We start from the raw sequence: 144,179 nt of genomic DNA on the forward strand, positions 1-144,179 counted from the left end.
GCTGTATAAACTTGGGCCCATTTAATCTAAGGAATTCTGCTTAAAGTTGGTTGGCATAGTGGAGTTTCTGCTGAAAGATGATTGAAAAAGGAGAGAAGAAGCGAGCAATGGGAAGTGAAGCCAAACTATAGTGGTGTGAACCTTGTTTGCCTTTTCAAAGGAAAACTAAATGTATGTGATCTAATTTAAAATGACAGGATGCTTTTGAAATATATATAAAATGTTTCATTTGAGTAAGAAGAAATGCTGAAAATTTGCTACCAAGCAGACATGTGGATGACATTGGCTGGCAGCCTGTTGCAACACAGGAGTACAAAGGGAATTTTTTCAAACATTGCCACAGTACATGTTTTTTTTTCAGTTGAGATCTTACTACTCTAAAGTCAGTCAACTGAGAAGAATTTCTCATGTTTTGGGTGGTAACAAATCTTCCAGAACAGCGTTAACCAACACCTCGGGCAGTTTTGCTGGTTCATATTACTCTATATCCCACAATACAAATTGCTGAAACAGGAGAAGGGGCTTAGGTACACATTTCAAACATTTCCTTCCTAGTTTTGGTCAGTATCATATGACTACATAAGAGAAATAGCAAGGGATTCATCAATAATATAAGCGGTAAGCTACATCTCAGGTTTTAAGTTAAAAAAGAAAACAAAACCAAAACAACTCCTCCTTCCCTGCTCCCCCTCCTTATTCCCATCTAACTGTTCAACAGACTCTGTGAGAAGTCTTGGAACAATTTCCCTTTTCAACACTTCTAATTTAAATGACTTACTAGAAATGAATATTTCATAGCATATCAGGACTCTGTTCTTCAAAGCTTTAGTGTTAATTATTTCAACAAGACCTATACTAAAGGCAAATCCTGTCACTTCTCTGTATTGTCTGCATTAACACTATAAAACTAGCTTCATGTGACAGTTAAAGTTCTCATTTCTGGTATTTCCCCATTTTCACTTTTTAGTGCCTTTCACATAAAGAAGTGACACACTTTGAAGAGACGCAGGGTTTGGAAACCCTGCAGTTAACCAGCTATGGCCTCATTAGTAAAAAAAAGCAAGACTGCTAAAATTTAATCCTTACTTCCCTTTCTCTTGAAGTCAAAGCCACCTTTAATTTCTATACTGGAAATTCCCATAGCAGTGTCCATAAACAAAGTAATGTTTAACCCTCCAGGTCAGTTTGAAATAGTATGTATTGCCTGAGCAAGCAAGCAAGCTCTGCTTAGACACCTACATGTTTGGAGTTAAGAAACTTAGAGAGATTCCACTAGACCTCGCTTCTCTTGTCATAGTAAAAAAACCCCAAAACAATCAACCCTCCACCTGTATTCATTTCACAATCTGATGGGTCCAGAGGTAATAAAATAACTCCACAAACCCAACACTTATGTCATTTGATCAAATGGAAAGACATGCAGTACAAAGCTGTAAATCTTTTCCATGTACCTTGGCCAAGGTCAAGACAACCTTGTACAACCTGTTCCCTGGGGTGTCAGTGTTTCAGACACACTTTCAGAGGCTCCTGCTACAGTTCCTTCATGCACTGTGCACACTGAGGAAAACACAATGTAAGGCAAAGTCCAGACTCTTCATCTCACCCTTTGAAGTTCCTTCTTCTTTTACTTTGCTTACATACTCAACCTTCAGCAGCCCATCTCTCATTAGGTGCAATTAGGAAAGAGATTCTTCCTTTGTCAGCTTCTGCCTGACTCTCGAAGTCTGGCTGAGCATCCAGGTGGACCCTCACATTGAGAACTCAAATAACAAAAGCTGCTGGGAATGGCTTACCAGAGAACAGCATGGGGACTCACGGTGGGATTCTGCCTGCCACTTGCTGGGATAATCCTCCAGGTGAGAGCATTAAGGGCTGATGACTGCTCTGTGTTGCCAGAGCAGCATAAATAAGACCAGTGCAGCCAAAAAGCAGTGAACAGTATGAGCAACAGTGGCAATAATTTCTCCAGACTACGCTTGTGTCACTAAGCAGCCCAAAGCTGGGGAAACACCTCCAAGGAAGAAAGAGCCAGAGTTTCAGACTTCCACTATTCATCCTCCAACCTCTGAGCTGAATGACCTAGATCAATTTTGACTTTCTAAAATTGGTATTCACAAGAACCACACTTCACTGCTTCAAATACTCGAGGCAGCTTTTCCCTGAATATCTACATATGGCCTTTACTCATCCACACTAAGTTTTCTGATGGAGAACTAAAAGGCTTTGCATGCCCTTACTCGTTCCCACAGCCAGTCTCCCAGGTGCCTAGCGTCTTCATTCACAGTAATCAGACATATAAAAGTAACAGTTCAATTCCAGTTTTATGAAGTGCAGATTTCTGTAAGGATGAAGTTATCATCACAAAACAACCTGCTGTTTATTATCAGGCCTTATAGGTTTTGACAAGTTTATTATTTTTAGACGTGGATCTTAACTAACTCCCATTCCTTGACTATTACGAGAGTGACTTTGGCCTCTTAAACACTTAATAAACACGATGAAACAATAAACCAGCTGAAATTAAAAGAAATGTTGTGGAATTACCTCTGCATTTGAACTGAGGTCTTATTGTATTATTTAGCAAACACAAGGATAAATGTTCGTAAGGTGGTTCTTCTGAAATAGCAAAACAGGTAGGATGATTTGGGGAGACATGATATGAGTAGGATTAAGCCTTATAAAGAAAAATCCCTCATGACACTGTAGCTGGAAAAACCAAGGCATAATTTCCATTTGTCCATACAAGCTATTGCAACAATTTCTGCAACAAAGCTGAAATGGTATCTGCAGATAGCTGTTGGGGTGCAAACTTAGTGTTTGTATGTATGAAGCATCCTGGTATGCACAGATGATCTTCAAATACAAAAAATTGCTTCTCTATTTTGCATCACAAAACATTTGCAGTAGTCCTGCAGCATTCAACAGCACTGTTTATGATTGAGGGCCAGATTGTAATATCCGTGTTCACAGCTATTTAGCTTTTACCCTAGCCCTTCCCAAATCTTCCTCTGTTTTATCCCACTTCTGTTGGGCTTGTGACCATATAAACGATATGAACAATTGTACTTCTGTCAGGCTAGTCACCCTGTTGGAACTGCCAGAATCTCACTGGGCTGATAAATCGCGGTTTGATAGCTGCTGCCAGACATAACAAGGACAACCACCGATGTTAGTGAAGCTGTTTGTGAAGCAAGGTGCCACTCATAGGGAATAAGGGTATCTCACAGTTGATCTGGTTGCTAGGAATGTGGAAGTTTGGGAGCAACAACAGGCAGAAATATTAAAAAGTCTTTTTGTATGGTTAAATATTGATTTTGGGATTGCGAAATACAGGAAAACAAGGACCATAAATATATTAATTCAATAAAGACTAGATTAATGAAAATGATTCTTCACATGAAAGCTGAAGCACAACAACGAAAAAGTATATATTTCAGCAGAAAATCCATCACTATTTACCTCCTTCTGTTAATACAATCATAGTTTAGGCTAAGCCCATCATAAAACTTAAATGAACTGGAAAAGAGAACATTCTGTTTTGCAACTGTTAAAAACAATTGAATATGATGTTAAGTTCGCCATTGGTTTTGGCAGCAAGTCCTTGCTCCTTTAAATGCCTATGTACACACTTTCTACTCTTTTGTAATGGAGACTTTAAAAAGTCATTAATCTGGCTTAGTTTGCATGGGAATGGTGCAATCTGGACAATGTGGAGAGCAGTGTTTGAAAGACATTGCTTGCAAGGTCGTGCTGGCTGACAGCAGCACTTCGATCTGTCAAATGCCTGAAATGTGTGCTCACTCTGGGAAAGACTGGAACAAACGAGGAAAATAAGGTGATATTGGTCACCCAGCTGCAGCTGCAAAGCCTTACGAGGTTTTGGGCAGGCAAAGAGTATACCAGTGTTGTACATCAACAGAAACCCCAGGATAGATCTGGGACTGGACAGAAATAATTCTCACTTCATCTGCAGTGCTTTGCAAACAAACTTGTTTCACTAATTTTTCTTTAATCAGATTCTGAACTAAAATAATTCTCGCTTCAGTGAGACTGGAATAAAGATTATTCTAAAAGCATGAACAACTGATAAGACATGAATAAAATGACTTCCATGTGTATGTGATTTTTATAAATGTGACTTCTCTTTTAAACAATGATGAGAACTGTAAACAAATACATGATCCAGTTTATTAACTGAAATTGGCTGGATTACAGTTTGAAAATAAAATACACATGTTGGCAATTACTATACTTCACTATAGTTAGGCCTTTAAAAAGCATACTTCGTGGTTTTTCCTGTAGAAATTGTAGCCTTTTTAGCTTGCCTTACTGGAAGGTTTTGAGAAGTATCTTTTCAAAATGTATATACACAAGCCTGACTTCTGAGTCTGTATTCAGACATGAGAGGCCAGATCCAGACTCCATCAGTTACATGGACTGGGGTCGAAGTTAGAAAGGTCTTCCAGCCAGACGGAGTATACCACAGAGGGAGACTAGGTATAAAGGGTTCGGTAGTTAGCATGCTTGCCCATAGCCTGTGCTGCTCAGGGTACAAGACCAATAGATGCACGGCCTGGTTCAACTAGAAAAGCTGTGTCAGTGATCTGTTTTATTAGGGCTAGGTTATCATCTTGTAGGATGGTTGTTCTCATCTCCCGGTCTGTAAAATGGTGACAAAACAGACATTCCCTACTTCCCATAGATGTTATTAGGGCAACTTAAACTGCCAGGCTCTTAGGTACCAGTTGCCAAAGAAAGGTAATTATTTTTTGTTGTTTTTTAGAGTAGTTTTGAGAGAAAAACCTTCTCCACTTGGTATAAATAAAGAGAGAAACCTTCTAAACAACAGCAGCCTGGCATTCAAGGCACTTGTGGGATGCCTGGGCCAAGTTCTTGTTCCCTGTCAGGAAGAGCCCTTGCTTTGCCCTGGGTCTGCTGCCTTGCTGGCCTAGGCTGCTGGCCATTCGGGAGCAGGCCTTTCTCAGAGAGCGAGCCTTCTCTTTCTGACACACAACAAAAACCTGATTTAAGCACTTCACATGTTTTGAGAGAGCTCTGTACTGGGTTGTGCTGGTTAGAGTGGAGGGGGCAAGTTAGACCCCATGGCAAGGAACAGTGATACAGATCTGAACCAGAGCACCATATTCAGCCTAAACAAATTCAGCCTAAACTGTGTTGTTGCACAGTTTGGACAGATGGCTGGCAAAAACAGCCAGAGGCAATTCAAAGATAATATTCATGTGATGTCCCACTTCCCCATGTTAAGGAAATGCATGTTAATCTTGGCACTAATCCAGTGCCGGGCTATGACATTACAAGGACATAGGCAGCAAGTAGGAACAAGTCTGCAGAGATCATTAGGGATGATTACTCACTCTCACAATCCAAGGACTTTGTGTAGCTGATGTAGAAAAAAGAAGAGGAAACCCAGGCCCTGAATCTCTGCTTCAAGCCCATAATAATTTCCAACATATCGAAGCAATGATGACAAAGTGTTTTGTAGGCATTATTGGAGCACTAATTTTGGGTGCTGTTAGTCCCATCCTGCCATAGCTAACACACGGGTAGGAGAAAGACAGACTTTACCTCTCCCTTCCTGTCATGCAGCCTAGAAAACCAATGAAGTATCACAATAGATATGAACAACAGCACAAATAAACCTCCGTATCTAATTGTCTCGAGTACTGGTAGCTCACGTTTAAAAGAGTTAGAAAGACATGAAGTTAACATGTCAAGTTTAACGGCTAAAGGAACTAACTCTGGCCTCAGCTAAGATTCTCACGCAGCAGCTCCACAAGTAGAGGAGTGCCACAGTTAAAAAGTGGTATTTACTTCAACCAAAATTTACCGTATCTACAGTATGAAGGATTCCCGCAGTGAAGGAGCTATCAGTCCTGTCCCTCCTTCCAGCACAGCAGAGGCAAAGCTGGCCAAGTTTTGGGCTAGCTTAGTGTACTGCACTTCAGGCTTCATCAGGGGTGTAGTGAGACATCACTTTCCAAGCAAAGCCTGGGATAAAATTACATCAGAGGCCATGCCAGTCTTCAGCTGCCCTGAGCAGGTCAGTAACATAGGAAAACTTTTTTTTCCCTGGCTTATGTTACAGCTTTCCCCAGGTTGCCAGAAAACCTCAGATTAGTTTGGAGTTTGGTGCTAATTCTAACGTCACTTTTCAATACAGTGAAATAATTTGTCATTTGCAAAAGGAATAGAGTTAAAATTGAGCACGTCATAAATCTTACTGGAAAAAATCTATTCAAATTACATGAGATGGAAGTGTGTTCTGAAAACTCTCGAAAGGGTCTTAAAAATGCAGTAGGGACAAGGAGATGCCATCCAGTTAGTCCTCTAGTCCTACCCACCATCATGACTACACTAAATAGCAAAATAATCAGTTTAGGAGGGGTCAGAAAATGGTTTGAAAATATTGAAAGAATGACCCAGAAAAGGCAGTATTCCCACCTCTCTCTGTTTCATTTCATTCTACAAAGCCAAAGATTGTTTTCTTGTCTTTAGAAAATGAAAATGAAAGCCCTGCCCTGATTTGTTAGAAAGTGTTGATCTTTTTATACCACCTATCTGCTCAGACAAGCAGAAAATTTGAGATGAATCTTCGTAACAGGTTCTTTTTTACTGTGAGGCCAAATAAATGGTTGAGGTATTTATTTCTTGGAAGAATAACAGATGAGTTTCTGCTCTGCCTCTGGGTTTGTGACCGTTAATCAGTGACAGCAATTAAAAATTATTGCCTTGTAAAATGTTTCCATTAGCAGCCTAGTTCGTGTGTTGGAGGGAGGCAGAGGTGAGCAGGGCCATGGCGGTCAGTGGATATCTCCGGCTGGCCACCAGCACTAGCACTGTGGCTATTACGCCTTTCTTCCTGTGGCAGATGCGCACTGGAGCAGAGCTCCATCAGCCTTTGCAGCAGGGGTAGCATGCGTCTCCGGTCACAGCAGCTCCAAAGGACTGACGTGATTCTCTCTGCTGTCATGTCCTGCCATCTCTGCTGCATGTTAGGCTAAGCCACAAGTCTAATGGTTTATTAGCCACCTGCAGAGGATTAGATGGACATCACTTGACTGAGGTTTTACAGCAAGCTGGCCAGCTCACGGTGGCAGTGGCTCTGTCTCATGGGGAGCTGCACTGCAGCATCCCATGGCCCCAGCAGAGATCGGACTGCATTTATGCACCCAGGCGTTACAAAACAGCCATCAGTCACTGTTCAGACACAGGGGACTTAGATGGTTTTTGGCAGCTGGATCCCCAAATGCATTCAAAGAATGGGGTGGGACCAGACTGTAACCAAACCGTTACAAGTCAGTGATGAAGAGCTGGGGAACTGTTCCTGGAACAGAGACCCTCCCATCACAGCAGACCCTGTGCCAAGAACTGCAGCGATGCAAGGACAGAAACATTCATCTCACTACCTGCGAGGTGTTAATTTTTCTGGTTTACAGAATAAGAAAGGTATTATTAATTGCAAATTCAGTCCTTGCTCTCAAACATAAAATTTGCAAAGCTATAAAGCCAGGTGTCTGATACTGTGGAAATCACTTCAGAGATGAACACCACTGAAACTGCTTTTAACTGGCCATTCTGGAGGTGTTTCCAAATGTGAAAGCCTTTGTTTAGGGAAATCTGCTAAGTTGCCAGGTGACAATACGGTTACCTAAAATAGAATTTACAGAATTTGGATGCTTAGTACGAAAATGAACAGATAGGATCACAAATCTATCTTATGCTAAATACCTCTCTTTATTATTCAGGGACCCCTAGATTTTAATTTTTATATTTTCTAATGCTTGACTTCCATTATGGTAGGAATTATACTACTGTCATTTGATCAACCCTAGCAGCCAATGCTTTCATTAAAACCAATGGAAGCAAGATTAGATGCAAACCTATTTACAGCAAAGCCAACCAGCCAACCAAAAAACCCAAACCAACCCCAAACCCTGTAATTTATAAGACAGTTTCTCTGACACAGCTCATGCACAGCTCCATGAGAACCATGAGGGGGTATATTAAACCCTTTGCAGGGCTGAAGAAGGCAAGTATCAGATGGAAGACATTTTATAGTGGATCTACTCTGACTATTTCTGAGACATTGAAACTTTGGCAACTATTTGAGGTGTCTTCAGGTTCTCTGACTATAATCTGTTCTTTTCAGACCAAACATGGACATTCTCAAACCGAAACAGTTTTCCAACCAACATTGCGGAGGATTAAAAAAGAAAAAAGTCATTTCTCCCTTACACATTTAAGGGAAAACCCACAACAAGGAACTCAAAACTGATACCCTGCTTTTATACAGAAATTCCTGGAAAAGAGGAGCTGGGGAACAAGTATAATGAACAGCCAAGGATGGCCTTTAAGAAGGATGAAACTTTAGACAGTTTTCAAGCATATCTTAAGCAGATATCATTGTAAAAATGGCTATAACAAGCTTTTGTTAGTCTTACAAATTTAACTGGAAGCAGACTTCTGTCACAGTAATGAAACTGTTACTGTAAATATTTTACAATGGAGAAATAAGCTTTTAGTAGCTAATAAAAACATACATATTTAAAGAAATGGTGCATTAGCCAGGTCAGCATTATGTTTCACCTCCGATTTCCTTGTTTTCACACCCTTTGCACATTTCTTTCTTGCTGAAGGCTATAATCCTTGAGAGAGGAGGTAGTGAGGTTCTGCACAAGTGCAGTAGTCTAAACCTGTCTTTTTTTTTGCAGATTGAGACTTAAGAATTTAATGATTTACAAGACAACACCTCTGCTTGAGGCCTTCTTTCAGCTTTTATTAATTAAAAGTACATGTCTTTCTTTGATACAAAGTGCAATCTCCGTGAGGTGAGAGGCATTGCACTCTCGAGTATATTTAACAGAGAGCAACATAATAGATGCAATTTAGGGCTCTTACATACTGCTTATCTCTTTGGTGGCGTAAATTTAGAAAGTGTTAAAAGGTTTAATGCTTATAAGCCTTAAGCATGCTACAGCAAGCCAGAAAAAAAAAAAAAGGGAGGTTATGCATTCTCTCAGGAATCTGTCTAAAGGAAGTTATGGGTGTAGCTGCAGTGCACTTTGGCTTTAGTGAGAGTCTAGAGCAGGAAGTATCGTGGGATGTCCCTGGGGGAACTTACAGAAACAAAAGCTATAAAGTAAGGGAAAAAATCTAGATAAGAGAGTTGATAGAAAACCTTAGGAGAAATGAATCTCCTATTGGACTGAGAGCCTAGAAGAGGATTATCTTCCTTCTGGAACTGACAGTTTATTGGAGAAAAATAAATGAAATGCTATAGCAGTGATTGGGTTCCCCCAGAGCAGTTTCTGGGACCTCTGACTCGGAGGAGTGAGAGGAGTTTTTTTTCTATTCTGCTATTTTGTTAGTTATGGCTGTAACAGCAATTTAAGCAACAGAAAGAATTTTAAACCACTTGGGGAAAGTAGTCAGGATTTTGTGATTGACTGTTCTTTTGTGATTTCTGTAAAATGAGTGGGACTCAATGCAGTGGGACTCCAAATCTTGCCCTCCTCAACACTGACCCCAGAGCCGCTCCTAAGGCGGTGCTGTGAAAGCCTACACTTACTACTGGAAAGAGCCATTACTGACAAACATGGTTTCAGAAAATATTCCAAGTAGTCATAGAATCATAGAATACCAGGTTGGAAGGGACCTCAAGGCTCATCTGGTCCAACCTTTCATGCAGCCTCATGTCTGGCTTCTTTTTCTAAAAGCAGGAGTTACCTGGTTAAGTCTGTTCTGGAACAATATTGTCAGTTGTTTTCTGAGTATTCAGAAAGTCCTGCTTTGCAAATTTAGACCAGAGAATGAACAAAAGTAATTTGTCAGCTTCAGCAAAACTATATATTTGAAGCTGGAGACAAATATCAGGATACCTTCTTGCTTGAACATTATGGGCCAGACTACATCAAATGGTGGAAATCAGAGTAAAGTTCAACAACACTATTTTGCCAGTTCCCAGTAACTGAACATCTGACCCTTGGCTGAGCCGCCCCATGGTCAGACTCCATGTTTCTGCTCCACAGACCTGCAGAAGGGCGTGAGTGACCAGCTGCCCTGCAGATACATGTTTTAAGCACATCTTCAGCATCTGCAAGGGGAGATCAACACCTTCACTTGCATAAAGCACGAGGCCCTGCTCAATTTTGCAAAAAGTCGTGTTTACCATGTTAAGTTTCTTTAGGGAAGAGGAAGACTAGAATTAGTCTCCTTGAAGCTGTTTCTTCTGCTGCAGCTTTTTTAAGTATAGAATTTATTGGTGTAAAAAAACCAGACTTGTGCCTAATGCCAAAATTCCAGCGCCTGATGTTTTATATCCGTGTTTACTTCGCAGTGTCATTCAAGCCCCAGAGCTGACCGGTTCAAGTTGTCTTAATAACAATTGCTTAATAATATTACGGCAGCTCCTCGGGAAGTTCCCACATGAAAAATCACTGCTGGCAGACTGAGGAAGGAAGAGGTTCAGGTGGAAATTCTCCCTCCTGCATACACATCTTTAGTATTTTATGTGGACCTAAACATATGAAGAATATAGCTTTCACCCACAGATGGCGATGAACACAATCTATGCCTTCCCAAAGATAGAAAATTACATATTTAAACTAAAAGAAATGCCAACATATAGCTTAAGGAAAGGGGCTCTAGCTTATGTCGAAACAGTATAATCAATTTGGCAGGAAAAAAGTGAGAGTCAGATTGGTATAACATCTACCCATTCATCAGGCTCCTGTGCAACCCAGGAAAGCACAGGCTCTGAGAAGAAAACTGCCTCATCCTAATAAGGCAGAGCTGTCTGCTAGCGACATAGTCTGGATGCCTTCTATATGAACTAATTCAAACCATCGGGAGAGCTGCTTCTGTGCAGCTGAGGAGCCCTATCATCTTTCCATCAATAACAAAGTATGATCATCTTTGCAGGATTATTCGTGCTGAGTTGCACACAAATGCTTTGCTTGTATGCGTGCTGCATGAAAATCTCATGTTACAAGAAAACCCACTTACTGATGTCCTGGGTTACCCTCTGCATCTCCTTCAAAATGAAAGCACAATGAAAAAAACCCAGTCATCGTGCCTGAATAGTAACCATTTTTTCTGCATAGGGAATATAAAATTATAGCAAATATTTGATTTATTTTTGACTCTGTAGTAAAATGATATTGCTTTTTAGTTCCATTTGTCAGGACCTTCCTTTGTTTAGATTTAATTTGATATGACTGAATCCTTTAGAAATAATAGATATGCTTTGGAACAGAACACAACACAACAGCTCAGAAGAAGGGCATCTATCCAAACAGCCATGCTTCTGCCTATTGCTGAGTGGAGGTGGCAGGGTGTCTGCTGAGGTAGGAGCTGCTGCTCACTTATTTGGAAGAAATGTCTTTATTTCTTGATGTATTTATAACATTCATATCCACTACTTTAATGCATTTCAGGGAGAGCCAGATCTCCCTACTGACGCCAGGAGAAGCAGCTGAAAACAGGCCAATAACAATTTTTGGGTTTTAAAGCAGGCTCTGTGGCTGTGCAGGAAGGAGGAAATTTCTTGTTACAAGCACAAGTAAGAAAAAAGTCATTTACAAAGAAGAAAGTAAGTAAATCATGTCAAAATTATTCCTGTTTTGCTGTAGCTCTTATATTTTGTTGCCAAAAAATGATCCTTCCTGCAGCAAGATTTCCATCTGAATTATTAGGAGATTTGCTTGATTAAGGACTGCAAGATGTGGCTTTTGCGCCAAAATTTCATTTTGGTCTATCGACATTGTGGGCTTTTCTCATTCAATTAGAACTACCCAATAGATTAAAAGGAAAATCAACACTGAGCTACATCTACTATGTCTTACTGTTTTCTCTCAATAATTATAAACATCTATTCAAATCATGGTGACATTTTGTACTTTTGCAAAGGAGCTAAGTTAAAGCAAGCGGTGACCTTTTCATACCTCCTGCAATAATCAAGTATGGCTCTACTGGCCTCCTAATCCCCCTCCGTGCCCTCCTTCCGGATTCCTTCCTGGAACGGGGTATTAGTGGCTTGAAAGAGAACAAGGAATTGTGGTGAGGGTAGGAGAACGTGCTGCGGTACTCTCGGGTGAATAAGCAGTACAATTGAAAAGATTTTGATTAAACAGACATGTTTATCTCTGAGCAGAAGAAAGCATTAGCTTATTCAACACGCATTTTTATAAGGTGGTTTCGTTTTGTTTATCATTATTGGGACTCCCTAAAGTTTGGTTACAATTAATTTTCAGTTCAGAGGAGATGCTCTCATTTGCTCATCGATTATTCAGGAGTGAAGGTAGCCCTGACATTCACACGCAGGAAGGAACCTCCACCACAAACCTGCCAGTTTCTGTATGCAGCTCCTTTAATAGCAAACTTCTGCAAATCACAAGATACATAAGAGGTGCATCAGACCAAGGACAAATACACCTCTATGGCTAATAAAGCAGAAAAGAAGTTGAAATTTTGAAAGGATCTTTTAAAAACCCCTCTAATGAATGTATATACACAGAGCCAAGGAAAATTATGATGGATCTCTTTGATGTGCCATCTTCTACAGATATGCCTTTTCTCTACCAACAAGCCACACGTGTCAAGCTCTACCTGCAACAGGAGAGAAGCTGGGTCTGACTAGGGATCTACAATTCACTTACGAGACTTCCTATTTCACTTGTAATTCTTTAATAGTTTCAAGTTGCTAGTCATATGGTTTCAACAGTGGGCAACTTCCCTGCATGAGTTATGGTTTCCAGTTCAAATTTCCACATTTGAGTAGATAGATGGACCCAGTTATTTGAACTTAGAGATCTTGGAACAGTCCATCTTCATTGGGGCAAGAGGGAGGGGGATTGCAGTACACTCAGCAAAGAGACCAAAGGGTGAGCAAGCGTAGGCCGCTGGTGTGGCAGAATGCCACTGAAGCATCGTCAAGGTGCCCTGCCAAGTCCTTGTAGGTGTAGTCAGTATAGAAACCCATCCAAAATTTTCCAGAAAACAGTTTCCACATGACTGACATCTTCTACAGATCAAAAAAAAAAGTTCATTATTTCACATCTCTGTCCCAAGCAGACAGCACAAGAACAAATGCTGACACATCAGCATTTCACACAAGACAGAAATTGTCATTTACAGCCACCTCTGCATTTTTCTCGGATTTAATTCCTCTGCACCAGAATCTGTCAGCACACACCAAAAAATAATGACGTATCTAAGTGTAGTTACTCAGCACTACGTACCTGAGCACCTACAGCTGAGCAAGCTATTCATTTAGTAAGCCAAATTTGGAGCTTCATTCTGCTTACCCTGAAGAAATGCTCCATCATCATTCCACTGCTTACGCTCTTGTTCCGCCATCCACGGAAAGCCTGGTGAGTCAGAAGTGCCCACTCTTGGGGAAAAGAAAATGAAAGACACTAGAAAACAGAAGTAGAAGAAAAGAAACCCCCGTAAAACCAGGAAAGGTCTCTTACAAAAATTTATTTTGAAGTGGGCTGGCCATAGAGGAAAACTTGTTTCCTCTTCCTCCGTATTGCCTAAGTGCTGTAAGCATGCTCTGAGTTCGGACTGTGACTGGGAGGAAGCTCACTCATCTTTAACATCAGTTGTAGTGCAGGTTTACTAGACTGAACTCCTTCATTCTGGCTGAGAAATAATTCCCTCATGTCACTGCTTTCTTTACTCCCTTAAGTTTCTCTCTTCTCCCTCCATGTCACTATGATGAGAGAACGGTGAGTCCAGTCCCAAGCAATCATTCTGATTGTGTTTCAACAATGTATTTTAATGTATTTCAATGTATTTCAACATTGTTGCGGTTAATTAACTTGTCAGATAGCAATCCAGGAGCAGTTGGATATATAGGTCCCTCAGGCATGCTGCATATTTTGTCTTTGCCGTATCACTAATTATAACCATAGTTGTGATTAGAATGCTGAAATTCACAATTTTACACCTCGCTCTTTCCTTGCCAATCCTAACTTTCATTTCAGCCTCCTCTCTCTGGCTCCAGCAGCAAAGAAAACAGACATCAGTGACGGGGAACGCCTGCCAATGCAGCAGGAGCGAGCCAATGCTGATCCCTCTTCCAGTAACATGTCCTGGCTGAGCATGTCCAGACTAAAAAGTCATTACAGCCAAACTTACACATCCTCAAAAGCAGCTAGTATCACTAAGTACTAAAATCAACAGCACTGTCGTCAGAAGCTTCTTGAACAGACAACCTTTAGATTAACGGAGAAACTGGAAGCAGATTTTAAACTAGCTTTTCCTTATACTGGAGGGCATTTCTTATGCTTAGTTGCACTAACACCTAACCCCTTGAAATGCTCATCCTTTCAGAGACCTGTTAAGGGTCTTGCAATGAGGGAATTCAGATCAACAGACCTGGGGAAAAAAAAAAAAAAAAAAAGAGAGAGATAAAAAAGGATACAAGGCAACATCAAAAAGGACTTACGTGGGACTCCAGTACCTGATCCCAGACTCCCTTTGCTTGGTTGCCTCCTAGCACTGGAGAAAACTCAGTTTGACAGATACCTACTTTTTCCACTTCACAATGCCCAGGTGCCCTGAGCTGCACCACTTTATACATCCAGAACTGTCTCAGCTCAGACAGAGCAGAAGAGCTCAGCATCCAGCTCTGCTTCAACCTGCTCTACAGCCAGAGGCAGGGCTTTAGCTCAGCCGGTTGGCAGGAATCACTCAGTCACGGTGCAGCTGGTTTCCAAGTCTCAGAGATGCAGACAGATACCATGGTGGCTCCTGTCTTCTTGTAGAACAGAGGATGAGGTGGGGTCTTCTTAATTCATTATCAGCCTGATGCTTAGCTGCTTCTGCCTGTGGGCAAGAAAGCTGTGATTCTGAGCAGGAGGTCTTTGTCGCTAGGTGACTGCTTCATCCTCCGTGAGGCAACGCTCCCCATCCCGCCAGCTGAAGCCGTGACACTGCTCAGGGAAGCGCTCGCCATGCTCAGGGCACTCCAGTGCAAGCAGGGAGTTCTGGTAACTCTCTTTGCTGCCAGAAATGCTTGCATATATTAGTGTTCAAGTGCCAACACAACTCATCTTGGGGGCAGGAACCACAGCTCACAACTCCCCTCTTCCTCATGAGTGCTCTAAGCTCTAGTGTACAGCCCTGCAGCTTTTTGTTTCTTTGTGTTCATGCTTTCTCTGCTTTTAATTAATTTTGGTTTGGTGGCACACATTCAAAAGGAGAGGGGAAGGCTGTTTTTCCAGGATAAGTGGTTGCCTTGAAAATAGAACACGTGGATTCGAATTCTCTCAGGTTGAGAAGAGAACCGAATGTAAATCCCCTGCTTTCTCTCTAAGGGCTGTAACCACCCGTTGTTATGGGAGGGGTGCACATCTGACTCACCCAGCAAGCCATACCCCGATCCTTGAAGGAACGGACCTTGGAAGCATCCCTAAGGCAGAGCCAGGACCAGGCTCTCCCTGAAGCTTGAAGGCCGTAGTAGGACATTTCGCTCAGGTAATTATCCAGGCAATGTCTTGCTGAGCATGTAGACTTTGCATGACCCTTTCCTCAGGCTTTCTGACTGCTAATCTAAAATGTTAGGGGAAAAAAAAAAAAAAAAAAATCAGTGATTTTGTCTAAAAATTAGTATGGTAATAATGATGCTTTCCAGATTGAGCCAATACATACAAGCGCGACACTGACCTTACAGTTCGGGTGAAATGGTCTTATACCTAATTTAGTTACTTTTTTGGCTGAAAAGTGCTTTTCCCCCATAACTTCTTTTCAAGCAATGTTAGTATTAGGTCTGGTTATTTAGAGCTAGTCAAATTGCAAAAAGGTTGTCTCAGGGCATGATCTTTCTGAAGAAATGCCAACAGATATTCACAAGCTGGGCTTAGATCACATCCTAAATTTTGTAGGCTACTGTGAAGGTGTCAAATGATGACCACTTCAGGCATCCATAGCAAAGGCCTAGGGGCTGGAGAGGCTGTGACCCTGCCAGTCCTGTAAGCCCTACTGTCTTATGTGCAAAAGATCGAAGCAACAGAAATAACAGTTGTCATCTTACGTCATGTTGATTCAATACACAAATATACGTATTTTCACTTCATCTTTTCCTGTGCTTTGAGGAAAGTGCAATTTAAAAAACAATTTATGAAATTAAATTGTATATGTCCAAAAGCCAAGTCTGTTATGTTTTGCTACTTTTCAGTTAATTTACACTAACAGGATTTTTAGAAGTTCAACATACCACCGCTGTCCTGTAATAACACATCACGGTATGATAAGATTCACTGCCTTATTTTTCTTCTTGGCCCAGAGTGAATAATTCAGCATTGCATGTTTCATAGTCTGAGTCATAAATGTTGAAATTGATTACACAGACGCATTGGAGTAGTCTCTCATTTTGCTCTCTTAAAGATCCACTGAAATTCGTTGAGACATTTACAATTCCCTTGAAACTCAGGCTTCTAACTTGAAGCTTTTTATTTTTTCCCCACCCACTGTCAGGACAGCAACTCTGAGGACACAATACGTGTTCAGAAATCGCAAGAATGCTGAAAACCCCAGATATTGTCCAAGAAGTGAATATGTGGTGAACATTACTTAAGCTGGCTTTCTTCTAGCAGTGAACAGGTATTACCAGTACGCAGGCATATGCTAATTCTCAGTACCGCGTAACCTCAGTGACAGTCCCTCTTCCTCTGCCTGCAAAGAATTTTAGTATTTAATGAAGTTTCTGTTTACTGAAATTACCTCTTTTAACTCTCTAACACCCCTTTTGGTAGCAGAAGGCAGCAGTTAGATCCTCCCAAGTCTTTCTGCTCCAGGATAAAGAACCCCACCCCCCTTAGCTCTGTTCTCCTCTGAAATAAGCTCAGCCTCCTCCTCAGCCCCCCGTTTTAATGCCTTACCACTAAATTAATCTATTTGTCAATAACTGCACTTGTTTAAAACAACAAAAAAAAGTATTGCTGGTCTTCCTACTGGAAGTAAGCCCAAATACACCAGAGTGCAGGATGAAAGACATTTAAGTGTTTGTTTTTTTTTTTTTTTTTAAAAGGTGGGATTTTGCTTCTTGCCTATGGAACCAGTTGTGGTCAACTCAACAAGAGTCATTTGTGCCACTGTTGAAGTCCGTACAGAGCAAATCTACTGCAGGAAATGCAGTGAGTCCAGCGTTGTTTGACGTTGTTCGTACAGGTGTAACTGACTCCATCCTCTACACCGAATCCAATGCCAAAGCAGATTAATGGTTGCCATTTTGGAAGAGAGATCAGAACTGATACTTGTCTGACTTCCCTAAGACACCCCCAGTGCAGGAGCTAGCTAATTTATAGCTAGCGTCTAACAGAAAGGGTTCAGTTCAAGGTAATGTGGCTAGAATAAAAAGGGCACTAGCAACACCTACTTCGAATTCTCAATATGCTGCCTGTGGAAAAAAGTCAGTGGAAGACTTTAGGAATTTCTAAACATGCTGGCCATTTAAATAATTGTGTTACATTACATACAATAGTGCAGATCTTCATCCGTCTGTAAGTACTGTGCAAACTTTTTATGCAACGCTTAATCATTTTCTCTTCTGCAAGCTGATGGGTACTGAAATGGGGACTCCGGGGCCGATCAAGGGAGCGAACAATCTTAGCAGCCTGCTCAGTAGACCTCCTACACGACCGGGACCGGGCAGGATTTTCTGCACAGCATGTTCCTCTTCCCCAACCTCACAAGGCAAATTAGAATACATCCAATTAAGACACAGAGGAAGCTTCAGCTAGAAGGAAATAACCTAATTTTTATTTCACTAGGACATGAGGGTGACACATGCATCTTTTAATAAGGCAAACACAACAAGCATAACAACGCTCTGCAGTCCAGGGCCAGAACACAACCCTTACTGTAAATAGAGGGTTTAAATATTATTCTTAGGAGGATCATCTTTTAAAGAGTTGCCGAAACCCTCACTGGCCAGAGCTAATGTCCTCTGACACGTAGGGAGTCATATTTTTAAAATGTTTTGTCTTCGTGACAACCCCATCCCCTAACGAAGGGCCACCACATGTCCCATTATAGTTTGCTGTGTTGCAGCTTGCTTTGTGCATGTGTCACACCTTACAGTCCTCCTTTTGCCACTCGTATTTGCAGTGCTATACTTCAATACTGCTCTGATCAACTGGTGTCCTGTAATAACCTTTGGAACTTATATCTTTGAAAAATTATACAGCAAAACCACTCCAGAGATAAGAGTTTTCAGGTGGACTGGAAAATACTCCATGTCACAGATGAGACTCAGGAGTTTTTCATTTGCTTTAATGTAGTATGTGTTTTATCTGGCATCAGTGGGGAAGGAAAATAACGTTGGTATCAGACGATGATAAATAGAAGTATTTTTAAAAGATTGTATTCCACTTTCTCCCGATTGCACAACAGTTTCATGGAGAGGAGCATGGATGTGAGGCAAAGCAGTGCCTACCAAGAGAGGAGAGGAGGACATGTGCTGACGCCGGGGCACAGCCAGATCACCCGGTCCCTCCCGGTGCTGCGTATTTGCTCTGCAAAGCCCCAGATACCTGGATGGCTTGCTTTGCTTGCTGCAGGCTTTTTCACAAGAGGAGTATTACTGATGTTAGAGATGTCTATACCGCACAGTAAGGTGGGGAGGCATTTGCAGTGAAAACGAGTAACGCTATTGTAAACCTTTTATACCTTCCAGCCCAAGGCCTCAAAGCATTTCCCAGCTGTTAGTGTAGCTCGGGGGCTCCCCAGGATGTGGCAGTCCTGAGCACAGTGGTCCCCACAGCACCTCCAGAGTGGCTGCCGGACCCCACAGCATCTTATTGCAAACCCCTCTCTGGTGCTGAGCTGTTTTGGTTTTAGCTCTGGCAGGGAACATTTCTGTTGCATCAGTGCAGAGCTATTCTGTTCCACAGGCAGCCTCCCAGTCTAATGCATGAGTTTTAAAAGCTTACTCAGTGAATACCAGATTTCATATTGTTCCATCTACCACTTCCCACCCCAGTCCCAGGGCTAAGGACAAAAGCAAAGATGTAACTTTGCATTTCTGATCAGATTGCTGCCTGTCTCCTCTCCCCTTCCACCTCTCCCAAGGTTTCTAAATAACAAGCATTACCATTTCCCTAGCAGTCACTCCAAGCCCACATCGACACAAAGCCAGGAGAGGCCATGGCATCTCTTCAGGAACACAAGAGAAAATGAGACTCAAGAAACCCATGAACTGGTAGAAGGTAGAAACTATTTCAGTCTGCTCCTGGGTTTAAAGAGCCAGCTGCCAGGACAAAAGACTGTGGAAAATGTCCTCTACAAAGACTCACAGTAAATGAGAAAGGTCAGCAGTGACAAAGCTGCTAAAGAGATGGTAACAGTAGCTAATTAGATGGGCTGCTGCCTAGCTGTCTGAAACCCAAGGATTTTTTTGCCGGATACTTTATTTTAATTTTTTGGGGCCTCGCCAGCCTTGTGTATTATGCTGATGTAGTTCATACCACACAAAGATATTTCTTTTCTCTTTCTTTTATTATTCATACCTTAAACGCATCATTGTGTTCTCTGTTAGGTCTTTTTTCTAGAAAAAGTAGGTGAGGGCAGGTAAAGGATAGAGCTGCAAAATCTTAAATACCCAGCATGAGTGGACACTTGTGAACTTAAAAATATTTTGCAGGTGGACAATTACTTTGGTGCAAATTTTTTCATTAGGAAAAAGTTTTAGCATTTGAAATGGGCAGTGCCAACATTTTCCTAATTGATTTTTCAGTTCAAAATGAAACAAAGTTCCCGTTAGGGTCATTTTAGCTTGGCATCTCCAAGTCAGCATCTCTCCCCCTTTCTTAGCATGTCTCTGTTCTTTCCGTGCTGGAGATAAGCTGGGGGATTTGCATGCTATTTTCTCACTGACTCATATTCCAAATACAGCCATTTAACAAATATTATTTCTGCAGGCAGCCATCCCCTTCAGATCCTTCATAAAGGAAATTACTCAATCAATAAAGTTAATTTTCACTCGCCCCTGAAGCAGCCACCCACCCCAGCAGATGTTCAGAAACAGACTAAAACAAAGCCAGAAACCTACTCAGATCCAAACATCTCTTGCCAATGTCCTCCTGCAGCTAAGGGTGAAATTAATACTTTCTCTATAGTAGGAAGCAATGCAGAGAGCAAGACCATGTTCTGCTGCTTTAATTAGCCTACTGAAAGATTAATAAACAGCAGTGATGAGCTCTGGACCATTCTCACTATGTTTACAGTTAACCCACTTCTACTATAAATATTGTTTTCCTGTCAAAACAAATTCAAAGGTGACCATTAACCCTAACTAGGTGTCCTCTGCGTATAGCACAAATTACCGCACTTCTGCAGCCAGCCCGGTGGGACAGAGGCACTTGTCTCGCTGCCTTGTTTCGTCCCAGGAGAAGGTCCACACTGGAAAGGGAGCAAAGACTTACCTGAAGATCCTGAGGAAATCCTGCAGCTGTGTTACTTCAGCGTAGGTATGGATGCCACTGGGAAGACCCTCAAAACTTCTTGAGCAGGGTCTGTTTTTGCAAACCTGCAACCTGTGGCAAGTAATGCACAATAGCATTAATCACAGGAGGAAAATACACAACAACACTCTTTTTATATCTCTTTTGTTTGCAATGAGAGAAATCATGTTCAATATCGCATATACTAAAAAAAGGATCTTGGGATCTTATCTAATCTGCTTTACATGAACATGGTGTTCGTGGAGCAAGTCCAGACTTAAACTGAGACAGCTTAGAATTAGGTTCTCCTCCAGAAGGGTCTTACCTTGTCCAAATTCCTGCCGCATACAATCTCCCTGATCCTAACATGTTGGCAAAGGCAACAGAGAAGTTGGCCCTGATTTGAATTTCCTTGGGAGTCACACTCGGGCAGAAGGGGCACTGGCACCCTTAGGCAGGATTTAGTGAGTGTGTTAGCTGGCCTTATGTAAAGTTTGGAAGAAGACAGAAAAATGAAGGTTTAAATTTGATGTTTAAGAAAAAAAGAAAAATTACAGTTGTTCTCAGGCATAACATCGAGAAAGGTTAACAACTGAAGCAGGTCTCCACAGAGGCAGGAGGCACAGGGAGAAAAAAGAAGAAAAAGCCCTCGGTTATGGAGAAGGGGATTTCATGGCAAAACAGACATCGTGAAATTACTCAGAAATGCAATACCAATGTAGAGCATCCATCCTTGCAGTATGTAAAGCATAATGTAAGAGGGGTGTGAAGGAACTGGGACCACTGATTGTAAGCCTAAAGCTAAAACCAAGGAAAAAACACTGAATAATGACAACAGGAAAGAGAATGAAAGGAGAAACTGATCTATCTACCTATTATCTATTTACCAGGATAAAAAGAAAATAATAATGCATTCTTAAGCGAGTGTGGCTAACCAGGGCACTTGTAGAATAGATCTATTCACATGCCTAAAATAACTCTCCTGTCCCTGCGGCATCGGGGGTCTCACTACCTTAGGCACTGCAGGGCACTATTTATGTTACAGGTGTCACCATTTAAGAGACAAAATTAGCCCATCTCCCAGGGGTTTATCTCCTGGGAGTCTTGTGAGCTGAAAGGCAGAGGGGGGCAAATCAACTAACTTGCCCCATGAGTCAGGGCAGAGGCCGGGTGGGGGATGCTGCAGCTGCCTGCGAAACCCCCTGTGGGTTGGTGCCACCTCACACGGGTGGGACGGGAATTTTCCAGAGTAGGGGCGGCCTCTACTCTGTTGTGCTAATAAGGAAGGAGCGGTTGAGGACTAAGACAGCTTTGCATTCAGACCTTAGCAACTGCACATACCTGCGACTGCTGGTTTAGCAGCGATTTCCATCCTGCTGACACAACCAGCACCAGGAGAGCCGGTTGCGAAGAAATTAACCACAGTGATTTCAAGCAGAGCTGTTGCTATTGAAAGGACAAAGATATTTTAATGATGAACAGAGGAGAATCTTCTGTAAGATCTGATAAGTCAGCACCTGATTTGATAGGAGATCCAAACCTGAAAGAATGGAAACTGGTAACACAACGCAGCTGGCTTCTCAGATGGGACTTGTGGTGTGGAGAGCAGACAGAATAGTCACTGTTGCTGGTAAAATTAATGGCAAAAGCTCATGGCTTCACGTACCCATTGGCTGCTTGAACTGAATTGATAACAAAAGATGGTGAGCAAAATCCTTCTGCAATTTAAACAAATACCTGTGACGTGTATAGTGAGCTTAAAACATGAATGTCCAGCACATTCCTACCAACAGCTCCTGAAGATGAATAACTGCTTTGCTCTCTTTGTTCTGCTTATCACAGGGCAGCAGAGTTTCAGATCAATTTACCTTAGTTTTTCTACATAACTGCCTAGCATAAATGCTATCAGAAGAGTCCAGCTGCCTCACCTCACCTGTTGAAAATAATAGATCCTGGAGATTAAGGATGTTTGTAGAAATCTTTACCACATAAGAGAGCTAGAGCTGCAAAGTAGTGTTTGGTGTCTCATCCTGCCTGGGTATGGAGTCACCCTACTTAACTAACACCAGGCTCCTCAAGGTCAGGACTGATGACAGACTGCACACAGATGGAGTTTCCAGACCTTAATCTCTCCACCTCCCCAGCTATCACAGCTGACCTACAGCAGCTGTCTCCTGCATTTAAGCTTAGTTTTTGCCTAACCACTGTAAAGGTATTATTTACAGTTCAAAATCCTGACTTGGACACAACTGAACCCAGGGAGCGGCTGTTCTGGACTGATCATCAACAGCAGTAAATTCTGTGCTAACAGCTTAGGGCTCAGCTATTGTCTCTGTGCAGGAAAAAGGCCAGATATTAATGAACAAGGAGAACATCTATAAAACCAGCTTTTTTTTTTTTTTTTTAATTCTGCTTTCCGTAGCTTCTACTTTGATGTACAACCCAGTGGGTTATTTTTTTAAATTTTCTGTAGTCTTTCTATTTAATAACACATCTTCCAATCACAGAACCCTCTTCCTTTGCTGCTGTCACATTTGCAGTCTCTCCATGCCACTGAAGGTCTCTCAGTGCTAAGGGATGAGCTTTGCTTTCTGGCCTTCCAGTATCGGGTTTTACCATTAACTTTAGAAAAAAAAAATACCTGGGGCTTTTGGGAAATTGTCAAAAAGCAATTTTTCTTTGAATGCAAAGCAAAAACTGTCCAGATGCATTCCACCCTTGACAAAAGTACTGGGTGTGGGTGAAAGCTAAACAAGCCTCGATCCATCTAATTCTGGAGGAACTTGTCCTCCCATTCCTTGGGATGGACACCTCTGTTGTTTTCTCCGTGTCCCACTCTGGAACCCGGGCCTTGCATAGATCCACATTGCTCTGCTGATAGCAGTCAGCTGCGTGCTGTGTTGCTGCTCCCCATTTTTACTCAGAATCACTTCGGCATCTGGGCATTGCTGGCTTGCTCACATGTTCATGGAAGACAGGGAAAATCTTCTTGCCACCTCTCTTTGTGATTTTTGTAGAAGAACAACTGGAGCATCTAAAGTGCTGCTTGGAAGGGATCTATGACACTTTGAGCATTCTTAATGCAACCTTCACGGGTCATCACTCAGCAAAGCTGGGTTTCTCCTCCTTTTCTAAGTATTACTGATGCATGAATAGATAGAGATTCAGTTCAGCTTCAGCTCCTCAGATTAGAAATGTATATGTGCCTTGTGGTCTGTTGCATTAGAGGTGCTTGTACCTGTAGGTTTTTAGAGATGTGTATAATTGATCCTGTACTGGAGTGGAAGAAAACACATTTGACTCTCAGAGTAAATGGAAACAATCGTCAGCCTCTGTGTGGACTACATTTAGATAAGTTCTCTTAGCAGCAGGCTACAACCCACTATGCTTTTGCTCTTGGGACATGGTATCTTTTCTTAGAAGCTATTAATAATACGAAGCACTATCTAGTGCTTACTTTCTCACAGAAATGTTTTATTTATATTCACAACTGTGCACTCCTTACCACATTATTTTCCATCACTACCCCTCCAAAATAAATGTTCTTATTCCAGTGGTTGCTTGTGGGCAAATAAAAGCAGACCAGACAATAGAGCTGCTTCACAACAGGTGGCTTTCCTTTCCCAAGACCTATGCTCCCCAAGTATTTAGCAACAAGAAGCCTGTGAATCCACAGACTGAGTCTTGCACTGGGTTTCACAGCCTCAGTCTCAGGCTGATGGCCACACCAAGAAGCCTCCTATCTTCTGCCATAGCTAGGACAACGTTTTTTCTGTCCGTAATTCTATAGTAAGGCTCTAGGATACCCTTCTACTTTTTCCAAAGTCAAATTCTTTAGTAAGTCAATGCTAACAGTAGCTGGAACTAAGTCTAAGCTTCCTAGTAGTAAAATGTGAGGACATTTAAGAAACATAGTCATATCTGCTGGTCACCTATTTTAACCTGAGGCGTGGCTTGGCAGCAGTTATAAAGATGGGTGATATTAAAAAGGTATTTGTTGGGGAAAGGTAATATACTTTGAAATACAGTTTTTTATATATACCCCATGCACAAACATATTGTATACAACGAAGCATGGTGTAAAGGTAGCCTGTCTAGCAACGACCCGAGCTGGTACCTCGGCTCAAAACCCACAGCCACTGCCTATCTGCTGCCAGTTTCCACACTCATTGCACAGAGCTTCTGATAGCTTGCACAGTGCTGTACCAACGCAGCTACGGGACTTGCACTCAACTGGTTCCTGCTCCGTGGGGTGGCTGCCCGGTATTCCCTTCTGTTGGCGTGCTGAGCAATTTCCTCTGCATGGTGCTATCTCTGGTGCTACATCTTTGGAAATTCTTGGCCCCACCTGCTGTTGGGCAATTGAGAGAGCTGAGAACTACAGCTGACTTTCTTACAGGCTATTCAACTTTGGCTTTAGCCAGTCTCCTCCTGTGACTAGCAGCAGATGACATCAGAATAAAGAAAATGAGTACACAGCCCTCTCCCTTGGAAAGACAACTAGTCTCTCCTACCACATCCGTCTTCTCAAAATCTAGCAGATACTATGACGAACTTAAAAGAATTTAGCCTCTCTTCAGCTTCTTTAAGCAGTGATTATTGTAGATTCCCCATGTTGGGAAATGAACCTATATTAAGGCTCATAGTGATAAAGCATCTCACTTTGCTTCCTGATGAAAGAATTTTTTTACTCCTGAGAATTTGTTTGCCATAGAATAGGTCTTGGCCGGGAGCTGCAGGCAGAAATAAGAGTGTTTCAAGGCTGAATGCAGATGGTAAGCCGCTCACCATGTGCAGTCACTGAAAGAGTTTTTCTGGGCACTTTTCTCCAAAGTCAGGGGACAGACCTGAATAGATTTAGGTGTGAATTCTGATTTCATATTACTGTTACCTTGAAAACTTATCTTGCAGTTGCAGCTGAATTACTTTATTGTGCTAAGTTGCTCTACTCTACTTTCACCTATGGCCACGTTGCCATGGCAAAGTCACTCCTGCATGTGTATGTTTTAAATACATAACCTACAAAGCACTTTGGATTCCTTTGACATGGTAGGCATCTATTTTCCAGGTGATTTTCTTGTTTTAGATACAATCTGTAAAATGAACAGAGAACATGCTACCAGTAGGCCAATTCATATTCCCACAACAGCATCACTAAAAGCCTATGTGCACATGCTGCATGTTACACATGTGAGTACGCTTTAAGCACATGCCTTTTTATAGGATCAAGCATCTACATAACACGTCCTTGGTTTCATGCTGTTATCATGCTGCAACATAATTCCTTGTGGTTTTCACAGCAAGTATAGAAAATTAAATTATAGCAGCCTTTGGCTGAAAACAAGAACAGTGCAGATTTTGTCCTTCATAGTATAACTTCTCTAAATAGGCTATGGCATTATTTATTTATTTATTCTTGTATTAACACAAATTTCCACTAGCCTGTCACAATGACCAAACATTTTTGATTTTATGTCTGTGAATAAATAAAAAAAAAAGTCAAATTAGATGGGTAATACTCTGAATACGCACATTCATCCTCTCAGAGTATTAGCCGGAGAGCTCTTCAAAATAGCAATTATTAAAAAATTGAAAAACAAGTTACATATTGCTTACCTCAAGCAGATTAGCAATGCCCTTTCATTTATTTATAAGGTACTCTGGAAGCACCTTTTCATTCTAAGAAGAAAGATTCTGGCGATCAGCCGAACATGAAAAGAGAGGTAGGTTGACTGCTGCAAGTTACAGAACTATTTACCAGTACAGATCCAGGCCTTTTTTTCTCATTCCAGGGATTTTCATTAGCAGAGAACAATAATCTGAGCCGAATATGTGCTGAAAGGGTCTAGAAGAAGTCCGCAAAATTGCTGTTTAACATTATAATGCAATCAACACTGGAGATGAAGAAAGAACACCTATAGAAGTACAGGTACTACTCTGGATGCTGTTTGCTTCCAAGGGCTACCCATTGGGAATACATCCCTTTCTCTTTCCTTTTTAATGGATTCAGATACATCCCAGAACTTAGAGAAAATGAATGGTCTCCAGATAGCCAATTCTGGATGCTGTACCATAGAAAATCTAGGGAACTATTTAATATATGCAGTATAAAATCTAAGATATAGTCTATACACAATGCTATATAGTAGTTTTTAAGGTAAATAGTGGGAAATCCATTATTTTCAGCTACGCTAGCACTTCTTAGATGTACACTAGAACAAGTGCCATTTTCTGCAATGACAAAATTCTTTTAGATGAAGGCTGGTGACAGTCAAATTGTTCACATGAACCAGATTCAAGTTACTGTGTTGAATTTTGCGAGTCTTGTGGAATTAGGCAAGTAGCCTCTTATATCACAAGTAAATAATTAATTTCTTAACATAAGTCATGCATTATCTGTCTCAGAAGAGACCATTAGATCTGCTGTTCGAAGCCATTTTTTTGCTGGGAGTTCTTCATGATTAGTAATAAGGTGGTTTACAAATTCAACATCATAAACCAGCAAAGCGCAGGAGCAGCAGCGAACTTTCTGAGCCCACTTTTTAAGATCTTCAGAAATCTTGATGTTGGGTGCAGCATAAGGACAAGAGGAGCATACAGAGTAGTCTCTTTATGTCTGCATCACTTTTAGTAGGTTATAGGGAGGAGTACGGGAATAAATCACCTTTTTGAAAGTAGTCAAGACAAAATCATACCACTTTGAGAAAGACATGGACAGAGAAATTAAAGGAAGAATACTTGGCTAGTAGCAAACTCTGCCAGTTCTACAGATGTACTAGGACATTAAAATCCGTAGAGGCTACTGGCAGCAGGACTGGAAGTCTGCAGGGGCACTGACACATACCTGTTGCGCATCTTCTATCACCAAAGAATGACATTAAATCCAAGGAAGCTGAAGTGTCTCCCAAACTGGCATTAAGTACAGCTTTTCTTAAGAACAGGTTCATTATTGTAATTATTTTCCGTATCTATAAATGCACTTATTGTAGTTAGAACTCCACCTATAAATAGTTTAGAAAGGATGGACAGAGTGTTTTTGAATATAAGAATGTTTTCTCTTCCTGTGTTAGTTTAATGGGATAGATGCCAATGCTTTTATGAATTATGAATGCAGCAGTCTTCTTTCCAAATGAAGATGTTGGAAGTCTGCCACTGGAACAAGGTGCTCATATTACATACTGCCAGCAAATTTCTGTTTCTTTAATGAAAACTAGATTACTAAATCACTTTTCTTTTGAAAAACATTACTCTTGCCTATAACGATGTTGCATAGCATATTCTCCTCTGGAATAAAAGAGGAAAAAAAAAATCAGGATAGAAAGCAATTTGAATCACAGTTCTAACAGGGAAATTCATATGCTGTGCCCTTGATGTAAATAGCTGTTTGTGCACCACCTACCTTCCTGCTTCAATAAAACATAATCCCGGTTTATGACTGATCAGGCATTTGTTACTAGTCCTATGCATGTGTTTTTTCCCCCACAATGATTCTCTTTTTAGCTACCTGAAACAAAGTAATTCTTTAAAATAATTTAATCAGCAAGATTTTTAATGGAAATCTTGCTTGAGGAAACATGGCTCCCTACTTAGAAGCATAATTTTGCACTTAAATAGGATTCAATTTCTGTTTCATAAAGAATGTAGTAGCATTATGTAAAGTTTGGGTTTTTTTTCCACTGAGTGACCCTAAGTCTCAAAACACTTTTAGAAGGGAAAATATTAGTCTATGACCTTTGACAAATCTGGAGGTCAAATGTTCAACATGAAAAAGGTTCACAGAACGCCAGCGAGGCTGCACTGCTTCTGCGGCACAGGTTACACAGCAGCCAGTGGTGCCACAACGGCTCTTTGCCTGTGTATCAGCAAACTGCAATGTCACTAACAAACCTCATGGAAAACTTGTTTCATTTAATCATACGTACATATTGCAATATACTATATATACCTTCACATTTGTGTTCACAAGCAATTGTCGTCTTCTTTGGCTAACATCTAGAAGGATTTTACAAGAGGATGCCAAATGCTATTTCTCTCAGGTCATTTTAGTTTAATCAGCAATCCTTTCTATCATTTCCAAATCTGAACCACGTCTCAGATCTCATGCGGTGGTATTGCAGGCTTCACAGTAGCATCTCAGGGTAAAAGTACGAGTTTTTTTGAATAACAGCTCTCCCTCCACTGTTTTTCTTCGCAATAACGCAGTATATAGTATGAAGACTGTTAGTTCACACCCAGGGCTCATTTATAAGGATATCCTCTAGCTTCCAATTTGCATGCACATTTATTTTACGTTACCTTAGAGTTAAAAAAACCCCAACAACATAATAAAGGGTGATCAGAAGGTAAGTGCACAGAACAATAAATACTACTGAAATCATATTAACTCAGAAAAACATCAAAGAGGGAGAGAACAAAAGGGAAAAAATAAATCTGACATGATAAAAAGCAGTGAAATTAGGTTTAAAAAAAACTGTGGCAGAAGCTCTATGGGATCGTTAAGCACTGAAATGTACTTTTTAAAAAAAGCCTCAAACACACAGTCACATTGTGTAACCCACCTGGTTATATTTTACAAATGGGGTGACAAATCCAGTCAACTTTAGTGTTACGCAGGCTTTGCACCCACGAAAATTAATGGTAACACTCTCTATGACATTAACAAGAACAAAATTAGGCGACGTAAGTACATTCTGATTTTTCTGTAAGGCAAAATACTGCTGCATTCCATTTTCTACTCTGCATTTCTGAGAGTTGATAGTATGCTTGCATAATTAAGACATAAAGCTAGTAAATGTTTTAATTCAAATATTATTACAAACTAGAGAGAAGTCAGATAAAACCAGAGATTTTTTATTGCACAAAATAAATTATATAGAAACAATGCAACAAAACAACTCGTATTGTAGGCTGCACAACAGATGTTACAACATGAATATATTTATTGCTTTGAGAAAGGAGCAATTCAGTGCTAGTAAGCAGATTAGTTATACTTCTTGCTCATCTAGATTTTTCATAAAATTAATCCAACTGGGCTAGAGGCATCTTAGAGCATACGGGTCAGACCAAATTGTCATTTGTTATCAGCTGTTATAAAGGTGCTGTGAACATTCTTGACATGAGCATGAAGCACTCAGTTTAACATCACCGGTACGGAGCCATACAGGTAGTTACATAACTAGAAATATCTTTACATATCAGATACATTTACACATAAGATTCTAAAAGGTCCATTTACAGGGTTTGCATGAGCTGTTGTTCTAAAATAAATGTTGCTTACACATGTCAACACAGCTTTGAACAGGCGCACTTCACTCGATATCAAGAGGCAGGACCATGGGGTTTTGCCAAAAAAACCCCCTAGCACCACCACTTCCCTTACCTAATTGTAAAATTGCTCACTAGTGCTAACTCAGTTAGAGGTGTCTCATTTTTTCCAGGGTCACACTCAACTTCTAAGGATTTTAGCACAGATTAAAATAAATGCCAAAACATTCCTTTGGTAGAACTGGGTGAAATTTACAGTGTTTTTTTAAATACTTCGAAACACAACCTATTTGGTTCTTTAAAAGATACAAGACTGCAATACTGGTATTGCACTCCGCTCAAATGGATTTAAGTTTTTAAACTGCTACTTTGTGGACCCTGAGATGTTGACCCCCAATGAATTAATACAGAAATTAGCTCTTAACAAAACTTATAAAAATGGAAACTATTCAAGTAATAAAACACGTCAAAACCTGATCACTTGCAGATCGCTGTGAAGCATGCTTATTAACGAGATAGTGGCATTACAAGTGTTCGTAGTCTGAGCAAAGTTCTCCCCCAATTTGACAATTATGCAATTATTTACTCAGCTGAGTTTATAACACTGAATTCTACTGCTAGTGTACACACTCAATGTTGCAAAACTTATTTACTTACGGGAAGGTTAATATAATAAGATTAAATTTAAACAATATTAGCCACCCATAAAAGGAAATTCAGTGAGCAAGTGGGAACTCTGGGTCATTTCAAGTCTTAGCTACACAGATAATTAAAGAAAGTAGCTGCGCTGAGGTTATGCTGAAGAGCTTAACTCAGCATCAGGCCCACGGAGTAGACCCCTGTAGAATCCCACTGAAATAAGTAAACAGATTTTGGATTGTACACTAATAACTACAAACAAATGTGGTTGCCACTCTTTACTGTACTTTAGTAAAATTCTTTGCTTTACTGTTTTGTTTTTTTTTCCTGAAACTGTGTTAATGCACTATGTTGAATTAAAATACAGCTAAGAGTGAGGTTTCAAATAGCTGCAAAATATTACAAGAAATGAGTTATTCTGAATTTAAAAAACACTATTTGTACACGTGCTCAGAAACTTTAGTGACGCGATCATGTTCCATGCATATTCCCAGCAGTAGTTTCCTTTGAAGGAAAGTAAGTATTGAACTTGACTAATCTGGCAGACTTTTTCATACGGGGAACTGTTTTTTTAAATACTGTATGTAAAATTCTGTCACCATTTTATAAAAATGTTTATAAGTATAATAAGATTCAACTGAATAACCAAATATACCCTGAAACCTCCACTGAAACACAAACATCAGAAAAAAAATATTACTTTTTTTTACAATTATTATGAAGTAGAAATGTTATAAGGCAGGATGAAGCGAATATCAAAGATGAAAAACAGCACCACCAGTCTATGTTTTGCAATTAGCTGTCTGATCGGACAGAAAATATATTATCATAGTTAGATACAATTGATTAAGGTAAGAAATGCATTTAGCCCAGCTGTACTAACCATACAGCTTCACACAGAATAAACATTCCATAAATCAACAGAAAATGCATCTGAGCACAAAAAATAAAAATATGTGATACTCTAAGCAGCATTTTGTTTTCTTTTTTTTTTTTTTCCAAAACATTAACATAGATAGATATTGGACTGATTAAATATCTACAAGTGCTTTTCCTTTACAAAAATACATATATTCTTAATAGTAGGATAGACTGTCATTAACAATGACCTGTGTTTTTTCACTTCAATTTGAATGATTTATAAGCTAAGTTTTACAACCACAAAAAGGTTTATTTGTAATATGATGTTATCACTTTTGACAAAAAGCTTAAAACATTTTATATTTTAAAACAAATCAGCAACATAACATCACAATATGTTCTATGAGCTCCTAAGTACTGTGAGGGCTGCTATATTAAAAACTGGTAACTACTGATCAAATGCAAGGAAGCATTAAAACATTATTACTGCTCACCATAGGCTCCTTTCTTATCATAACTTGGATCACAGCTTATATAAGGACACTTAGGCCCCCATCCCAAAAAAAATCCATTGAGAGTAACTCTATATCATCTATTCGGTAGCCTGGAACATCCAACAATTCAGGCTTTGCATTAATTTTAAAAAACGCAAAATATTTTCCTTTCCATAGTCAATAGTCTGCAATAAGGGAAAAAAACGATGCATTGCTTCATGTTTATTCTAAGAAGCTTGTATTTGAGAAAAAAAATACGATCAGTAAGTTTTTACAATGAAATATTTCAGTCAGCTAAATAATTAAATTGTCCTATTACTTTCCAGTTTAGTTAATCACTATCCTGGAAAAAGAAATCAAGCTATTTGGATTTCTTTATTCTTTCTATTTTATACTGCACAAGTAAAATAATCGACTTCTTGCTAATCAATGGTCTCACGTTGAGGACAGCAATGCCATTTGCTAAAAAAATATCTATAAAAATCTGTAAAACATACTTAACATCTTCTCATTATCCTCCAAGTCTGTCCTTTCCACCCTCCAAAATATCACTGAACTACAACTAGAAAACCCAAAAGTAGCTTGGTGAATATTTTGTGCTTTGGAAGGTTTACAGGATTGACAGCACACTGAAGTTTTTTTATTAGCTCACAAGCCAGGTATAGCAGACACATCAGTAACGCAAGCCTTTGTGCTTTTCTCTGTGAACATGAGCTATGACTCCAAGAGCTACTCTAGGTCTGTTAACTCAACCTTTATGCTACTCCTGTTGTTTTTTTCCTTTTCTATTTTGTTTTGGAAACTGCTAGGTATGCCCAACCCTTTAGCTTGGTGACACAGACAGCTACCACCAGCTAAGTTCTGCTTGACTGATTCCAGGTGTAACTCTTAACCACTGCACTCCAGGAAAGTGTCGATGCCTTACTCCAAGTCAGTTTCTGGGTGGCTTTACCTTTGGTATTAAATAGGTCCCTTAAAACTATTAGGCAATTAGATTATCCATAAAAATAGTTTATTTTAAAATACTTTTTTTATGAACAAACTAAATATCTGACAACAAAGAGTAATTTTAAATCAATTAGTATGTGATATTTTTCAGTAAAAAGGGAGCGTGTTCCATTTTACCGCATCAAAATTCATGAGACAACAGCAACAATGTCTACTATACTCAATATAATACAAAACAGAATTTTAGGAGTAGAACACCATCATAAAATATGTGCCTCGCACTTTGATAATAAGCATCTTTATTACAACTTCATTTGTAATACAAACCTCAGTACGTTAACTAGCAGCACAAACGTTTTACTCTTGCAGCAATTTTGTATATTGTATAGCAACCTACTCTCAACTCTTACTTTGCTTTCCACTCACTATCATGAGGAAAAAGGAAAATGCACAGTAACTACTTCTGTTCACCTCATCCTGTCAACTGTCACATTATTAAACCTTGTTAGAAGGAAGCATTTGCTAAAAATACACATAAAAGTTACTTCAAAGAAAAGTACGCCTCATGGTTCAGATAAACATGCAAAGTCAAACTAATGCCTCTCTTTGGTTAAAATTAATGTAATTACAAAAAATTCCACTTGTAGACATCTTTCATTCCAAAATGCCTCCTCCATCCTGAGCCTACAGAACTGGGTCTCTTTCTGCAAGTACAAAAGGTAGCCTGGATCTTTCCACCCATCTATAGAGCTCCTCCGTTTTACTGCCACGCTCTGCAACCGCATGGATCTAAATTGCTTACTACAGAATGAAACGACATCCTTACTCAACTGCAGTAGCAAGCTACCTGAATTCAGAAGATTTATGGCACATACCTTGGATGGAAGAATGTGTCAGGAATTCATTAATTAATCAAGTTCCTGTTCTGGAATCTGATGTTTTAATCTGATCTACAGACACTGTAGACAGTAGTTTAAAAAAAAAATAAAAATCAACAAGTAGATCTGCCTATGAAGAAAAATATATTACCATTTTAAGATCATGTTTTAGAGGACATTCCTACAGAAAGATGTTTCAGCTGCGGTCTGAAGGCCAGACTACCCATATGTGGTAAAACTAGTGGTAAATGAGCAGTTGGAAGCTTTTCACATTTCCTTAAGGGTGAATCTATCCCCTTGTCTCTTGGAATCCATCCTGGAACATGGCCCAATAGACTGCAATCCTTCCTCAAACAAGTGCCTTTAGCTGAACACTTTGTAGAAGTATTACCTTGTTCAAACTGGCTACAAAGGATTCAAAATGCAGAACTGTGAAAACTTTACTGAAATCCAGGAGAACTGCCTGACAAACCAAACCTATGAGCTGATTCCTCATGTGCAATTTTTCCTTTATAACTCTGCAATGTTGTTGGGCATGAAATGGGGTGGGGTATGGGAACGGGCAAAGGATGCGTAACCTAGAATTAACTGCAGGACATGGGGTGCCTGAATAGACATTTTAACTGAGATAAATAATAAAATAACATAGCATGAAGTAAAATGAGAGGGGAATATCCTGCATGATATGTGCATTTTCGATGGAATCAAACAGATGCCTTCAACCTGTCTAGGTTAAGTGAAGAAACCGGACCAAGCTCTTGATTTAAGCATCTCTATCTTCATGTATTTGCTGTGGATAGGCATGTAAGTCTTAACTGCCTTTAGTCTTTTCCAGGATAAAAATGAGTTTGATCAGTCCATGTAATTGACCAGTGTTTTATGTAGCCCCTCTATAAACAGGGCTCAACCTGTTTATTTTGAGACTTACGATGGGCTTTGAACAACTCTGTTCTCTAATATTTCTACCAGATGTAGTACCTGACTAAGCTAAAAAGGTAAAAAACCCCCCACAAATGGAACAATACAAGTCAGTGATTGGTTCAATTAAAGGACTAAACACTGGCCTATTTTGTTATTTTAGAAAACGGCAGAGAAGGAAAATTGTTTACTTCTCTCACAAAGTCATGTCTAACAATTATACACGGGAGAGATGAGATGGAACTCTAGACCATCACTTTGTCTGCAGTGGAGAACAAGAGCCTAGCTTATATCTAAAGGGACTGTGATCAATCTCTCTTCTCCTGCAGATATACTGAAACTATTTTTGATAACTGTGCAAGAGAGATGTCAAGTCAAATTGTTGGAGCCTAAGGAAAAAAAGACCAAGATCCAGAATTCAAGGGCTCCTCGTGCAGAACATGAAATAATTTCAATATAAAAGTAATTCTTTTCACGTAGTTTCTACTGAGATAGGTTTTTTGAATTTTAAATTATCTAACAGAACACATTTCTTTTTCTGCTTGTTTCCCATGAAAGAAAGCTTCTCAATACAGCATGTTTATGAAATATTCTTGCTGAAAATATTCAGACCATAGATAAAATACAGAAGCAAATATTACCTTGCCAAATGCAAATAATGGGCTTAAAAGGTATTCTGTATTAATAATCAGGCACTTTGCATTATATAACATTTTCCATAAAGTCAAAATAATACTTTTTATAAATTTTTTTTGCATAATAACTGCAAGCTAGCTGAGTATGCACAATATACTTACAGTGCTGCATACTCCTAGGACCCAAATCCCAGAAGCTTTCATATGAACAGTACCTACTATAGTGATGAGTCACTTATTGTAGTAATCTTATTTGGTATCTCATCCAAATAAAAATACGCTTACAGGACTAGGCCCTTAGCTACAAGCAGTGTAGTAATGCATGATGGAAGATACATTTCTTGATTAATCATCTAATTCCATATTGTTTGAGGTACTATAGGATCTCACGTGTAAAATCTAGCTTACAGTTTGTTACTAGACAAATGCAGCATACAGCTACGCTCAACAAAATGTTCCTTATGACTTTCATTAATGAGTTACCCCAGAGTTACAGCAGATACAAGTTTTTCACTTTTAGGGGGAAAAAAAAACCCAAACCACCAAATGTGCTAAATGAGAGACAGCAAGGTTAGGTAGTAGTGTGGAATTTATTTAGGTCTTATTCCTCTGCAGCTAGGTACTGCCAATATGGGAAAGCCATAGAAACACAGTGGCAGCAACACTTACTTTATATTCCTATTCTTTGCAAACATGCAGTGGTGACATTTTGTCATGGAAATGCTCAGAAAGTGTGACTGTATACAGCAATCTGCTCTAGGATGGCATATGGTGCAGTTTTAATGGAATGCTTAGGTACTCATTTCACTTTACCCCATCTTTGGCACACAGGAATCTGTACAGGCATTCTCATATTCCTGTGCTGTTCAGGTATTCTGAATTGGCACAAATGAATTAAATACGCATATCTGTAGACACATGGCACACAGGTACTATACGGGAGAGAAATTTCCTGTAAAGAAGGCAACGCCTGTGTTATACAAGCTGCCCAGTTAAGATATGTATTTCACTGGCACTTCACTGCTACAAAAACTATTAAACTATAACAGCACTCAGGCACCGTGCCATCAGATCAGAAATGCATAAAGTGTAGGTGGCTAAATCATACGCATTTAATGCCACGATTTTCAGCTAGGAACATTAAATCATATCTGTCAGTATTTTCCATGCTTAAAATGAAGATTTGCCTTCTGTAATCTAGCTTTAAGTTGCATCAAGAAAATACCATGAATTAAACCAATGTCCAATCCTGATCAAAAGAATTCATGGTTCTCTGAATTGTGAATACAGAAAGTCATTAGTCAAATCTTCTGTTAGTTGCCATTCAGAAGCCAATACAAAGTAGTCCTACTTCAGGGGTCCTGTTAGGTCGACGCAAACTTCTGTGCAAGATAACTGAAAATGGATTAAAAAGAATGTGTTCTTCTCTTTTTAAAACAAGTCTGTTCAAATTTGTCAAAACAGCAAGCGCAATTGTTGAGAAAAAAATTGTCCCCTGAACCAAGCAGAAATTATGCTTAAGAGTACGACCATTAGGTTTGTGATAAACTGAAACAGGCATTTTATGTCAAGTGAATCTACAGTGAAAATTCTGGTATAAAAACATGTGAACTATATAAAAACTGTAAGGTGTCATTTGTATGTGCATGTAAATATTTACAAATAATATCCTATTTCTACCATACAAAAAACCTGTATATACTAAAGAGAAGAATGATTTGCAATTAGAATGCATGCTCTGCTCTTCCAAGCTGCTCCATGAGGAGGACCTCTATATACACAATGAATCTGTTTTTCCCTAGAGACTCTGCAGAGAAGGAAAGCCCTCCCTACATGGAGTATCTTCTTGTTTCTGTCACGTAGTACATCATAGACTGGGTGGGCAAAAAGACGACCGCTTCCTGCAGCCAGCACGTACAATCCTCATCTACAGTGTGGGCAAACCAGTGCCTACACCAGTCAGCACACTATGCCTGCAGAAAGGAGCAGCAGCTTCCTAGACATTTTGCTTCCCCAGGTTCACTGGCACCTGCACAATATGTGCAACCTTGACCTGCAATGGCAGGTTTCCTAAACAGACTGCTACCGACAGCATCTTTATTTCTGCATGTCATATGGGCTTTGGAGTGCAATGGTAGACGTTAACCCGACTATATACGGATTCCTCAAGTCATCAATGTTAGAACTCCTACTAACATTAAAGGGGCCAGATTTAATCCACAGCATGCCTCCTTCTCCTACAGAAACATACTAATGTACATGAATGAAAATTTACAAAGGAGTAACAGCCTTGCATCTATCTTTTATACTTGATCCCAAGATAGAATTTTCACTTTGTCTTATCTAAGTATGATTAGTTCACTCTCTAGTAGCTTCTGAAAAGTTGATTTGGTTCCTTTTTGCTGTATGCAAAAGGCATAAGAAAGTAAACAGTTATCTACAATACTAGCAGTGAAATTACATAGTAGAAATTACATAAAGGTACTGAACTATAAGTATCTCCACAGAATTTGAAGTGAAAAACTCAAGTGACTTTTAAGCAGAGCAAAGACAACGGAAGACTACAGAAAACATATGCATTACTATGCTCCCTGCAACATTACCAGAAACCTCAATAAACATTCTATACTAGAACCATTACGCTTGCAATACCTAAGGCAACAATCACTTTTTAATCCAGCACTACCAGGTCTCAGGAAAAAGAAGACCTGAACAATTATTTTGGTCAGACTGCTTATCTTCAGTATTGCATTACCTCTATTTTTGTGGAAATATGAATGAAAATTTCTATAACGAATTCTAAACTCCAGATAGTCACAAGAGAGATATAATGTAATTAAAGCTATGTATTATTTTTGTTTTAGCATATTATATACCTCCAACCAATCTTAAACGGAAATGCTTACTATGAAAGGCAATAATTATGTAAAATTTTGCCTTGATTGGAATCTTACAGTGAAATTTATTTGTTCCGTAGACACTGACATTATTTTTAACTTCCTTTTTATGGAGGCTTTATTAGAAGAAATGTAATCTGACCAGAAGCCATTTTCCAAAAATAGCTAGTATCCCAAATTCCAATCTTTAGGGAAACCACAGAAAAGTGCAATCACAAAGGCTGCGATGCTTTTAAGCAATATTAGCAGAATCTGTTTAGAAGATTTAAAATTACTGGTTTGAATTACCATGTTCTACATCTCTTGTTAAAGGTAATTAATCTTCATTCGCTGCAAAAGGACCGTTGCACACTCATGAGTGAGCTATACCTGGACCCATGAGAAGCTTATCAAGAAAAAGGTAGTGGCCCAATCACCACTTTTCTAAATATATTTTCTATACAAAATATTTTCAAGGTATAATCCTTAGTTCTTTGTACAGTACTCTATGATTTAAACAACAATATTCAGTAAAATAGTAAGTGTGTGAAACTGCAACACCACATGGAATGAGCACTCTGCCATTTTGCTAGTGTAATCAATATTAGGACCAGAAAAAATTTCTAACACGCAAGCAAAAATATTCCATAGTTTTTGAATCTTGACTGTACACTTCATGATTTTGGCTATGATTTGCAGCACACTCGTAAGATACACAAATATCTTATGCACATTTCAGTAGCAGAATGGCACTTGGCTTGCTCTAATAGAAACAACAGAGATGCAACTGACAATTTTAAGAAAGACAATGTCCTTATTTGCATGCTGAAAATCTGGTTGTGTCCCCCTAATCCAGGCACATCCATTCATTGTGCAATCTGTCGATGGGTAAACAAATAGTGCAGGATTCATCTCAGTGGGATCTGGCCCTTTGGTCTAACCGAAGTCAATTCTAGGTCGATACTGAAGTACCATAGGGTAAGACTAAAAACAAAAGCAAAACAACAACAAAACCAGACAAGAAAACATGAAGACATAATTCATAAAAAATACAAAGAAAATGCAATTAAAGATTGCCTTAAGAATAGCCAGAGCTTATCCCTAAGACACATGTATATGGCAATCAGTTTTATTTATATGAAATAATTCCATACATTTCAACAGTTAAATCCATACCTGTACTTCAAATCTATATTTATTCTCTAAGTCAGCTAGTTGTAGTTATTTGTCATTAATATAAAATTCCTGCATCTGCTTTTATATACTTAATGATTTATATGTTTTATGACATATATACTTGAAGTGCTCTAACAACTCCTCTTATTTCTGTGTTGCTGTGTTTGAGGAAAAGCAATCTTGAAATTTTATACTTTCTAAAACAAAGTCCATTTACAGATGTACTTTGATTTTTATATAAACGGAGGTTCCATAGCTATACTAGTAGTCAGCACTAGTTAATGGGAGCCAGGCTACTCTGGTATTAAAAAGAAAAAAAGAAAAAATCAGGTCAAACTGCTGTCAGCTGATTTTCTGAGACATGAGGGCTAACTTCTCCCCCAAACCCAAACTCCTCAACTTCAGATCTAGTGATACATTTTTATTAGTTCTTACTGGAAAAAAAAAAAAAGGCAAATTAACTGCTTGGATCCCCAAACTGGACAAAACCATTGTGGAATAGGAGGCAAGAGTGGGTAGGTTTCCAGAAAGTGCCATGGAATGCCTGGGCACTTGTTGCTGGAAGCTCTGTTTTACTAAATGTCTTATTTTTTCAGTCTGTTAGCATTTCGTTTAAGTCTGATGTTTTCCTCTTAACTTCATTAGGATACTGGATGTTTTCTATAGTACAAAACCCAGGAAAATCTCACTGTCTCAGCAACTGTATGGGCTTAACTACCTCTCTGCCACAGGGCAGAGGAACATTGCTAATTTAAGTATTCTTTTTATTGCAAATTTGGAATTATGAAGAATTATTACAGAAGCTATCATTTAAACCAGAAATACTTTACTGCGTCCTTCAAATGCAATACAGATGAACTTCAGTGACAAAAAAAGAAAGATATCACTGCAGAGACCTATACAGGTTAATAAACTTTCCATGCCATGGTAGTAAAATGATCACCAGAACTAGATGTGATCATACTTGCTAGGGATTTACAAACTGGAGTGCAGAGAAATCAAAACATAAAACCAGAGGTATTCAACAGTAGCAGGAGCATTTAGGAGAGAAGACAGGGAGCACCACATGTAGTCTGCATGTGCAATAAACAAACATATATTTGTAGTATCATAAATTACTTGGTCTCTGATTTTTTTGCCTAGGATATGACTACCATATTATTTAAATGCTATTTCACATGTTTTTCACTTTGATTATATAAATTGTCTCTAAAAGTTCTCAGCTCTAATTGGAAGTGCATACAGGCAGAGACAGAGCAGTCACCTCACTGAAATTGCCCTGTAAACCAGTAAGGCTCAGTGTTTTTTGCAAACACAATTACAAACCAACTGTATAAATAAAATGCATTATGCTGGAACAATCCTAATTACTGAAGTAGGCATGACTGCAGTAGGTCACTCCCATCCATAGTGGGGAGTGACCCTCTATCATTAACTTTTATTTTTTGCTCAAGCAAAAATATTATTTCAAACTTCCAAAAGTAACTTTGAGGAATCAGTTCAAATCAAAATTCTCAATGAGGAAAATGAAATATTGTTTCATATAGGTATGAACCAGTTTGATCAATGAAATTTAGAAATCAACTTCAGTTTGCAGGTTCTGGAGGTTTTGGTTTGTTATATTCTAGATATAAGGCATTATTCCATTTCTAATTTTAAAAGATGTGAAAAGAACACAGTATTAGAAAAATCTAACATTTCTTTACTCCATTAAAAAGAACATACAAATTGCCATAAAGAGATGAAGCCAATGTAGTCTCTTTTGATTCAAGCTTTTCAGTTTTGATCCTTTGTCAGTGACTGCCCAATGCTACTAGTTAGAAGGATGAGATAGGAAGAGGTAGATAATCCTTCCAAACTGATGCAGGTATCAGCCTACAGAATGGTATCTTCCTAACGAAAAGGTAAGTGGCCTAATGTAAAGTGAAGGAAACCCCTAAACCTTTTGAATAGATTGTATTTACTCATTCAATAAAGCTTTCTCTGAATGAACAAAAATGCTCAGGCCTTGCTCATAGAGTTTTAGCACTTTTTAGTGAGGAATTATAAAAACTCCACAACTTGGATTACAATTGAAGTGCTGACAGGACCTTAATGACTGTAGTATGTACAGTCGTGAGTGCCTCTTACCTGATAAAAAGTGCCATCCTGTGAGCAGGCTTGCGAAGATGAGCAGTTCTGACACCGAAACTGCGAAGGAGATGATTTTCTGATCAGATAAGAGGCATCCACAGCTGGACATATACATTTACCATTTAATGTTTTTTTTTTAAATTTTCCAATTTAAAGGTTAAAATCAGTTTACTTATTTACAACAGGGAAGAATTCTCTAACGAATAAATGGATATTTTCCCTTTACTACTCTACCTCTTGTAAGGTCCACAGGTATGCCAGTGAAAGCTCATGGTAAGTAGTACCAAAGATGGAGATAATGGATTTAATTGATCTTCACCCAAAAGAAGAGACTGTTAATTAATTACCATCGCAACTTCTGCTTTATAGCAAGACCCAACACAGTTAGGGAAAACAAAATCATAGAAGCCCAGATGTTACTGGATTTATTACCAGCACAATGTAACTTTTACAGGTTTTAGTTTGTCATCTCTGACTTCAGGGAGTGATTTAAAACTACATAAAGGAAAAGATGAACACATACCTGACTATACTATGTGTATGTAAACACAACTTATAAATTTAATCAAGAGTTGCCAACTCTTATATTCACTTAATGTTAAAAACTATAGTTCTGAGATTTTTGAAAATTTTTAACCAGTACAAATAATGTCCTTTTTGTCAAGATGACAGTTACTTTGCTTCCAAACTAATGCAACTGCCAAAAGTCCATTTGTAGGCAGGGGCTGCAAAATTAAATGTCATGAAAGAATTCCAGTATCACTGAAGTTGTTGCCTCAACATTTCCTAAGAGTACAGCCAATGCTAACAAAAATATAAGAAGGCAAGCCAAAAAAACACCCACTGGTTTCAAGGCAGCATTGGAAAAAATACTACTTAAAGTTCCCTTATTGGTGCAATATCGGGGTTTCAGCAATCATCAAATTTCAGTGCAATATTACTTTCAAATTCAATGAATACTTGCCTATACGTTAACTCCCCTAATTCCTACCAAAATCTATCCTTTCTCCCCCACCCCCCTTCTGATTGAGGTAAAACTTTAAGAAACTTGTGAATTATTAACTCTACAGTGTGCTTAATCCTCTGTCTTCTCTGTCCATGCCCCAGTGCTTTTTATTCTGAGTACTGGGAAGCTTTAAAAAAACAAAGTACGGAAAGTTTGGAATTTTCTACAGATCAGTAGTTTAACATGGGTTAAGTGCTTAACCTTAGCTGCACGCCAATATAGCCTCCACTGGTAGTGATAGACAACAAATCTGCATATACTACAAAGCAATAAGGACTGAAGAACAATCAACAGCCAGACACAAACGAATGTATAAAAGAAAGAGAAGAAATGGGGATATGACTTTTAAACAAAAAAAAATTAAATATACAAGCCAATATAAGGGCTACTAAATCAAACTGAATATCAGACCTAAAAGAAATGTCTTTTAATAAGTTAAATATTGCAATTCTAAAATATACACATGCAGCAAGGAAAACCCATTTAGCTGCGTTATCTGGATGTTAGTGTTATATAGCGTATCTAAAAAAAAATGGGTGTAGTATTAACAGAAACAGTAATAACACAATTAGATTTCTCCAATAATTTTTCACTGTCGCTTTCAGTTTACTACTGAATAAAACAGACTCTTAACAAAGAACTGCTGGATGCAGGTTCCCCAACCATTGTAACTCAAAAGGTCACTACAAGCAAATTTACAGAAAAAGAACAAGTGCTTGGGTTTTCAGATACTTGACTTAAAACTCAGAGCAAAACTTGCATGTAAACTTTGTATACCTGCTATTTTTAAGTTTCAGAATCTGCACAATATATGTGCTGCGGGGTTTCACTCAGAGGGTTTAACATAAGAAATCCAAAAACCATGCAAAATGCGTTTTTAAATAAGGGCTTTTTGAAGGGTCACAGAATATATTTTGGACCGAGCTGTGAAAGCATGTATACTCTCTATAGTAAATATACCAAAACATCATTTATTAATAACGTAACAGCATTTACGTTTTCGCCTCTTAGTCTCCATCTCGTCATATAGATGAATTCCATAGTATGATCCTTCCCCATGATTTCTCCATTGCATAGTACATCCAGCTTAAAATACAACAGAACAAACAGTAAGACAAAGGGGTGAACATTTTAATGTCTAAATGAACTCCTAAGTGAATCTCAGAGTTAATCCCTCAACTCCTATCATTATACAATAATTCCATCAGACATGTATATCAAACCTGGATAAATACAACATAATGACAATAAATTATACTGCTATTTTTAATAGTAGTATTCCACTTAATTTTTTCACTTTTGTGTTTTCAATTAAGGTGTGGACAGAAGAAAGTCTACTAAACTAGGTAGGTAATCACTAGCAGACAAATGCTCCCTGTATTTATCAATACTACACGCCATCTGTTTGAAGAGAAAGCCTTGTGCTGTATTTTGAAGGCTTTCTTGCTAGGTCAATGCTCTTTCAACCCAAAGATAGAGAACAGAAGTATTGTAATTTTCATTTTTCAAAAATAAATTATAATGTAATTTAAAAAAATTACTTTAGAAATAACTATACAACGAAAATACACTTCTGAGTATACAAACATGATTCTTCATTAACTGAAGACAAAATAAAAAAAAAAACCCTAATGATCTTACTGCGAAAAATGGCTGGTTTAAACTGTGCATCTTTCTTCTACCCTCCACTGAAATGTTTGAAAATTCTTTCATTACTATAGCCATAATGCTTTTCTGTTTTTTAGAGGAAAAAAATGTCAAAATTTTGAAGTAAGCAGATACTACATAACACAGGCCATTAAGGTGCCAGAGACAGATTAAATTAACATAATTAACAACACCAAATTACATCAAAATGGCTGGTCAGCATGTCATGATACTGTGACAAACTCCTGCATATAGCTCTGCAATAACCTGTGCACATAACCTAACTCAGCCCTACCTCTGACCAAAGCTGGGATGCTGCCATTTGTGCTAAAGGCAGCCTGCGGTTCATGGAGTCATTGACTCCTGTAAGAGAACTGGCCGAAGAAATAGTCTGTGCTGAAGTCAAAATTCCTGTATCCTTGGGAAGAGGGAAAGCAGAGGCAGGAGTCTCACACTTCCCAACTCCATCCTGCATCACAACTTATACCATGTTAGCAAGTCCCCCCAGGGAACAGTCTTGGCCCAGATCAAATCACTCATGGAGCAAAGACCCTCTCTCCATCAAATTCCATCTAATTCCAGAGAAGGTGCAAAAAAAGTATCTGCATTTTCAAAGATTCAAATGGTATTGCTCCTCACTTCTTCATAATTACTGGATAGTTTCTTACATCTAAAGAAAATGAAACTGCAGAGTAATTTGGCACATGTCTAGTTGGTCTCTCCTTTCCCCAGTAGCTACTAGCCCCAAACAGTATTAAGTGACTTTTCTTTATTAGCCACATGGAAAGAGAGAACATTTATTTTTTACATAAAAATATCAAAACCTAATGTATCTATTCCTTCACAGGCAAGCAACTGAAGTTACTAGAACTGTATGAGTTCCTTGATTAGCAACTTCAGTCACTGTGATAAAATGATCACTTCTCATTTAAGGGCAGAAAATATAACTTGGAATATTGACCACTACTTAGTGATGGGGCTAAAAAATATTCCTCAAGTTCAAATATGATTAAATTTCATAAAAACCTAATACTTCACAGGGAAATAAAAATACAAGCATCGTTCTTTCAAATGTACCTCATAAGAACTTGGAAGTTTTAATTTTAAGCTGAGAAACTTTTTGATAGTTCCCACAGTCACTCGAGTAGAACAGCGGATAAATTTCTTCATTAAACCCTAAAGCAACAGCAACAAAACAGAAAAACCATGTTAGAAATTTTGGAGCATGTAAGCCATCTTTAGTGCAAGAACAGCTGTAATTGGCATTTTTTTTTCAACCAGTAAACAATTTTACTGCACTCTCTTGTAATTCATAATGGCACCACGGGTTCATTTTTGTTCACTTTTTTTGCAAAATTTACAAGATGACAAACAAGTTCATTTAACCCTTCTCTGGTTCTAAAGAAATCTCCAAAAGATACAGAAGGCAGGAAAGAAAAAAAAAAAAACAACCTACCATAAACACCAAAAACCCCAGAAGAACTTAAATAATCTAAGTGTCTGTGTTAGTTACGTTGAGGGTCAAACAGATGTTAAATTTCTTAGAATTTCTTCAGTCCTTGAGAGAAAAAGGAAGTAAAACCCTCAAATAATCTAGGTAAAATACAGAGAAGCTACAAACCTGAGATGTGACCTATTATCACAGATTCTGTGATCCAGAACCTAATACTTTTGATTCAACAGGAAAGCTGGAAACCTGAGACTCCTACATGGTGATGGAGATACAGATTTCTTACTGTATATAGCGTAAACAGACAGTGATAACACATACATATGTTTTCTTGCTGAATCAAAACTTTCTCACTGTGTAAGAACTTCAAAACTATACATTTAACAGAGTATACAGAAAACAAGTAGTGTTTTATTGGACAAATTTTTAATATTTTTAATTCTTGTCTTTGTAATTTAAGAAAACATTATTAAAATCTAAGAGCATTTCTAAACACTTTCTTCTAGCCTCAATACCATGAGGTAATCTTCCCTTCATGAATAGAAAACAAATATCCCTAATTCTTAAAACAGAAGTTAGCAGATATTACCCTACACATTTTACAGATGGAAGTGACCTGCCCAAGGCCACAGTGTCAGAATCAGGTTTACAGCTCGGAAGATCTGGATCCCAGTCATTCAGTGCACAACGTATGTGAAAAGCAGCTTTACACTGGCATGGGTAGGACAGCAATCCTGAAAGTGAGCGGCAGCTCACCTACAGCTAGCTTTTTAAGTACCTCTGTGGTATGCTGTAATCTGTTGCGTAATGCAGTTATATACCATCAAGGCTGCAGACTACAAAACTATAACCCATTAAAAAAAAAAAAAAAAATCCATTGTCACAGATGGATTTCTGTATGGAATTGTATTTTTTACAAAATTCCAAGATGCATTGAAATGCTTCAAACAAAAGGACTAAATAAGAATGGAATTGGAGACAGGTCACCACATTACAGTTTATTGTTAATGATTATAAAATGATTTGGTTCCTGTAAGATGCTATTCTGCCAACAATAACAACAGCACAGATTATCTTTACTACTCACTTTGACTACATTATCTCCTGACTGCCCGTTGTTGCGTAAACAGTCGAGGCAAATAGCAATCTGTGGGTCACTCCTGTGATAGTCTTTATCTTCTTCATTTTCATCACACTCCTCATCTACTTTGGGTTTATCAGCTTTTGGGCTTTCATCTGTAAAATATGAAGATCATATTATTTAAGTGTAAAATAATTAAAAGTCACAGTAGTAACAAAAACATACTTAAAGTAATAGTTCATTTTCAAGGGCATATTTTTTCTTCAAATTAACTTTATACAATTTTAATTCAGTGCATTCTTCAATTGATCAATTTACAAATCTGAAAACAAAGTTATATTATTGAAATGTTAATGTAATATGCAAACAACAGATTTCTATGTGACAGAAAATAATTAGGCAGATGAACCACTAATGGTTATGGCTGTCTACTGCTGTTTGTGTCCAGTGATTAAAACCCTGCAACTGCGCATGCATCAAGACTGCTCAACCACATAAACCTACTCTATGGTGTGGCAGTTCACTGCCAAAAAAAATTGGTTTTAAATAAACAGCGGAATAACTAATCCCAACACTTGTATATCAAAGTAACATGAGTAATCAGTTCATATTAATTGTCTGCTGCAATAACCCAATGGAGACAAGTTCCTGGAATGTTATCATGAATTAAACTAAGGCAAGATAAAACTTAACTTTCATCGACTTTTGACCTGGTCTAAGTAAGGATGATTTTATAACTAAATAGCCATATACTTACTTATTCCCCTTTAAAAACAAAAAACATAAGAAAAGAGGAATGGTCCCCATATTTTTTGGCAGAGCACATATATCCTATGCACCATCTCCTGCAGTTTTCAAAGGTTTAGCATAGTTGAACACTCAAATGCTAAGACTAGCAAGTACACCTAGATAAGGCTGCAATGTATGTAAACAATAACCGTACAATGAACCATAAGATGGAGTAATTTTTACAGGTTTGGAATACAGTACACAATAACCCTATTATATACATTTGTTTTTTTCTGTATCCCCAACTTATTTATTTTGATTTAAAACAAAGGCTGCTCTCTGTTGGAATAAAACATTATCACAAGTAACTTGAATAAGCTACTTTTGCATTTCCTGAAAAACTTTCAGATCAAATTCTGCTGTTTTCCTACACTTACCACAAACTTTTAAAGTCATTTAGAAGAGTTAAGATGAGAAGATAGAATGAAAACTTTAACAAATATCAAGCTATGCTTAAGTTCCTAGACATAGTAATTAATTCACTTCATTGAGTTTACCTATCAAGATGAGTTTTAAGCTACATTGAAGTATTTTATAATTATAAAAGATTTGTCCACAAGTCTCTACTAGCTATTGACACTTTTAGTTGAATGTGTATCATACATACGTTTTGTTCCTATCACCTTGCTATGAACAGAATTTACAGTACCAAACTACAGATTATTTTTTTTTTCTTTTTGTGAAAGTCCAGGAAGCAAACTCTCTTAATCAAGCAGGTACAGTCTACCTGTCACGAGCATTTGTCTGAGGAGGCTGCCTATGATTCACAGATTCTTCAGCAATGAAAACACATACACAACTTTCAATAGTTATCACCGCTGAGTAATGGAGGAAGATTTGGTCATGCAGTTTGAAAAGTCCTGAAAGGCAAACCAACCCCAGAACCAGGGAAATTAGCAAATTTCCAATCATAAAATCATTCCAGAAACAGGTACACACAAAACGCAAGTTGCACCTTTCAAGATATTCTGATAGAAATTCAAATGCTCCTCTGTGTAAATGGCACCAGGCTATTTACTAAAAAATCCTTGTAGTTATTAGAATTAATGATGTTTGTACAGGCAGTCTCTAGAAATCAATGTGATGGTCCATTATAGGCATGACATTAAGGTTTAATATGATACAAGTTAAAAGAAAAAAGAGAAGAAAGGAGAGGAGAGGAGAGGAGAGGAGAGGAGAGGAGAGGAGAGGAGAGGAGAGGAGAGGAGAGGAGAGGAGAGGAGAGGAGAGGAGAGGAGAGGAGAGGAGAGGAGAGGAGAGGAGAGGAGAGGAGAGGAGAGGAGAGGAGAGGAGAGGAGAGGAGAGGAGAGGAGAGGAGAGGAGAGGAGAGGAGAGGAGAGGAGAGGAGAGGAGAGGAGAGGAGAGGAGAGGAGAGGGAAAAAAAAAAGAAATTTTAATCTCACCAAAATGGACTCAGCATTCTCCAAGTCAAAGCATCAAGCCAAGAACAGAAGACAGGAAAAACAAACCAACTCCCCACTCACCTCCACGCCTCTTTCCTTAAGGCGTAACTTGGTGTCGCATTTTTTCCCTCATCATTCTTGCAAACCTTGCAAATTGTCTACTTCCTGTGCTTTTCTCGGAGATTCAGTGTAAAACTGATCTCCAGATAGTGAGTCAATCTAAAGCTGTTTCCCCTGTTCCTTCTCCAGTTCAGACTGGAAAGGACCAATAAAGATTTTTTGCTCTGTACCACAGTATGTTTCCTATCATCATCCATCACTTCTCTCTAGTAACCACTCTCCTAGTGGAGTCACCAATGCCTGAGATACGCTTTGTTGTTTGTTTTTTTTTCCTCCGAAACGTGAAAATTCTAAGTCCTGGGATTTTTTTACAGATCTTAGATGCTAAAGTTGTGAACTGTATTGTGCCCTGTGGTAAATGCATTACTGATGGACTCTTTTAAACTAGACTGACTATATGATTGCAGGGGATAGTACTGACAACTGAAACAGTCCCTTCTTACTGAAATTATTCTCACTAAATAATTTATTCTGAGGCAAGATTCTAAATACTTGTTTATGGCAGAAAAACAGTTTAAATGCTCATAATTTGTCTCAATGAGCTATCATGACTTTCAGATGGTTTGTAGAGTCAAACTTCTATAGCCCAAGGACGCAGCCACTAACAGAGCTGGATACATCTGTAGCTACTTAAAAGTATATTTTGAGAGTTAGAGCTAGAGCTTTCCTCTGATTCACAAAACAATCCAATCACTCATTACACTTAGTAACCAATCTCCATTAGGTTTACCATTAAATTATGGGAGAAAGGTAAGAACCAGAAGAATAAATTGGTTAAAAGTAAGTGACATTCTACAAATTTGCAAATTATATGTTATATTTTTCTATCTATGTATACAGCAGAAAATAATTTTCTAAACAGTCAAATGTCTATATTTCATAAAAATATTTTATAAGTATTTTTAAAACTGCATAGGTATACACTACAAAGTATGTTGTAGTAAACTAATATAATTTCATCCAAACTGTCCTGCAGTTCTTAATTTAATTATATAAGAACCTTGTCCCTTATAATGGATGCCAAATGCAAATCAACTAGTGAGAAAGAAAATGAAATGTTATGAAGTTGAAAAGACGATATTATAAACAACTGAGTGCAGTATTGCAAGATGTTTACTTGACAGTGATCCTTTACTAAAAATGGCTATTTCTTTAGCTTAGCAGAGCATTTAAAAAAGTCTTAAAAATGCCCAAATCAAATAGGCTATGGTATCAAAACCTTGATGTCAAATTAAAGAGGCATACAAACAGTTGGACGTAGTCCTCACTTAGCACCTCAATACTGAGCTCTCAAAGTTCATGGGTCAACTACAAAAAAAAAAAAAAGAAAAAAAGAAAAAGAGAAAAAAAGAAAAAGCATTTTGGAATCTATATAAAACAATTGTTTATCATGTGTGGAAAACTGTTTTACTACTTGTCATAACTAATTCTTGACAACCTCCTAGTTAACAGCTGGTCAAATTCAGTAACAGAAAATAATCTGTAAAAAACTCAAGTAGTTCTGCTGTATTAAGAAAATTAAGAATTCAAGTGGAAAATTGCATGAGTGTTGAAAGTGAGAGCTTAAGGAAATGCAAATAAAACTAATGGTAAAACAACTAGTGTTTGTAGAACAACTGGTTAATAGATAAGCAGCAGTACATGAAGGCCCAGATTACATTTACATAGATTCATTACGAGTTTCTATAGTATCTGAATTCAGTAAAAAGAATGTACATGCATAAGTGTGTGAAGAAACAGGGCTTAATGAGCAATGCTACTTAACGTACAGATGAGAGAGGAGAAAAAAAAAAAATCATCACCTTGACCATTTTCTTGAGGTTTGTTTTTCTTCCAAAATTCGATCTCTCGCTGCAGTTCCTCTAGTTAACATCAAAGAACAGTAATGTGAATTTTTAAATCAATACTACAGGTTTATCATTAGGAATAGCCATATTCCTTCCATCAACCCAAACAGGTACCCAAAACCAAATGAGAAACTTACGTTCTCGGAGTCCAGGCACCAGCTTAAATATAATTTCCTCTAAGGTGTTATCCAGCCTTTCAAAGGGAAAAAATACATTTCACATTAAGTAGAAACTAGCATTTTAAATATTTTTAGCCTTTAAATAATAAAAACTTTTGAATAATAAAATTAATTGCATATTTCTGGTAAATAATACGTCCTGCAAAAATCAATTAATTTTAGCTTGAGAGACAACAAGCATTAAACCTTATCTCAACCACCTCTTGAATGGATTTCTTTTAGAAATAACCAAGGAAATTATTTTTAATGTATAAAGACAAAAAATGAAGCAAAAGACAAAAAACATTACACTCTAAAATTTACATTGTTTTCTTTGTGTTACATGCAAACAATTGCGTTACTGAAAGGAACAAACTGGAAAAGTAGTGTCCAATTTTAAGGTCCAGGTTATGAGTAGTAAGCACGAAAATTATATACTCCATTATCATATTAAGTGTTCAAGTGCTTTGGTAATAAGGCTGTTATGAAAAACTGAACAGGCTATTCCCCACTTGTTACAACACAAACTAGTCTTGGCAGGATAAAGACGACCACAGAGCATCCATGCTGCTCTGGCTAGACAGTTCTCAGTACCCAACATAATTCATTTAAACTATTTAAATCTGCCACGAGTTTGTCTACCAGATGACAGTATGCAGCACAGGCATATCCTCTGATGTCCTGATATTAGTGCCAGAAATAGCTATTACAGTCCCTTCCAGAGAGCACAGTGCATTTACCTTTGTTGCTGAAGCTAAAATATTTTTCTTCCGTTTTCTCTGAATTTTACCTACTCTCCTATCCATTTAATTTATCATCCACTTTCTAGTTCCTCTCCCTGTCTCACTTATCCTTTGGTTTTCTCTGTCTCTCATTCTGTTTCCTTTTCCTTTCTCTCCTCTGTCCTCTACATCTTCTCTTGTGAACAGGAACTCCCACTGTCCACAGCCTAAACAAAAACCCATGACAAAACAAAGTACTAAGTAATACGGCCAGAGAAATTAAATACCTTGAGATTCAGTCAGAAGCTACAATATAATAATTGCTTTTAGCATATTTTTAATTGCCTTAATTTTTCATCTCAGTAATGATATATATCTCTATACATATATATTTGCATATACACATACATGTATGTGTACGTGTTATTAATAATACACCATAGGCCTGTTATAAAACATATGACTGTTCTCTATCTTTTGTTCACTAGCAGCACCAAAGTAGGAAGAAGACTGAATGATTTTATTGTTGAGGAATGCCTAAAAGCCATTTTAATGGATAACAATTATCTTCTTATAATAAATACATGAGCATTCCAGGTTCTCTTCTTTACAGAATTTGTATTTATAATTGAAAGTTTACAATTAGACCTATTACCCAGTCATCTTGTTCGGAGACTAGTTCCCTGTGTTGTCCATCAGTTCATGCAGACAGTCATACCATAAGAATATTCATGTTTAAGCTACAACCACGATCCATTTTTTAATTGCTTCTTCTTATAAGGACAAAAAAAAGAAAAAAAATCTTCAGCAAGTGAAACAGACCTCCCCTAAAACAAAGACGCAAGTACTTTCTCATAGATAAGGAAACCAAAATCATGGGATGTCTGGGCACTTAGCTTCTGACAGATGACAATATAGGTCTACCTTTCCAAATGGTATGTTATCCCTTCTAGGCTCTCCTCTCCATATCTAATGCAACTAGATGGTACTACTTTCTATGAAGTTCCCACAGCAGAGCACTAGGAACTCGGGAACCTGTCTTGGAAATGGAGTTCATTTCACATTGTAAGAAAGGTCCAATCTTCATAACTTTCATTAAGAGAAGAGAAATAAGGACTTCAAAAGCGAACATCACTACCTTAATTCAAAACCCCACTAATCATTCCTCAGGATGGTATTTGCTGTTTTTTCTACATTTATTTTTGAAAATTCCCATTTAGCACTTTCTAATTCATCTTCAATGGCCCCAAACAAAAGTCACTGGTAATGCTAACATAGCAAGGAAACCAGTATATTTAGCAAATTTACAATGCTAGCAGCAAGAACTGGCTTCATACTCTAGTCAATGACTTTATTTCCTTCCAAAAAGTAAACAAAAAGAGTTATTTTGTCCTTATGAAGTGTAAATACTAATCAATACTTTAAAAATGCAGAAAAAAATACCACTTATCTGATCTTTAAGTACAGGGGAACTAAACTTAAACTGTAAGGAAAAAAATAGGAAATTACAAAAAGATTCTCAATTTCAGATGCATCTTACAGTGTTCCTATTACCCATGCTTATGAACACTCTAAAAGAGAGTTCTATTTCTGTGACTCGCATCAAACCCATTCCAAAATGAAACTACTTGACATAACTCCAAAGTTGGTCTCGGTCATTTAATATGATACTTCCTGTTAACACTGAAACAAGAACACTAATATTTTAGGCACACCACTTTCCACCCCTACATCTTCCAAGCTCCAAACCAGAACATATAGAAAGAAGAACCAAGCATTTATGTCAGCTTGATATAGTTTCTTTTTTCACCTCTTCTATAATACTGAATGACTTATAAGATCAAAGCTACTCTCTGATAATGCTAATTATCTGAAGTGAGGCAAATGAAGACTACTGCTCAGGAAAACGCATCCAAAGAAGCATACCAAGAAAAAAAAGAAGCCTGCCTTCATGGCATAACCAACCCAGACCCTACTGAATACTGATGATGTGGAATTCTGCTAAAGCAGGAAAGGGAATTCTAGAATTTAACACTCTTTCTAGATTTTCATTTTAAAGCTCGATGTTGAACTTCAGACTTAGACTTATAATTTCAACAGACCCTAAGTGCTGCCAACTAAAAGATACATCTAAAAAACCCACATACTTACGGAGTTATTCAGAATTGAGTTTATAAAGTAGTATATCTCAAAGATGTCAGTTAAAAATACTACCTAGAGTGTTCAACACCATTTCTCAGAAAATGACTGCATTCTTGAGCAATGATTGGGCCGCTCTCTTCAGTCAGAGTATAAGACATGTATTAAGTTATGCAGGCAACATCCAAAAAAGATAATTCCGTTACACTGCTCATGTGCTCTTCTGATTATTAGTTTAGCAAATGTTTCATAAAATACAACCGGCAAACTACTAGCTATATGCAGTTTGTTGGCAAATAAACCCAGTGACTCTAAAAGGAGTTTCAGGAAAGAATTGCAGAGAAAATGGCTTTTCCCACATTTCTGGCTTGTGGTCTCAACTTTTCTCACCCTTCTATCATTTCCTGCTTAAAGCATATTATTATTTTACTAAACATTTACTAGATATTTCAAAAAATGCATTTCTCAAGTCCTGTGAAATGGTCCTGTCAGAATAAAAGAAATATTTCTAAAATGCTTTTGTTTTCAGCTTATTAGTAGCCTTATGCACTCTGTATAACATCTGTTACGGCTGACACAGCACCTCAGACACTGACAGGAGATCAGAAAAATACTTATGGTAAACATCTACATAAACCCTTTTAGCCCTACCCTTCCAAAAAACATTCAGATGACAAAGATTTAAGTTAATAACACCCTTTAGAGTTGCTGAATTTAATCTCTCTCACCTCTTGGTAGGGGAATTGCTGAGGCATGGGAATTGCTCTGCACACACATATCAGTCAAAAATCAAAGCAAAATATGGCAAATTGTAGCAAACACAATGACATTAGGAAATAATACCAACCCTAGTAAATTCCAGATGTAAATATTTATATTAACATTGATGTAAGAATATTTCTTCCTAAGTTCACAACAGTATTACAAGCTAATAATATTGGGGGTGGGGGGGTGGAGGAAGTGTTGGGAGTGAGGGCAGGGAGTGGCTTCATCATTTTAGGAAAACATGGAGTTCTTCCACTTATGATGACATTTATTGATTTCTCTGTACTGTACTTGTAGGATTCGTTTGTACTTTGTTTGCACTTGTAGGATTTGATCACCTTTGTTTCAACATAACATGACTAAAAGAGATTCCAGAATTTCAAGAAAAGTAATTGTTTAAACGAAGATGTGTTATTGTGATATAAAAAATGCAAACTCTCAAGAAAGGGCACTTTCAGTGTCAAAACTTTCTTTCATGAGTGTCTTTTCACTAATCTGACAGCAGATTTCAATTCAGATTGGTAAATCTACACCCTGGAAAACATTCAGTTATTTGTGTGATTCATTTTCTACATTGCTCTAAGAAGAAAAAAAACAGTTGCATGCAGTTTGGAATGCCCTAAATCATTTGAAAAAAGAAACTCTAGACTTTAATTTCATGTAAAGAATAAAAGGTACCGGGTTCATTTTTTTGTTTAATAGGGGTATTAAAATATTTATTTTAATTTGTAGAATATACCCAGACTTTCTGTGTCTTTTCCTTATCTTTCCTCCTTTTATTAGATCTGAAAAAAATCAATTTACAATTTATTGGGAGATGAAAAATTGACAGAATCTATGGCTAAGAACAGCTGATATATGTATTTTACAAATAAGCAAAAAATTTAATTCCTTTTCAGAATAAAGATATCAAGGTTTTATTTTTTATTTCTTGCTGTTCCATTTCAGCAAATATTGTGCAATGTCATCTTACCTTAACATTTCTAGTGGATTGGTCTCATGCACTTGGTTGCCACACCTGGGACAGTCATTACTGTCTTCAAAGTGTTGAACAATACAAGTCTTACAAACTGAGGGACAAAAAAAAGAGAAAAAAAGATTAAAAAAAACCCTTAGACTAAGATCTAAATAATACTGCTCGAATATGACCTAATGATACCAGCTAACTACTTCATGCATCAAAGATAAAAGAGTATTATTTTAAGCAAATAATTACAATGTACCTTATCCACTTCTTGCTCCTCAAAGCCACAGCTAGTTCTGCTCTGCCGAGACACCGAGTTCAGCTGCACCGAGTTCAGCAGAACAAGTCAGACAAGTGCTGCTCTAAAGCATGCAGTATTTTTACTACTTAAAATTCTCCCAGCATCATAAAATGCAAAACCCATACCATGTGGCACACGTAAAGAACGGGTTCTGAGAAAGTGGATGCTGGGGAGCTCTAGCCCAGCAGAGCCAATCATCACTTCAGATGGTTTGAAAATGACTTCTGCACATTATTTCCTTTTCAACAGTGTTGCTGGCAACTGAAAATACTGTTGTAAATACTTCTTGTAAGAGAAAAGTTCACAGAAATTGTACCCAGGTTCCAAGTGGCTATGTTTCCCTTGTGACATAGCGCTTCAAAAGCAATGACAGAACTTACAGTAAACATTTAATACTTGAATCTTATAATGAAAAATCAGGATCATGACCATGGCAAGTATAAACAAACCCAAACCAACAACAATGTGAATTTAAAATCCAATAAACTGAAATTAAACTAAACAAGGTGCTACACTGCTGTTACTTCCAAATGATTAATTTTAGACTGTAGATTTTACTGCCATTAATAACAAAATGGAAGCCAAGCTGATAAGAACAAATATGCCTGCTATTAGTATTGCATTATAACACTCTGGATGGAGATAAACTCTATCCTCTGTTTATTATTACTTCACCTAAACTGAAATGAGAACTGCAAATTCATCAGTAAATGGACTGAAAAAATAAATGTACTGCTGCAACTGCAATATGCTTTCTGCTGAAAACTGTAATTTCTTTCATCAATTACCTAAAGAACGAAGAGTACCTCTACAACAAGCTGGTAAATCCTAATTATATGACAATCTTTAAGGAATCTTGAAATCCCTTTAACAAGTGTCACCTAACAAGCGAAGCCTTGCATTTATCTTTGCCTTAGTATGCTCAGAAGAGTTACTACAAATCAGCTGACGCTGATAATGCACACACACTAAACCTCTGTGCAGGTGTTTTTCCCAACTGCTTTAAAACACTAACTTAAGGACACTAACTTCATAGCTTTGGTTGAAATACAATGAACTTTCCCCTTTAAGTCTGGCAGACAGACTGCAGGGCTCTCTGGCTGGCTCTTGGCACTCTCCCCAGGCTCAATGGCTCCAGCAGCGCTGGAGGGAGGGCAGATTTCCGATGATCTGGTAAAATGAGCTCAGGAAGCCCACGAGTCCTGCCAAGCAAGGCCAGTAAGTGGGGCGCAGTGCTGTCCTCTGCACACGGGGACTCCAAAACAGCCGAGAACACTGATGCTATGAGAGCATCATTCATCCCTGAGGATACGAGTTCATTTTTTCTTAACCTCAAGTTGTGAGGTATTTAGTGCTGGCATACAGATGCAAGAACCTGTAATCACAGAACTCTTCTTATACCACAGATCTTTTATGATTTGTCAAATTACTGGACTTAATTGATTTTTGCACATGCGTTCCCTAACACTTCCACAGGATCAGAAGTGTAGTACAGAGCAGCAAAAGTGATGTTCTGTACCTACAGCATTTGTTCACTTTTCTGTATACTTTTTACAACTAATATTCCTAAAACTAAGCATTTTGCTACTACACTTATAGAATACAAAGAATTTCATCACCCACATAGAAGCCTTCATGCCAGCCCAACAGAGCATTTAAGAACATGCTTAAGTTAAAGCACAAGTCCGAATAACTTTTAAAATACACGTAGTTAAGATTTCTATAATCTCTCCTCATTAATATAACTGAGAATCTCCTCTAGAACTGAAAATAACAGAAGTTATCCTTGAAATTGAAAAGATATGAAGATTCTCAGTGCAAAGTTTTTCTTAAGATGTTGTGTCTGCACGTGTTCAACCCAGGGGCAAACATCGCAAGGTGGAATTCTTTAGCTGATCAGTAGTTCCTCAACCATCTCAGCTCCTGAAACCATCTGCACTACCTTTCCTTCTGTCACCCATCTGAAATACAAAGCAGCACAGGGAGCAACTGAAGGCATAGTTCAGTTCCTTCACTAATCAAAACCCAGCCACATACACACAATGATATAATAGGAAAGAAGCAAAGACAGTAAAATACATACAAAAATCACCTCTCCATGAATATCAATCACTCTTTTCTTAAATTAATGCACTAGCTGGATAAGGATTAGAGCTTTCTGATTCCAACTATCTATGCCAAGATTAAATAGATGTGGGATTTTTTTCATTTCTTCACCTACATCTATTACTTTAACTGTGTTGTTTGCTTTAGATATCACAATCTTTTTTTTGCACTTTACCTTAAAATGGTTTAAGTTTTGTAAGATTTTAGAGTAAATAGCTAAGAACATGACATTGCTCACCAAAGGGTGTCGTGAATATGCTCTGCAGTGCTCCCTTTAAATGAATATCCTGATTCTAAGCACAACTTCCAGCACCTTCAAAGGTAACAGAGTGTACCCTCATTTCAGGCACACAGCCTTGGAGAGGAGGGGGTGTTGTATAGTAACATGTAATAAAGAAAAAGCCCTCTCACCTGCAGCTAGGTAACAGGGTGCATGCTTGGTCCCCTGAGGCCAGGAAATGTCACAAGTGGGTCTCAGAGTCACAGATGAAGAAGCAGCATCACTTTCCCAAAGTTATACTTTTTGAACAGGCATTGCCATAAGACATAATGCTCTGTCAAAACATGTACTAAGGAACAAACAGAAACCCTACAAGTGTCCACACCTGAATTACTTGCAAGCAGCCACAAACACCATTCAAGTGCAGAGATAGAATTTGATTAGCTGGCCAAACAACATAATGTAATATTTTCCAAAAATGTCCTTGCTTCATACTCTAATTACTGTACCTTTACTTTTTTGATACTACCAGTAGTCTTGAATATTGTCCAAAAAAAATGGCTCCAGCTAAATCATGAGCATGCCATGTTGTTTGAATTGAAAAAAAAAAAAAAAAAACAAAACCAACAGCCAATAAAACTAATTAATATGAAATTCTGATACAGTGTTCATGAGAAAGCTAGGATGAAGTGAGTTTTTCTTTCTGAAATAGGCCATCCTGGTATCATGTCATTCATTTATCTTGCTCTTCTTGAGAAGTGAAAAATGAGCCAATCATTAAAAGGTCCTACTCTAAACACATGACAGGAAAATCAAAACAGAAGACAATGTGGCACAAAACCATGGTGGAGAAGGCTCTTTAATTGATAGTAAGATGTAATCACTGTAAAAAATTAAAAATATTTCAAACAGAAGACCATATGCAGACATACTGGCTAAACTGCATTTAAATTATTTATTTAAGCAACCCAGAGATTTTTAGGAAGAAGATAGTCTAGAAAAGGAAATATTGCCATGAATGGAAGTAGTTAACATTGTTGAAAATCATATTTTCCCCGTTCATTAATGGAGTAGATGTCCTCTTCCTATTTATCAAAAAAAAAAAAAAAAAAAAAAAATCAGGACTTTTTTGGGCATGATTCTTCTATATAATTGAAGTAGAGAGCATCAAAGTAATTAAATGTAGAGATACTAGGTCTGTGTGAACTAAAACAAAGGACTAAATAGGATTAACCTATTAAATCTGATGTCAGATATAGTAAAAGTCCGAAACAAGAGTCCTAGAATAAGCACTTCTTCGATGACTTCAATAAGAAAGAAAATAACCATATTCTGCCCAAGCTTCTCAATGAATCTGTGAAATATGCTACTGTCAATTGAGCTCTTCAACTGCAGCACCTGATATCTCATAAACCTGTTATCTATATTGTGCTGAAGGTGGAGATGATACACTACTTCTGGCAGGAGAAAGCGTACAGATTAGTGGTGGGTGATGACAATACTGATGAGAACTGCAAGGTTAAGAATCATCTGCTATCTCAGAAATTCCATTAGTTGGAGAACCTCAAGTTAAAGAGTGTGGGGAAAAAAAGGCTGAGAAGCTAGTATGATGATGAAATTGTGAAGTCTAACACAGTTGTGAATAATGGCCATATGGAAATTCAGCTGAAAGTTGCTGAGGTAAGTAACATAAGGGTTTGGTTTACTCTTGACCTTTTCTGACTTGACTTTACAGAAACTGAGCTTAGGGATAACTCTTTTTCAATGGAGAACTGCACGGTGAGGCTGCACCTTGAGTACTGTGTTCAGTTTTGGGCCCTTCACTACAAGAAGGACATCGAGGTGCTGGAGCATGTCCAAAAACAGGCAACGAAGCTGGTGAAGGGTCTGGAGCACAAGTCTTATGAGGAGCGGCTGAGGGAGCTGGGATTGTATAGTCTGGAGAAAAGAAGGCTGAGGGGTGACCTTATTGCTCTCTACAACTACCTGAAAGGAGGCTGTAGTGAGGTGCGGGTTGGTCTCTTCTCCCAAGTAACAAATGATAGGACAAGAGGAAATGGCCTCAAGCGGCGCCAGGGGAAGTTTAGGCTGGATATTAGGAAAAACACTGTCACCAAAAGGGTAGTGAGGCACTGGAACAGGCTGCCCAGGGAAGTGGTTGAGTCTTCATCCCTGGAGGTATTTAAAAGACGGGTAGATGTGGTGCTTAAGGACATGGTTTAGTGGACTTGATGATCTTAAGGGTCTTTTCCAACCTTAATGATTCTATGATTCTACGTGAGAAGGAGTTCCTCTTCTGCTAACTCCTATAATAAAGGAAGGGGTTGGTCTTTAACTTTTTTTTTTGTAAGCCCCCTGTCCAGTAGAAACAACAACATCTCTATGGAGTCGCTCTTTCTAACCTGACACCAATTTTAAATGATCGATAAAGAATTAAAAAATTGGAAAAAATTGTATAAATATAATTGGTATTGGTCAATATTAATTTTGGAACTGATAAGCCTAACCCCTAACCTTCTCTTATTTGGGAAATTTTTAGCAATGGAGACTCTAAGGGGATTAGCACAAAAATTCTTCAAAAGGATTACCAGTGGCTTAGTATCAATACCAGAGTGGTTTCCTTTTTTCTGTAAGCAATTAGTACTAGCCTCCTTCAGAAAGCATTTTCCTGTGTTTTAAGAAAGCTATGTCCGAAATTCTTTGAAGAGAATTTAATACCTTCACTTGTGCTTGGGATCTCTGCTCCATTCACGTCAGAGAAGTTCTCGAAGTCTGTGATGAGATGACACTGATCTGACAGCTTTGAAAAGGAATCATTGATTTGTCTTGTAAAGATATTTTAAACCTGGCTTTGCTAGGTTTTTTGTTTGTTTTCCAAACTAAAGACAAATAGGACCTATCTGTGCTATGGCTTTCATTTACACCTAGAAGAAATCTGAAACCATTACTGTTCAGAAGAACTCTATGCTACAGGATAGATAACTAACACACCTACTTAAAGTCAGATGACTGACTCCCCAAAACCTCCCAAATACTAAACACCACTAAACATAAAGCCTGCTAAAATCCACAATAATATAACTTGAAGAAATATTTGTAATAGAAACCAGTCTATGGAAAGGAACTGAATTCCTCGGTCTGAATATATTTATGTGCTCTCTTTATACCTTTTTTTGAGAGAAGATGGCACCCTTGGAAGACATGCACAGTCCAAGAAAGGGACTAATGATTAATGAAGAGCTTAATATCCAGTGTAAGAGAGCTCTTTGAGTTGAATATATACAGACAAAACATCATAACGAACCAAGAACCTTAAGCCAGTCCTATATAGATGTATTCCCTACCCCAACAAACATATAGGTCCGGATCAAGCTTTTGTGCAGCCAGTTCAAATCACGAGGTCATCTTATACCATGAAAAAAACCTTGAAATTGTAAAACAATACTGTAGTAATCTAAAACAACTTTTGCTTTTTCTCATGTAAAGCTATGGTGCTATGAGGATTTGCCTGTCAAAACTAAATGTGATTTACCGATAGCAATGTAAAAGTAAAAAATACACATAAATTCTAGCACTCAAGAATAATGAACTGATATGTGATACCCCTAGTAGGAGTAGGATCATCAACCAGTATTTTCAGATATGATAGGTATAATCATCCTCTGCTATTCTCAGTATAAAACACTGAACGTTTTTCAAACCCTATCACTTTGAAGTTTCAAAGAATAGGATGAAGTATTGGGTGAAAAGGGTAGGGGAAAAGGTAATCTTTAAACATAATTAAATTACAGATATATTTAACTCACCACCTTAGAGAGGGGAAAAAAAACAAACCCAAACCAAAAACCTTTATCACTTCCAGTAAAGGTTAACAAAATGACACAGTTTCACTTGCTTTACTGTAGGTCACGGTGTGACAGCAAACAGGCAAAAGAAAACAGCTTAACCGAAACGTACATAGTTTGCAGAATTTTGAGGTATGGCTACACGTGCCAGTGAAATGAGGACCTGAATTTCATGGTTGTACTATGACACTTCAGATGAGCCACAATAAAAGTTAAACTCACATAAGATGATTACTACAGCTGATAAAAGTACTTGTGTGACATATGCTAATTGGCTGGCAACCATAACATACTACACAATGCTACGTTTCCCAGTATAGAGATATCTGGTTCACACATTCTTCCAGATCTTTGTAATCAGCTGAAAAATACAGATTGAAGTGTCAGGAGTGTGCTGTATGTCATCTTATGCAAACAAAAAAAGTACATATCTTATGCATATCTACACACATATTGTTCAATGAGACTCTTCCTAGGTTATTTTTTAAATGCTGATTAACAAGGTACCTAAATAAAACTTCATATTGCATTTTTTAAACAAAATATTCTACAAGAGAAAGTTTAATTAGTTAATTGTAGGACAAATTCTTTGTCAGAACTCATCCTTTGAATTCTTCCAAGGATCTCTCTCACAGTTAATCACTCTTTGATCTAGCGAGCAAAGGAGGGGCACAGGATACGCACAGCTAGTGGAACATCAAACCCATCTCAGTGATGGCACAGAGATGTAACAAGTAATTTGGTATGTTTAGTGAAGTATTTAATTAGCTACCTTTAAAAGGACTTACTTTTAGGGAAAGCGTCTGCATAAAAACATGACAGAAAACTTATATATATATACACTTAACCACCCTTCTCACAAAGTATACATGTGAGACTACTCCACTGTTAATCACAATTACCAGACACAGTCAGACTGGATTCCCTACTGTTAAAAGGGAGAGATAATTTCAGTATGTGGTGACCGAGAAAGACCTTTTGGGTTGAAATCTTCTGTTTCAAAATAAGACAGATCTGCTAACTTTTAAGACCTGCTACATGCCATTGACTGAAGCTTCTGCAGGAGAAGAAGTATGAAAGCAGATCAGCTTGCTTGTCTGAGGGTGGGAAATTTTGCTGCAGTAAAGTTCTTTTGGGATCTCCTGCTTTTTAGCAAAATCTGAAAAAAACTCTGGTTGCAAGATTATTGGTTTGATATTGAAAATTACATCTCTGGTCATTTTCCTGCATGGAAGGACATTTCTGAAAGTTCCTAGACTGCATTGGTCGAGAATTTCTTAAGGCAAATACTAGAGAAACCAACTAGGAGTAATGCACCACTTGATCTGCTGTTCATAAACAGGGAAAAACTGGTGATGAATACAGCCACAGATGGCAGCTTGCCTTGCAGTGACCACAGGATGACCGAGTTCAGGATCTCGAGGAAGGATACAAAGTTAAACAGCAGAGTTTGGATTCTGAACTTCAGGAGATGGGACTTCAGCTTGTTTAAGCAACTGCTAGTCAGATTTCCCGACAAGGCTATCATTAGAAAGTAAGGTACTTAGGAGAGCTGGCTTTTTTTTTCTAAAGAAAATTTATTTAGACGTCAAGAGCTAACCAGACCATTGTAGAAGGAATTTTGTCAGAACTGCTTGGTGCACAAGAACTGCTTGGTGCACAAGCTTCCTAATTAATATGCAAAATTAGAGCATATTAGAAGTGGAAACAAGGATGGGAAACAAAAGGATATAAAATCATTGCTCTGGCACTTAGGGACAAAATTAGGAAGGAAGGCCAGCCATAGCTAAAACTGATGAGGGGCATAAGGGGATTCTTCAAGTAGGCTAGTAGCTGAAGGAACTTCACACAAAATGTGGATCTGTTAATGAACAAGGGAAACAACTTAGGAACAAATTATATAGAAAGGTTTTAAGTCCTCAATATCTTTTTTGCCTTAGTCTTCACAGACATGCATACCAGCATGAGTTGGGAAGCAGAAGGATGACCAGCAGCCAGGGAGCACCAGGTTAGGGCCTACTGAGAAGAGCTGGAGGTATTCAAATCTATAGGCCGGGTAGGATTCACTAAGCTGAAAGCTTATCACCATAATCATGGTGATTATGGGAGGTACCTGATGACTGGAAAAGGGTAGTGTGTTATGCCCACCTGTAAGAAAGGTGGGAAGGATGATCCAGGTAACTACAGCTAAACAGTCTCACCTCACTCCCTGGAAAGATGGCAGATCACATCATGTCCCTTGGAATCAATTTCCAACTATGTGAGGGACAAAAACATAATCAGGAATAGGCAATATCAATTTACCAAAAGTGAATCATGGTTGAGGCTAGCAGGTGATCTAATAACAGCCTATACCATTTGAATAGCAGTTACAGGAGTGACGGAGCCCAGATCCTTCTTGGTAGTGACAAACAGTATCACAAGGAGCAATGCTCACAAGTTGTTGTCTGGTAGGACATTCAGAAAAACTTCTTCACTAGGTAAATACCGTACCACTGGAATGGTTATTGAGGGAGACTGTGGAGACTCCACGCTTGGAAATTCACAATTTAACTATACAGAGCCATGGCTTGACCTGGTATAGTGTTGGCAACTAACCTGCCTCATGCATGAACTTGGCCTAGCCAACCTCCAGATGTCCTGTCCAACCAACATTTCTACGATTGTGTAAACAGCCCGATATTTTTTAGGACACTGAAGAATGTTCCTGAGGAAAGTTTATTTTCCAGGTTTTGTAAACGCACACTGTACTCAACAATGGAGTGACTCAGGAGACACATGATGGGACGTACCCTTTAGCTCACATCTAGCCTGCTTCAACCAGTAATTCTTAAACATCTTTGACAGCTGTGTAACAGACTAGGAAAAAAGGTCTCAGTCCATAAGACAAAAGCATTCTGTTGCAAGTAGCAAAAAAGAAACGAAGTACTGAATTTGCAGAATAATTAATTATTTTGCAGTAATATAAGCATTTCCTTCCCAACAGAGATAAGAAAGTTTGTACTGCTGACGCCCAAGTTGCACTTACTTTTCCCAGAAAATGGTGGAGTTGTCTGTCCAACATTTCCAAAAACCCCATCAGAAACATCTCTTAACAAAAAGGCACACATTTTTCAGAGCAGAACTTTACTACTTAACATTTGCCAGCAACACGGAAGATGTGAATTAAGAGCTAACTGATTTGGTTACTACTGATCACGGTAGTTCCTCTGTGATCACTGGAGACCATCTATGTCAATACATGTTTTTCATCTTGTCCAGAGTAATACGTTGTACTCCCAGTATCTAATGAATTTATGCTGCTTCTTAAACCGTTAATATCTGCAGATTTTGATCATTTGTGCAACACTGTTTTGAATTATGACAATTAGTAGTACAAGACAAATACCAAAGGACAGTTAAATTCATTGTATTTTGTGGTAACTAGTTGGATACGACTGAAGAACCATACCTGTACTTCAAAAAAAAAAAAAAAGTTTAAATATTTTCTAAAAGCCAAAATGTAAAATAATTTATCAGAGTATCTTCCTGAATTCTGCCACATACAGATCACCTTTTCCTCTACAGACATAAGATTTACATATCACCACTTGAAGTTTTTAATTTTCATTTCCATCATCGTAAGCTTCATATTTTGGCAACTAAACTTTGCTTTAAAGACACACCACCTTCTTTCCTGCAGTTCTACTTAATGACCCAAACACGTGGCAGCTTTTCTGTGAGGAAACCTGTGCAACTATATGGCAGCTCAGTAAAATTCACAGGTGCTCATCTGGGGAGTAGGCAATAACAGAGCTGTCTCAGTGAAGAGCTCACAATCTACAAGTGAACAAAAGAAACAGATGCTGCCGAGAAAAAAATGCTCCTTCTGCCATTATTGTTTTGTAATGGGAGCAAAGTAAATAAACAAATAAATTTTCTAAACAGAAAGATACCATAATAAAAACAATTTTTTTCCTAAGTCTGAGCTGATTTCTGATACAACTTTTTTCCCCTCACCCCAACCTTTTACAAGCTACTCTTGTTCATTAAACTTCAACCATAAAAAAATTAACTAATGCTGGAATTTTTCAATTTTTTTTAAAGGGAAAGATAATTTAATAATAGCTAGTATGCCTCTCTCCCTCCTGTTTTATTTCAAATTCTTGTAAGTACACTTTGCTTAACTTCTCTCCTCCTGAACTTAAATTCCTTTACCAAGTAACCCAAAACAGAAGAATAATACCACAAAACACCTTATAATCCTTAGCCGATATCAGACTTGGAAAAAGTCAGTTGAACACTATTTTTTCTCAAAAACTAAATTAAAAATAATATTATTATAATGTAAACAATACTATCTTTGTACTATGAACAACATACAGGACTGATATGTTTTAATTCTCTGTGTGCTTGATATACTAGGGACACAACACCGTAATGTAAAAATTAACAGTGAAGACAATAACAACTGCAAGAACAACACTGTGCAGAAATGACAGGAAATGCTAAGGCGAGGCTTTTAACGGATCTTTACTAAATACGGTGTGTCTTTAAAGCAAAGTTTAGTTGCCAAAATATGAAGCTTACAATGATGGAAATGAAAATGAAAAACTTCAAGTGGTGATATGGAAATCTTATGTCTGTAGAGAAAAAGGAGATCTGTATGTGGCAGAATTCAGGAAGATACTCTGATAAGTTATTTTACATAATATAATATATACATAATACTACCTGAAAACATACAGTTTCCCTTACTCTTCTTGTAGAAGAATTCAAATTTTATTTGGAAAGATGCCAATTCTCAAGAAGGTCCAAGCAAACTATCGTCTATTCAGGAATAAATGTAAAAAATTCAAGTGTGTAAGTAACTTAGCTTGTGGAAGTAAGCCGACCGAGTCTGATAGGACCGTTCGTATGTTTCATATAATTCATACACGCAAATGTTTTAGAAGTATTAGGAGCATAAGACAACCTGAACAATTTTTCCTGAGTCAGTTTCATTCAGAGAGATCTACTCCCTAAATAAATATTTTGCCAGCTTTCAAGTATTTCTATGCATTGTGCTGCGGAACACATTAGAGAGAGATGTAAGCCAGTACTGACCAAATTGGTGTGTCCATCCTGCACACTGCCAACAGATACATTGGCTTAAGTTACAGAAGCATAGCTATATTATCAAAATACCACACCCAACCTAATGATCTTACTCGAGATCAGCCAGGCCACCATGATACATGTTTGGTGCTAGAGCCAGCACAATCACCACTAGCTTGGGGGAAATAAATTGGGTATCTTTATTCTGCAAGGTGTTAAGCAGGGTCGACGTGCCCTCAAGACGACCCAAATGGTAGACCAGTGTCTAGGAAACCCCACCAGAAACTGCATAGCATTTCATGCAACGCTTCAGAAGTAAATAAAAACCGGCACAGATACCGTATTAAACACATAACACTTCAAGGAACTATCACTTATGAAGGAGGGATATTTTGCAAAGCACTACTTACAGGTATGGAGGCACTCAGTTACTGTAGTTGGCTTGATGAGATAGCCTTTACAGATATAGCAGGTGATATGAGGATTGAAATCTTTCACCAAGTGCTTCCTCTGAGTAGCCATTCGTGGGGTAGGAAACGCTGGCAGAGTGCTCGGGCCAGAGGAGCAAGTCTGAGAGGCGTCGATGCCCGGGGTTCACAAGAGCTGGGGCGCTGCTCTGTGCAACTGGACTTCTCCAGGCATTTGCTCGTAATTCCGGAGGTCTCACAGGGACAGGGCTCGTAACTCCTGCTCCGCTGACAGGCGAGTCATTTTCCTACCTGTAACACACGTGGAAAGAGAGGTGTGTAAGCCTGGCGGCACAACACCGGTGGCGATGCCCCGGAGAACAAGTGTCGCCATAAACTTGGCAGGGGCAGCGGGTTATTATTTACGTAACAGCAGCTGCGTGCCCGGCGCCGGGCACCGAGCTGCGAGGCAGCGCCCCTGCCCGCGCGGGGCCGCGGCCGCCAGCGGGACAAGTTGCCGGATGCCGCCGGGCAGCGGTGACAGGTGCGGGGGCCGCCGGCCAGCGCCGGCGGGGGCCGCGGCCGCCCCGCTGCCCGCCCGCCACTGCCCCGCCGCGGTCCGCAGGCCTCGGAGGGCGCCCGCGGGGAGGGCCCCCCCCGCCGCCCCAGGAGCCCGCCGGCGGGAGCGGCCGGCGAGCGGGGCAGCTCGGCGGCGGCCGGGCGCTCCCCCCGCTCGCCCGACCCCTGTGCCTCCCCGCGGCGCACCTGCGGCGCTCCCGCCCCCGCCTCGGCCCCCCGCCGTACCTGCCGCGGCCCAGCGGCCTCGGGCGGGCGGCCGCCCGGCGAAAGAGAAAGGGAAACGGCGTGCGCCTCCCACCCCCTCCGAGCCCTCCCTCCTTCCCTCCCCGCCAGGCTGCCGCGGCCGGTCCCCGGGCGGGCGGGCGGGACGGGCGCGCAGGCGCTGCTCCCCGGCCGAGCCGAGCCCGGCCGCGCGCTGCTGCGCCGCGGCCCGCAGCGCCGCTCCGGGGCGGGAGCCGGCGGCAGCCCCCGAGCGGGCGGAGGGGTGGCCCCGGGGGCGAGGCGGAGGGCAGGCGGGAGCGGAGCGGAGCGGAGCGCTGCCGGCCGCAGGTGAGCGCGGGAGCGGCCGCAGCGCAGCCCGCGCCCCAGCCCGCTCCGGCGGCAGTCACCCGCACCGCTTCGGCCCTTACACCGTTTCTTAAAAACAACTGCAGCTTCTGCCCGTGGAAGGGTGAAACTTAAACCCATTTTTCCACCCCTCAAGAGGAAATCCTAAACCACTGGACTAGGTTAGGCCCAAATCCTGTAAACAGTTGCAGGTGTTACACGTGCTTCCCTCGAACCGGGACCAAGTAGCAGGAGTGAAAGCTGTCCCCGTCGTTCAATGCGCCTGCTTTTTGCTCTCCTATTCACAGAAATGCATTACATTACCAGGAAATTATACATAAAACTAAAGCTGCCTTAATAGTATTTTTCAATTGCACCATTTCTAAAAAGTTCTTCTACACCCCTTTTGACAATAATAACAAAAACATAAGGAGGCATTTCCTATATTAGCTGCAATACCATCACATTACCTGTGACTGTGCTAGGTCTTTCCTTTTCCATTCTGCACTTGAAATAAGTACTCGTTTTGCATTGGCCCTCCAGTGCAGTCTCCCTTTCATCCTTGGGTACGTGCTGCGACAGCAGAAGGCTTTAATAACTTAGGCCTGCTCCCGCCATCCATTCCTACTTCTGGAATATTTACCCTCCAGTAGATCTCCATTGACATCAATTCAATTGCCAGGCTGAGTCAGGTGCATTAAAAACTGTTACAATTAAAGTTACAGCGCAGTGGTGAATGCATGATAAACCTGACATAGAGTAATTCAACAGAATGTGCATAATTTTTCCTGATAAAATGTCCATCTTGTATGAGATTATATCTCCACAACATGAACAGAAGTTTATAAAGCTAAAAATCTTCCGAAGCAGCATGTGGTATAGTTTAACAAAAAGTTGTGTTTTGATGGTTTTGGCCTTCTATTGTTAGCCATTGTTTGCATAATTATACCATAAAGCACACACTGCCGAGTCAAAGTTTAGAGAATGCTAAACTCTAACAGAGAAAGTAGACAACATATACTATATACATCTCATGGGAATATTTTAATTAGTAGTCACATTCTGTTGGTTTAGCAGAAGTTGACATTTTTCCAAATAAGCAAGAGAGTGGCCCTGCTTGAATGTAGACTACGCATGATACAGCATTATTAAACTTACATACATGCATTTAAAACAAGCAACTGCTGATGCTCTCCTGGCTGTTTCAAAATGACTGCGTCTGGTAAGATTTGTTTTAAAAATAAACTGGATTCTACGTGAGATTTCAAAGCATAGTTTATCAAGTGTCCCTATTGGGAAAAAAAAAAAAAAACAACCAACAAAACATTTTCTAAATAGATTTATCAGCTAGGCTCATGTTTATGCAATAATGGATACACAGTGTTCTATTCAAGCACATTAAAAACACAGAGTTACATGATTTATTATACTGTATAGCCCATACAGTAAAAATTGCACAGCAGTTGTGATACTTGCAAACATACACAACTGGTACAGATTGCCACAAGCCAAACTGAAGTCCTTCTTCTAAGGGCTACCCATCACATGCCAGGTAAGTGACAGCGTACATGACAAATTCTCACCTCACCTCTCCACAACGTAGGAGCTCGGTCCTGCTGGTACCAAGCTGTATGTATGAGATGCTGAGTGCCCTGAACTCTCTCTGAACACGATGAAAAGTTGAGGCATTCAGCACCTCTCAAGACCACAACATAAAGAAAAAACGAGAACCAGTGCAGAAGCAGCTCTCATTTCATTATCAGAGGAAAGTCGTATAACAAAGATCCTTAAATACTTACTCCTACTTTGTATCATGAGGCAGCAAATTATGTTAATAAATGCTTAAGAATTAATTATAATTTCAAATGTAGTTAACTCCTAGCATTGCATACAACAGGTTTCTTTAAAAATATAGGGCCATATAAGTGATGCAAGCATTTATCTACTTACAGCAGTTAAAAGGTAACAGAGGAATAATGTTTGAATCAAATAAGGTGGTCATTTTCATATTATGAGAGAAACAGAATTAACAAAATAAACTGAGCTAGTCAAGAGTAAATACATATCGTGTATTAGCGACAGCAAATGTACAGAGATTACAGAGATGGTGATTATAGCCCTCAACTCAGTGATGAAAATACAGCTGCTCTCATTTTTCTGTGTTTCTTAGACTTCTGACTTTCCTGTCACCTGACCTGTACTGAGCAGTTCTCAGAGCGTCCTCTAACACAGTACTTTTTTTTTAAAACTAAGGCTTTTTTAAAACTAAAAGTCCATTTTTACATATATGAGCTTGTCTAACACATAGAAAATAAAGACTGCTTTCTAAGCATTATCAAAGTAGAGGAGTAGTTTGTTGAAATCCCTGAAGAACTACTGGATCATCCTAATGTGAAACAGAGTAATTCTTTACATTTAATACAAATAAAATATATCTTTTTAAAGGAACAGTCAGGACACATAAGAACTTGTGAACTCCAAGCATTTCATTAATTTTACTCATTAATGCAGCTCCAATGTTTTTGAAAAATACCAGTGTTTGGTGTCAGTTCTCAAGTAAATTCCAGAGAGAAAATCAACTTTGGTCAATACAGCCAAGTTCTCAGTAACATTTATAGGTTAATGGTTGGACTCGATGATCTTAAGGGTCTTTTCCAACCTTAACGATTCTATGATTTGAAATGAGTGAGTAATTCTAATTCTGCAAGTAGATCCACATGAGTACAACCTTACATCCCTATAGAGCTACACTGGAGTCTGTTTCTAGGCAAGTCTCCAATTACCCTCCAGTTATCCTAAGACTTACTTGTATTTTGTAGATGGAAGAATTACTGGAACACATCTGGACTGGGAAAATAGAGGAAAAAAAATTCCCTACTTTTCTTAATAGACATTGTGGAGCAATCTGAATGATATTTAGAGGGAAGCCACAGCATTCATCTTCACTGAACACTGAGTCTCTAGACATCTGATGGAAATGCCATTTTATGACTTTTAAAATCTTGAAAACTTCACAAAATTGCTTAGGTTGGAAGAGACCTCCTGAGATCATCTAGTCCAACACCTCTGCTCCAGCAGGGTCAGCTGGAGCAGGTTGTCCAGGACTGTGTCCAGTTGGGTTTTGAATATCTCCACAGATGGGGACTGCACCACCTCTCTGTTCAAGTTTTGACCACCCTCATAGTAAAAAAATGTTTTCTTATGATCAGATGGGATTTCATGTGTTTCAATTTGTGCCCATTACCTCTTGTCCTGTCAGTGGGCACTACTGATAACAGTTTGACTTCCTCATCTTCATTCTCTCCTGTCAAGGAGGGATGCTGATAAGATCCCCCCGAGCCTTCTTTTCTCCTAGCTGAGCAGTCCCTGCACTCTCAGCCTCTCCTCATAGGAACGAAGCTCCAGTCCCTTAATCATTTTTGTGGCCCTGTGCTGGGCTCGCTTCGTGGCCTTCTTGTACTGAGAAGCCCAGAACTGGACACAGCGCTCCAGATGTCACCTCATCAGTGCTAAACAGAGAAGATCACCTCCCTCAAACTGCTGGCAACTTACTTGAAATTACTGCATATTTACTCAGGTATGAAAAATAGACCAAATATAACCACTTTTGGATCTTTTATTTCCAGTGTTAAATTCCCTATCCACTAGAACAGTATCTAGAATAGAACCATGCACTAACTGGGTTGGAGGGACCTTTGGACAACATCTGGTCCAATGCCCCTGCTCAAAGCAGGTCTAACGTTAAAAGTTAGTTAAATCAGATTGCTCAGGGCTTTATCCAAATAAAGTCTGACTATATCCAAGGATGGCAGTTCTACAGCCTCTCTGGGCAACCTGTCTCAACCCTTGACAATCCTCATTGTGGATTTTTTTCCTTAGGTCCAGTTGGAATTTTGTTTGCTGCATCTTGTGTACTTTCCCATATATATGAGTAATTTACTAGCAGCAAGTAAACGTAACTCTTACTGTCATTATCACTGTCTTTGCCATTATCTTGGGATCATGCATCATATTTCTTTGCTTTTTAGGTAAAGAGTAGTAACATTATTTATCATATAAACAATATTACTATGCTCAGTGTGAAGACTGTCTTTGATTTGATAGGAAACGATAGGAATTAGGCTATTCTTATCCCCATCTCTTATTCGTGAAAATGATCAGCAATGAGATTTTGCTTTTCTACTGTGAGGGCCTTTCTCCATGCCTACTGAGCTCTATATAAGATGCTGTATATTAACACATAATAGCACTTCTGGGATATATATAGCATTTCTTTCTTTATGCTTACTTTTCTTTCATAGTCCAAAGTAAAGTAGCAAAGCAGGTTGCAAAATGCTAACATCTGTATTATTATGCCATTGACAAATAAGTAAACAAGACAAATGCATTCAAGATACATTTCAAGACTAAGGTAGAATTGTGTCACAAAGTGTTCCAACTTTGTTGAACTAATTTCAAGCAAATTTTAAAAAGCAAGAGAAATCATAAAGTAAATTCCTACAAGTTTTAGAATGATTGGCTGCTAGTAAAGGAGAGGGAATCAAATTAGTGACTCTACCAAGGGAAAGATGAGCAGGTCTGTATTGTTAAACATTTCCTTGGCACACTAGAACACTGACAAGCCATAGCACACACTGTCTCTTCACAGTCAAAGAAACACAGCAAACAAGTAAGGAACAAGGCCATAGCAGTGGGAGAAGGAGATTGCCACTGCAAGGAAAAAAAAAAAAAAAAAATCACAACTGTGAAATAAAATTGATGAGAAATTGCCACTAGCATGAAGGAGACAATTTAACTTTAGCCACTTGTGTGCAGAGGTTGAAGTGAAAAAATACCTGGTTTTGAGCATATAATTAGCTCACCATTAAACATACTGAGGGAAGATCTTGTGAGCAGCTTGACATACCTCCCTGTGAATAACAGATTTAAGAACTGTGGTTACAGTCTTCAGGGGTATTGCAAATTTAAAAATACCAATCTATCACAGAAGAATTCAAACTATTCAGCTGAAAGCAGCTGTAGACGGGCATATTTTTAAAAAGTATTTTCCTTGTGTTGCCTTGATTATTTTGCTACTATTCTGTGTTTTTTTCTTTTGAAGAATTGTTTTAATAGGCATGATTGTATGCATCAGACACAAACATCTCCAGAAACTTCTCAGAGAAAGTGGGACAAACTTCTAAAATATTACTGACCAAATTCTCTATTCAGTTACTAGTGTCTGTAACTGTGCAAACTGTGATCAGCTGTTGCTTTCTGTTTTGTTTTTTTTTTTTCTTAAGCACAGTAAAGGTACACTATAAGCTGCCATGTGGCCAAGCTGATTCTTCATGTGAGAATGACCTAATTGACATTATTTTGGCTTCAAAGGCAAAAATTCTTCATTATGGTATAGAGCCTTGCATTGTGCCACAACAATTTTTTTTCTTTTCTTGATACGTAATTGATTTTTGGTGACACGGTGAAGAGAGGTTTGCCTTCGAACCATCAGAGATTGCTCACAGGGAGTGATGCAACAGCAGCAAGTATACCAGATGTGCAATCAAGAGGCTTCTGTGCCTCCATTCACCTGTGTATCTGGTTTCAAAACAATGATCTGCGGTGGAGTTAGGATCTGAAGGCAACTACAATACTGGTGGTATCCTCAGCCTCTCCTGGTTTTGTCTTATGGCACGCTGTAGTTTCCATGCACTTTGGTCTCCTGTACTACATCGCCTTTAGTTTTTTTACAGGGCATTGAAAAAAATGTTTTGTGGTTCGTGGTATGCTCTGTAGGCCGAAATGGAGTAGGCATTATTTCACAGTTGCCTGCAATTGTGGGGAACCACAGAGAATGACCAAAGTAGTCTTTTACAGTCCTATGTTTTATATAAATTTATAGCAATTCTGTATAAGTACTTAGAGGAAGTTACAGTCACACATTTTGGTAACAGCTTAAAGAAGACACATAATTTGAAACAACCCACCTTGGTTCTAAATCAGCTGCTCTCCATGCACCCCAAAGACCTTGCATCTTCAGAATTATGTTTTTGGTCTCTGGCCAGTTATTTCACTTCCACTGCATAGTTTGTTAGACTTTCTCTGAACTCATGGAAATCACACCTGTGTTGTCATTTCTGTTATTGTACAATCTCTAATACTTTTAATCTACTTTACCTGTATCGCTATCTGATTATACGCTTCTGCCAGTTCAGTTTCCTTTTACTCTGCTCTCTACAATAATATCACCTGCTTATTCTGTGGCTTTTCCAGAGAAAATCTACTCAGGAATTAAGGCTATTTCAAGTCTCCCTGCTACTGCACAATGGCAAAAAATAAATCAATCAGTGACAATCAGAGCCACATTATCAGAAAAAACTCCAGTGGTGTAACATGCACAGGCCAGCCTGAATATAGCTGTTGTCTGCATGGGCAAGACTATGTCTCCTCCGTAGATTTCCAGGATCTGTTGGTCATGGGGCAAACACTTTGCCAACTCTATGTATGTATCCTTCCAGGGGAAAAGTACCTCTCTACCCATATAATCACAGGTTTCAAGTTTTCTAATCAGGTCTCAATGAAGTCTATGCTTTTCCACAAGACATCCTAATGGCTATTTGCTATAATTCAGTTACTTTAAAAAAAAAAATCCTTGTTTCTGTCAGCATTATATTGTTTCTTCCATCTATACTGCATTTTTATATATATATATAAATATATTTTTTTCACTCTTTTTTTCCTTGAAAATATCAAAGCCACTTACATCAACATATACAGCTCAGCTAAACAATAATATGTGAAGTGTTCAAATAGTTATACAAGAGTGTCATCTTTCAATCTCTGGGAAATGGAAAACAAACTGTAAGAACCCTCCAATGACTCCTGCTAAAATTGTTACTAACAGATTTTGTTTCTTGCAGTTGAAAACTGGCAGGAATGCAAATCAAATTGTATCACACCTGTCAAACAGCTTCACAATTATGCAATCAACTTGCACTGCAAATTAAAAACAAGACTTGCTACTAGATCTTAAGTCAAAACAAATTTAAAACTCCAATAAGCTCAGCAAAAGCAACCCTCAAGAAATCTACTCATGCCCATTATGATGGCAGAAGCAGCAAACAGAGAGGCTTGAAAGAAAATAGAAAAGTAGCAACCAAATTGCCTCATCTTTTACAAGACAAATTAATGACATTCACAATGTCTTAGGGAGTTAACTACCCTACTTCAGTCAATTTTCAACAGTAGTTCTGTTTCCAGCTCTCTGAAGAATAAAACCTTCAACTTAGTAATGTTAGATGGATTCCATTTCATTTGAACTGCATGGGAAGACTCTCATTCATGGGAACCGTCACTTTGCCAATTAAAACAGTAGGCTTCATTGGAGGAAACCTAGTATAGATACTTCTGAATTTCATTTTTAACTTATAAAATAAATAGAGAATGTTTTTTCTGGATAAATTAAGAGAAAATAGGGGGCGGACCAAGGTACTCCAACCTTAGCTTCACATCCTCGTATGATCTTTTTTGACAGCAATTTAGCATATATATAGAGTCAAACTCTGTGCAGCAATGTGTTCATGTGATCCAGTCCATCCAATCATACGACCAGGGTCACAGCTGAACATGGCCTAATGAGTTAGATAAAAGACATTATCTCTGCCTTTCCCTAGAAATAAGCAAAAATAGAAGTTCTTTATGTATTTTGGATGTTTGTAACGGTTCACATTAACAACTGTGAGTCACTCCAAATAACATCTTACTGAAAGCATTATTTGAAATATTAATAATTTTTATCCAATATACTAATGGAAAAAGATTAAGCAAAACTGATACTTTTAATTGATTCTTCATTTGAGTAATATGCCAGTTTTAGGGACAGACAAGCTCAGGATTCTAGCCAGAAGCTATTCTCAAGTGAACAATCACTCCTCAGGCCATAACTTGGCATCATATGCCAGTTCTGCAGTCACATTAGCTTAGGAAGTTGACAGTGCTGGTTTCCCAACTTTAGTCCCATGACTGCAGTAAATCAGAAAGGTTTGCATAAGTGGTGCCTGTGTCTGACATTATCATCACTGAGTTTTCTATAGAAAAGATGTATAAAACAATTCTCAAGTATGCAAAAAAAAGTTTGATTTTTTTTTTTTTTTTTTTTTCCAATTCCAAAATCATGGCCATCAGACTCCGCCTGCATGTAAACAGTATACTCTGGGTTGATGTGCATTTAATCGGATTGAGCACAAAATCAACCAAAAGCTGTGAGGCTATGTTTACCGCCCCTGCATCTTGAGCTTCCTTTTTGTAATGCTTGGAAGTCTGCGTTCAGCACAGTGTTAATGAGATCACGTGGCTTTTAGCCGAGTAGGCTATGGCAGTTCGGACTCTCTCTTTTTAGGCTCTGGACAGAGCAGGGCTGAGTCCCTCCCAGAATACAAAGAATATACACAATCCTGCTTTTAAAAAGCTGTACTGTCTGCAGAAGTTCATTCTCACATTACTAACTTGTTCAGTCTCATCAACTAGACAGGATCATGAACTGCTTTGCTAGAAAGTTCTGTAGGAAGAAAATGATGGTAAGAAATGTTGGTAATACTTCAGGAGATTGCACGCTTTTGAGTCTAAGAAATCAGTTCTTAAGCACACTAGTACAGGCAAAGCCCTTCTAGAGATGCGGTTGTTTGAATAAAACAAAATAATGTCTGTTTTGGTATTTAAATATCTAATGGCACTTACTGAAAAGGTCTGACAAATGCTTAAATTGGATCATTCTGTTGAGATTCTTGCTTTCTAGTTAGAAAAACATATCTCTCTCTCATCTTCAAAAAGCTGTCATTTAGCAAGAATTACATTCTTGCTAAATTCACTACATTCTCCTGCAGGGGTATCTATACTTAAATGGCAAGTGAACTATGTTTATATTTCACATTTAGGCCCTGATTCTATAAAAACTACCATTCATGCTTCACTATGCATGCCCATAGTCCATGCAAGTCTACAGGCCAGCTCATTAAAGTGGGTGACTATTAATTTGCATCAAGCTTAGCATGTAAGTCCATGCAGCAGTGTGCATAGATATGTAACAGTCACCTGCTTACATTTTATAAAGGTGTATAAAGTCAGCAGAGAGCATGCATCATTCTTTACTCGTTTCATACCTCGCTGCTATTTCTAATCTCTATTGCAAGCATACCAAATCCTATAGTCACCGTCAAACATTAAGAGATTCTAAGAGATGAGATTTTATCTCAGATTTAATACCTCAGCTTGAGGTTGCCAGCTGCCTTTTTTTTTACAGTATCAACACATTTAAAAAAAAAACAAAACAACAAAGTCAAAACCTTTTCACTTTCAAAATTTTTCACACCTGGTAATGAACTGAGCTGCCTGCTAAATACATTTCAAGAATGTTTTTCTAAAGCAAATGATAAACTATGCTAAAGATATCATACAATATCTGACCTTTCTACATTACTACAACCTGTATACACTTCGCTGAGGTTTTTCAGATGTGACTATTTTCTTCAGCACTGTGGTAAGTTTAGGTTCTAGAGCCTTAAAGCTAGGTTTCACCTGTCAATTTACATGGCAAATGTCACTCCATTCCCTAATCTAATATCCTTGGTAGGCTTTGAAGAATAAAAGGCATAATACTCTTAAAATTATTTCCCTTTATCACCAATGCATAGATGGGAACACGAGTTTTTGACAAGGTATTTGGCTTATGAGAACTTGTTGATACATGTAACACATAGCCTGCTCCTATCATCATCATGCTGTCTATTTAATAATTCACATTTAAATACAAGACCTTAGTTGCCACAGCTCAGTAGGAATAAAATTAAGGAGATTTACATTTTCCTGCTGAGAAATCTGGAATGCTGTCTAGTGTTTTATCCTGGTGTCTTTTAAACTTGTCAGGAACACTGGTGCCATCATAACCCTCCATCAGTCAGGCACTAAAATATGTATTTCAGGGCTACGTCTTCCACTAAGCAGCAACTTAGCAAAATCACGAGAGACAACCATTGTTACGAAATCCATCAAAAAGAGATACCTTCAAACATAGACTGCCAGTTTACACTTTTATCTGATATATTTTAAATCTATTGTACAAATTTCTTCATTGCATCTCTTGGTCTCCGCATTTATACCAGTGACGCAATCCCCCCCCCCTTCTTTTTTTAAATATTAGTAAATAGTGTAAAAAATGCAAGAACAGTTGAGAAACCTCAAGGTGAGGTATTGAAACTGCTTCTTAATAATCCTATTTTATGTCAGTGTCCCTCATTCAATAAGGACAAACCAATGAATTTTAGTACAGAGAAACTCAATAATATTCCTGAAAACTATGATTTTCGGCACAATTAATGTGGTACTAACAAAATCACATAACAAAGATTGTTATAAAGAAGAGAAATGGAAAGTATGCTGTAGATAGATTACATACAGTCACTTTTTTGATGAAGGACAAAGTAGCTCCATAGTTTGTCTGGAGTCTAGAACCACCTGTCTAAATCTTTAGAAACATAATTTTTACTTAGTAACAAGGTCAATATTATTAATTTTAGAGCAAACATCCTCACTACAAACATGACCTCTCAATGATGTTATTGTCCAAACTACTGACACTGATGTAAACAGGAGCCAATTTAAATGGTACTTAGTGCCCAAAGAATAATAAACTTGTAACCACTTACAAGAATACTGTAAATAATTTATTTAGCATAGGCAAAAGATGATGAAGATCCCTTCTTCTTCAGTAAGTGTGTCTTCTTCAAAGCCACAGAATATGGTAACGTTAATCAGACAAGATGCAAATATTGACAATAAAGAGTGAAAGGTAACTGCTACTCTACCACATAATTTTCTCCCTCTGTTTACGATTTTATCATACAAAGTGCTTGAAAAGCCACTAAGATGATTAAGGGAGTGGAGCACCTGTCACATGAGAAGAGGCTGAGAGAACCGAGGTTGTTTAGCCTTGCTCAGGGGGGCTCTTATCAATGTGTATAAATACCTGCTGGGGGAAGTAAATAAGACGGAGCAAGAGACTTCTCCATATCGTCCGGTGACAAGAGGCAGTGGACACAAATTGAAACATGGGAAATCCCATTTAAACATAAAGAAAAAAATCCACTGTGAGGGTGGACAAACGCTGGAATTGTTTGCTTGGTGAGGCTGTGGAGTCTCCATCCTTAGCAATTAGTCTAGTTGACCCTGCTTTGAATAGAGGGGCTGGACTAGACAAATGGGCAATGAGGTGGACTGAAAACTGGCTGAACTGCCAGTCGCAAAAGGTTATGACCAGCAACACAAAGTCCACCTGGAGGTCAGTCACTATTGGAGTGCCCCAAGGCTTGACAGTGGGGCCAGTACTGCTTAACATCATCATTAATGACCTGGTGATGGGACAGAGTGAATACTCAGTAATTCTTCAGATGACGCAAAACTGAGAGTAGTTAATACACCAGATGGTTGTGCCACCACTCATAGGGACCACAAAAGGCTTGAGAAAAGGGCCTACAGGAGTCTTACGAAGTTCAACACAGGGTAATGCAAAGCCTTCTACTTGCATGGAATAGCCTCCACATGAGTACATGCTGGGGAGTGACGGGCTCAAAAGCAGGTTTGCAGAAGAGGACCTGGGTGTCCTGGTGGACATGAAATTAAACATGAGCCAGCAGTGCACTCTTGCAGTAAAGAAGGCCAACAGCCACCTGGACTGCATTATGAAGAGTATTACTAGCAGGTCAAGAGAGGTGGTAAGACACATCTGGAATGCTGTGTCCAGTTGTGGATCCCCCAGTAATGGAGACATGGACATATTGGAGCAAGTTTAGTAAAGAGCCACAAAGATGATTGGGGGATTGACATCTATCACATGAGGACAGACTGAGAGAGCTGGGAGTGTTTAGCCTGCAGGAAAGAAGGCTGAGGGGAGATCTTATCATTGTCTCTAAATTCTTGATGGAGGATGGAGGGACGAGTAAAGAACACTGAGCAAGAGTCTTCTCAGTGGTGCCTAGTGAAAGGACAAGAGGCAATGGACACATATTGAAACACAGGAAATTCCATTTAAACATCAGAAAAAAAAGGTTTTTACTGTGAGCTTGGTTGAACACTGGAATTGTTTGCCCAGAGAGGTTACAGAGTCTCCATCCTCGGAGATTTTTGAAACCCAACCGGATAAGGTTCTAAGCAACCTGCTCTAGTTGACCCTGCTTTAAGCAGGGGCAGTGGAATAGATGACCTCCAGAGACCCTTTCTAACCTCAGTGATTCTGGGATTCTGTGAAATACTAACCAGAATTACTGAATAGGTTTGGAATATGCTCACTACATGCAGTTCTAGGCTACCTCTGAACAGAAAGTGTTAGTAACTCCAGTTGAGTCTGAACTGTATCAGAGGTGTATGCCACGGTAAATGCTGGGGTCTTTGTCTCATGGCCATAACATTGGTCCCTCGTGAGTGTGCAGCATGGATACTAGGGATATACCCACGCATGCACTGGCTCTGTCACCTTCCTGTCTTCATTATTGTATGGGATCCACTGTGGTAAGCACCATAATATAAACTAAACAAAAGCTACTGGGTTTTCCTAAAAATCATTACAGATTAGTATCTTATTACACAGCAGCTCTGTGTCCATTCCCATTTGCTCCATGACATGTCTAAAAACTTTAAATTATGAAGAAGGTACTGTACATGCTAAATAATTTAAGGAGAGATTTACCATTATAGTAAGCTTCCTGGAACAGTGCATAAAAGCAAAATACACAGTCCTGTTAAGCTGGGTTAACAGCTGCTTCACATGTCCCAACTTCCCTCTTCTTTCTCTTCATTCAAGTTTTTCCCTTTTTCTTGTCCCTTCCACATTTCTCTGCTTCTACAGGTTGCTATGTTTCTTAGAGGCACCAAATTTTAACTCAAAATCTGATGAAAAAATTTACCTGTTAGCTTCCATAAAAATAATTGTGTTTTCAAAATATTATAGCTTTGGGGTGGTGTTACTCCATGTTATTTATGTAACAGGAGTCTAAATCATTCTTGAAGAGAAAAACGCAACAATCTAAAACTGCAGATTATGTCCTTCCATAGTATAGAACTCTACTCAATCAACTAAGTTTTATATTCAGTGCAGTACTTGGCTTTTGAACACCTATAGCCCAATTGTCATATAGCAGAATGTAATTTCAGAAGTAGGTAATTCATGCAGGAGTTCGGCTCTCTGTTAGAGGTGGTTCAGGACGAGAATGAGGGTAACTACGTTTAGGGTCTGGGCTATGTATTACCACTATCCAGCCCTAGGAAATCTGTGCAAATCTGTATTGACTCAAGCTTTAAGTATGTTTAATACTTGCTTTTCTTAAAGCACCAAGGAAATCATACTTGTTGGGAATTCTGGGGCAGCTATCAACTAGTACTCCCTAGCAAAAGAGCTTTGTTGAGCAAAGCAGCCGCAGATGCATGCCTTCTGGTCTTCTGGGGGTAAAGGAAGAATCAGTGTATTATGGGGCAGGGAAGGCCAAGGGAAGATAGAGGATGGAAAAAGCTTGCTTGTACAGGAGAATAAATCAGAAGAAAATCTAAAGGTTGACTGCAGAATTTAGTAGAGGAGTAAAACAAAAGCTGATCAAAAGAAAACAAATTTTTTGAAGGGGAAAAGCAGATGTACTCTTTAATCTGGCTAACTCCAGTAATTATGGAAGCGAACATGTGTATCATCATGTACATCAACATAATATAGCCACACTAGCGTCCAGGACAAGCTGGGTCCCATTTACTGAAACACCTGACACTATTTTTATTGCTGTTTAACAAAGCTGGCTGGATTACTCTTAGTGCAAATATATCCATTCAGCTAATACACCTTCAGCTGCAGTGGAAACATACCCTTTGAGAGTCCATCTGGTGTAAAGAGTCTCCAGTCTAAACTGTGTGAAGAAAAGGATGCATTACTGAGCCTGTTTTACACAAAGAGTAAAATATTTCTAGCTGGTTTCCTAATAAATTTCTGATGTCAGCCACACAGAGAGATATGACTGCCTAGAAATTAAACTTCCGACTCTCAAATTCCAATACAATGTGTTCATCACAACATTATTCTTCATCTGAATGTTCATTTGACATGGATTTAAACCAGACACCTAATCTCTGAGTTGAGAGATTTTATTTGGAAAAAAAAATAGCCAGATTGAACACTTAACCTACATATTGCCTCATATTGCTATTGATACTAGCTCCTGAAAATAATCAAGATATCTGCAGTTAGTTTTAGAACAGGATTGGTAAGGAATGAAAAGGTAAGTCTCAAATTTTCAGCATATGGAGGCAAGTATAATATTTTGCAAGCTAAAATATTTGAAGATAAAAAGCTGGATTAATCAGAATTTCATACCTAATATAGTATGTGTGTGAGTATTTATAGATATATAATTCTATACACTTGCAAAATGGGAGTGAAACAGAACATTGTGTTTTAATTGTATTTTTGCATTCAGTTTTAAGCAAGAGTAAATGACCACTTAAAATGACAAAGACTCAGACCCATCAACTGATCTTTCTTTTTCGTATTAACAAACATCTCATGAATATGAATATGAATATGAATATTGCTGTTTACACAGCCTAATCCACACAATACCTCCATGACTTCCTGAAACAAGTTATTTTTATGTCTCTATGATGTAATTAAATGTACTTTTACCTCTGCTGTGATGAAGAGGTTGTTGGTTAATACACATCTAGTACTGACGGAGTGTTTTACAGCTACACATTCATTATTAAAAAAGGAAATAAAAATGCACAGTTACGCTCATTTCCAAAGCAGAAGCTAGTATTAACAATCACTGAAACAGAAATACTGTCTCACTTTATATTTGTAATTAACTGAAAGTATTTTCGGTTGCAAATAAAAGAATGTTATTACAGATTCAAGTGCACACACGTATTATACTCTGCAGCGAGGTTTAAAGATAACATCTCCATCATTGCACTCTTTGCAGCATGATTAGAAGTGTACTTGTAAACCACTCTTATTCCACACATGCGCAAGTACCACAATCTCCCAATAACTAGGAGGGAAGATGTCAGATAAAGGATACCACCAGTGTCCACAGTGCACTGATAACTCTGAGAGAACAAAGTGTCACTCCTTCTAACTCCTATAAGCATTCCTATGTGAGAAAATTCCAGCACTACATTATCTAATAAAAAATGTGCTGGAAGCATGTGGATGCTATTAAGAACTGAAGTGGTCCCCTGGTCTACGGCTTTATTACACCTCTTAGTCCTGAAGCCACGAAGATTGCATTATAATCCCATGGATGTTTCATTATCTTTGGTTAGGTTGTGATGACCACTGCACAGGCAGAAACTGCTCGTATGAAAATGCCAAATTGCCATTCTTTTTTCTAGTCCCTTCCTCACACCTCCTGAACCCAGGATGGTTAGATATTGTAAGTACCTTCTACTCTGTCTAAAGTACTTCCATACTTCATAAGCATTCGAGCGAACTCTTTGCTTCACAGGAGTCAGTGACTCATTTCACTAATGACATGTGAGCAGAGATGAGGAACGAATAAGGTTTTCACGCAATATTCATGCATTGTTATGGAAAGAAAACTGCTCACATGAGGAATGTTAGACTACTTACATCCCTACAGACTTCATGTCAACAAAAATAAAAGCAACCTTTTTGCTCTATTCCCAAAACAGCACTGCTAGTAAACCTGCAAAACTCTCAGTAGATTCCAGCAAAAATTTCACTTTCACTAGAGACTAATGCCAAATATGATCTTTCAGATCTCATTTCTCTATAAAAGAAATGCATTATGTTAGACAGGAGTAGGTGGAAACATAAGACATTTAAGCAAAACATCTAAAAGACTCCTGCACAAGAAAATAAACACTCTAGTTTGAGAAAGCTGAGCATTATGCAATGCACACAACTGTATCAGTCTGTTTTCTGCAGTAAAAGGTATGAAACAGAACACTTACTGACCTAAGTACAAATCTGTGTCCAAGAGAAACCTAAATTCTTATTTTTCAATTCATTCAAGTCTTAAGCAACTTCAGTGGGACACACTGCTTAAATATGTACCTTGAATATCTTTGATGTGTGGATTCCCTTCTCAGTCTGAGTTAGAAATATTCATCATCTCCCCCACCATGAGAACTACAAAATGTGTTCAAAAGCACTAAGGATATCTATAAAAGACTGTCTTCTTCCTTCCTGGCAAATATTTTGTTATTCAGATGCTATCTATAGCTTTGTATAGTTTAAGTCTCAAACGCTTCCTAGGTCATCCTGCTAAATAACCGTACTGGGCCTGGCTAGGATAGAGTTAACTTTCTTCATAGCAGCTCATACAGTGCCGTGTTTTAGATTTGTGACCAAAACAATGCTGATAACACACTAATGTTCTATCTGTTGCTGAACAGTGTTTGCACAGCATCAAGGCCTTCTCTCTTTCACACTACCCACCGCAATGAAGACTCGGGGGTGTGCAATAGGTTGGGAGAGGACACAACCAGGCAGGTGACCTGAACTAACCAAAGAGAGACCCCATGCCCTATAATGTCATGCTCAGCCATAAAAAGGGAAAAGAGGGGGGTTTAGGGAAGTTAGCTGCCTTTTGCTTGGGAACTGGCTGGGCATCAGTCTGCCTGTGGGAGGTGGAGAGTGATTGCCTTTGCCTCATTTGTTTTGTTTTCTTTCTCTCATCTTCCACTTATCCTTCCCTTATTAAATAATAAATTTTTTTTTACCTCAACCCCCAAGTTTTCTTGCTTTTACTCTTCTCTTACTCTTCTCCCATCCCACGGGGGGTCAGAGGGTGGGGGAGCGAGCAGCTTGTGGTGCTTAGCTGCCTACCAGGTTTAACCCACAGAAATAACATAATCAACAAAATTAGTAACGTCCAACCTTTCTGTTGTGTTGTCCGGTGATGTGTAAGTAGGTATTGAGGGTTTATGCACACTGGTGACATGACTAAGCCTGTATTTGGGTTACGACCACATGTATGCTGTCCCATTTCTCCATGGCCAGATACAGATGTGCGTTGTATGACATGACTAACACCTCTGAGCGATGGAAAGAATGTGGGAGTCAGCTGGGTGCCAGATGAACTCCTTACCCAGGCAGTATCCAGCTCAGTCTGTAGTTTGCCTATAGGTCAATCAGCTATAGGAGAATAATTTTGTGTAACACTATACATTGATTATGTGTTGTCAACATGAAACGCTTTCAACATACTTGCCCCAAAATAAACACAAAAAGTCTACCAAAACATAGCCATCTACTGCACATGCTTCTCTCCTTGGGGCGAGGATGTGTTAAAAGCATGTGACAGATGTTAGGCACATTGTTTAATCCACTGCTGGAAGATGTTTCATTTTTATGGCAATAAGCACAGCGTAAGAAGCCATACAGAATAATGACATGATCTCATAACAGATACATATTTATATCAAGATATTGACTTTTGTTTCAGAATGGGAATATACTAGATACAAATGATAGTATTTTTGGGTGCCATCTCACTATACTTGTTACTTTTACTGCATTCATAGTAAAGCACCGTTTGTGTTACCAAATATTCTTAATGTCCGCTCACTAAGCACGAAAATGCTGTAGTACATCAAAAATAAAAAACCTCTGAGCAGTAGATTTTCATACAGAAATTTTATGGGTAAAATAGAAATCAAAATGTATGGGCTATAAGTTAGAAGTTGTTGCAAGCAATTTTCCCTGTTGACTTCAGGGGGATTTGAACCTCTGGCTTTTGACTCTTAAAATAAACACTGCATCACTGTCACACATATGAAAAATGCTATGAACACTGAAGTGTACTGCAGAACTAGTGTAATCTACTTGTTACAGCAAACTGAGTATCTCCTACAGGGGCTTAAAGATTACTGTGCATCTGAGGCAAAGCTCTTTCTTGCACACCACTGGAATATAGTACAAAGATGACTTAAAGAATGTGGTTATTAACAAGGATGTTTATCAATTACAAAAAAATATTTATTTTCTAGCAGTGGTATGAAAAAATCTGCCAAAATGAAGAGAAGAAGCCTGAAAGATAGGAATCCTGACTTCTCAGGATTCCTAAGCATCTGTTAGTTCTACTTATACAACATACACCCTTGTGTTACCTTAGGGAAGCTAGGGCATGCACTTCCACACAGTATTTATTTTCTCTAACCTTATTATTTGCAAAATAAATATGAGAGGTTCACTCAAGTCTGTCTTTCTTCTTTCAGAAAGAACTCTTCTGGAACGCTGATCTTGGACCATTCTGCACCTTAGCTAGTTTGCTTTTATTGGTTGTTAAAACAACACATCTTTTCTACATTTATTTGTAAAGAACATAAAAATATAAATGGAGAAGGGTTTAATACAGAACAAATAGGGAACAGTATTTTTACAGAAAACCAAATGGCCAAGCAGATATCTAACCTACTTTGAGACCAACTTGTTAAGCAAATACAGTACATAGCTCTCCCTTGTATCCAAGGGCTATCTTTTGCAGAGCTACAGGGCTAGCTGTTTCTTTACTTCCCACATACTTTTTGAATATTACCCACCACAAAGGAAGATAAAAGGTCATTTAAAATTTAAATAGTCAGGTATTTTACAAGGGACCCTGTCATGCCTTTATAAAGTGCTGACAAACCATACTAGATATGCTGTTCTTGAAAACATCTCATCTGTCTAGTAGCATCCTACCGCCTTCTTGATACACATGTCCCTCTATTCTGCTTTTACTGAATTAGCAATCTGAATTCTGGAGAATTTCAGTAATCGCACGCAGAACATTCTCTGCCAGGGCTGTGTATAATTAAACGTCTAAATGTTACAGTAAAGACTGACTGCACAACCTCTACTGTAATACATATTAAGTCAAAAAAGACCACTGTGATCATCTAGCCTGAGCTGCATTAAAAAAAACCACAAACCATAGGACTTACTTGTATTAATTCCCACCCAAAGTTCAACAGATTACTTTGACTAAATCATCCTTAATTTTCAAGATTACCAGCACTGAGGAATCTACCACAATCATTAGCAGTTCCAATGAGTAAAATAATAATAATAATAATAATAAAAATAAAAAATCCTTAATTGTAGTCTGAATTAGTCTGTTTTTTATTACCTCATTTGCTAAGCTACAGTCATTTGATTTTCTTTAATCTGCAAAACTGAACAATCTGTTTTTGAATATCAGTTACTTTATCTCAAATGTTTCCATTTAGTTTACCAAAGAGAATATTAAGGGATGGCTTGATTACTGGCTGGAAATACCACTTGAGCTTACTTTTCCTAAGCTGTGCCCCCAGTCTTTCATGATAAAGCATGTGTCCCAAGTCCTGTATCATTCTTTTACGTCTTCTATATACCCTTTTCAATTTTTCTGCATCCTCCTTGAAGTGCAGTTGCCAGAACCAAGTTCAGTATTTGAGTAGTGATCACAGCATTAACAACCAGAGAAGGAATGTAATTCGACAGCTGCTTGATATTCCCCTTGCCCATTCATCCAAGACTACCTTCATTCTTTTGTCTCCCCTTGACACTGGCAGCTGATTATACCATGACCCTTCAAAACTCTTTTAGAAGTCTGTGCTTTGTGAGGGAAGAATAAGGCACTCTGTAAATAGAACCTACAAATAGTTTCTACATAGTGATTTTTCTTTTGCTATTTATCCTATTCTTCTACTTTATTATCTCAGATCTTCGAGAGATCTGGAATATGCCCATGGACGTGTATGAGACTTCTATAGGAACTCATCTAGTATCAGGGAGCTTAATTACATTTATATGGAATATATCGGTTTTAGAATTACCCCCATGGGTTTTTTCCTGCTGTTTCCCTCATGAACACCTAAAACACTGCATAGTATTTCTGCAGTTTCAAGCGGGGAAGGAGTTGGTAGGATATGAATGACTAGCCCCCCTATATGCATTCTTGGCTTCCATCTCCTTTGTGATGCTTTTTTGATTCACAATTAAGCTGTACTCTAGTCTAACATTTGAATCAAATGTCTATTGTAGGGAAATCACGATTATATTACCTTACGAACATTGCCAGCTTACATCTCCATTTCTGCTGATGCACTGGTCCTCATTCAAGGTTTTGTGTCATCTAGTTAAATTACTTTTGTAATGAGTTTCTCCTCTCTCTGCTCCCTGTCCTTTCTTCTGGTTGCCCTGAACATAGAACTAACAAACTTCTAGCTGCAGCATTTTATACCAGCTGAAGTCGGTACTTAGCAACAGTGAGATCATAACTTGAATTTCAGTTCAGTGGGTACTAAATGGGTGTTTTTATATAACAGCACCTAGGATATGGGCCTAGAAAACATACCTGGCAACCTTCCAGTCTTCTGTCTTGCACTTTCAAAGAGAAAGCTTTTGAAATTGTACCAGTAAGTCCATCTACATAAGATTAAAAATAATCAAGCCATTTCTCTACGATTAGGTGACTAATTCCAGCCAGTCAACTTGTCATGCAAGTATACCTGGTTTTAGCCTGATGAGCTTTTACATAGCCAAATTCTGGAAATAATTACTAGTCAAAAAAATGTAAATTTAACATTACAGATGTGAAAAAAGAGCAATTAAGGTTTTCTAAATTTAAATAAGCTTTCTTGGGTTTTAAACATAACCTGATTTCAAGGGAAAGACCTTTTTTTCCTTGCTTCATGCAAATTCACAGGTCTAAATTCAGAATTTCCACAATAACTATAAAGGATTCAAATTGTGACCCCTTAAATTAGCAGGAATGCTTGCCAGTGCCTTCAGTGGAAACATGGAATCAGAAACAGACCAAAGTATTCTCTATGTGAATACTGATACAGCGTTATTTAAATGCATGGAAGATTTCAACATCTTCAGTATTAAGAAAATGAATTGCCTTTTGACTTCATATTGTGGAGATGGAAAAATGCATCTCAAGAGTATTTACATATGGTTTTCCTTCTGATATCTTAAGGAGGGAAAAATCATACTCAAAACATTTTTAACAGTGGCAAAAAAATCTAGTACTAGAAAGTTGTCCTGACTTTGCGGCTAGTTTTCATACAAACAAGTTTTCTTACATCTAAGACACTTCAACATTTGGATAAAGCATGAAAAATATCTTAGTGGATACCATGTACAACAGAGTAGGAACTATGCTAGTCTGAATCCATTTAAACATAGTTTTTCTGGTAAGAAGTAATCTTTGGCTGGCCAGCACAGACTCAGTGGAACTATTTTACATGCTATACTCTATACTAAGTGAGGTTTGTCTTCCAGAGCAGACAGTGACCTGAATTCCAAGGAAAATATTTAGAATTTCATACCAGAACTTGTACTCTAGATTCTTCTCCACAATCCTTCTGTGATTTCTTTTCAGTGTACACAAGTTTCTTCTTATTCTGAAATTTATCTTCTATCTGGAGTTTTGATCAATTCCTTGTGCTTGTGAGATAAGCAGGAACATGCAAAGAAAAAATAAGAGACAATGAAAAAATATGAATACAAAACCTTGCTAACTCAGAAACAGAAGTGTTGCAGAGAAAAGCACAAGCATAAGACCTAAAAAACAAAAGAGTGCAAACATGTTTACATAGACAGCAACTCCAGCCCCCCAAACTGAAAATATTTAGTACCTACTTGCTCACAGGAAAACAGCTTTGAAAAAAACTCTTAGTTGTTAAGCCTAATAGTCTCTTGTGCAGGTAATTGCAATGCAGTTCACTCCTGCAGGGACCTCCTAACTATTAAGGTACTTCAAACTGGTATCCTGCAAAGACTTGATCTACTGCCTTTCCTCTAGAGAAGGAAACATCTCCTCCTGCATCTGTGCATGGTCCAAAAAAAAGTACAAGCTGCTAAAGCAACTATTCTATCATAGAGTTTTCTTTCTATGTTGTAGCTCTCAAAAAAGTTCTGGAGCTCCTGCTCTATGCTCTGTTTCTGGGTATACTACACTGATTAATTTTGGTACATGGTGGGACAAGAGCAGCAACTACACAGTCAGCAGTTGGATTTCCCTGCCCTGTTTAGCTATATAGCTTATATGGAACCACTCTTTTCCTGTATTTGGTATAGGTCCAGGGACTGAGGCATGCAGAGCTGGTGACTTCCAAGTGAGTGTTGCTCATGATAACATGATAAAATGAGCAATGATGGAGTATCAGGTTTTTTAGCCACTATTTAAAACCCGTGCAGCCCACAAGATACATAGAAATGAGCGATTAAAAAGAAAAGTTACTATAGTTTAGCAGCTAAATTAACATATGGGATGCATTGTAACACTTCATATAACACCCCTGTCAGATATCTAAGTCACAATCATTAATGCCAACATTTTACCACTCACTTTTAGAGCAATACTACACTAAGTTGTCTGATCTACTCTGACCTACAAAGAGCTTCTGCAGCACAAGCTGCTGAGACATCTATCAACACAGGATGCTCAGCAATATTTATGCTTTTCTTACTGGTAGGAAAGCACAGCAATCAACATTTAACTGTCAATCGCCACTTTCAAGGAACATGTAGATTTATTGCTGTGAACAAGGTAAATCTCACCCACTCCAATAAGCAGGATCAATAACATCCCACTCACTGAGGCATAAAAGAAGGTTCTGCATTGTCCAGGTTTAAGTATTGTGGGCTTCTCTCTATTATTCTACAGTTACTCTAGTTCTGTCCTAAACTCTGCCTGTCTCTTCCCGCAAATACCATATTCAGAACTCATCCATAAGATCACTGTCACAGCTTCCTAAAAAACAGTTTGTTTGTTTTAATGAAGTATTTTTAATGAATCTTGTTTGTGCTAATGACAAGAAAAGTTGCAAGCTGGGTCTACTAGCAATCAGATAAGTCTATGCTGTAAGCTGACTAGAAACCACATTCTGGTGTTACCATGGCACTGAGCCACAGCTAATATACTCTGTCTTGATATTACACTAACCATAGGCAGATATCTTCTCAGTTTCTTCAAGCTCAGGCAGCAGGAGCTTACATCTGCTTAAAATCACGTACATGTGCCCCAATGCGTATTTAGTTTAAGGAATAAAATAGCACCTTTGTACCTCCAAGCAGCACATCCCAAGTACGTTATGGAAAAATATACCTGTATGACTACTGCCTCTTCCTGAAGCCAATTTGTCTATTACTTTCCTTTGTCTAAATACACAACCTTTAGGCAAAACCAATCGTTTTCTACATCTCCATGAAGCCAAACTCAACAGAACTCCATATCTAGATGGGGCCTTCTGAGATTAGTATAACTTCAGTAAAAATTACAGACTCCAAAAGAGTTGAAGAAAAAAAATCTGTGCCTTTGCATATGTGAACTGTAACACTGGTTTTAATACTATGAATGTATATTTCCTACCAAACAACCTAGTACAAAAGGCAGTTATGCTTTTTTTTATTTTATTTTACTCCCAGGTGTTTGGTATCACACACATGCATACCCACTCATTCCTCTAGTATTTCATTGCTCCCCAAATAGTAAAAAAAGGATCTTCCCCACAACCTATTCAACAAGACAACACTGCTAGGCATAATTTACATATACAGAAACAGGAGACATAGAAGTCCAGGTCCAAACTGTCCCAAGTACTCTTTAGTTCCATACACCTGATTTAAGTTTTAAGGTTCAATTTTTCAGGACACTCAGGACTCTAAACAGTTGTCGTGGTTTAACCCCAGCCAGCAACTAAGCACCACAGAGCCACTCGCTCACTCCCCCCACCCCAGTGGGATGGGGGAGAGAATTGGAAAGGTGAAAGTCAGAAAACTCATGGGTTGAGATAAGAACAGTTTAATAATTGAAGTAAAATGAAATAGAATAGTAGTAATAGTAGTAATAATAATAATAATAATATTATAATAGAATAATAATATACAAAGCAAGTGATACACTATACAATTGCTCACCACCCACCAACCAATGCCCAGCATGTCCCTGAGCAGAGATCGCTGCCTGCCGGCCAACTCTCCCCAGTTTATATACTGAGCATGATGTCATATGGTACGGAACAGCCCTTTGGCCAGTCTGGGTCAGCTGTCCTGGCTGTGCCTCCTCCCAGCTTCTCGTGCACCGGGCAGAGCATGGGAAGCTGGAAAGTCCTCGACTAGTGTAAGCACTACTTAGCAACAACTACAACATCAGTGTGTTGTCAACATTATTCTCATACTAAATCCAAAACACAGCACTATACCAGCTACTATGTCTATGACATAGATAGCGGCATCAAGTGCACCCTCAGCAAATTTGCAGATGACACCAAGCTGAGTGGTGCAGTCGACACGCCTGAGGGACAGGATGCCATCCAGAGGGACCTGGACAGGCTCGAGAGGTGGGCCTGTGTGAACCTCATGAGGTTCAGCAAGGACAAGTGCAGGGTCCTGCACTTGGGTCAGGGCAATCCCTGGTATCAGTACAGGCTGGGGGATGAAGGGGTTGTGTGCAGCCCTGCCAAGAAGGACTTGCGGGTACTGATAGATGAAAAGCTGGACATGAGCCGGCAATGTGCTCTTGCAGCCCAGAAAGCCAACTGTATCCTGGGCTGCATCAAAAGAAGTGTGGCCAGCAGGTCGAGGGAGGTGGTTCTGCCCCTCTACTTCGCTCTGGTGAGACCCCACCTGGAGTGCTGCATCCAGCTCTGGGGTCTTCAGCATGGGAAAGACATGGATCTGTTAGACCGGGTCCAGAGGAGGGCCACAAAAATGATCAGAGGGATGGAGCACCTCTGCTATGAGGAAAGGCTGAAAGAGCTGGGGTTGTTCAGCCTGGAGAAGAGAAGGCTGCAGGAAGACCTTATTGCAGCCTTTCAATACTTAAAGGGGGCTTATAAGAAAGATGGGGACAGACTTTTTAGCAGGGCCAGTAGCGATAAGACATGGGGTAATGGTTTTAAACTAAAAGAGGGTAGATTCAGACTGGATATAAGGAAGAAATTTTTTACAATGCGGGTGGTGAAACACTGGAACGGGTTGCCCAGAGAGGTGGTAGATGCCCCATCCCTGGAAACATTCAAGGCGAGGCTGGATGGGGCTCTGAGCAACCTGCTCTAGTTGTAGGTGTCCCTGCCAATTGCAGGGGGGATGGACTAGATGACCTTTAAAGGTCCCTTCCATCCCAAAGCATTCTATGATTCTATGATTCTACTAGGAAGAAAAATCAACTCTACCCAACTGAAACCAAGACAACAGTAAACAGCTCAGTTTCACACGATTTTAGCTGTACTGGTGATGTCAGAACACCGGCAAATTTGGCTACATGTCTCACAAATGTTAAAAAAATGAATGGCCACCTGTGAACCTCTGACCTATATTACCTACCCAGCATAAAATAGTCATTTAGCATCCAAGATGGGCAGAAACTAGTCCTCCAAGGCAGCATTCAACTTCCCTAAGCTGAGACCATTCTTTGTCTTCCTGCATTCCCCTGTGTCCATTCTACACTCTACTGCAGACAACTCCTACTGAGAAATCCCCAAACACTTTACAACTGTGCAGTAAATAAGGGGGTGCTGGGGAGAAAGCCTTTTAAGAACATAATTGAAGAGCACTACAATGGATAAATTATGGTCACACCAACAGCCTAAAATAAGAAACGTCCTAACATTTTGCCCTTTAGCCTTAAAATAGCTATATTAGAACAGTCTAATTTTTATATTTAACCATGCCCAAAATACAGGAATTCTACTGCAGAGTCACTATGACTCTGTGCCATGTGAGTTGTCAGCAGCTTGACTTCTGCACCCGCCAAACAGACCTCACATGTATGAATAAACAGAATCAATACCAAACCAGCAAGCACTGAAGGGAAGAGACGTTCTTTGCCTGCTGTTCTCTCTGCTATTTGCTGATAACAGAGGAAAGAAGAGGCTTAGGAAGTATGCTGTCTACTGGTTTTGGACCCCCTACCCTCCCCTGAGCAGGGGACCCTTCCAGATCACTCAACATCCATCTCCACATTTCCCTGCGCCTAGACCCTCCTAATGGTTTTCTAACTTCCTTTACCCTCTGATACTTGCAAACAGAAGCCGCTTGCAATTCTCACTCCTTTGCAAAGCAGTCACCTCTTCTTTCTCCTTCATGATGTCTGTGCCTCTAACAGTCAAAGTAGAGCTAATCTCCTCTTTAGTACTTGTATCGGAGTCCACGTTGGGATTCAAGGAGGAACAATGACAGGGAAAGTTCTACTCAACTACTTGGCTGCAGATGCTGTCTTTGGAAAATGTCGCTGCCAAACTCTCACCAGCCTCTTCTAAAAACATATATAAACTTAAATTTCTTTGCAAAGGTTTATGCTTAGATCAAACACTTCTATTTTCACAAGAACAGGAAAAAATACATTCATAATACAAGGACAATAATTAAGCCAAATTTGAAGTCCTGGCTTAATGAAAAGGTTAACAAAAATTTGTTTAACTGGGCAAAATGACAACTTTTTCCTAATCTTGTTCTTGGAATTATTTAATAACTGACAATTTTATAAGCAATTCAAGGCAAGGTCCACTGTAACTTAACTATGGTAGGTAAGAGCAGTACTTGTGGTTAGGCTTTCCTCTGTCTACAGGCATATTCAATATTAGCATAAAGTCAAATGGATCAACTGAAGTACAAGTTACAGCAGTTTTCATCAGCTAAGGCTAAAGTTCTAAATTATTTATATTTTTATGGATTCTGCCTTGGATTCATGAGACCCAAGACACTTCCTTTGAAAACATAGAGTAAAAATGACATGGTAAGCAGCTATCATCACTGGCAGGAAATATAGGAAATTTCTTTTCAGGCAGCACATTAGCTGTCAATGTTATCACATATCACCCCCCCAAAAAAGATGGAAACTGTTCATTGAAATGCTCAATGTTAAGCAGATCTTTGCAATTATTCTTTACATATCAGAGGTGCTTGAGAAATCTAGGTATAGGACAGCTAGACGGGGGGAGAGGGGAGGGTTCTCCACTGCCAAGAAAGAAGTCAGATGCAGAGTCTGCACCTAGTAGTCCAGAACCAGAGAACATTGAACTTGCTCCACCAACTCGTGTCCATGTGACCCAAACTCATTTCTAGTCCAGCAGCCTAGGAAGTATCCAAGAAAGGAAGACCAGAGATTACCTTAAATAAATATTAAAGAACTGCTTTCTTAATGTACACTGTTCGATTCATGCTGTTCTTCTGTCAATGTAATTACACACAAATTAGCAAGACCTCTAGGTAACAGAATGAATTCCATGAGAACATTTTTCATCAGAAAAATTCCACCTCTCACTTCTCAGTCCTGACCACCAATTCAAACCTGGAAACAAGGATTCATACATCTTGTAGATATCAAAAATGATAGACTTATTGGAGATACTGCCTCTACCGCATGATGACACTCCAGCTAAAGCCTTCAGTGTTCTGGTCGTGATGACCCATTTTCTTTCTGCCCATGATGGAGCACTACCTCACAATTTCTCCGTATACTAATATCCCCTTTGTTTTGCAGGTGATAACCTCACTTTTCCCTCAAATTAGCTACTTGATTGCCATAATTACAATAAAATCAAAGCAAATACTCCCAACTTGTCCTAAATCTACAGTTAACTGAACAGCAGAGCTGATCTAATGGACCAGTTGTACCGAAAAAGTTAAGCGCCACTCTGGAGCTTGCTGATCCATCTATTAAGTCCATTTAACACGCTAGCCCAGTAGAAAACTTGGTTTTATTACTTTCTTGCTGGGTTAGTGAAACTCAATTTATTTAGTGGTTCAATGACTGCCAAGGCTCAGACAGCATAAGGGATAGTAGCAGCACTTCCCTTGTTCAACAGCAGTGCCTATAGATGTCTTCTGAAACCACACACTTAGTTCACGGTTTGCTGCTATTGTCTGAGACTTGAAGAAGGGCTTGTGTGCCCAACAGTTTGTGTGTTTTTCCCTATTGTATTAGTTGATGTAATAAGAGCTATTATACCTTGAGAAGCCAGGTGTTATAGAAAAGCTCCTCTGTTACAAGTTTGTCACTGGTTTCATCCAGCTTCACACTGAATTCACTGGAAAAGCTCCTCTGCAATTAATGGAAATTTTGAATTGTAGACTAATCCCATGTAAATTTACAGTCTAAATTTTCAGCAATGAATAACACAAAAGATACATAGCAATAGTAGATTTTAAACACTTGCCTGTATGAGGCACCGTTGTTGAGTACATCATTTCAAATAAATCCATTTGCATTCTGTGATCACTGTCCACACAAAACACTTGCAAATTTTGGTAAATACGTATTTGGGATGAAAGCATGAAAATTTACTTTATCTATGATATATCAAAAGAGTTAAGATGGAAAGCTGAAAAATATTGGTTTGATTAAGCAGCTCTTCAAAATCACTTTGTATGCAGGGAAATTCTACAGCCAGAATCAACCAAGAGTACTTAGTCAAAATATCATTTATATCATATAAAGGATCTTTTGTCTCTGCAGCTAGTACTGATGATTCTTCAAAAAAGTAAATAACAATTTTACAAAACCATGAAAGAAAGAAACATCTTTAACTTCATTCAATCCACACATTGGCTATTAAGAGCTGATCTTCCATCTGAAAAAAAGAACTGTGTTTTCATTATGAAATTAATCAAGAGCCTGATTTCTTACATATTCCATTCTTCTTCTTGAGGGAGGAAATAAATATAATTGCACTTGCTTTAATTAGTGGTGATGCTTCACTAAGAATCACTCAAGACTCTTCTCTCAAGATCAACTATTTTTTTGTGGTGGAGAGAATTTATCTGTCTGTCAGATCTGATCAGTTGTAACGAGCACTGAAATCTATCTTCAGAATATTTAATTTTTGGATTCAATTACTTTAATGTGCTTTGTTAGTACACAAAGATTTTAACAGGTGTAACACAATGCAGAAAGTCATCTGAAAAATTCTATCTAAGAAGCTTACGTAAACAGATAATCCCAGCACATTTTACATCCCAAAGAAAAGTGATAATTTCTCTTTCGGGGACTTTGAACACATACTGGAATAATCTAATAAACAGACTTTCCAATCCAAATTAAATTAATAAGGTGATAATATTTTACCAGTATCGTTAAAAAGAAGAACCAGAACTAGGAAGCACAATGCAAAGTCTTCTGCTATTGAAAGGAACTCCAGTGCTTTTTCTTTCTTCTACGTAGAGCTTCAGATTCAGGAAATTAATATCTTGTTATAGGTCATGTCATCCGTTTTACATTGTATTATTACGTCAGCAACTGCTAAGGAAACAGTGTTAAGTCTTGGAGACCTGCTTTTATGAATCAAGCCCTGCTATTGATCAAGGCCAGTAAGTGCTATCACTGTACTGACAAAGCTAAAATAGGAATTATGACCATACAAGTAATTTCAATCTGCAGGTACTTCCTTTCTGCATCACAAATTCACAGACTATGAAAAATGCAGCAATTAGGAGAATGCCAAGACTGGAAATTGAGACTGTTACCTAACAGTAACTTTTTCATGGGTTAGGATGCTCAGTGAAAGCTACAAAACGACTGGGGCAGAATACACACTATGGCCTATGTTCTTGTCTTATGTTAGGGTTTTTTTAAAAGCTCTTATTTACATGAATTATCCCCATTTTAAAATGACTGAACACAAAAATGAAATATCCATAGGCAGATGAAAACAAAAATTAATCCAAGTGTGTTCTCATACATCCACACTATCTGTATGAATAAATTTTAAAATACTTTGATTTCTTATATGATGGTAGAAACTCTTTTAAAAAATGTAAATGTTAATGCATATTAAAATGTTCCATTTTATAGTTCTGAAGAGAAATCTCGGATATTCTACTTCTGCAAATTAGTGTGCCAGCTGCAGCCACTGGGAAATATATGTTACTGTCTCAAAAAGGCATAAAATGATGTTGTATGATCTATATGATCTATATGATCATACAACTACTAGTTCACAGTTGTTGCAAACTAAGTTGGGTATTTTCTTGTTTTGTTTGGTAAAATGGAATTCATTAGTACTGACTGAAACTGCTACAGAACAATTATATTAGTCCTGAAAAAGTAAACCATGAACATTAATACTTCTAAAGACCACTGCCAAGAGAAATTAATGTAAGTGTACCAGGTAACACTACATTGAATATCCATATATTTCCTATACTCTGATACAGTGCAAATGTGAAATCACCCTTGTAATTACAAGGTGAAGATAAATTGCATCTCTGTCATCAAGTTATAACCACAGCATTTGGTTCCTCATGGAAGAAGTCAATTGTAGCAATTTCATCTGTCTATAATCAGTGTAAGCAGTCTCTAACTCCGCATCTCTGTGAAGGGAACCAGGATAGCTCAGGTACAAAAAGAACTGTGTGATTCCATGTCCACAACTGAAGAAACCTCTACTTGGGGTACCACAGGGTATTTTGACTACATAAGAAAATCACAATTTTTTTTTTAAGAAGGACCAGAAGATACTATGAAAATTACAACCAATCTGTCCCTTACAGAAGTTCATCACATTTGAGAATTCCCGTGAGATTTCTCCTGCTGATCTATGTTAAAACACAACTGAAGTCTTACTTTTCTTAGGGCTTAATTTTGCTCTTGGTAGCATTCATGGTCTCCCTCACTGGAGCTTCACATGCGTCACAAAAAAGTGAATTTAGATTTGTTATTCTCTTTCATTCGTACAGTTGTCTATTTGGAGTCATATTTTACTTATAGTGTTGGTCTTTGGACAAATGTTCTATTAAAACTGCGGAATTGTTTTGGTTTTTCTTTGCACTGGGATAGAAACACAGTCAAGATTCAGGCAAAAACATCTAAAATGAAAACTACTATTTATTACTTATTTCCATAGAGACAGGAAGCCAAATCAGCCAGGATACTGAAGTGCTGCAAATTTTACAAATACAGAATGAATGACAAAGTGTTCCCCAAGAGCTCATAGTACAAAAACTAAGCTGTAACAGGTGAACTAAAGAAGTGTGCAGGGTGGAGTTTGGAAGATAGGAATAATAAACTGGATGCAAGCAATTCTACGGCAACTACAAACTACAACCCTCCCTGCTGGTATCAGATTGTACTCACGGATTCAGCTGTCTGCTATCCATAAGCATAGAGCCATAGATTTTTTCTAAGGAAGCAGATAACTGCCAGAAAGTTGCCAGAAACAATGCATCTTTGTCAGAAAATAATTTTGTAATGCTGCCATCAATAATATGCATAGAATGAATCATACCCATGAATCAGGAAAAAAACCACAGCTTCACCATGTAGGTCCAAACACTATTTCTTGGATCATCTCCGTTAGTGATTTAGTGTGTAGGAAGGGTTCTTTTTTATAAGAATTTACTTCTAGTAGAAGTGGTATGACTACAAAGTGGTTTTCCTCCTTGTGGAAGAACCAATACTGAAGCTGTGCACAAGGGGTCACTAAAGGCACCCCATTTGCAGCGTGGATACCTGGTTCTTCAGCAGTCCTTGCTCAATGCCCATGTGGTACACTCTTTAAACCAACTAGTGCAAAGTCAACTGCCAGTGAAGATTCAACGTAGGAAAGCGGTTCTTGAACCAGAACAGACGACAGCAACTTGAAGCCTGGTGCCTCCCTCTTTGCGATGCATCAGTCAGTAATATAACAGTATCTTAAGGAAGTGAAGATCCTCCCAATAATTTTACTCTCATCTTTAAACCTCTTCTGAGACAGTAATCTTTTCCTAGCTAGGTCTTTTATGAAAACAGAATTATTATGGCAAATTAGCAGGCTATTTTTTTAATTTCAGCCAAACCTCAAAACACGTACAAAACAATGACAAAGGAAGAAAATTATTCCGTAACAGGAAAGAAATGACCAATGCACAGTAGCAAATGAACAGTTTGGCCAGATGTTAGGAAAACTGCTGAGACATGCATGAGTTCAACTATTAATAATGGGATAAATGGTTTCAGCTTTAGGTAACCAGTCAAAATTATTTGTTTCACATGTAAGAACTAATAGTGACAGCTGTTGAGACCACAGTGCTCAAGTCACACTATGTATCTTTCATTCCAGAAGTGTCCTACACTTGGCAGTGGACAAATTTTATTTTGTAAGCAATAATTAGGATAGAGACAGTAACACTGATATTTCCCACATGCACACATGCAGCTAGATATACACAGTCTTGTCATAGCATGGTGGAGCTCGCTGCCAGTGCTACACTTGCTCTGCTCATCATGGGCTTCAGTCTCAAAGTCTGTCAAGCTATTACTTTTCATGGTACTACATTTACTGCAAAAACATAAAGAGAAAAACACAATAATCAGGGAAATAAGCTTCACTGTAGGAAATATCTAAGGCACTATCCACCAACATTCAAGAACAGATTAGCTACAACTCTAATACACAAAGCGATACAAAGTGATACACCTTGGTATAGTATCAACTTTTTCTAACTATTTTCTTAATATTTTAAATAGTGAGACTAGTAATAGAAATTAAACTTCTTCCCAGACAACTGCAACAAATGTTTTTAACTGAGGATTTGGGGAGCAAACAACCCCCAGGCCAACGTGCACTTGAGGCCAAGTTTTCAATAGTTGAGGAAAGGATTCCCTTTATCAAGACCAGCAGCATGTCTTTCTACAGGAATAGTTCAAAACTTTGCTTGGGAATGCTGCATCTGTCTAGAAAGAGTCTTTAAAGCAAAAACTGCAAAAAGGAAAGAATCTGTTTGGTTTTGGTTTTTTTTTTCCGTTGGGATGTTAACCATTCATTTCCAGTTGAGACAGCTGAAAGGACGTATGAAGGTGCTGTTGGCACCAGTCTTTCAGAGCACAGAATCTGCAAAGCAGGTGGTAACTTGAGCTATTTTTTGAGCAAAGTACTATTCATTTCAAATAAACATTATAACTTCGTATCTTTTTTTTCTTTTTGACAAAAGGCAGTGTAAGATTTGATACATATTCATAAATTTATCATGCTAAGAACCAAGCCTATGTATCCCAACATAGCAAAAAACAAGATACAAAGTTCAGACCCTCCACTTCTATCTGCATAGCCCTCCGCTGTCCTCAAAGTTCTGCTGTGCATCCTACAGTAATCTGCTTATCAATCCTAAAAATGGAGCTGCACAGAAGCAACCTTAAACCAATCCATTTTATCTCACTTTATTTTGCACATTCTGCAGGCTTAAAAGTGAAACCTAGAATTTTTCACTTCTGCTTTGAAGCCCAGAGTACATATAGAGCGGGGGAAAGCGGCTGGAGCAGAGTGGTGAGTCCACTTTCAGTGTTACTTGCTCTACTGCTTTCAGCTGAGGTCTAGGCACATAGAATGCCGTACACACTGAATGTTTCTATCTTCTTTGTAAGGAAATTAAATAAAAAAGGATGAATGCTATTTGACTGATGATTTAAATGCACAAATAAAATAGTATTTCTTCCTGTTTGTTAACTTGACCACCCAATATACCTAACTTAAGAGAATCTCTATTACAAACTGTGTTCGCAGTCACATGCAGGCTTAACCTGGTTAACTTCAGAATCTTCAGGTAGTGAGGCGTTAAAAGCTGCACAACGAACCCTGAAATAATACCATTTTCCCACACTTAGCTGCTCCAGTCCTGTAATTAATGCTATAAAATTGTTTTTGAAGTGCCAGTGCACTCAGTTCTAGACAAACAAAAATGGTAACATGCCCTTTCTCCCCAACAGTAACAAATACCCAAACCAGCCCTTTCCATGACTGAGTTATTCCTCCATTCCTGTTTGGAGAATGACTAGAAGTACAAAACACGGCCAGTGAGATAAAGCATACCTGATTGCCAAAGGAGACAGAATGGTTTACCAGTAAGACATACAAAGATCTTCATGTACTTTTATACTGTAAAACCAAGTGCTTGTATGTGCAAAAGTACTACCTCCCTGCTGTAAACAGTGACTTAATTTCTTGACAGTGGCAGGTATGCTGAGAAGAAAAGAGGAATTAATCTTGTAAAATTCAGAGTTCTGCCTCTGAACAGGGAGAGATAGACATGTCAAGAAAACGTGAAGGATGGAAATTCCACTTTCGAAGCAAGTCAGAGTTGAAAGAAAAACTATATATAGGACCCAGCCTCAATGCCATTTAAAACAGCAACAGGCAAGAGGATCAGGAACAGAAGTCTATCTAGGTACAACTCTAACGTGTTTATTAAATAAACTGGCTTAATTTGTTTTCCAAATACATATTTATATATTTTTACTCTAACAGAGACTAACTATTTTTGCTTAACAAAACTAAGCAAAAGAAAGCCCAGATTAAAAGCATCCAGGATCTGTCTCTGGCTTCAGGGTATGGACATAGCGCAACACCATTGAGGGGGGCTTTGTTTAAATTTTATTTTAAATTAATACACTTTGAATAACACAATTACTTAAATTTTACCATTAACATCCCCCTTTTGAGAATTTGGCTAAAATAAAGGGTAGCAAGTTGACACAGAAAGAGGTTACCATTCAACCACTGAGCCAGAAAAACTGCAATTGAGTGTTGCAAAACTTTCACAGTTCACAGACTCGCCCCAGGAAACCTGGTGGGTTTCTGAGCACTGTCTATACTAACTACATCCCATTGCGTACCAGAAACTGACACTACCCTTTCACTAGCTACAGGAACAACTATGCTCCCTCACAGTTGTGTGTGTGTGTGTGTGTATGAGAGATGATTCACTTGCTTTTATTCCATGGAACTGATGATTCATTCAATCGTCTCCAGATCATGTTAACATACTAAATATGCACATAAAGGAAGCAAAATTCAAGTTGTTAAACTTTGTTATGCTCAAATGTTTATTTTTTTTTTGAGAGAGAGAGAAAAGAAGAAATCAGAGGTGCGGAGAGGAAGGAGAACAGGTTACGCTTCTGCTCAAAGGCAAGGTTTGGGAAACACACCCAACCCACGTGTAAAACGAGCTGCCGTATTTCACCGGCGGGCTGCGAGGCTCGCTCCCCGCCGCGCCCGGGCCGCCCGCGCCGGGCCGGGGCTGCTCCCTCGGCTCCGGTACCCGGGGCGGGGAAGGCGCGGCGGACCGGTGTGTGTGTGCGCGTGTCCCCGCCCGCCGCACAGAGGACTTGTGCCTCTCCTCCTCCGGTGACATCTTATATAATAAGCCGAGCTAATCACGACGGAAGCGAGCCAAACTGCCACGGAGCATTAGCCAGGGATAATTACCCGCAGGAACAGATGCTGTGGACCAGAACCTACTCCTCGCTAACTAGCCGCCCAGGCGCCTTGCTAGAAAAATCCTCGCAGGGGTGGCAGCGGCTCCCGCAGCAGCCAGACGCCGAGCGCTCGTCACCCAGCCGCGCGGCGCGGCGCGCCGTCCCCCTCAGGAAGCTGCACGCATCGCCAACGGCAGCAGCCGCTCCCGAGCGCATTCCGCCGTCCCCGCCGGCAGCCAGCACCGCCGCCCTGCCCGCGCCGCGGCCGCCTCCCCCCTCAGCGGCAAATTTGAGGAGAAAGTTACTCGGCGGCCCCTGCCCCTCGCGGCCCCGCCGCCCGCCGCCGCCGCAGCGCAGTTCAAGAGCAATGTCACGTTCAACAACTTGTTATGACACATGATCCCCCCCCCGCACGCACCCACACCCCGCCGCCGCCGCCGCCTGCCTGCCCGGCGGCCCCCGCCCGCCCCTGCCGCCGGCCGGCTCGGCGGGCCCCTTACCTTCCCCCCGGAGAGGCCACGGGCACCCGCGGGCGTGTGCGGGAGTGGGGTGCGTGTGGCAGCGCGGGCGGCGCCGGCTGGGCGGGCGGGCGGGCGGGCGGGGGGAGGGGAGGGCGGTTGAGGCGGTTGGGCGGCGGGAGCGCGCGCCTCGCCGGAGTTGTTGGCGGGCGGCGGGGGAGGCTGCGGGGCGGCGCGGGGAGCGGGCGGGAGCGGCGCGGAGGGGAGAGCGGGGGGCGGAGGAGTTCCCCGGGGCTTGTTTACGCATTGCCGCCCCGCTCGGTGCACGCACTTCACTCTCTGATTGGACACAAACTGGGGCACAGCCTGGCTCGGGCGCTGCCGGCCCGGCCGCGCAGGGGGCTCCGGCGCCGCTCGGCCGCCGCCGGAGCCCCCGCTGCGCTGCGCCGCGGCGGGGCACGGGGCGCGCCGCCGCCCGCCCGCCGCCCCGCGGGCTCTGCCAGCGCCCGCCGCCGCCAACCGCCCTCCCTCAGACGCTGCCCGGCCGCCGCCTCCGCGCATGCTCGGCGCGCTGGCGGCGGCCCGGGAGGCGCATGCGCCCCCGCCGTTGCGCATGCCCGTTGAGGCGGCGAGGCTGGCGTCCAGCCGCTGCCCGTTCTCCGGAGGCCGGTGGCGGGGAGGCTGTGGGAGCGGGGGGCCGGGCTCGTTTCGGGGAGCTCGGCTCAGCGGCGCCGCACCAGCGTCGCCCGCTCCTCTCTGGCGGGGGGAGGACGCGACCGAGCGGGGACCGGCGGAGTTGCCCGCCGTGGCGGCCGCGGCTCCGCTCCCCTGCAGGCGTTACGTAACCGGTGGTTGGTGCCGCGGGCCGCCGCCTCTGTGCCCGTCCGTAGGAGGGAGGCGGCGTTAGTGCCGCCGCTTCTGCCAGCGGTACCGGGTGGGAAGGGAGGGCCTCGCCCCGGGGGTGCTCTCCTCGTTGTTGACGTGGCTGCCTTTCCCTGCCGGGGAGATGGATTTGCTCTCCGGCTGCTGCCCGAGGAGCGGCCCCCGCCATGTAGCGGGAGCGGCCCGGGAGCAGCGCTGCCCCGTTCCCGCCCGTCCCCGGCAGGTGCCTCCCCGTCCTGGAGGTTCAGTTCGTGACAAGAGCACAACGTTACCAGTCAGTGAGGAAAGGGACCCGTTCTTCTCATGCTCTTAGCGCATCGGAATCAGGAAAACTTCAAAGTTTGGGTGGTACGCAGGCACAGCGTATCAGGTGCGGAGCGTGCATCTTCCGGCAGCGAGGGTTACTGTTCTGTCAACAACTGCTGCACCGAAATACCGTGTAATTCCTGTTCATGTAGGCTAAAGGCCATTGCAGCAATGGGTTTTTTCTCCTTAGTTTATTTCTGCTGTGCTGATTGTGACTCATATCTGATCCTTGGTAATTTCCGGTGGAAGAAACAATTTTAACCAAGGAATTAATGAGAACATAACACGATTGTATGACATTACTCATGTATTCATTAATTCTAATTAAGCAACTCCTCACCGTTCCTTTTGCTCCCATCCCACTGTCAACAATGGCAATAAATGTAATATCAAAATATACGCCACGAGAGCTCTTTGCAACAGGAATCCCCAATTTGCACTCTCAGTATGCACCACAGGAATTTCCCTGACTAATTTTTAGATGAGTAAGCTGCTCAATCAAGTTTTCCTGAGGTTTAATAGTAAAGCACTCAACTTCTTCATGCTGGTAACAGAATCAATATTCCCTGTAACCTGCTTCATATTGCCTCTTGCATGAATTTTGGGATAAGGCCCCTTGCTAGAACCGTTACCCTGCAAGCCAGTAGAGCAGCTGGCCAGCAGTCAGGACTGCTGATGCTAACTTGCAGCTGAGCATTCACCTGCAAGTTAGCACCTTTCACAAGTTCAACTTTTTTCGTTGATAGAAAGCAGGAGGGTGGTTTTAAAAGGTTCACTTTAATCTATTGATGATGCTTTCTAAGTAGCATTGCATTAAAAAACAAAACAAAACATCTAGGGAAGAGTTCTCTTCTGCCTACTTACTTACATGTTTTTCCCTTTTAGCCACTTCAAGCCTCCCTGGGAGTACTTTCCAGGATATCTGAGTTTGAGATGCTTTAGCATCATCTGACCAGGTCGCAGCATCACATTTATTTAGACATCAATGTGCACTGTCAGTAAGTGGATATTCTGAGGCTTTGCTGGTCAGACTAGTGTTCATCTTGACTGTCAGGTCAGCTGTTGGTTATAATTGGGTTTGTGATAATCAGGCAGATTTGTGATATCAGAGCAGTGCATCCAGCTCCTTTGAGTTTATAGTCAATTGGGGTCACACAATGCACAGAATATTTTTAGAGATTAAAAAAAACTTCACTGAAAATAAACTGGCTCTCTATACTTTAAGCTACTGCATCAGGCTCACTGAAAAACTCAGAGATCTCTGAATTGTTTTACCTGGGTCATATCCTTAAAGGTTTTGGGGGGGTTGGTTTGGGGGGCTGGGGGACGGGGTTAGTGAGTAAAACTGACTCTAAGCTTTCATTTGCAGAAAATAGAGAAATTCTGGATCATGAAAGAACAGTTCCAGAGAGAGACAATAGTTCTCACTGGCGTCTTTGTTTATCTGAAAAAAGGGCAGAAAAAGAACAAATTCCTTCCTGTACATGAAGGTGTCTGAGCACTCAGTGATTTTACTGGAAGACAAATCCTGCATTAAAACTCCTGAGAGCTCCCCTGTTTCTGGGAGGCATGATAGTACCAAATTGTAACAGCTAGAGAGGGGACTGTCAGTGAGGAACAACTGATGCCTGCACTGGAGTCACAGAAGAAACCACATGAGAAGGTAAAGATATTCAAGGTATTGTTACAAATAGAAAACGTAGCTACCAATGATGGTCTAGATGTGGCAGGACAGAGCTCAGAGTAGATTAACTTTCTTTACTGGGACAGCAAGGCAGGCATACAATAAAAACCGATGCAAAACACGATTCAGTATTAAGACTGTTATCTCACCAAATGTTGTCTGTCTACCTAAATGACGGGTTTCCCCTTTCAAGGTTTTCTTCACAGCCAAGAGGGCCACAGATTTAATTGTAAGTACATATATATAATATATAATTGTAAATTTAGATAAAAGCTTATCTTCGCACATGTTTGTTTGGCTCCTAGGAGACACCAAATAGCAAGAGACTAATAATCAAAGCGGAAGAGTTGGCACCACTCTCTCTATGTGTTGCAATGTAAGACATAAAGGTCTAAATCCATTAAGTGGCTGTGAAAACCTCAACTACAGATCACAGTTTTATTTTATACCTTAGATGATACTGAATTGTTAGTGTAAATAGCTTTTACAGCTTCACAGTAGACTTTGCATACAGCAGAAAAGGGTTTGTCTGGTTCAAGACTCAGTTTTCTAATTATATTTCTTTCACTTCCTCTGCTGATCTTATTTCTAGTAGAGTGAGGAGCCTTAAACTACTCCCTGGGGCTCTCTTCTTGATCCCAAGCTTTTTAACATGTAGGTGTTTCCTCAGGATGATAGCTTTTATAAGCTCTCAGTTAATAGTGATGAGAGCAACAGCCACATCTGGATCTCCTGATGATGCATCTTTGGAGAACTGTCATGAATGTGGTTCTCAACTGTAAAATATGTGGTTGGGAAATATTTTTTAAAACTAAAAATAAGCAAAATCAAAGTGTTTAACTTGGTTCTCAGCAGTTGCTACATTTAGCGTTGTAAGTTAACTTACAAGTCATTAGCAGATTCTGCCTGTCAAATAAGCCCACGTGATTTCCACTGAAGGACAAGCCATAACCTTTGGGTATACATTTATCTTTCAGATCCCTGGCTCTCAGTTTCTGACTTAATATACGTAAGTCCCAGCAGGTGTCCTCCCTACCTCCACAGGAATATTGGCAGGGTACATTTTTCCGTTTCCAAAGCTTACATAGGAATTGCAATTCATGGCTTTAAAATATCTAGCATTAATTATGCACCTTTCTTATGAGCTAGGACATCTTGCCAGAGCGAGCGATGAATCCCTCTCTCCCTTTCATCCAGAATTTGACTACTAAGCTATCTTGTTTAGCAGAGTACTAGGGCAGTCCATGACGACTTCCATTTGAAAAGAGAGCATCACCACTCCTAACTCCCTTTTTAGAACCATTATGATATTTTAAATACACCCCGATTTTGCATTTCAGGGATTTCAGTTTCATTTGTTGTATATGTTACTGTGTCATATGCAATAGGCTCTCCAAGCAAGGTTATCAGTTGTTTACTGGTCAGCTATAGGCATCCTTGGGTTTTAGTTTTACTGAGCATAGCTTAGTTGTACTCTGATTCCAGAGGATCTCATAGCAACAGTGAGAATAAATTGTGAATTCTGCTTTTTGGTGGATATTTTCAACTTGAACATTGTTTTAGTTCTATTATATAAATACTGAAACACACTGTGGTAGGTTGACCCTGGCTGGATGTCAGGTGCCCACCAAAGCCGCTCTATCACTCCCCCTCCTCAGCTGGACAGGGGAGAGAAAACATAATGAAAGGCTCGTGGGTCGAGATAAGGACAGGGAGAGATCATTCACCAACTACTATCACAGGCAAAACACACCATTCTTGGGGAAATTAGTTTAATTTATTACCAATCAGATCAGAGTAAGGTAATGAGAAAATAAAAAGTAAATCTTAAAACACCTTCCCCCCACCCCTCCCTTCTTCCCAGGCTTAACTTCACTCCCAATTTCTCTACCTCCTCCCCACAAGTGGTGCAGGGGGACAGGGAATGGGGGTTGCGGTCAGTTCATCACATGCTGTCTGGGCCGCTCTGCTCCTTCCTCCTCAGGGAGAGGACTCCTCACACTCTGCCCCTGCTCCAGCGTGGGGTCTCTCCCACAGGAGACAGTCCTCCATGAACTGCTCCAACGTGAGTCCTTCCCACAGGCTGCAGTTCTTCATGAACTGCTCCGGCGTGGGTCCCTTCCACGGGGTACAGTCCTTCAGGAACAGACTGCTCCAGTGTGGGTCCCCCAAGGGGGTCACAAGTCCTGCCAGCAAACCTGCTCCAGTGTGGGCTCCTCTCTCCACAGGTCCTGCCAGGACCCTGCTCCAGCCTGGGCTTCCCACGGGGTCACAGCCTCCTTCAGGCATCCACCTGCTCTGGTGTGGGGTCCTCCACGGGCTGCAGGTGGATCTCTGCTCTGCTGTGGAGCTCCATGGGCTGCAGGGGCACAGCCTGCCTCACCATGGGCTTCACCAGGGGCTGCAGGGGAATCTCTGCTCCGGTGCCTGGAGCACCTCCTCCCCCTCCTTCTTCACTGACCTTGGTGTCTGCAGAGTTGTTTCTCTCATATATTCTCAATCCCCTCTCTGGCTGCAGTTGCACAGGTTTTGCTTCTCCCCCCCCCCCCCCCCCCCTTCTTAAATATGTTATCACAAAGGTGCTACCACCACCACTGATGGACTTGGCCTTGGCCAGCAGTGGGTCCATCTTGGAGCCAGGTGGCATTGGCTCTATCAGACAGAGGCGAAGTTTCTAGCAGCTTCTCACAGAAGCCACCCCACTGCTACCAAAACCTTGCCACGCAAACCCAGTACACACAGTAACATATGAATTACACGGCAGAAAGCAAGAGCTCCCTTGCCTTTGGACTGGACTGAGACAGTTTTCACTCAGTTGTAGAGGGGAAGGAAGAGGTGTAAAACACCTGCCCAGCCTGGCTTCAGCTCCAGCAGGAGAAGGAGTTGCCAGATGATCTCTCTGTCTTCTGTCAGCTGGAATAGCTGCCTAATTACAAAGCCAGTACAGAGCCTACCACAAGAAAATGTAAGAGTTTACTTTCTCCTCAGGACAAAGCTGTTGAGATCAGTATTAAACATGCTGTTTATATCATTTATTGGTGCATTGTAAATATGTAAATAAATGACAAACATCTAAGTACCAGCCAGCATCTGGTACTAAAGACAAACCTCTTCAGTGTTGGAGCAGATCATAAGCACAGCTACAGCAACATCGGGGCTAGACCCTCAACTGGGCGTTCAGCACTCCTGCAAAGGCAGCAGTCTCTCCACGGACCTGCTCTAGCACTTCGAGGCAACTCAATCTCCTCTCCAGTCACACTGTTCCAGAAACTTTCTCTACTTCCTTCCATTTCACTACTATTTTTTTTTAACTAAACCACACTCTGTACCTTAGTATTATTGTGAAGCATTTCAGTTTTAATGTCAGAGAAAGGTGTTTCCCAGCAGTAGTTCGAATTTCATCATTTTATGCAATATGAACTAAGGTATAATTACATTATATAAGAGACTATTACAACATGTCATTTTGTAGGCGAGATAAAAGACCTGTGAGTGACTATGGGCAATCTCCCTCTAAAATGGAGAAGGGTATAGACAGGTTGTCTCCTAGTAATGAGCTGTATAGTTTCACACTGGGGAGTTCTGCTCATAGAGAATTGCAAGAGTAGATTTTAATAGACTAAACTATTAACATTCTGTACGAGTGGGTTGGCAGGACAGGATTGATACCTGTGCTCAATAATCACAGCAGCTGTTTCTGAGGAAGTCTCCGTTCCATCAGTGAGGAGACAATCACTTATCAAGAGATTCAGAGCATAATTACTGAATGGAGTCAATCCTTTATCAGCCCAGAGACCACGCTAGACAGTCACTTTTATGCTGCTGAATGGAATAAGTGAAGTAAAGGAGGATGGCAGAGCAGAGTCTCCAGGAACTATTTCTCTTCATTTACAGATGGGGACATAACTGATCTCCTGCACTTCCCTTCTGTAGCCTGTGGTGTGCAAAACAGTTCACAAGTGAACTGAGAGAAGTAGCTGCTCAGGAGGAGGAGGTGAAGCTAGATACATAAATTTGGATCATGTGCATGCCCTACCATGTAAACATTTTTGGATTATCCTAAAGAGAAATATTTCCTGCATTGAGTCTCTATTTTCTTTTGATGATGTTGATTTGAGCCAATGTTGAAGTGAAAGAAAGTAAGGGAGTAGACTTTTTTTTTTTTTTTCAGATCCCTAGAATTCAGTTTAAATTTCTAGAGTTTCTACTAAAACACCTGCAGTGGGTCTTGCTGGCAATATGAACAATAAGATAAATTACAACCAATCAAGTTCATGTAATACACCAATTTCTAAATTAGAACTCAAAGTCCTTAAGGTCACAAGTGTTTCATCTGGTATGTTTTGTCATGGTCCTCACTGGGTATCTGAACATGTTAGTACTAAAAGGGCAAATATATTTTTAAGTTTGATTTGTATGTCAGCTAGAATGTAGGAATAAAGATTTTTAAAAGGCAGAGAGAAAAAAAAGTCTGCTTACACAGTATTTATTTTCAGTCTAGCCTGTGGACCTTGTTGGAAACAAGCAAGTTGTAAGGGATTTGTATATTTAGTATGGAGCAGCTGAGATCTCCATGTAGATAACTAGTGCTGTGGATACTGGAGATTTTCTTTATGATGGGATGCAGCAGTACAAGGAGAAAAGGAATAAGAAAGACTTGTATGGCAGATCCATCCCACAGTTCAGAGATCTTCCTTGAATTTCTTTAAAAAGAAGCAGCCTGTAAGAACTATTCCCACAGGATAGAGCACAGATGGATTGAAAAGTTCCTGTACGAGAAAGAGCTTTTCTAATTGTTAAGGCTCAACCTGGTGAATACTTAGGATGATACAGCACACAATATTGTATAAAAAAAAAAATCTATTTTTTAGGACATACTGAAGCGCACAGTATCAAACTACATTTTTTTCTGCCCCATAGCAGGAGCATATTTTATACATTTTTTTTATCCCCTCTGCATGTGCCTGAAGGCACCATCACTTGGAACACAGTAACAGTCCTTATAAACTTCCTCTCAGACAGCAGGGATCCAGCAGTTTTTAATCCTGAATGATTTTTAAAACTATTATAAAACCATATGTGAGCAGTCCAAACAGTTACTATTGAGAGCTTAAATTATTATTAGGCAATATATATATATTTTGAAAATGAGTCAGTGAAAGATTTACTTATCAGACAGTAGTGTACTAGTATATCTTCTTGGCAAACATAGAAAAGATTTTCAACCAAGAGATAAAGAAGGAGAATTTGACAGACTCCTTACACTTCTAATCAGAATGGTTACCAGGATATTTTGGTTTATCAAATGCATAAAAATTCTCCTACTATGTGAAAATTTTCACTCATTAAAACATGAAGAGTCTATAGCTGCAAATCCATGCAGAAAAAAATACAGTGCTTTCGTAATTTGATTTGTCGTATTCAAACCATATGCATAGTTCCGTAATGGTATATTGAGCATTATTTATTTTTATCTCATTTTATTTAATGATGTGCGTGATCTCTTTATTTTTTAGTTCTCCTGTTTACAGATGAGTTTATAGCAAACTGAAAGTGTTTAAGTCACATGTCCAATTGTAATTTCTCCTGACTTCATTCTGCTTAGGCAGAGCTGCCTCCATCTTGGCAGCTGGGCTACAGCTTCATGGTAGGATATGAAAGTTATCACAGGTGGCTTTTATTTGTTCAAGGCAGACATGTCAACACCTTGGACTACTATATTGAATACTCCACAGAAAACCTTAAATATCCTGTCCTTTCAATTAATTTTCAACTTTGCATATGAAAAGCTGGCGTAAGTATGGCTGCTAGGAAACATGGGGACACCCTGACATTCCTCAAAAAACTGCATACAGGCAATTGCCTGTAAGGTAGTCAAAGAGAGACCACAGAATTACAGGAACACTCTGTCAGATTAATGAAAAGTTTCTTGGCAGAGGAGTGTGCCTGAGACACCCATCTCTCACCTCTGGATAATTAGTCTGTAAAGACTAGGGGAGGGAGGCCACACAAAAGTACTTCTCTCATCACATACCCCCTTCCTGCTGTTTTTAAATATGAATTACTTTCTTTGTAAGCCAACACGGTTTTTTTTGAGCAGCAGGACTGTAGCCGCCTGTTCCCTACCCATTTTTGTCCTATAGACTAATACTGCCCCTTTTCCTGGTGCTCCCAGATGCCTGTTTCCCCTCCCAGCCACAGCACACAAAGCATCACCCACTGCCCTTCTGCATCCCTTACAGCTCTCCTCCTTGGAGCTAAGCACATGACTGGGACTAGCTGCCATTAATTGAGGTGGGATTAATCTGGGTTGTTCTTCTCTGACCGGTTGCTGGTTTCCATGAAGCTTCCAGGAGCTTTGTTCTCAAAGTCTCTCTGTCTGTCAAATATAGCTGGAACTTGTCAATAAATGCCATCATCATTATGAAAGGGAAGCCAGCAGATGGACAAACTCTGGCACCGTAGGTCTTATTTCCTTCAAACACCCAGATGAACTCCGCTTAGATCTAGCCTTCAGAAGTTCTCTCTTAATACTAACCAAATGCTTTGCTATAATGCTGGTTAAAAGCTCAAATTATGTTTTCAGTAACCTTACGATAAACATATTTTTTTAATTGAAATTCAAAGTCTTGAGGAAGAGCTTTAAGCAACCAAATTTACAGACATCCTTAGTGACAAATCAATGGAAGCAAGTGGACATCTAAACTTAACGTTGAATCTATTTTCACACAGCCGAAAGTGTAAATAGGAAGAATCTACAAGATGAATTGGTGAAACTGAAAAACTTTACACCCCCCAATTTCATGTAATGGAAATTTCAAGATCTCATCTAAATTCCTGCCAAATTCAGGATCCATATGCACTGCTGTGGAGTTCATTTGAATTTTGAATTTAAGGTGTTACTTCTTCACTGGTGTATAGCATGTTTGATAAAGACAGATTCATAGTTGGAGAGATGAAATGAGAAAGAGCAGCAGAGAGTGAGGAAACAAAGACTGGAAAAAGAAGAGCAGTAGAGAGAAAGACGATGCATGTCAGGTACCTGTATAATTTAAGTTCTCAGCTGCACTGGCAGCTCCTCTACCCATCAGAAAGCTAGCTGCAGGTACAGTGTCAGAGGCAGGCTTTTTCATGCTGTTAGGGGATTTCATTCACAAACTCTGGAAGGGGAAGTCAAGAAAATCAATGCCACTTTTTCTGGTTGCCCACAAGATCATGTGAATGAAATCTGCCAATGATGCTAAACAGCTCGCCAGGCTGGATGACAGTAATTACTGCAATTTCTTCCTTCCTCCCTCTGTGTTTAGTTTATATTTTCTCTGCTACATTCTGTCCAGCCCCACGTAACCTTAATTACTGATAGAAGTCACTAATTTTAAACATATTAAGTGCGTTATAGAGAATCACATAGACTAACCAGAGGGAAAGAGAAGCCTTCATAATTGCTTAGATATAGACATTGGTGGAAGAGTAAAAAATATGGATGCACAAACTATCTGGTGAACTGCACAGTGAGAAGCAGGTAGGTTCTGTCTGCCTAGGGCGATATCCTCATTTACAGTCTTATACCCCTATTGCGATGCTCTAATTCAACCAGGCATTTTGTAAAGGCAAGGAGAAAGAGCCCAGTGTTAAGTATAAAACCAAGTTTTGAGAAGGCTTTCTTCCTTTAAAACACTATGTTATGTCTATGTATTTTCCTAACATAGAAGGGAAGCTATCAAATACCTTCGAAACCTATTAAAAAAGCCCTCATATATTAAAGGTGAGAAAAGAAATAACTTGTTCCTGACTGATTTTATTTTCTACTTGGAACCAAATAATTTTCATAATCCTGTTGTTGCCACCACACAAAATAAGCTGGTGAGACCTGGTTTAGTATCTGACATACAGGTAAAGCTTCATCAACTCTATGTATAGGCAGAACTACTCACAATAAAAATCAGAATTTTTAAACAAATATCCAAAGATAGACTTTTGAATGTTGATATTTTAAGATTTGATTTTACAGATGGAGGTGAGCAAATTTAATTTTGCTGTGAGTGCAGAACTTTGGACTTCAGGTTTCAAATCTCAGATCTCCCTAACTGGACTCTCATTCAAAATGAAAATCTTGTATGATACAACAAAATTTTAGTTTCTATTTGAGATGAATTCTTTCAATTGGCAAGTACCAGGCTCAAAAATGAGTCACAGTATCTAGTGAAATAAATAATGAAATAGGATGTCTGTCTAAATGAGAGCATACCATGACCAGTAGTAGTATTTAGTGAAATCTGACTGCTTATCGTTTGATGTTTCAATATCTCCACAAAGCCTCAGAAACCTGAGCAAGGCTGGCCTGAGGCCCCTCTCTCATTTTTTTCATTTGGAACAGGGGTTCTTAAGCCATTAGATGGAGCCCCTCTTCTTCTCTCTGCCTGGATGAGCCCCTCAGTGATGTCCAGACACCTCCAACATGGCCCCTGCTGCACCACGCCAAGGGACTAGGGGAACCTGGAGGACTTTGAATGCAAAATACATCTTCTTTCTTATAACAAAGAAGTACTGATCTTCTATTTGTTATCATTTTGACTCAGGAGGCTGTTTGGACTGCAAAGCCACCTAAGAGTGACAAGTGAAGCTAGGTGTGTCCTTGCTGTGGTATCATAGCTGCCTCACTCAGCAAGGTGAAGAAAGAGGCACGCTGATGTGACAGGATACACTTACACTGGCATTAGCTATGCTAAGCCTGTCTGGTAGATAGAAGACTTCTGTCTCCAGAACAGATTTTAGGCACATTTCATCAGCCCAAGTTTAATCCCTCCTGACAGCAAGCCTACTTTAATGCCATCTTTCTTTTTGGAAAATTTCACCTATTTTTCCTCAACAGCTTTTATCACAGAGTTCCTAGGTAAGTATACCTAGGGGTGTGAAGGGTGCTGGATTGTTAGCAAGAGAGGTCAGATTCCTTTATACAACAGATTTAATGTAAGTCCCACATGATATTCAACTAAAGGAGTGGCTTCACGACTAATGTGATTAGGTGATGCAGTTCATATATGCTTTATGCTTAGCCAGGCTCTTGAGGCCGATAGTAACTCCTGGTAGCACTGATGATTTGTCTTCTGAGAACATCCATCCACTATCAAACTTTTCTCAGTTGCAAGAGAGAGACCAAATGAGGACTTCTTTTTTCCTATTAGCAATATAGTCCACGTAGCTAACAGCTTCGAGTTGGGTTTTTTTGTTGTTTTTGTTTGTTTTAAATGGCTTATATAATAGCTCTGACAATTTCAGTAAGCTCTGGCATCTTGCTTCCTTCTCCACAATCCCCAAATAAGCATCACTGCAGCACACACTGCTGGTAGCCCACACCTCTCCTTTTCAATCCCTGCAGCAGCTCCTGATTTGTTCATCTTTACTCTCTGCAGGGAAGGTACCTTAGCTGCCTTGCATTCATTCTTCATTCGGCAAAATGTGGAACAAATGTTCAGTGACAGCCTGTTGCACACCAGTTTAATAGTGCGTAAAACAAAAAGGCTACTGATAGCAGCTTTTGGAAATTCAGCATTTTGTATTTAAAGCTATTCAGCTTTACAGTAATGTGATGGTTCATTCTGCAGTTAGATTTCCAGAGATGTGTGGCTTTATGTAAAGCAGAATTACTGTATTTTTAAGACACTTTTGGATTTCCAGTAGAGTCCTTTGTAAACTCCTAAGAAAGAAGTTTATTCCAGATGTTGCAACAGGAGGGGTTAATAATGCAAATATCCCACTAACCTCAACAGAGTACTTCATGCTCCATGTTCTCCAAGAAGCCACTAAAAGATTTTTGAAGATGCAAAAAACCACAGCAATTTAAATCAATAATAATAATATATTTCTCTGGTGGATATGTATTTCTACCTAATGGAAAAATCTTAAATGCTGTTTAAGCACTTCATTACCAGACCATATATCTTCTGACCACTAGTGAAGCTGCACTGCTGCAATAAGGAAAGAGGTGTTTGTATTAGAGGGGAAAACCACAAACAGTTTTTCAGACTTCAAGTGCAAACTTAGAGATATGTTGTCCCTGATTTCCTTTTGTCTTCCCAGCTTCCCTGCTCTTTGTTCAGTTTCCCTTTTAGGATTCCAATCAGCCCCATTTTTTTGAGATTTCTCTCTCCCCAACACAGGTCTTATTTCACTGTCAGTTACTTTCCTCCTATACTGTTGTGCTGCCATACCTTGGAGGATTATACCTTTTCCTTCCATAGCACCCATAGTGCGTGGAGGAAATCCCTCCATCTCTTCCTGTGTGACCGGTGAGTGGTTCAGTGAAGAAGAGTAGAAGCACCTTTCCTATGAGGATCTTTGGCATCCCCATGCCCAAGTTTCTGCCCTGGCTGCTGTAAGCAGACTGTGGGGTACCCCATAGAGCCACGTGCTCTGCCTACTACACCAAAGAGCTCCATTTTTTCCTGGGGCTGAAGATGGCAGTGCAAACCTATTCCTCTCCCTTTCTCTTAAAGGGCCTTCATAGCTTTTTTGTCTATCACAGGATGGCTGCTTTCCCAGCAGACTATGCAGAAGGCTGCAGAATGCAGGCCCCTCTCCCTGCTTAAAGAGCATCCCTGGGATTGCAGAACATATCTGGTCTTCCCAGTTGTTCTCCCTCCGGTTGCACTAATATTCCCACTGGCAGCCGGCTCTTCTGAGCCAGCCAGGAGACATTCTTGTAAGCAGAACAGAAGGTAAAGAGCTACAGAAGCCAAGAGCATCCTTGTACGTATAGTACTTAGCTTTATAAGAGCATTTGGGGTCAGGCATTGTTCCCTGCCTATATTAAATTTCTGTGAAAGTTTTTAAGCATCTTTGAAGGCAGGTCTTAGCAGAGCCTACGTTGTCAAGTTGTACATTAAACATAAGAAATGACATTTGAAGAAATACTTTTGTATGCGGTTGGTCTCTAATCATCTAAGAATAAGCCAGTCAGATGCAAATCTATTTCCCAACAGCATATAATATATCGTCTTAATATAGACATATTTCCAGGCAGCATGGTTTCCCTAATAGCAAAAAATAGAAAGCTGTCCTCATGGAGAGGGTGGAAATAATACAATACTGCTGAAGCAATCTTATTGCAACACAGTCAAGAAGTCTTCAGATTGTAACCTGCCATTGAATCCTGATTGTCACCTGCAGCTGGTAACAAAGCTAATAGTGCGCCTCTGAAAAGTGGCCTGCTTCAGTGGTTTACCTCCATTTACCTCTGACGCACCAGCAGTATTGTCAGAGGGACACAAGTTGTGGTATCTCCAGTCCTTAGTGAACATGAACTATACACGGAATAAAAGCCAGTCTTAGCTCAACTCTCATCCATGCCCAGAGATTAAAGTGAAGCAAGAGACAGGATACAGATCTTTAAAGAGTCACCACCTGCTAAAGAAAAGCATGAGAACCCAAGTGACTGCTAGCTAAATGTTCTTACCTTCCATCAGTACTGTAACTGGGAGGTGAGCAACATGAAAGGGAACTGTTTTCTGTGTGCAAGCTTTCTTATGGCGGTAGGTGAGAACAGCAGTTTTGTTTAAGGTATAAAATATTATAAGTATAAAACTGAATATGTTCTCAGTTTTCCCTTTTAAGACTTCCTCAACAAGGAAGTAATAGCAGAAACACTAATTTTGCATATAGAAAATAATAGGAAAACTTCACAATTATCAGCTCTGTAACCCTGTAAGACATTAAACAATGTTTCATAAGAAATATCATATTTTCTTTGACTTGATTTATGTCATGAAAATACATTTAACATCTCAGGAAAATAAAATCCCATAGCTCAACATAAAATAACTGCTGGATCGCTGTGGTTAATTTTCTTCAGAACTATTGAAGTGCTGAACAACAGAATGAGAATTCAAACAGCAATAACATGCCAAAAGGATGATTTCATTCACAGTTTCCTTTATGCAAAAATGAAGCAACAAATTACCCCCATCAAGACAAAACCGATGCGCAGAGTGCAGCAAGGAGTCCATATTTCTACCTTCGTTCATCCAAGAAGAACAAGGGAAGGTTTGCAAAAGTGCATTCTGGTCTGTCAAAAGCACTCACTTAAAAATGTTTGAGTCACCACAATGCCTGTGACCTGGAACGCCTACCACTTTTTGTGTGTTGATTAAACTTCATTAGAGGTGAAAAAGCTGCATGCCATTGCAAGGGAGGGGAGAAGGAGGCACTAACAGGCCACTTTCCAAACAGATTTCCCAGAAACAGAGCAATTAATAAAGGGCCCTAGAACTGCTTTTTTGTGCACTCCTATTTGTTATGTCACGAAGTGTCAACTGAAAGCTTAATGAATCATAAAATGCAGCATTTTTATGATTATTTCTTCACGCCTAATCCAGATATTTCTAAATACACAGGGTATTAGTAATGCACAGGCAGCATTTGGATCTATCTTCCCCTTGATCAAGGTCACATACACAAAACAAATAGTTCTGCGAGCAGAGGAGCTAATGGAGTCTGGTTTGCTATGGATTTTATCTGGGAGCCGAGTTCACTGGGAGCAAACCGGGTGTGAATTTTAAGTGAAGATTTTCCTGGATTTGGGATACTTGTAACATAGCTCCTCTTGTGTGGAATCTCTTGTGTCTTATAAGAGCCAAGTCCTCAGCAGAGGGGCTTTCCCTTGTTAGGGGCACTCTTAAAGCCTCTCTCTCCCCCTTCTGTAACCATCTCTTGACTTCCATGAATTTATAAGAATATTAATTGCTTGGAGACTGCTGCTGCTCTCTAATTTGGTTGAAATTTGCTAGTGGGTTAAAAAGATGCCACAGCAGGACAGACAGATGCATGACTACATCCAAATCACATGATTGCACAAGCCTTGTTTCCTTAGAAAACCAGACCAAGAATTCCCAGACCCACAAAAAGGAAATTACAGAGAACAAGAAGAGCGATGTAAACAATATATTGACAACAGCTACAAAGCACCTCCTACTCCTATCCACAGGAAATCTACACACATGAAAGAAAGTTCTTGGGGCAAATATTGTTCATAGATTAAAAACATCTTAATGGCTCTCCTCTACCACAATAGTTTTACTTTTTCATACAGTAAACACAACTGAGCTTTACTGAGCTACCAAAGGACATGCATTAAAGAAATGTTACCTAGTGAATGGCATTTCTTATTGTAGAAGCAAAAAGACATCAATAGTTGTCCATCTTAACTTCTAAGATTGTCTTCAGAAAGAACTAAGTCAGGTACAAGTATTTCTGTTCAGATAAATAGGAGAATGAGGATTCAATCTCTTTAAAGATTTTTTTTTTTTTTTTTTTTTTAATCTTGTAAGCCATACAGTTTTCTTTTACACAGTGTTTTTCACTAGAAACAGGATCAAAGCAAACTTTCAGAAAACACCTCCTTGGTTCTGCAGAAGCTCTGCTTTGGAAAAGCTGTCTCCTTTGATTCTCTTCCTTTTCCCTCCCCATGAGCTATTTTCAGTATTTCCAACAAGCTGTTAGTCATCACAAGTTACCAAACCTGGGGGGTATTCGCTCTGCAATGAAGCAGAAACAAGTCATAAATGAGGTTCTCTCCAGATAGCTTCATCATATGAATGACACAGGAATCATAGCACACTGGGTATACTGATGCAACTTACTTTGAACAATTTGATCATGTTTTTAAACAAATATGTATTTCTGATGGAAACTCTAAATGGGCATCTCTTCCATAAGAGAACTTTATGTTGTGCTAGGAACATTTACACAGGTGATAGAGGACAGAGTTGTATGGCACCAGGAAGGCATATTTGCCCTAAATTAAGATCTTTAATGCTAATTATGTCACAGCAGCAACACTTGTAGTCCTCTCCCAGCTTTACAGACATCTCCCAGCCTTTCTTTTGTCTTTCCTCCTAGCTGTAGTTCTTGCTCAGTTCCCCCCCCCTTTTCTTCACCTCCTTCCCAGCCACCACTGTGGAGTGGAATGACAACTGGCAGAGAGCGTCCAAACTGCCCGGCAGCTGGTGCAGATGCTCTGTCATCCCCGCACTGGGACAGTGGTGCTGTGCGGTGTGATCTGAGCTCTGTGTATCTGCAGAAAGAGTGACGCTTGGCATTTGCATACGTGCCAGGATTTTGCATAGACTGAAAAAAGCTCACTGTTGTTTCCACTGAAGTGAGCTGAGGTTGGTGATATGCTCAAGGTAAAAAAGTCTTCAGCTGTGAAGCCCATCCCTGCCAGCTTTTACAGCTTTTTTTCCAGTGCAGCTGCTGACATGACTGCCTGTGCTGCACAAGCATCATTCACCTGGGTGCAGTGCTACTTGAGGGGCTCAGTTTAGGGAGGCTGTGCTAAGCACTAGTGCAGCTTAATAAACAGGAGGTAGTGCATTTGTGAATACTTAAGTTGGTAAGTACATTAGATTTGATACTGGGAGAAGAGACTACAAAACTAAAGGTTAAGCAATCTGTATTGTCACTCAAAGGAGCAAATTACATTATTCTTTCCTGTCTTCCGAATTAGCTGCAGTCTCAGTATTAATTTTATATTCTCTTAAAGTTTCCTCCTTGCAATATATGCTGGTTAAATTCAAGTCAAGACTTTAGTATTTTTTCTGTTTACTGGAACACTCTTTACCTTACAAGCAATACAGACCTCCTTTAACAAACATATTTGGGGTCTCATTTTTTCCTGGGGGTGGGGTAGCAGCACAATTTTTCTCACCAACTGTCCAGGCATGTGTAAATAGTCAGTTGTGAAGTTTGTGTGCTCAGAGAAGAGCTAGTGAAGTGCCAAGTTCCAGGAGTAACGTAAGTGTTCACTATAAAGGTAGCATTTCTCATGACAATAATGCTTTGTCTTTTTAGCAGACAAGCTGTACTAGTTACCGCGGGTTTGTTTTTCTGATGGCCTCCTCTCCCAGGGAAACAAAATCCCCAGCAAGCAGCAATGGCTGCTATAATTGCTAAGAGCAGAAATAAATGCACATTCAGGACTGATCTACTAATAACCTTGCGCCTCCTTGCCCCCAGCCCAGCCCATTATCTATGTTCTGCATCAGTTACATGGAATCCTAAAAGTAACCAGACAATTCTGAAACATGAGCAGCTGAAATTATTCCAGTTCCTCCCCACCACCAAGGAGCTTGATTCACCTCTGGCAATTACACTACGGTTAAAAAACAAAAACTTTTTCATTCCACTGAACATATACATTTTTCAAAATACACACGCTGGACTTGGAGTAACCCAGAAATAGCGAGGTATTAATGCAGATAAGAATTTTACCACTCCTATATACAGGCCATTTGTAACTTTCTTATCACATTTGAATTATTATTTTCTCATCTCTAAGTGGCAGCCTGCCAGATGCCTCTATCTCTTGAACTGCTCCTTTGTATGCTAGATCCAATACAAGCATAAGCACGCATTAATATTTCTAGTTTTGCACCGAGCACCAGCTCATAAAATGACAAATGTGATAGTACAAAACCAGAATTTAATAGATGCTGATGATGATCAGAATCACATTTTTCCTGGTGAGAAGTGAAAAGATTTTGATGAGATCTAAATAAAGTTCTTTGTCATGTGCAGCTTTGGGGATTCAGATGAGCACTGAGTGGAATTGCCCCTTTTTTTCTTAGTATGAGATATTAAATATCTCTGCTCAGGACTCATCTTGTTGTCTTGCTAGAGGAGAATATGCTCTAGAGAGACTTGCTACATTCCCCACCTCCCTGCCCTCTCCCTTGTGACTTTATCTCAAATTCACATACAAATAGTTTTCTACCATTATTCTACAATGAAACATTCAGATTTGGCCCTTTGGTCTCCTTTGGGATGGGATGATACAAATCCACGCACCTTTTAAAAATAAAAAGAGGCTCCTTCATTTATACTTTATAGCTTGAACACTTCGTAGTGCAAAGGGCTTACTTCTACCTCAAGATTCCACTCTAGAAAGTTTTCCCCCCCCCACAACATTTTTCTGTTTCCATTCAACCATAAGAAGTCAGGATTCAAATCCTTCCTTTCCGCGTTTTTCTCCTTCATTATACAGCAGCAGAGCTCGCAGTATAGTCTGCATCAAGCGTTCCTCTTGATTCTGCCTTCATAACAAGAGGCATTTTAAAAGGCATGTGGAAGAAAGTGTAGTTTATACTGGTTACTATAATGGAGCTAAGAGGATGATAGGCAAGAGAGACAGCAACTGCGTAAGGCAAGATTCCTGCAGGAATAGATCTTGTAAACAAGAATTTAAGCATTGGGTCCTCTATTTCATTCTCAGTGATCACTAGCAGGGGTATATCATCAAAACTGACCAGGTATGCAACTAGATTTTGGGACAGCAGAGTGTAATTTCTAATTGTAAGAAATTAATGTTTCAATCAATTATTTATTTTATTTTAAACCAGAGTCACAGCAGGTAAGATGACAGTATTAATTCCTGCTGCTGTCACCAAAAGCTGAGATTGTCAGGCAGGACAGATGAGCTCTTTAATTAACAGTGGGGTTGGCTTTCTTTGGAAGATCCACCCAGCGAACAAACTCAAATCTAAAAAAGCTTGTCCAATTTAAAGCCCAAATGTTGCCCCAGAAATTATACACATACAGTTACATACATATATATAAAAATTAAAATACTTTGTGTATATACGAACATACACATATAAAAGGATAGTAACAACAGCCTTGCACTTACCCCCTGCCCTTATTTAGCTGTCCTTATCAAAATACTCCCAGGAAGCTGCTGGTGTTTAGCATTACAACCAGGACAACTTTGGATAGCCTGTGTTTGTCTTTAGCTTGTCAATTGTTAAAGAAATTGGACACAAATAGGCATTTGTTTGTGTGACTTCCCCCGCTATTTAGGGGTAGATGACCCTGAATAATGACATAGCAAGAAGCAGACTGGATTTTATTGGCCCAAATATCTTGCTCAGATTTGGTTCTCACTCCTCCTCACCTTTCAGACAGCCCTTGCCCATATCGGAGTTCCTATTTTCCTTTTGGAGGGGACTTCAGGAAGGGACTATTTTGGCTGGTGTTAGGCAGGCAGTCATACGATCTGCTGCAAGTCCTAAAGCAGAACTCCAAGAAAATATTTCTTACTGCAGCAAGAGCTGTAACTTCACCATTTTTCAGAAGGCAAACAGCATAACTTTTGGAGATGTCCCATGTCCAGAACATGTACCACTGCCATCTGCAGGAATACCAAGGTGTGATTCAGCTACAGTGCCAGAATTTCTCTGTAAGTACACACACACACACACACAGTCACACCATTGCTCCGTACTAAGATTTCAAGTCTGGCACTCATGGCCCTGGTTTTCGAGGTAATGCCAGAAAATGTTGTTACCACTCCAGAGACTTACAGTTACAGTAGCGAGACGGGTAACCTTAGCCAGTTGTAAGAGTCAGCGTTCATAAGGCCATTTACTTGCCAGGTATCTCAGATGATTTCCTGCTGGGCAAGGAAATATCCGCTCTATGGAGCAAGGGTAACTGAAGCACTGGCAAAGTGATGTGTTGATATCACACTAGAAGTCTGCTACTAAAGCAGCTTTTCCGAGGCCCAAGGAGTCACCTTATTCCCTGGCAGGACCACTCTCCTTTCTTTTCCATCACAACTGGTCATTCTGGTGACTTTGGTTTATGGTCGCTTTGTGACTCAAAGCTCCTGCTGACTTCAATGGGAGTTAGGCCAATATCAGATGCTTTTCAAAACTAATGTCTGAAATGCATCTCAAAATTTAAAAAAAAGTTTTCAAAATAAGGCAAATGAGAACAAAACCATATCAATGTCTATTCCACACAGTTAGAAGGCTCACATAAGGAGCCTTGAAGCATACTTAAGTTGCAATCTAGCTTGGTTTTGTAGTCTTTAGCTTAGTGGATGTGTCCCCTCTTCACTCAACAGGGCTGAATCAGAGTTCTGTACAGAATTTTCTGCTAGCTTCAGGATTTTAATTACCTTCCTAGAATCTGGAAACAGGGGGGAAGGAACCCACACTCTCACCTTTGAATTTTTTTTTGGGAACCAGAAAGAGCTGAACTTGCTGATAGATAATGTTTAAGAAGCTTTTCATTGTTGTCACGATGAGTAGGAAACAAACTTTCACCGAGACTTGAAGTAGTGGAAGTAAAGCTCTAATTAATTTCAGGAGAGCATAGACAGTCAAGTCAGACAATTCTTCTTCAGGTTCAAAAGAGACAAAACTGAAAAAGGCTTTGACTCATCTGTCATTTATGCTGCCCTAATATACATGGACTACAGAACTCCTTATGAGAGCAAACGCAGACTAAAGAGGAATTCTCAAAGCTCATTATACGGTACTTGCAAATGAGTCAAAGTGCTAAGTCTTTGATTTCTGGAGTTGCCAAACACTGGCTCAAATCCCGACCCCCTAGCACACAGCTGGCATAACTAGGACATACGCTGAGGAAATCAACAGGAAAGTTTTTTCCTCCTTAAGAGTTCAGGGCAACAACAGAGCCGCTTTGCACTTAACCATTCAGTAATTTCTTCTCTAATAACTCTCAGACATGACTTTTCTCCACTGCAATGGTGAGCACAATTACATATCTGCAGTGTCCTACCCTTTTCTTCCCCTAGCCCTGAGAAGACCCTACTAGTTACCCTCCAGGATAGTGTGGGTCTCTCTGCTCCCTGTGCGATAGGCCCAGTGCCTGCACGGCTCTGCCTGGGTGTTCAGAGAGATGGTCAGATTGGGGAAGCTGTACAGCATATTGCAGCTATCTGAAAAGATTAAAATTCCATTGCCTTGTTTTTGTCTTTGACTTAAAGACCCCCCAAACCCTCAGCTCCCTGCTGCAACACTGCATATCAGCCCAATCCCCATGAGCATTTATTACACTGCTGGTTAGGAGGGTCAGAGCAGGGGCAAGAGTGTTTCAATAGGAGCATATTCTCTAGCCAGGCTAAAGCATGGGCAAGTGCCAGAGCTACGCATCACAGGGACAGTTAGAAGGCATTTTTTTTATGGCACCTTGAATTCTGAGGAGGAAAAAAGCCAGCTAACATTGCCATTCCCTTCTTTTTGCTGTTTAAGTATGGATAGGGAAGAGAGGGACAAAAGAAACACTTTCATCTGGAAGTGCTTTTCCAACATGATGTCATCTGAACATGGAGGATTAAATCCCCTGCTAACGTAGACTGACATAAATCAATTGTCTTAAAGCATCGTAGCTGCATTAGATCTGGCCCAAAGCTTCTTCATTCTTCTTTTGGTCATCAGATAATGTATCACTAGTTACTTTTGGCATCCCTAGGACTCCTTCATTTCATTCCCAGGAGGCAAAAACTGATATGGAGTTACACAACTGAATAGGCATCCTCCACGTGATTTACTACTTCGTGATCACTGAGCACTCAGTGTATGAGCTCTGTCTTTTTGTTAGCTTTGTCAGATTGAGCTGCCATAAAACTCAATAGCTGAGTCAAATTTCATAATTATGCAGTTAAAGTCAGGAGGGAAACCTTCCACAGTCTCAACAGGAAACAGTCTAAGGTAATAGCTTTGGTGCTTTTTCTTAAGATTTACCTCAACTACATGGTTCTTCTGTTTGGGTTTGATTTTTTTTTTAATTTTTTTTTTTTTTCAGCTAAATAAACCCATACTGTGTGGGGTGTTTACAGAGTGCTGGTAACATCACCAAGGCTGTGTCTGATCACTGTGCTGGGAGCATACTAGATAGAAAGGGAGTTATGCATCTCAAAATGTCCCAGAGGAACTGGCAACTTACAGTCCAGGGGGGCAGAAATCATCCTTTTAGTAAAGCTCTGCAGTAGGTTCTCTAGACACCACGTGGAATATCCATCACCAGGCATTTCCAAGAGGAGAGGAAGAGAGGGAGAGAGCACCAACAAGCATATCATCAGTAGGTTTGAGAATGTAGTCTCTCCTACTTTGTGGAGGAAGAATGGTCTAGATTCCCTGTGATCCTTTCTATCTCAGGGGGCGGTTTTGGTTTTTTTCTGTTTGTTTGGGTTTGTTTGGTTTTTTTTTAATAGATAAGGCCTAATTTATTCCTTTAATCCACAGCTGAGGAACTACAGGCTCCTCAAAGTTAAATCACGATTCATTTTGTGGCGGTTTTCTGGATTAGTAATTACATGTGGAAGAAAAACAAGCCTCTCATGAATTATACATAGTTATTGGTTTGATTTCAAAAGCTCTTGACATTGAGGGTATAAGTAATCTAATTAGTCTTTTGTACAACAAACCTTTCCTTTCTTCTAACAAGGATAGTGCATTTTAATTATTATTGTGTTACCAAACCAGGACACAAATTAAGTAAAACCTGATGCAGTTGGTTGGCAATGTTAACACACCGTTTCCAACGTAAGCACATTAATGGTTAAGTTCGGGGAACATGTTCTGCATGCTCCTTCACAATTTCTGTCTCCTCTTCCACAGCCAGAGCCATGAAACAAAGAACGTCCCTGTTGAGCAGGGCAGCAAGCATCCAGGAGACCTCGTGCACTTACAGGATGTTGTTACAAACTTGTCTCCAAAGGACCTTTCTTCTGTAGTTCCCCAGAGGGAAAATAGTGGTGATGTATCAGGCTAATCTTCATGAGTCATCTGTCTTTCCTGCCTGTGAAGAAGGATATATAACACCAGACACTATTGTGGTCACAAAGAGAAGCTGATAACATCTCACTGATCTTTGACTATAGTTCTTGCATCCTTTTCTGAGATAAGTAGTTCCCTATGGTAGTTGGTTGCCAGGTTTTTCTTCCCTTAAATATGGAACAAAAAAAACCACCCTCCCCTTGTCCTTACATTTAATACTTCCATGGCATCTCTTATTTTTCTTTGAGGTCATAACTTATTAACAGTCTAAAAATACACATTTTGTTTCTGCTGCCTACAGCAGAGAATGCATCATGTGTCATCCTCAGCCTTGGAACTCTCTTGTGTCCCACCAGGTGCAAAGGAACTTTAATTTTGTTTCCTACTGCTAAGTAGAAAGGAAAATAGATTGGTTGGCAGTCATTTATAATGCAACTCTCTAATAAGAGCCCAGGGACTATAATTTCATAAAATTAGAGATCTGTGAAGATAAGGGCTGGTCTAGCAAGAGATAAGATTTGTACTATGGGTTTACAACTCTAAACCATAGGCTCAGAGACCTGAATTTTAAAAGACATTATTATGCAGCTTGGCACAGTCCAGAGTGCTTGGGTAAACCTACATTTCAGGTGCTTTCAATCGGAATGAGCAAAGGAGAGGAGGTCAAAGCTGAAGGAAAAAGCTGTGTTTTGGGTCTGGTGGGTCAGGAACACTGGGGGGGCAGGACAGATTCCCAGGTGGACCAGAGCAGGCAGAGATCACAGCTTGGCATGCAACTGGATATGCTGTAAGCAGGTAACCTAAGGACAGAGCTGATGACATAGTCAGAGTTTAAGTTATCAGAACAGTGAAGTTAAGAGTTATTCACTTTGACTTTATCCATGTTGCTTTGCAACAGTTCCATATGGCAGCTTAGCATTCACCCTCCCTTTAACATCAATGGTAAGCCTCTGCTGAGGGGCCTTTCATACAGTACTGAGTGCATTTTAGAACTTTGAACAATAAATCTAAACAAAAAGGAAACCCTAATGCAAAGATTTTCCTTTGGGGCTTTATAGAACAGAAAATCTGTTCAAAAGTTTCCTCTTTCTGCTTTACCCATTTTTTTTTTTTGTAAGTGCTAAAATATTCTGATGTGATAATATAATTCATAGTATTCATGACTGTAAAATTCTGTGTCAGCCCAAGTTGTGATTTAACCTTCCTCCTGAATGGGCAAGGCTAAAAATTAAGTATTTTAATGAATCTATTAAGTCAAATATTCCACATCTACAATTCAACATTGAAAGAAGTCTGTAGTTTTCCCGCATTATCTTGTTTCACAGTAATTATCAGAATACAAGAAGAAAAATTATTGAATCAGTCAGTTTACAAATTTGGCAGCCACACCAATGAATGCATAAAGCCTTGTTGTTAAATAAGTTAGCTCTGATTAAAGCAAACAACCCTTTTCACCACTAAAAACTACATATGCATGAACTCACACACACATATACTACTCTGCTGTCCTAAAAGCACTGTGTTAAGAGTGCTTTAGGAAGCACAGAGCAAGTGAGCTGGGTCTGCTTTAAGGGTTGCACAGATGCGCAAGCTGCAGACTGAGGCTGTGCACCTTCCACGAGATACCAAACACCCCTGTGCCACTGTATAAAAACTGGAAGAAATTACAACTTGGATTCTTGTGCACGAGAACTTCGGGGAGCCTGGTACCGGGGCCACATCTCCAGCCAGAACCAGATAAAAAAAAATCCAGAATAAGACTCAATATGCTTGATCCTGCTGCCTCCCAGATCCAGAATGGATGTACATTCAAACCACAAAGGAATCTGATTTATTTGACTAACATTTCTTTGGCCAGTCATCCTAACGCACTTGCAGAAAGGAGGTGGTTTAAATTTCTGACATCTCCCATCTTCCAGGGCCCCACAGACACTGGAAAGCTCGTTCTGGACCACAGCCAGCACCAATGCTGCACACAACTATTTTTGTGTTTATTTTTCCTCATCTAACCTGCAGCTCTTGTTCCACTTTCCTGCACAACAGGATGGCTTGATCTGCTACAGCAATGGGCACGTAGGGGTAGAGGGTGCAGGGTAAAGGGTGTAGAGGGGGCAGGGAAATCTGCTGTCCTGCCCTTAGCAGAAGAGCACCGTCAGCCTTCGTTGCCCACTGGAAGTTTCAAACAGGGATTTCTATCCCTGCCATTCTGTGCCACAGGCTTGAGGAGAGATGGTTTTGCCAGTGTTTACAGGGAGCACCTCATCGCCTTTTGAATCCTTCCTTCAAGTCTCTCTTTTACTTTAGCAGCAACACAAAGCTGACAGCTGTTTGGCACCTGCATGTCACTGCCATTGCCCCCATGCGGTGGTGGCTGCCCACCATCCTGGGGGCCCTGGCTGCTTGTCTCCCTCACCATCACCTATCTGCACACCTGGAGAGGCAATTCCACCTCCCTGCGGCAGGGACCAGCTTTATCCTCTGCACCTGGGCGGCACCCGGCCCAACAGGACCCCAGGCCACACCACCAGCTCTGGGGGCAGTAATCCCAGCCCCATCTGAGGGAAATCAGAGCCTCTCATGGACCAGGCTCTCAACCTTTAATCAAGTGGGGTCACTGGAGGTTGTTTGAATTCATCATCCTCTGGACAAAAGATTTCAACACCTAACACATTCTAAGGCCACAAGACCTACTTCTGACTTGAGTTCTGCAACTGAAGTTGAAGTTATAAATACACTTCAGTAAATATTTTGTTGAAAAATTCCTCCCTTGGGAAGAGGAAATTGGGAGAGAAAGCTTTCGGGAATTCAGTTCAGATTTAGCATGTAATGGTAACCAAAGAAGAAAAACTAGAAAGTCAAAATACTTTCATATTTAACTGACATTTGTTTTGAAAATTGCCAAACCAATGCTAAAACAAAGTAAACTTTCTGACTTTGAGTCAAGCGAAACAGGTAAGGAGATCTCATCCTTATTTTACTGAAAAAACAAATCCAAGAGAATTTCACTTTGAGTCAAACCAATGTTTTTCTTGGATATTCCAGCTTAGCCACTGATCCAAAAGTCCCTGCTTATTTAGGCAGCTCTAATTGCAACCCACTCACCCTGCTTATTTCTAGAAGCAGAGCTCTGAGGAGGTGTTTGTTGATGCTCAAAGGGGGATGTTTCATAGGCTCAATTATAGGAGAAACTGCACCAGTTAAAGGGAAAAACACCTCCATGTGCAATTTAAGAATGTAAATTTAAGTTATCCTTTAAGTTATCCTAGTTGTAGAACCTATTTCACCTGCATGGGCCTTCAGGAGACCAGGTATTCCTCCACTACCAATGACATCCGTAGAGCTGAATGAAGGTTAAATGTTTGAATAATCATTTCTCAACAATAGAAGAGAAGAACTTTCCAAGTAGGGTTGACACCTTTCTTGCAGAAAATATTTTTTTTTTTATAATTGGTGAAAAAGAGGGTAACTCATTGTTTCCACAACTCAATTTTATTGGCAGAAACAATACTTATCAAGGAACTATATGAAGTCCTATATCCTTGAAAGTTTGTCCTTTCAGAATTAAGATGCTAATTTAATAACTCCAAAATTTATTGGTTTGTCTGACTCTTTGCCCTGCTACCTTAATGAAGTCTATTTGTAAAAACCATGCACGTGTTCAAATGTAAGGGTACAAGAATAATTTTGGAATAGCAAAAGCTGCCTAACATTAAAAAGAAGTTTGGAGACCAAGAAAATTTATCAGCCACGATGAGAAGAAGTGGTGCTGGTGCTGTTATGTATTACTGAGGCTTTTTACTGCAAATTAAATTAGGATGAGTGGTAATTAGTCTGACTTTGGAAAACAAAGAAGATGCTTTTAACAATTGATTCAGATACCTTCTCACTCCAACTTGTAGGACTAGGAAAGATTTGGCAATAACTCAATAATCCTACATAGACAAGACACCTGCTGAATTGGTAATTTTATTGCGGTTTCTATGTCTTCTGACCCTAACCCTGTTTCATGTTTTTTGTTGCCAGCAGTAAACAGATACATTAATTAGCACCAATAAAGAAAAGTTTACCTTTGACTGTTGGTCCAACAGCAACTAAGTGCAGTGATTATATGACAGTTTTCAGACAAATAAAAACCAACCCTTGGAATGGATACATCAACTCTTCTGTTTCTATTTCTATCGCTTACAAAATATTTTTACTAGTGCATCTAGTGCTGGATTGTGTGGAAGAATGAAAGAAATTTGGCTTTGCATGCAAATCTCAGGTCTAAAAGAGAACTAGAGTGACCATTACTGAATTTTCCTGTTTAAACCTTCCCCCTCCTACCACAGAAATTCACTGCACACACACTTGTGTCCTGTAGCTCTTTTCTTGTACTCTCAGCTATATCAGCTGGTGCTTGGGAGAGCAAACCTGTTATTCTGAGGTGGCAGCCTTCCTGATTTCTGCTCAAGTTAGCATGCTTTGAATGCATTCCCTTTCCCTCTGCAACCTTGGGCTTTGGTTTTTTGGGGATGGGGAAGAGGAAGGGGATGTCAGCTGGGCTGCTGTAAATTGATTTAAGAAATTACCTGAAGTATCGCTCTTTTCTTCCCCTTTAATTTTTTTGCTTCAGGTTCAAACATGATATAAAAAAATAGAAGACACATGACAACACAAGCTATATTTTGTATTAGATATTACCAACAGATGAACTCCCAGCTGTCACAAACAAGTAACACTTAGCATCATCTTTCCCAATGAAACTGCTCATGATTACAGTTTTAGTATTTGTTTTCTAACCAGATTCTGAAATATTGCACCATTTTGGTGACTGTTCCTGGCGTTAAGTGTAGACCCTAGGATAGCTGCAGAAAAACAAGAACAATGTAGACCTGAATTTACATAGTAGTGAGTTTTAGAAGTGAAATGACTGGTCGCAGAAGCCTGCTTTGCATCTTTCCTCTTGCTTTGGTTTCAGGGGCTGTCAACACAAGCCCGCAATGCTGTGATGTACTTTAGAATGAGTTTACAGCCATGTTATTTTTAGGGAATCACTGTTGGGTATTAAGTGAAGTTCCCCACTCCAGCCTGTACTGCTTGCTTTATTTAAGGTAAGGGGCTGCTCTGAGCTTCAGTTCCAGTTCTCCGCCTGTGCTGTCCCACTTGCACCCAAACTGCTGTTCTGTTTTGTGCAACTTATTTATAAAAGTTTGAGATCGACCTAATTATTCTGAACTACTCAATAATAAGTTTGCATACATGTCACAACGGGTGCAGGGGGAAAAGTCTTGGAATGAAAAGACAGAATGAAACATGGAAATGCCGTTGGAGGACACTAAGCTTTTTTGGAAGGACAGCATGGGAAAGCAGCAACTATTTTTTTCCTTCTGTAAGGACTGTCTCCTTTAAATAGCTACAGATGCCATGCATGAAGTTTTGTTTTATATGGAACTGGAAGAGAAACTCTGCATCTTTACTGTCAGCCTGGGCCATGATCCTGCAAACGTGTAAGTGCTCATACTCCCAGAGCAGCCAGTGCAGATGAAGCTATGCAAAGCTACGGTCCTTCCATGACAAACTAGCACTCCTATGGCTCCGCTTTCCTGCTTTATCATGCCATGATGGAGCACCTGGCACAAATCAGCAGAGTTTTTTCTGGCAGCCTTTATATTACAGCCATCACAAGTAGAAGGCACAGTAAACTCTGCCTCCTCAGCAGCCCAGTAACTAGAATTCAGGGGATATAACGGTAACACAATCCTGTTGGTTGCTTGGAGGCCAATGTTGCCTGCAGATAACTGCATTATTGTTATTATTTTGAGACCGTTGCAACAACTGTCCTTTGTGCACAGGAAGACAATTACTTCCCTTGCTGAAGGGTAAGCCCTTTCCCCTCATCCTTTTGCACATTGCCAAACAACTACATAAGAACAGTAAGTAACAGATCATCCGCACAAATATATTAGAACAAGTTTACATCTATAATTTTGTTTTACTTGTTACTGACTTTATTGGAAGGGCTAACTGCTAAAACAACACACAGATCACCATGATAAAACGTAGTTATTTATTTGTATTACTTTAGTACCTGAAAGCCTCAGCCAAGAATTCCTGTTACACTGCCCAAGGCCTTATTTGAGGGACTTACCCAGCTGTCAGCTAAATGTTATTCCTTAGGGAAGGCATGCATGGTTATTACGTGCAGCAGGTTCAAGTGAGAGTAAATTCAACAGCCTGGGACTTTCTGTGGCTGCAGATGCGTTAATGGATTGGTGCAGCAGAGGATTGCGAGATCGCACAGGAAAAAAGTGTTTACGGGGAAGCAAAGGGCAGAATCCAGGGAGTCATCACAGCAGTCAAATGACAATTGATTACTTTGGCAAAGCATGCATTTTAGGTGGTTTCTCAGTTTATGGTCCCTCTTTTCCACTAAAACTTATAATAAAGAATGAGGTAGATGCATAGCGCAGCTGCGGCGGGAGAATACGTAGAATAATATTTCATTTTCAGGACTATGTAAAACTCTTCATTTTTAGTTGTCTCCATTTTCTTTTAATTTTCTGCTGTAATCATCTTCATTCTTGCCTGCTCATCTCTGCAAGTTCATACAGTACTCTAAGTGGAACATCTGCTTTTCATTCATTATCTTTCTGCTCATATATTCAGGGTTCTGATGGAAGCAGGGCTCAAAACAGAAGAACAGTCGTTTTAGTTTACGGAAGGAATACCCCCAGCTGGGAACATCTCAGTTCCTTCCCTAAAAAGGGATCACTTTGGAGTACACCACCTCAGCAGATAGCCAAGCATGCATCAGTGGAATAAACTACCTTCCTCATAGTACCTGTACTTGCTGGAATCTCATATCAACATTTAAACAAAGAACGAATGCCAAACATCATATGTAAGTAACATTAAATGCTTTACATTTCTTGTCTTATCTCTTTAGAAGTATTTTTAATTGATAGAAGTATTTCCAATTGTTCATATTTTTGTATTTTATGTTTATTGTAATACTTTTCCTTGGCAGGAAAGCAACTGTTGTTTGCACAGAAACACAAAGCTATTAGAAGCAATTTATCCACATGAGCATTTATCTAGGTATTCATATGGCCCCTGGCTACAAGAATGTGCTCTTATACAATAGGATTTAGTAATCTGCAAACAGATTTAACAAGTGCCAACCAAGAGCTCCCTAAGCAAACCTCCACACATGACAAATCAAACATACAATTCAAAAATAGAAAGTCAGGATAAGGTTAATAGAGTTTTATGGAAAAAGATTCTCTGTTTTGTTACATAAATCACTGAAGAGTGAAGGAACAGAGGAAACTGCTTGATAAATGGGCATAAAATTTCTATCCTGACATAATTCAGTGACTCAAGAACTCACCTGGGACACCACATACCTGAGTTCACAACCTTACCATGTCCTGTTCTGACAAGAGCTTTGAACCTGTTTCTTTGGCCATGGAAATGCCCTAATCAGTAGCTATTTTCTGCTCTGCTTTTGTATTCTGGTAGTGGCAAGAATTTAAGGAAGAGCAAGTTTCCATGAAAAGATGAGTCTGTTTTAGTGAATCAATATTTTTGTATGGAAAGGCAATATATGAAAAAATCCTTATCAGTTCTACTCCCAATGACACTAAGGGACTTTGGAGCCAGGGTGTGCAGAAGGAGGCTCTGCTTTCCAGGCATCCTGCAGCAGCCCGAGGCTGCCAGCGCAGCCCCCTCCTGCAGGAGGTCTCTGCTTTGCAGAAAGCCCCTGTGAGAGGGTGGCCGAGTGGCTTCAGGGTCCAGCTTAGAGACAGTGGCAGGAGCAAGCCCAAAGAAAGCTTCTCAGGAAGATCTAAACAGAAAAACAGCATGAAAAAAAGATAGCTAATAAGAATCCATCCTAGTGGATATTTAAGATCTGAAGTACCGCAGGAGAGAAAATACCTAGTTCTTTATTTGTAGGTAATAGACCTGGCTTACTTGAGATTCTGTGATTTGGATTTAGGTTTGAGAGAAACAGGGGTGGAGAGAACATAACATTAAGTCTCTGAATTGTAGCAGAGCAAGGATCAAAAAAATAGATGAATAGTTGGATGGGTGCTATATGAAATTTACTGTAGGCAGAGGGGAAAATGGAAAGCAATCAAAGTGAAATTGCCACATGTGCAGCAGCAGAACTTAAAGCATGAGCAAGAGAGGCAGAAGGAGGAGAATAAGCTTATGCTGGGTCAACTTGGAGTTATTGGAAATTGGAAAACTAGAGTCTTCAGGGAAGGCTTAGCCTCAGGATTTTAAAATGAGCAGAAGAAAATGAGAAATTATTTGGAATAGAAGGAGAGAAATTGCAGCACTTTCTCTTTTATATTAAAGAAATAAACAAGAGAAGCAAGGAGTAGGAAGAGCCAAGGAGTAACACTATATGTTTACATTAATGATAAAGTTGTCTTAAAGAAAAAAGATCATCAAAACAGGATAAGAGCAGCCTGCAGATCATTTTCTGTGAAGATCTTAAGACCTGACATGACCTCTCACTCTTTGCTTTAGACTAAAGGTGGTTCCCGAGCTCCTGCCTGCTTTGAATTTGACATTTTGATAGCTCCATGTCATTACCATAAAAATTACTTTTCACTTGACCTGAAAACAAACAGGACTGGCTTTTACTGTAATAGGAAATACTGGCATTGGTCTTCCAGTGCCTCAAAGGTTGGCAGGAAGAAGTTTTATCCTGTCTTACTCAGGGGCCAACAACTTGGGACAAGCGTATAAAAGTATTTATCATCACTCTGATGAGTGTCACAATTTTAATACTACAGCTTATCCACATGATAATAGCAAGGGAGCTTTATTCCAAGATCACTAACATTTACTGTTGGAGTCAAAGGGGGGTGTCCATAATCCACACAGTACTGCACACTTGAAGCCTGATGTTGGCTGCTACATACTTAGCAACAGTTAAAGTTCACTGAATGGAAGGAGTCAGGGTGTCACATCAGTACAGCCTGCCACAAAAGCATAAGCTGAAGCTAAAGCAATAAGATTTGCCCAGGTAGATATTGACTATTAAGCTGAGAAAACATAACCTGGAATCATGGGATGCATGTAAACTTAAGCTAACTGTTACTGTGTTCTCAGCCAGCCACAGAAAGGCTGTAGGCATCCAGACCAAAGCAATGCCACAACAAGGATTGCACTATGATGTGAGCTCTCAGAGCACTAAGTAGCTGTGCATCATGCTTGTATTTTCCATCATAACTCTGAACATCTCTTTTCCTATGTTCGTTATATGACAAGTATAAATGCATGAATTTGGTTCATTATGGGATGTCTCTGATACAAGACAAAATTTCAAAATATTTTCTCCTAGAATAAGTTGCCAGAATGTTTTCCACATTGCAAATCCCTGTATCCTCTGAGATCTGAAGTCTGTCTCTTGAAAATGAGAAAAATTCCCAGGAAGGTTTGTCCCAAGACAGATATCAGCATGGAAAGTTTCAGCCCAAGCAGTTGCTTATATTTTTCTTAAAATTAATTTTAAGGGGTACCTTATAACTGCCATTTCCCCACTAATCCTTTGTGAGCCAGTCTGCACAAGTTCATCCCTTTCTTACCATATCTCTACCATCCACAGATAGTACCTCTATACCATTCCCATTTCTCCTACCCATCACACCTGGTCTATGCCAAGTTATCAAAATCGCTGTAATATCATGAGATTAAAGAACAGAAGGAACAAGATGATGAGTTGTTCTGACTAAAGAAATAGGGACAGGCCAAATCTGTGATGAAATCTAAGGTAAACATTTTCATAGCCAGTTGTTCACTGTTTCAAATGACTCATCCTTAATAAGATGAATCACTAGGTCTTACAAACAGGTTGGGGGAACCTAAAAAAACAATTTTTGCATCATGAGTAGTAAGTTGACTTCTCTGATAGGTACTGTGCTCCCTCTCTTCTTCCAACCCCCATTTTAGACACCTGCTCTCTATAGTCTTCATAGGCAAGATTTCTCCTTTCTACATTTTCATCTTTTACCACACTCAAACCTCATTTAAAAAGCACGGGTGAGTGCTTTCTTTCAGGAAACAACACCACGTAGCAAACCACATTGCTTATCCCGAGGTGATGCTTGGAGGTGTGCTTTGAAAAGCTGACACCCTTGACCCAGATCCTCTCCATGTCCATCCAAGAAGATCAAGACACCCCTGAGAAATCTCATTTAACTTCCATGAACAATTTCAGAGCTGGATCAATGGTTATATTCTTTTTTTATTGAATTTCTAAGAGGACTGAAGCAGACTGCTTAATGCCCTGGTAACCAAAGCACACTGATCCACAGAAATCTCTTCAGCTCTGTTCTGTGTAGGTTCCTACATCCAGCTTACCAGCTGAGCACCTTCCAGCCTGGCATTAGAAAACACAGCTAAAGTCTGTCATATGCTGTTTGTTCCCATCTTCCCCCCCAGGCATGTGCAGTAGAGTGCTTTGTTTTGGTAGTTTTTTCCCTGAGAACATGCATACTGCTATATGTTTGTGTTATAGGTTGAAGGATGTGTGCCTTGTTCTTGGGATTTGTTTTGTTTAAAGCTGCAGCGATCTCTAGCTTGCAGAGCAACGTGTTTCACTGTCTTGGAGACTGTCCCAGGAAAGATTCATCTCCTTTGCAAACTTGCATGTGAAAGTGCACTTACTGACCACAGGAGACCTGGAGGTTTGGTCGACAGCTCACTAGGATGCCAGTGTAGAGGAGTGGGCAATAGGTTAGTTGAAAGAGTAAGACAAAAATCCCTGTTCAGTGCTACTATCACTAAGGGTGCTACAGGCACAGTTGCTCTGTGGCAAGACACAGGAGCTACCTCTGTGCCAGCTGTGCTGGAGCCTCCAGCGCTGCGAGACAGAGCATGGGTGCACAGAGCCAGGTAAGCTTCACAACAGAGGCAGCACCCATGCAGGGCAGCACCCAGATCCACCGGTGTGCTGCTCACAGCCCTTCTAACATCTCCACTGCTTTTGGAGTCCAGGGGAGTGGTCCTGCTGCAGAGCTGCCCCGCGTGAAGTCCAGAGCACAGTCGATGATAGCTGAGTGTGCATGCGTGTGGGGGTGTTAGCTGTGCACTCCTGCACGAAGCAGCAGGGTATCAGCATCTGTTCCCATCACAAAACATGACCTCCATTCAATTTCTGAAACACTCACAAAGAAGGAACTGCTAGGAGTTTTGCATGTTAAAACTGAGGGTCTGCAGAAGCTTACAGAAGCATCACTGTGTAAAACGTGGGTGCAGCAAGAGGATCGCTCCCACCCTCAGAGAGCTGGTGTTGGAGAGGTCTCACTTGCTATGCAGTGCATTGAGATACTTTGTTCACAACGAGGGGCCCATTTAATAGGGTTGTACCTGTACCAGACGATAAGGTTGAATAACTTCTCATCCCCAGCGGTTACTAACTTGAGACCTGTTACAGTTTAGTGCTGCTCTGGGAAAACCTGAGCTGTTTTCTCCTGTGGGCTATTAACAGAAGTTCCTCTCCCTCTTTCAGTGCTGGTTGGGATGCAGGGCCCTCCTGCCCATGCTCTTCTCTCCTGAGAAGCTCTGCAGAGCCCAGCAGGGGCAGAACTTCAATTTTTCTGGCCTGGGAAGCTAACACCAGCAGACCTCAACTGCTCCCCAGCACTGAGAAACAAAAGCATTTTCAGCACAACAGCTGAAATCCCCTTTTCTCCTCAGCTTTCAGCATCTTTTCCTCACATTGAGCTAATAACAAAGTTTTCACTTGCCAAAGTGTTTTCAAGTTAAACTGAACCCGTTTCCCCCTCCCAAAGCCATCCGTGCTGTCTTTCTACTTCACACAGCAGCACCACAGGGTACCAGCTCAACTCAGCTCTTCTAAGATACCCTTTAAGGCATCTTCCTGCAGATGATTGAATCTGAACTCCAGATATCTGAAGGCAAAACCTGCAGTGGCAGATAATTAAACTACCAAGCAATACTGTATAGGTTTGAGTATGGACCTGCAGGATTTCCTGCTCTAAAGCCAAAGCTGTGTAGGCCCTGTCAAAGATGAAAGCGGAGGTTTATGCACTCAGTGGTCAAAGCTGAGGGTGGATTCAGAGACAGTTTAAAGAGTAAAAATTCAATTTCTGGCAGGGAAACAAAAAAAGGAATACCAGCACCATGTAGCCATGAAATGAGTATGGCCAGTAGGCATATTCAATAGATGAGTACCTACGCAAGAGACAGACCACCAAGAATGAGTCCCATAACCCCTCAGCTGCCCCTTTTCAGAAGCAAAATCACCAATATGCTCTCTACAAACCTCCAAGATGTACAACCAGTTGCAGCAATAGATGCTCCCTCCCCCCAAAGCATCTAGGTGTGAACTTCTGCCAGCCTACACAAGAAGCGAACCCCCAGAGCAGCCTTTGTTGTCCTCCTCTGTAGGGGAAGCACACCGCGCAGAGATTCATTACCTCTCATTATTCACAAGGATCCCTGCCTAGACCAGTTACATTATTATTTCTGCAGCTTGTCACATTCATTTCTCCCTGCCCCATCCCTCCCTTTGCGCTCTCTCACAGGAGGTGCGCCCTCACCATCACTGAAGCGCTGGACTTGCTTGCCTATCTCATAAGCACTTCCAGTTTGATCTCCTGCTCATTTTGCTTCATCTGCTCCAGTGCCTTGTAAATGGCTTTTTGCCTGCTTGTTTTAGGTAAGCACATCACCAGATCATTCTTATGGAGCTTCTACAGATATGCAATGTTTGGAGAAGATGACAGAGATGTAGCTGAATGAAAATGGGATGAGGGGGTCTCTATTTCCTGATGCCATTTATTGTAACAGAGTTCAACATCCCGCTCTGCTACAGAGCTTTCCATTGCAAGACCTCAAAGCACTGATTTTAGCTTAGAAACAACTGAGAGAGGCAAGCACTTAGTTAAGGTAAGAGAGCGCCTCATCTTCCCCTTTCTGTCACAGCCTCACCCTGCAGCCCCTGGCAAGACTCTGGACTTTTTCTTGTTTGCTTGTTCAGCTCTACTTTACACGTGCCTCCCCAGGAAGATGGCAGAGAGGTGGTGTTAGCAGCAGAGGATGCTTTCTTTTCACAGTGCATGTTTAGCATGAGCCTTGGAGCAGTAAAGGCAGATCCTCCTCCTCGCACTTATTTCAGGAGCCAATACCTGACCAATACAAGGCTGTATTTAGTGTGTTTTTCCTCTAGCAAAACAACTCTAAAGCCATCTACCACTTGTTACCAGTGCTGCCAAGCTGAGTCACTTTTATTACTATCTTAAAGGGTAGGTGGAAGATCATGTGGATCTTTACTGCTTCAATAAAAGGAATTTTATTACAAGCTGCTGTTGCCTTTTTGTTCTCTGTTCAGAATATATGGCAATACCATCTGACATATTCACAATTTATTAATTTCTGGAAAAAAGGTATTTTTTTATAGCCTTGACACAGACACATTGCATTTCCATGAACAAAACGGATGCGTGGGATAAAACAAAACAGCTTCCAGCACTGGTCTTCTGAAGTCATTGATTTTAATTGGAACTCGCTTCTGCAGAGCTGTCTTCAGAGGCACCAGTGAGAGGAGATCTCCATCCCTGGAGCTGCACACACTCTTCCTCCACAATGTTGGCTGGGCAGGCACTGAAACGTGGGTCCTGATGGGAGAGCTGGCATATGAGCAAAGCAGTTGTAACTGGTGGGACATCAGAGTAAAGGAACAGAAGTTGTACTTTGCAGAGAAGGAAGAGTGAGAAGGCAGCACTCATGTCTCACTTCATGAGACCCCCTTTGCCCAGCATGAAGCTTGCTGCTTACACCATTCTAGCCCCGGCTGTCATCCCACCCTGGTTCAGACTCTCAGCCTCCTTTGCTTTGCAACAGATCAGCCTGTGATAAGCAACCCTATGAACAAGGACACCCTCAGATGGTCACGATGTGTTAGACATTACATGTCTGCATGTGACAGAATCATATACAGAAGAGAGAATGGAAGATGACAAAAGAGGGAGGAGGTAAAGATTCCTGCAGAGGGAGATGACATTGAATTCCTAATGGTTCCTGCCCAATTTTCTTAAGAGAAATGCGTCCCTCGGTACAATGCTTGCATCAGCGCATGCAGTATTCCAGCTCATCTTTTGCCTTTTTTTAATTCAAGTTAGCAGGTAAATACATGCTTACAGGACAATAACCTGATCCCAGACTAAGGCAGCCTGTGTTAGGGCTGGATTCAGCCACACCACGCCTGCCGAGGTGCCCTTGGAGCCATGCTCCTCACCTGCCAGCATCAAGGGGGTGAGGATGCCTGGGGGAGACAGGGAGTCTAGACTATCCTGCCCTGGGGTATGTGCAACCCTGCCAAGGCCATGCTAAGACTGTTTAATCCTATTAAAGCATAAGCTGGGAGTATATGATACTCATTAGAAGAAAATAGCTTGCTTTGTTCCCAAGATCTAAACCCCACAGCAGCAGACATTGTGGGATAACCCAACGTTATCGATTTCTCAGGCAGGGCTTGCCATCACCTGTTTTACTGCCTGAAGAAATCCCACAGCCCAGCTCTTTGCTCCCATCTGAGACACAGGTCCAGGATCCCTACGCAGCACAAGTGTCAGAGCTAGAGCACGTGTATTTCCAAAGGGGATTTGCAGATATGAGGGTCCAGCTACCCCTCCAGCTGCTGCTTTACAGGCAGACCTCTGCACACAGAGCCAACAGCTGGTTGACACTGTCCCCACACTGGCCTTCTCACTATTAAAGTACCAGACAAAAATGGGCATGTCATCTTATACTGCCCATGTTGGATATTCACAAGTCTCTCACTGTTGCTGCTAACTTTGCATGCACACATGAAAGTCACAGGATGCAACCTTCAGGCTGGGCTGGGGAGGAATCAAAAAAAATTGACTGGTTGTGTAAGTCAGTAAATAAACCTGGTCAGGAACAGTAATCATTTATCAAAATGTGGGGAAAAAGGTCTAGGAAGATGGGCTATGCAAACTCATCCGGATTTCTTTGTGTGTGGAAGGTGCAGGAATTCCATAGCACATGAAGAGATCTCTTTTGCAGCATCCAGCTCAAGCATGGGATTCAAGATTTCCAATGGTTTTAGCTGTCCCAAACATTAATAAGTTTAACAAATTAAATCAAATATCTCAAACATGAAGAATTTTTCCCCTTCCAAAACTGCTTATTTTTAAGATGCTTGTGCTGCAGTGCAGCACACAGGGTTGATTAGATATCACCTTACTGAGGAAGTGATGAAATCAGCATTGTTACTTTTATTCATTCCACCTATAATGAGTTGAAGCAATTCCTCCCACTCTCTTGCCATTCAGAAAGACGCAGCCGTGTGTATCCAGGTAACCACTGCTGGCACCACCGAGCTCGCTGCAGATGTGTGCCCAGGGACACATCTCCCAGGAGCTCACAAAAGGACCAAGAAGGAAGGGGCCAACCCTCCTGAAGGGGTAACACACCCAAACCTACAGAAACCAACATGCTTGTTTGCCCATCTTCCCCAGAGAAGCCTGGTGAGGGTGTCCAGATACTGGACTGCTTTGTGTGTACCTGGACCTATGTAAAGCAGAACAACACAACAAAACAGAGAGAAGCAGGAGGACAACAGCAACAAGGGGAAGGGAGACATATGCATGTAACCAAGAATTAAGTGGTTTTCATTCCTTCATGCCTATTTCCTGTCTTGTTTCTCTGCATCCCTAGGTACTAGAGCATTGCCTCCCTGTCTTCTGGCAGCAAAAAGCCTGCCCCCCCCGTAATAACTGTAAACCCTGTTATTTAAAGAGACTACCAGCTGATCCTGCTTCTCCCCCCCACCCCCAATCAACTGAACTGTCATTCTCCCCTCCCCCTTGATGCTTGCCTCAGGTAGCTCCCCTTTAGATCTTCACCAAGAGCATTAATTCACAGTGCTGCTGAAGAATCACCACAGATCTTTCCATGCTGTCTGCATTCACTAACAGTTTACGTAAAGTCCCCCATTCTCTATACCCAGCAATTTATTTAAACGAAAAAAAGTGGTGTTGCCTAAAAGAAAACATGAATATAATCTTTTTTTTTTTTTGCCACAAAAAATAACATTACACAACACTTCCTCCACATAGTCAACTGTGAGCGGTTTTTTCAGAGCCTGTGTAGTCAGTTATTTCTTAAGAAGGTGCTTTATATGCTCTCCGAGGCAGCATTCATACTATCCCACATATCCTTGCTGTTGCTATGGAAATCATTCCTCCGTAAGCCGATGTGCAAATGCAGGTCTTATTGCCAAGTACAGAGGCTAAAGGTGTGCATGAGTCAAACTATTTGCTGTGCGTTATTCCTCTGCAGCCTCGCTGCTGCTGGGAGACAGGGAAGGAACAATTAGTGTCTGTAACGAGAGCACCTGTAACAAGGAGCTCTGGAGAGAGTTAGCAGGGTATTAGCAATACTAGATAGTCACAGGAAGGCTCTGGCTGAGAACTGCAGCCAGGCATGATGCAGTCATCCATCTCACCTTCTCCAGGTGCCACAGAAGGGACAGGATCCAGGCATAGGAGGTACAAAGCATCATTCACAGCATTTTTAAACATTTGAGGGGGGAAAAGTAAGTCACAATGCACCATCACAGATACAAGGCAGACAGTATCCTGCCCT

General features: G+C 39.9%; 1 protein-coding gene across 6 annotated transcripts; it reads right to left on the minus strand.

Moving 5' to 3' along the window:
- Positions 1-29,368: 29,368 nt before the first annotated feature.
- Positions 29,369-104,220, minus strand: PCGF5 (polycomb group ring finger 5). Of its 6 annotated transcripts, XM_082310004.1 has the most exons (12): positions 104,136-104,220; positions 89,792-89,909; positions 82,337-82,377; positions 67,340-67,648; positions 55,391-55,487; positions 50,771-50,826; positions 50,589-50,648; positions 46,481-46,629; positions 45,021-45,119; positions 43,293-43,382; positions 41,288-41,347; positions 29,369-38,965 (listed from the first exon to the last, which is right to left on the minus strand). In XM_082310004.1, the coding sequence occupies exons 4-12, from the start codon at positions 67,449-67,451 to the stop codon at positions 38,918-38,920; spliced, it is 771 nt and encodes a 256-aa protein (XP_082166130.1). In that variant the 5' UTR covers positions 67,452-67,648; positions 82,337-82,377; positions 89,792-89,909; positions 104,136-104,220; the 3' UTR covers positions 29,369-38,917. The 6 variants fall into 6 exon arrangements, with proteins under 6 accessions (XP_082166130.1, XP_082166128.1, XP_082166133.1 ...); XM_082310002.1 differs by lacking the exon at positions 82,337-82,377; XM_082310007.1 differs by lacking the exons at positions 41,288-41,347; positions 82,337-82,377.
- Positions 104,221-144,179: the final 39,959 nt, after the last annotated feature.

Source organism: Platalea leucorodia (assembly GCF_965183815.1).
Source record: "Platalea leucorodia genome assembly, chromosome: 4".
Classification (NCBI taxonomy): domain Eukaryota; kingdom Metazoa; phylum Chordata; class Aves; order Pelecaniformes; family Threskiornithidae; genus Platalea; species Platalea leucorodia.

What these genes read in the sequence shown, in the direction of transcription:
- PCGF5 (XM_082310002.1), bottom strand. Translation starts at nt 67,451, where the DNA reads ATGGCTACTCAGAGGAAGCACTTGGTGAAAGATTTCAATCCTCATATC. An exon ending in AACTTCCAAGTTCTTATGAG is followed by an intron (nt 43,383 to 45,020) that starts GTACATTTGAAA and finishes TTGTATTTTAAG; the next exon opens with CTGGATGTACTATGCAATGG. An exon ending in GGAGACTAAGAGGCGAAAAC is followed by an intron (nt 41,348 to 43,292) that starts GTAAATGCTGTT and finishes TCTCCTTCGCAG; the next exon opens with TTTCGGTGTCAGAACTGCTC.